Genomic DNA, 144,179 nt, shown 5'->3' on the forward strand with positions numbered 1-144,179 from the left:
GGTGTGCTGGGTGGAAACCAGTTGTATAAATATACAAATCCAAATATATGTGGTTGGGAACATTTGGGGAGACCAAGTCAGTGTAAAGAGATCAGTGCAGGCCGACCAACGTTCCTCTTCCTCCTCTTCATGTTCACCCATTGACAAAGGCCAATGTGAATACACCATGATAACCACTGTTTTTGTTCATTGACTAAGGAGTACAAGTGAAGGGCCATGTTTCATTTCCCTTATTTTTTAATCTGTGGAAATGTATGCTCCATTTCTGAAAGGTTTTCATTAAAATAATAATTAAAAAAACTTGGACCTTTGTGGAGATAATACTGTATAGTGGTTATATGTCTGACAAAACAATTTCAAGTTCTGGCTTTGCCTCTTATTAGCTGTATGACTCCAGACAAGTTTTAGTTACCTTATTTTTTTTTAATTAAGAAATAGACCATCTTAAAATGATAAATCCTATTGGCAGAGGTGTGGTTGAGAATATCTGTGTCTTACCTGAGGGGCATCACTGGAGACCACATCGTTTGCCAATTTCCCTGAATCTGAAGTTCCGCGGTTAGTGTGTGTCAGGTCCCTCTCAGTGCTTATCTAACTTTTTGGGCAGAGTTCGCCAATGAGATGGAGTGACTGGAGGGGGCAACACGGAGAAACTGGAATTTGATCTGAATTCTGAAGTGGGAGACAGGCTTTGGAGAGGCAGAGGGTAAGTCCCCACCTGGCCAGCAGGAATTTATAGAGTCTCACAAAGCAGCTCTTCTTCTGTGGGCAGAGAACTCCTCAAAAGGCATTGTTTCTTTCTGCTGTTTCTCAGAAATCTCATCCTTGGGGCACCTGGGTGGCTCAGTTGTTATGCATCTGCCTTCAGCTCAGGTTATGATCCCAGGGTTCTGGGATCGAGCCCTGCATCAGGCTCTCTGCTCAGCGGGAAGCCTGCCTCTTCCTCTCCCAATCCCCCTGCTTGTATTCCCTCTCTTGCTATTACCCTCTCTCTCTGTCAGATAAATAAATAAAATCTTAAAAAAAAAAAAAAAGAAAGAAAGAAAAGAAATCTCATCCTCTCTGTCTTAGTTTCCCTGAGAAAAAGGCCAAGAAGCACAACAGTTATGTTTAGAGAGACTGACCTTAGGACATGAGAAATAAGGACCATTTCCTGTTGATTTCTTCCTATTGATTCAGCCATACCTGGATTCTCAGATTAGAGCTGTTAGGAGAGTAGGCTTGACTGAGGGTGTTTCTTGAGGTAAGTAGGGCTGAAGTGAACAACCTCCTACTTTGTTTCTCTTCCTCCATGGTGGGGCCTAGAGAGCCTCCACTTTTCCTTCTGCCTCCATGTTCTTTGAGTTCATCTGTCCTTTCCTTACCCATTATCTTGAATGCTGCTACCAGAGTCAACAGAACCAGGAGGCAGCTGGGCCTTTCAGTGGGCCTTTCAGAACTAGTATACATTCTTCAGCTCCTACCAGTGGATGGATGTGTGAGAATCAGGGCTGCCTAGGGCCTCTCCTTGCACTGCATGACAGAACAACTGTTCCTGGGGAACACCTGGTGGTTTGCCATGACTCTGTTCACATCCTGGAACTCACATCTCATGATTTGGTCATCTCTGGTCTGAACCCCATGGCATTGGCCTTGGAAATCCACATAGTCATGTTAGCCAGTGACTCCTTTGTTGCTGACCAAGGTGCTGATCACGTGGAGGGCAGATCTCCAAAGTCTTCCCACAAATGCATCTCCTGCAAGGGAATGGAGCTGGACACTGGTCCTGATCGGATGACCTAGTAACCTCCTACTATTTGGAAAGGGCAATTATCACTATGTTTCTGGGGCCTCCAGTGATGATTCCCCCTTCAGGTGGAGTTGGGGAGAGAGAGTGGGGGTAGGCACTCTAACGGTAGCACATTCAGCAAGAGCACGGAGTTCATTTTGGATAGAGGCACAGATGGGGTAGAGGATGAGGAGCTTGGGGTTAAGACACAGGAGGCAGATGATTGGGAAGGACCACAGAGACTACCAAGGGAGCAAAAGGCTAAAGAATGGAGGTAAGGCAGAGGTGGAAGACAGAGGGCAAGGAATGGGTCCAGCAGCGTTTAATCCTGGACTATGGCAGAAAAACCTATAGTGACTGGAATGAATATCAGGTCTGGGGGTGGGATACTCAGCCAGGAAGAGTCTTCTAGATGTTGCAATATCGTACATGGTAGAGAGTCCCAGGGAGGGACTACTGGGGAAAGACAAGAGCAAAAAGAAAAAACAGCCTTTTGAAGAACTCTCCTTCCAGAGAAGAAGAGCTGCTTTGGTAGCTCTATAAATTCTGGCTGGCCCGGTGGGGCTGCAATCTTATGTGGGGACTCATCCTCTCCTATCTCTCTGTAGGTGCATAACAGCTATCTGAACTGTTACTCTATAAGGCAAAATCCTTTTTTTCAGAGAGTTTACAATTTGGCTGATGCTCTATCATATTCACTCGATGGAGGGTTAAATGAAAATCTAGCAGCATGGGGTAAAGTGACCAATAAGTGGTATTCAGGATGAATGGGTGTTCTAAAAGAAATAAATGAAAATTGGTCATCTCCATCAAAGCCTGTCAAGAGGAGGGGAGTTCTATCCAAATGATTTCTAGTCTTCTGGTGTTCTTGGTAAGAGCATCGTATGGACAGATGTCAGCTTCAGAAGACATGGTAAGCTACTCAGATGAACAAATAAGTGATTGATTTTTTTTAAGATTTTATTTATTTATTTGACAGACAGAGATCACAAGTAGGCAGAGAGGCAGGCAGAGAGAGAGGGGGAAGCAGGTTCCCTGCTGAGCAGAGAGCCCGATGTGGGGTTTGATCCCAGAACCCTGGGATCATGACCTGAGCTGAAGGCAGAGGCTTTAACCCACTGAGCCACCCAGGCGCCCCATGATTGAATGATCTTATCAAATATTCAATTAATCTGATTCTTCCTCACTTTTTTCTTCTCTTTTTATACTCACCAAGCATTTTTTTTAAATTATAACTTGGTATTCCTTTTAGATTTGTCTACAGAGAGACAATGACTGATCATAGATGTCTTAAATATATTAGTCTCTATCCCAAGAATTTCCTACTGTGAAATAATAAACTGGCATCCTGGTTGCCTGCATTATACTTATGAGTTTGGCTAATGGAAAGGATCTGCTTTTGGTTTCTGAGGCTGTCACACACTGGATGGTGGTCAATTTGCTGGCACAAAAACATCTTTGTGTGAGGTTTCTTGAGGATAACTTTGCCATGGGTGGAGTAAGTGCAACATGAAACATGATTATGAAGGGTGTTAGGTGACAGTGTGATGAGGAATGAGTTTATTCCATAGGCATTTGGGTGTGGCTCAGGTTGGTGAATACTAGCTGAGCTCTTGCTGCCGGAGAGGCATGGTTCTGTTGGGGGAGGAAGCATTAATAAGCAGTATCTGTAGAATCTATGATATAGAAGGGAAGGCAGATCCTCACAAAACCATTTATGATGAACACTGAGATAAAGGTAGAAAGTAGAGTTCAGGGAGGAGGTGGCTTCCAAACTGGGCCTTAAAGACAAAGGATAACTTTAACTGGCAGGACTAGGAGAAAGGCCATTTTAAGATATGGGAGCAACCTAAGAGATGACAAAACCCCCTTGTGCCTGAAGATGGGTGGTGAGTATGGAGAGGAGAAAGGCTAGGTGAAACAGTGATGACCTTGACCAATGGGCTATCCTATAATGCTGATTTGTGAACAGGTAAATAATGCAAATAGATTGTATTTCTTTCAGAAAAAAAGTTAAAGGATTATGAATAATGAATTTGAAAAGGACATTTGAGAGGAGAAATATACATTATAAGACTGTGTTATGTATTAGATGAAAGATGAAGAAAAGCCCAAACTGCAGATATAAAGGGAAAGTGGTGGGAGTAGAAAAAAAAAAGGCAGGTTTCAGGGCAGAGTTTTAAATGGTGGCCGAGGGGCTCCTACAAGTCCCATGATGACCTCAGGGGATGCATGAACCTCAAAAACTGTGTGTCAAATTTTGTGGGCATGCAAAAGTGAATTTAACTGGGGAAAGGATTCTCGTTAGCCCACATTCCCCAACAAGTGGGTGACAACATGCTATTAAACATTTAAGAATGTTCATATGGGAAATGCCCGTGGGAGAAATGGGAAGGGAACTGGCAGGGGCTGGGAGAGCCTTCAGAGAAGGAAAGAAGGAAGGAAGCATTGGTGGAATCTTTTCAGAATGCTATGCCACCTAAAGAAGGTTCGGCAAAGCCATGGGTAAATCCTCCAGCCAAATAACTGGTCTAAGGAGTCCCACTCTCCCAAAAATGCCATACCTTAGTATTCCTGCTGTGTTTAGTAATTTTCTGGGAACAGCCTGTCAGAAGCATGGCTCGGGCACAAATGCGGCAGCTCTGTTTCCAAGTCCAGAAGCTGGGGTGGTTAGTCTGTGGCACTTCTGCAGTTGGAGATCTGAGAGGTTCATTCTCAAGAAGACCACAAGGGCACACAAACTCTACTGGAGTCCCAAAGAGGTGTATACCAAAATAGGCTTAAAACATTTCCTTTTTAGAAAATGTTGAGGTAAAGCTAATAATATATGCAAGTAGTTTTCTGCATACTAGAAGAGTTGGGGGTGCCATTGCCTGATGCACGATGTACACGTGAGGCAACAGTGCAAGAAAATGTGTTGTTTCTATCACGTTGTGTTTGAGATGCTGGTGAGAGCCCGTTAAACATCTCCTGAGCAAATACCTGAGCTCAGATGGCACAGTCTCAGCTATGACTCCATGAAAGAGAGTGATCATACAAAAATTGAGGTGACATTGGGAACAAGAGAAATGAATGAGGTTCCCTTAAGAGGAGTATAGATTGAGCAGAGCAGAGGGTTACATGTTTTTGTTTTAGATGGAGGTACTGAGCCTTAACGGTCCTCATACATGGTTGAGAGAAGCCAGGGTGAGAGTGAGAAGGAGTGGTCCCAAAGGGAAGGAGATAATCACTAAAGCACTTGTATCCTAAAGGCAGTGAGGACGGGCTCTAAAAAATAGTGGGGTTGTCAGAAATGCCACATGCTACTGGAATATCAAGTTGGGAGAGGGCCAAGAAAGATAGTCTTACTTTAAGAAGAAAAGAATCATGAAATAGAGAGCTCATGATAGCACTATACTACCTCTGTGTTTGGTATCTCCCTGTACTTTTGTGAAGAACTATTCACTACATTCAATTCCTTCTCAACTCCAAATCAGAAAGAAGTGGGTGGAGTCAGGAAGGTTGCTGGAAGAATCAGGGTCTATCACAAAGAAACGAATGGCGCTGCTTGTGTGTGTCTGAGGCATTTTTTTCTCCTTCTTCTTCCTAAGAAATTGTCACTCGAGCCCCACAAAACAAAAACTAAATAATCAATATCTAATACATCTATTTTATATTAAATATTTTAGGCCTACTACTGCATATTTGTTTTTGAATGCTTATAGTAGCATTAAAAAATAGATTGGCATCATCTTCCATTGAATTCACTTTTGAAAAATACATTTTCTAGGGTGAAGATATTTTTCCCCATGTCATGTTGGGACTAGAAACTTATACTATTGTCTGACAGTTGAGAAATACTTCTTGGTACCAGTTATTTACCCACACTGTTTGATGACCAAGACTTTAATTTCTATAAAGCAGATGTGTGTGGAAGATTGATTTAGGATTGTCCATTTGAACAACATGTCTTGTTTTTCCAAGATGGGTAATTTTAATTTTCTCCACTGAGTAGATATTTGTTACATGATTTTTGTTCTGGAAATATTTTATTTCTAGTGTGAAATTTATAGTTTTAACTGTTCAGAAAATGCAAACTTTGTACTGTAACATATTTCCCCTTTCCTCTTATTGCTTGAGCATTACTCAATACTTAAATGTAATAATGGCTTAATCTTAGTCCTAGTAAGTGCTTGGTAATATTTTTAGTGAATTACTGAATGAATGGATTATTTCCTTCTGATCAACTCAGTTCTATTTCTGTAACAAATGTCCTATTTTACATTATGCTCCAGCTCGTAAATTACTTCAGGTTATCTTGGTAGTAGACTGAGAATTAATCTTGAATTCAATCTTTAAAACAAAGAAGCAAACTGTACCTACAAAAAACAAAAACAAAAAAACAAAACCAAAAGGAGACAAAATGTTTCTTTGATTTTTTTTCCACAACTTAATGTAATATAATGTCATCTATAAGAGTACAACCAATGTTGGTCTCATCTTTAAGGAAGGTCAAGAAGAAAAATCACCATTTCACCATTTTTAGTTAATACTTTGAGTTGGTTCAAAAAAATAAGGTCAAGGGAGGAGCATTGTCTTTGAAGTCAGACATTATATAAAACTTGCTAATGTTGTCACCTTGGAAAGCTAAATGGCTTCTCTGAATTTCAGCCTTGTGGTCTGTAAAATTGAAGTAATAATGGCAGATATCTTACAGGGCAACTTATGAGTTAAATGAGATGAATTATGGGAAGCCCTGGACGTCCGATCAGACATAGTTAAGTGTTCAGAGGACTTCAGATCCCTCCCTCCCTTTCCTGTGAGCATCACCACGAGCAGAAAGTCAATTATGGGAGAAGAAAGGCAATCAAGGAACACTCCACTTTCCTTGACTCTTATAAATCAAGAACATATTTATGAGTTGTATTTTAGTGTGTTTACCAGAGAAAATGAAACCAACAAACAGAAAAAACAGGTACAAAATCTCACTGTTCTCTTGTATTATCACGACCGTAAAATGTCTACAGGTTATTTTTCATCTGGCATTTAAAATCTGGTGTGTCTGAGTCCTCCAAGGAAGTCCACAAACCACTCACCCGGCTTTAGGTATTGACATGCCTGTGAAGAACTGATATTTTTTTTATAGGATTATTACTCATCATGACTGAAGTTCAATAGAGAAATTAAAAACACAGCCACTCCTCAGCCCTGGAAGTGACTCACTTCTCAACTAATGCTCCGTGTTCACTTCAAGATGGGCTTAAAGGTGCCCTGAATCAGAAATGCTCATTGTCAAAGTGGCCTCTGGAACATTCCCAGAAGAATTTGTGGGTTGTTTGATAGAACTGCACAGGCATTTGGCGGAGTGCTTTCTGGAGCTTGTCCTGCAAATTCCTGTAATTTGCACCAGGTCACTTGTTATCCATTTTAGCTGACTGAACAGTTTGAATCACAGGTGTGAAAAGACAGTAGTTAGCAGAGACCTTCCAGGAATGTGCTCTTGCCATCCTGATCATGTGTAAGCAGGGCCATGAACTACAACAAGCTCTTCACTTTGCAAGGCTTGCACACTGATACACACACACACACACACACGCACGCACGTGTGCTCACACACTTTAAGAAAAATTGTCGGTTGCTGTGAAAACTGCCTTACAATGAGAATCTGCAAAAAAAAAAAATCCCACAAAACCAACCAACCAAAACAAAAACAAAAACAAAAAAACAAGAAATCTAAGCCTGACTGGAAAATACTTCAACTAACTGAAAGCAAACACTTTTAAACGCTAATGGGTCTCCAGCCTTGTTTTGGATATTTTCGGTGTTCTTTTTAGGTTGATGAGAGCATAAAGAGTCCGTGTTTGTTCTCTATCTATGTACGTTGCGAATGTGGTGTTCAGGTACTTATTTTCCAGTTTAGCATTTCAGTAATAGTCTGTTATTTTCTGCCTAGGTTGCTTTGTGACACAGTCCCATGCAGAATTTCCTCTCATGTGGTCTATTCTCTTTCAGATATGTCTTATTATCCATTAAAGACTAATGAGATAAACAGGTGCCAGCAAGTTCCTAGAGGGAATAAGTGCCCAGCACAACCCTGCAAATAAGCAGTTGCTCTCTCACCTGGAGAGCTTTAAAATATGTCCACACTGGAGACGTTTCAAAGGGCTGATTAAAAAAAAAAAAAAATCTTTACTTAGTTTTGCATCTACACTGTTCTCACAGGAGCTTTGTTAAAACTCTACTTATGGATACACGTGGGTGTTGATAGAAGAGAGAAAGTGAACATGAAATGGTTTACCTGTTGGGCATGTTTCATGCAGGTTGTAGAACATCGAAGTGACCAGAAATGCTAGATTTCTTATTTGTTTGTTTGTTTGTTTGAAGATTTATTTATTTATTTGAGAGAGAGAGAGCAAGAGCAGGAGGGGCAGAGAAAGAGGGAGAGAGAATCTTAAGCAGACTCCAGGGCTGAGTGTGGAGCCCTGTGTGGGGCTCAGCCTCGTGACTCTGAGGTCACCACATGAGCTGAAATCAAGAGTCAGTCACTTAACTGCACCAGCCAGGCGTCCTGGAAATGCTAGATTTCTGGAGGAGAAGCCAGCCACTCAGCTCAGAGACTTGAGGAATGCTGTGGCCGAAGGCAGAGGTGTTATACTTGTCTGCTGTTTGCTGCTGCCACTTCAAGGGCTTTCATTGCAAGAAGGAGGAAGTGTAAGTGTAAATCCCCCCTGGAGACCTGACCCTCTAGGGTAGAAGGAATCATCTGTGGCTCACTGTTTAGTATAAGGGACGAGGCAGGCTGCCAGCTGGGCCTTCTACATCTTATGTTGTTGGGAGGTGTTTCATAAGAGCAGGAGGTAAAACGATCCACCTACAATTCCGGACACTATCCTTTGCTTCCTGCTGACGTGTCCTATAGAGCTGCCATGTGGTCTGTGGCATTCTCTGACCTCTGTGCTCCACGGTCAGGGTCCAATGCTCAGATTCCTTCCAAGTTTAATTTGTGAAATGGACTTCTGAAGCTGGAATAACTCATAGATTACAGTCCCAGAAACTTAAAAATAATTATTCAGAAAATATCTTACATCTCCTCTATACACCTGAGTCTCATGGGAATTCAAATTTAGAGATTAGTTTCTCCTAAATTCAGGCTTAATGTTCATGTTGCTGTAGTAACATTGCTAATGAAAGAGAGTTTCCAGGGGCGCCTGGGTGGCTCGGTTGGTTGGGCGGCTACCTTCGGCTCGGGTCATGATCACGGGGTCTTGGGATCGAGTCCCACATCGGGCTCCCAGCTCCATGGGGAGTCTGCTTCTCCCTCTGACCTCCCCTCTCATGCTCTCTCTCTGTCTCTCGAATAAATAAATTAAAAAAAAAAAAAAGCCATTGTGTTAAAAAAAAAAAAAAAAAAGAAAGAGAGTTTCCATGAGACCCATTTGTCAAACTCTGTTCCAATGACAAGGGCTGGATTTATAAGCTTCGTAGACAACTTCAACTTTGTTCCTCCTCTGCAGATTCATGTATTATTTTTACTGGCGGGCAGCAAACTATGTAGCTGGATTAAAAATTAATAAAATACTATGATGGATAGGCTATCTACTTGAGACAAATTAGAAGGATCATGGTCATCATTGTACATAATCAGTGTTCTCTTTGTTGAGTTCATACAAGTTTTAGGGGTAAAATTTTTCCAAATCCTGCCCTTAGCTATGATATGAAGACAGAGGCTATCACTTCTCCCCAGTCCAGAAAAAAAAAAAAAAAAAAGAAAAAAGAAAAACAATATATTAAAACCTTTTGGAGTTTTGATAAATTAAATCCCAATCTCAGAGTTGACTTTGATCCCATTCTCAGTTTGATGTGATATGCTGGGTGTTATAGGATATACTCTGTAACACATGTGCTTTAGTTTGAAAATGCAAGATTAAACACATATTTGCCCTTTGACATTTCCCAAATACCATTGGGGAATAAAGGATAGAAGTAGTTAACCCATAGTGAGAAGACCAGGATAAGGAGAAAGAGAGATGGGTCACCAATGGTTAAGAAAGTTCATGAATTTCTAGGAGATAGAGAATGGAACTATATGGACGGAAGGAAGCCCAGAACATGCTATAGAAGATAGTGGTGCAAGTGGGAGCCAAGAATCTCGAAGAGACTCCATGTTCTGCATCCAATTGTACGTTAAAACAGGAGTAAAGGCCACTACTCAAACATAATATTATGGAACAACTGCACAGGTAGGTCCCACAGTTCCGTATGTGGGCTAGGACTTGCCTGTAAGCCAAACCAACCAACCAACCAACCAACCAGCCAACTAACCAACCATCCAGTCTACCAGCCCACCAACCAATCAGTAAAAACAAAGGGCTGTTTTCTAAAACAAATATGAACTGTGAGAGGAAGTCAAGGTCCCAGCTGTGTTAGTGTCTAGAGTAGACCCCTCTTCATTCGACCCCTGGCTGGCCTGCAGCCTGACAGAGGCTAACTTTCACTCATTATAAAGCAAAACAGGCAGCTGACATACCTCATCCATGTGAACAGACTTCCCAATCAGAATTCTCTCAGAAAAGGAGAGGGCCTTTGAGGATATAGATCTACTTATACAATAGCAGATTTCTGCTATCAAATATGAATTTATAGTATCATAGGACAAAATAGGATGAATCATTAGTCCTGGACAAAAACCAGTCACATGGAAAAGAAAGACCTAGTAACCTGTGTCAGCTGGGATGCATTCAACTGTGAGTAATAGAAAACCCAAGTAAAGTGGACTTGAGCAGGGAAGATGTTTATTTTCTCATATATAGGAAAATTTGGTGATGGGAGGATTCTTAAATGGAGTACCTCCACAATGTCATCAAGGACTTGGGATTTTCATCTTTCTACTCCATTCTCCTTAGCATGTTAGTGATCTCTTTCCTCATGGTTATGGCTGACAGAAGGTATTACATGAATAAAATTGCTTTTAATTTTTTTTTTTTTTTACCATGTGATGCTTATTATTAGTGATAGTACCTTTTGCATAAATGTTGAAGGAGATTTTATGCTAGGGTCACATTGGATCTCATGAGTTGGGTCTCACACCTATTCCTATTAAATCCCTAGAAATGCAGGCACCTGGGTGGCTCAGTGGGTTAAAGCCTCTGCCTTCAGCTCAGGTCATGATCCCAGGGTCCTGGGATTGAGCCCCACATCGAGCTCTCTGCTCCTTGAGAGCCTGCTTCCTCCTCTCTCTCTGCCTGCCTCTCTGCCTACTTGTAATCTCTGTCTGTCAAATAAATAAATAAAATCTTAAAAAAAAATCCCTAGAAATGGGAAGGAGACTATTGTGAATAGCCTAGACCAGGGTCTAGGTATCCCAACCTTGGTACTGTTGACAGTTTGGACCAGACAATTCTTTGCCGTGGAGGGTTGTCCTGTACATTGTAGAATATTTAGCAGCATCCCTGGCCTCTACCCACTAGATTCTAGTTGTACCTCTACCCTGTTGTGACAACCAAAAATTGCCAAATGTCCTCTGGGGGGCAAAGCCACTCCATTTGAGAACCACTATCTGACAATAATTCCCATACCTTTGATTTTGTACCAACTGGAAGTGGACTGCAACGTCCTGTATCATTCTAGAGGAATGGACTCTGGATGAGTCTTAAGTAGGCCATGAAAGACAATGGCCAACAATGAGTTTCCTAGAGAGCAGAGCTAGGGGTAGAGCTGCATACGAAACCAGAGCCAAAGATCAACTTTGCTATGGTGGGATTTGATACACACAGCAAAACAGTGACCTCTGCACACCTCCCATTCTGCCGTTTTCCAGTTGGGTGGTGTTCATCCTATGTTGTCTTATTTTTGATTTGCTGGTTTTGTTTTTGTTTTTAAGTTATTCTGTTTCTTCTCCTCCATTGTATATCAGATGTATTGTTTTTTAGCGTAGATTGTCTGACCCCAAGGAGAACCATCTACACCTGGTAGATGATAATCACTTAGGGACCGAGAACTTTAAGGTTGATGCAGCATCTGAATGAGACTGTGTGTGCGTGTCTCCCTGTGTGTGTGAAGGGATGAATGTGTTCTTCTAGTATATGTGGATATTGACGAGCCAAAGGGAGGACTTTGGCAGACACTGTAAATTGGATTACTCAACATCTATTTCCAACCTCCTCCACTTTATAGACTTTAGACAGAGGTTGTAAATGTACATACTTACCCAATCACCCACACAAGTAGTGGTAGCCACATGACACAGTTCTGATCAGTAAGACATAAACAGAAGTTTATGGAGGGGACTGTTCTAGGGAAGCATTTGCTTTGTTGATAAAGGAAACAGATGCAGATGGTCCCATCCCTTCCTTCTCTTTTCCACTTCCTGTTGCCTGGATCCCAAATGTGACTCCTGTTCTGCAATCTTGCTGCAGCCATGGGACAACAAGCCAATGTGCTTAGAATGGCATGATGGGAAAACAGAGTCTGGATTTTCTATGATCTCATTACTACTCTATCAGTTCTGGCTTGTCTTCTGTGGACTTATTGATAATTGAGTGATTTATAAATCAGATATTTGAGGCATTAGAAGTCAGGTATTCTGTCATTTGAAACTGAACAACAACTGATTAATAACATGAAAGAAGGTCAAGTGAAGGAGAAAGGGTGGTATGAGGGTGAGGGATGCTAATAGCGTTAACTTATATATGGTGGAATTGAGATACTGACTTCTGTTTTTGGAGCCTGGTCCATGATAATATTTGGTAATTCCATCTACCCTCACCTTTTTTTTTTTTTTTTTTTTTTTTAAATCTGAGGATCTTTTCCCTATAGTATATTTGGCTGAGTCATTCTGGGCTTATTACCCAAAGGCTGACATAGCCACATGCATCAATCAAGGTCTTGGCTTTTGAGATTTTAAGTATGCTTTTGAAATTCATGTTCTTGAAACTCAAAGATTTTCAATTTGTAAGAGCCAGGTTTCTTGAGAAGAATACATCATTAAATTCCAGAAGGTGGATTTTAAGTAGCCCAAAAAAGAAATCTCTGAAGAAATCAGGACATAAAGGAAGGTGTGCCTGATGTAAGGGAGAAGGCTAGAGGTTTAGGGAGTTAGGAGGAAAGCAAATATTCAGGAAGTCACTTGTGCTCTGCCCAGCACTCTTCACCCCAGTCCTGGGGCAGGAGAGGGTGGACTTGAAAATGTAAGAGTAAAAAGGAGCAAAGCATTTCTCCATTCAAATCCCGGAAGGCAGCAAGCCAAACAGCAAACCTGACAGAAGTCCTCTCACCGCCTAATGGAAAGATGACTTCACTGTACAATGGGAATTGTAGGGGGCAGGCCAGGGCAGAGCACTAGACATCCTTGCTGAGTTTGCCCTGCTGAGTTTGCTCTGTCATAGAGTCAGAAAATTGCTCATGGCCCGAAAGAGGGTCAGAAAAGGGTTAGGATGGCTAGTGGATCTAAAGGGATCCCTTATGAGAACACAGATGTACAATCCATGTAAACTAGTCATCAGGGATCAGGCTGGTGCCTGGATGAGCTCAGTGGATTCCAAAGAGATGCTGATGACCAAAGAACAGGACGTGCCAAGGAGGACAGAGGTCAACCGTAGGTGGAAGCCTACCTACCTATGCTCTGACATCACATAAATACCTTGGAAACAACCTGTACTCCCATGAACGGAGGGAAAGGAGCAATGAGATTGGACAACATAGAGTTTACATATAAAATGATGAAGTGTGCTTGGAATTGGTAACGATTAAGGTTTCTGCCAGCTGGTACAATGGGATCTTTTAGTTATAGAATGAAGTTAATCCTTTTTATGCCCAAGAACATGGCTTGAGAAAATTGCAATTGCTACATAAGAAATGGAGGCATAAGTGTATTATTTAAAGTAGTTAAAATAAACATGAAAATAAATAAAAATTATACATAAAATACTGTAAGGAGGAAGAGGTGGGAGAGAAAAGAGAATGGTTGTAAAAGTTAATGAAATCCTCATCTTTCATTTCTGGAAGATAATAGGCTAAATATAAATTTGATACATTCAGAAATCTCCTATTTGTGTTGTTTAGTATTTTGAAGGTAACAAGTAAAGAATTAAAAAAAAAAAAAAAGAATCATATGGAGGTTTTTCCTGGGAAAGGGACTGGGGGTAGGCAGGAGACTTTCTTTTCATCATTAATTGTGATTTAGTATTTCATTTTTGTTCTTACAACATACTCACGTTACTTTGATATAAATTAAACTAGATAAAAAATCATCATGAACCTGTGTGTGTTTCTGCTATATGCTGTACTATTATATGGTAATCGAATAGATATACAGAAGATAAAAGCAGCGTAGGGAATATAGTCAATTGGTATTATAATAGTGTTGTATGATGACAGATGGTAGCTATACTTACGGTGAGCTTATCATAATGTACAGAAAATTTGAATCACTATGCTACACACCTGAAACTAATGCAGCATTGTTGTGTCAACTCTACTCAAATAAGAAAATAAATAAAAAATAAAGCTAAAAGTACCCTTAAGTTTTCTAAGTATATGGAATATCATGCACTAGAAAATGGCTTTGCAGAGCCCTGTAAGAATTCCTAGACTCTGTGGGTAAATATGGCAACCACCAGGCCACGAGGAAATGGATACTGTGGGTCAAAACAGAGAGAGAGAGAGAGAAAACAAATATATGTGATGCTTAGTTAGGGAGACTTTTCAAAACAGTTATTGTGAGAGAGATTGTATCAAAGGTTGTGTCCTAGCAGCTGGAGATCTGAGGTAACGAATGTGGAATTTGAATGGTCTTGTGTGAAATGTAGTAGGAGCAGTTTTTAAGGCATAAATACATGCATGTGCACATGCACCCCCCCCACACACACTCATACTGGGTTTAGCTTTCGCTCTAGCCCACTAATCATTTTTTTCTCACTTGGCCTTCAGATTGGGTCCTGGGAGGCCAATTAGAGGCCTCAGAAGTAAGTCTGTGACTTTCTCTGATCTCCCTCCTTCCTCCATGGCCCCACACAGACAGAGGGCTGATGGACAGGGGCTATCGGGTCAGCACTGAAATCAGTGGTCATTTGACGCAAGCTGAAATATGCAGTCCCTGGAACAAAGGATGAGTCTTCATGGGGGTCTAGGAAACAGACCAGCAATTCCTTGTAGTGTTAAGAGCATGACCCCTGTACAATCACATCAAAACCACTCTTTTTTTTTTTTTTTCCCCAGTTTGGGTGACTTTTGTACCAATAACTCTGGTGAGTAGTCTTCGTTATTGTTTTTGGGCAGAAGAAGCCATAAAACTAGAGAAACATTCTAAGACAGGTGAATTAGTGATGTGGATGGTGTCTGCTAATTGCTTCTTTGGACAGTATGTGCGAAGTAGCGTATTAAGCAGGCTACCGAGTTCATTCTTGTGGGGTCTGAAGAGGCGAGTAAGGGTTATATGTTTTTGGATCCCAAATCAGTTCAAATTGATTTATGGCTGGTAACAATTAGTGGGACTAATTAAAATTTTCAGCCTGACAAATTTCCTGAAAGTATTTGCAGAAACTCTTGAAAATCAGAGAATGAGCCAAGATTTGTTTTTTAAAATTGATTTCAACTCGTGACACCAAGGGTATAATCATGCTGTTCACAACTGTATTATGGTCCCACCAAAGAAAAATTCTATTCATGTGGCTACAGAGAGGTGAATGGGAACTCCTGACCTCTAGCAGTGCAATTTTGCTTTCCCAATAACAGCATCCTGGAAGCACTGGGGTAGATTGCTTTCCCCAGAATGCAATACCTGAAAACTGGCCTTTGCTTTCTGGCCATTCATTTGACCACCTAGGAGAGGGCTTATTCACAGCTGACAATGCAGAAAGATTTAATCAAAATCAAGCTCCGTACACATATTTTATACCTACAACAGGGTGCTTTGGTTGAAATTCAACCCTAGGATTTTTGAAGTCTCGATGGGTAGGAGTTGGAAAACCTGTCATTTAAAAACCGCCAGCAGCTGTCTAGTTCAGTGGAGGCGTCAGAGCTCCTTTCTGAGCAAGATGGTTCTTTTGTTCTCTGTGAACCACCTGAATGGGCTGCCTAGACTATGAAGCGCAAATACACATAAACCTCTTCTCTTGGTTTGGATTCTCTCCTGAAACCCCTGCCATTACGTGAAAACCTGCCGTACGAGCAGTATTTCCATTAGTTGTAATGAATTCCGTCCCTCACCCGAGGTTCTCAAACGATTTCGTCAGAGAGAAATGTGTCAGTGGGATAACGACAATAAGATTCAGTAGTTAGTGCACAACCATTATAAAATACATGGGCATTTACATGCAAAAGGTAATATAATGGAGGTTTATTGCACTTTTTCTTCCCACACTATTTTCTTCACCAATTTTTCAACCATTTTAGAGCTCATGGTTATCTGGATCTCAAACTACATTTAAAAATTAATTTAGGCACAGATGAATATCTTTAGGGAGAAATAAAGGCTAAATATGAGAGCACTCTGAAAGATGTGGAAGTATGGACGAGTAAAGATCAGCAGATACCACCTTTCCATTTTTCTTGCTCCGTGTAGGCACACAAAGCAGAGCACCCAAATGTGTGTGCAATTCACATTTGTTCCAGATCATATTCTCTAACCAGAAGCTATTGACCTAAGTAAATTAGTGAACGTGTCTTTGCCTGAAAGTGTCATTTCAAAATATCAATTCTTACGGCTTATTTATTTAGTATATTTTGGGATACAAAGTCGTTATGCTGAAAAAAAGAGTGTGGTGGGCAGTATAAATGGACCTCCCCAAAGATATTTAAATCCTACTCCCCCAAATCTGTGGGTATAATACCTTACAAGGCAAGAGATGTGATGACATTATGGATCTTGAGATGGGGGGATTGTTCTGGATTATCTGGGGGGTTGGGTGTGATCATGAGGGTCCCTATAGGAGGGACATCGGAGGGTAAGAGGAAGAAGTGTGATGATGGAAGCAGAGGTCATCTGGAAGGAAGGAACCACCAGAGAAAGTGCAGACCAGTGCCTCTAGAGGTTAGAAAAAGCAGGGGAATGGAATCTCCCCTAGAGCCTCCAGCAGGATCATAGTACTGCTGTTCCATTTTAGATTCCTTTCCTTGAAAGTCATAAGATAATAAGCAACGTAAGTGTCTGTCAGTGGGTGAATGGATGGAGAAGATGTGGTCTGTCTAAACAACGGGATATTATTCAGCCAGGAGAAAGAAGGCAATTCTGACATTTGCAATAACATGGAACTTGAGGGCCTTGCACTGAGTGAAATAAGCCAGAGAAAGACAAATACTGCATGGTATCACTTATATATGGAATAATAATAATAATAATAATAATAATAAACACCAAAAAACCCAACTCAAACTCAGAAAAAGAGAGTAGAAAAATGGTTGCCAGGGCCTGGAGGGTGGGGAAAATAGGGAGACGTGGGTGAAAGGTACAAACTTCCAGCTATTGGTAGTCAGATTTTAAGAATTGGTTACTGTTGTACACTAGGTCTGAGGATTATCTTCCACTTTAAAAATCTCTGGTTGAACAAAAGGAGTCTGCTGATTACTTTCCTAAACAACCAGAAATTTAAAAAATGGTTTTGAAAGCTATTCTCCATAGCTTTTCCTGGGCATGATACAACGTGGGCTTGCGAAGTATCAGCGTATCCAATTTAGTTCAGCAAACCTTTAGTGGATACTTGTGCTATGTTCTCTTTCAAATTTCTGTCTCCGGAAATTCATGGGAACATTTTTTTCCCACTGCACAAATCGATCTCATTAAAAGATGTCTGTTAAAAAGCTGCTATGTGAGGTACTCTGAGATCTACTAGTGCAACTTCAAACCTGGCCCAAGGAGAAGATACCATATGTCTAGTATGAGGGAGAAAAATTTATTGCTGGAGTCAGAAAACCAAACTCAGATAGGCTTAAACAAATTTAGAAATTTATTGACTTAACTGAAAAGTATAAAATTAGGCCTGGCTCCAAGCACTGTCTTCCCAGAGTTTCAAAATATCACATTTTCTTCATGATTCTTTTAGTTGTCCCTCCTCTTTGTGCCAGATTTATCTTCAGGCTGGCTCCCCTCATGTTAGCAAAATGACTTCTACAATTCTAGACCGCACACCCTCAGCACACCATCTGAGAAAGAGAGATTATGTCTTCTTGGAGTTCCTTTAGAAGATAAGGGAGACTTCTGTTCTCAAAGCCCCAGCAAATAGATCTTCTGCCTCATGGCCCTTAACTGGATCATATCTTCTTTTCTAAACAAAATATCAAGACTTGGGGTTGGGAGGCGGGGTGGGACTAGTGGATCATCTATGTTCTGCCTTGACAACAAATAAGGAGTAACTTCTACCCAAGTCACATGGCTGAGAATAGGACAGGAGCTATCATCCAAGGAAGATTGTGGGTGCTGTTGGAGGGAAGAGGTGAATCACTGTATGTCTACAGGGTAGAGTAAACAAGATGCAGTTAGATAAGCACAAAGTGCTGTGATGCTATGGTATCAAAAAGAGAAATGCTCAATCTTTTGTCAGGGCTGGGGAGATAAGAAAAAATTTCATTAAATGGTTGTGGTTTGCTTATTGATTCCTACTTGTCCTTAAAGGTCCATCTTAGAGAGGGGGAAAAAAAGACATCCTTTGAAGTAGGAACACAGCAGCAAAAGGAAGGAGGCAGAAAACTGTAGAGTTGTGTTATGGTGACACTAATTAATGCAGCATGACTACAATACAAAACATGGGAAGACAGCTGAAAAGGGAAGCCAGAGCCTTGTTGTGTAGGACTTCCCTTGAACTCCAGCAGGAGGAGTCATATTTAATTTAGAAACCGAAGGGGAGCCATTGACAGGTTTTAAATATGGGAAAGATAGAACCAAATATGCCTGCTGGAAATATTAATCTGCCAGGAGTGAATTGGACGAATTACAGCAGAGAGAGACACAATTCGTGGTGAGCAGTCAGGAGGCTCTTGTAGTATTCTGATGACAATAATGAAGTAGGATGGCAGCTAGGGAGTGGGAAGACATGGTGGGCATGAGAGAGGCTTAAGATGGTGTGATCTTCATGACTTGCTAATAAATTCGTTGTAAAAGGCTAAAGGAGGAAGACTAGTAGTGACACAGAGCTCTGATGTCACCAGGGTTAGCAAGACAGTGGTATCGTTCATGAAAATGGAGAACGCAGAACCATGAGGTGTTTTGCTGAGCAACAACCAAGGAGGGAGCCACAAGACCACCTGCCCCTGTGCCGGCAGATCCTTAACTGCTTGAAAAGCAAAGGGCCTCACTGCTACAATTCACCTCTTTTTTGAGCAAAAGTAGTTAACTCTGACCTTTTTTTACTGAGTCAGTTCATTAGCTCTTAATATCACAGAGCCATAACCCAGGGGCAGAATTTCACGTCTTCAGAAGTGTTGGGGTTTGAGCCGGTTAGAATGACATCCATTTTTTCCCCAAGCAGGTTCAGATTTGCAAGTCTAGACTCAGTAGATGGAGACCAAATTCTATCTCCAGTGCTGAGAAAACTACGGGACAATGAGGCTCAGTGTGAGGGTCAAATGGACTTCCCTAGAATTAAAACAACTGACTGATTTCCTGTCAGTGCTTGGGATGCCTGTTTTCTCCTACAGGGATGGAGCATCTGAATGAAGACTTACCTCAGGTCCCAGAGAGAAGAGAAAGACTTACTGGCCCGTTTCTTTTATTCAATTAGGTCCTTCCTCTTCCCCTGGGAGGAATGAGAGAGTGGGGTAGAGGCAGGCCTGGGGTTTTGGTCTCACTGACAATGGGACTCTATTGTGACCAATGTGCGGAACTTGTCTTCCCTTTCTTCATTGACAAAGCCTGGTGTCCCCAATTCATGATGGGCTCTGCATTCTGACCGCCCCTGGCTCTGGCTTGACAGAGATGTAGAGGAAGCCAGATCAGGCAGATCTCCTAGTGACTGCACAAGGAGCTTGAAAGATTTGAATTTATGACCTGTTGTGGTGAGATTGAAGTTTTAGAAGGTTCACTCTGGTGACAAAGGAGAATGGCACATGGTAGAGAGGCCAGTTAAGGAGACTGGACTGGGGGGGGGGGTCATACGGGTGGCTCAGTTGGTTAAGCATCTGACTCCTGATTTTGGCTCAGGTCATGATCTTAAGGGTGGTGAGATTGAGTCATGCTTTGGACTCCGTGCTCAGTGGGGAGTCTGCCTTTCTCTTTCTCCACCTTTCCCTCTGCTCTTCCCCCGACTCGTGCACTCACACTCTCTCTAATGAATACATAAATATTTTTAAAAATAAAAAAAAAATATATATATATATAAAGGTGATTGGGCTGGAATCCAGAGGGAAGGTGATGAGAAGATGTACCAAAGCATTGACCATGAGGTCAGAGCAGGGGCAATAGATTCAAGAGGTGTTTAAGAAGAGGAATGCACAAGACTACAGGTAGATAGAAAGAGACCATGGGATAACCCCAGGTGACTGCCTTGGGCCCATGGTTGAACAATGATGTCACTCCCAAGAAAACTATAGGAAGATGAGCATACCAAAGAGGGGCAAAGTGAGATTTTGTTTTGTGGCCTTCTAGTTGCATATGGTATTTCCAAATGAAGATGACCAGAGATTACTTCGTTTCTTTTTGAGGTACAGATGAAATAAAACTTGAGATCAGCTTGAAGTGGGAGTATGGAGACACTTATTTTTCACTTCTCACATTTCCACAGAGAGGAGGGAGTTACACTGTCCCACCCAGAGGAAAAAGGAACACTCCCAACCTATCTCCAACACCTTACTCCTTCACAAGGCATCTTCCTTCTTCCTAACTGGATCTGTGTCCTCTTTGTTTCAGACCTGTCTGCCCCTCCAGACACTGCTTCCTCAGCTCCTCCATCTGATAAGTTTGCAAGCAAGAACTGCTCCTTTGGTTTCAGTGCAGGGTCTCTTGACTACTGATCCAAAGCCACATTCTTCAATCAGTTTTCTCAGGAATATGGCTTTGATCCCATCTCTGTTCCCTGTCTCTTGTTTATCGGTTGGTTCAGAGCTCTGGGGGAGAATGTCTTAGCTTGCTAGGGCTATTCTAACAAAGTATCACACACTGGGTGGCTTCAACAACAGAAATTTACTTTCTCACATTTCTGGAGACTGGAAGTTCAAGATCAAGTTGTTGGCTGGTTGAGGCCTTTCTCCTTAGCTTGTAGATGGCTGTCTTCTCTCTGTCTTCATGTGGTGTTCCCTCTGCGGTTGCTGTGTCCAAATTTCCTCTTCTTCTAAGAAAACAGTCACATTGGATTAGGGCTCACTCTAATGAATTAATTTTAACTTAAATACCCCTTGTAAAGGCCCTACCTCCAAATAAAGTCACATACTGAGGTATTGGGGGTTAGGGCTTCAACATATGAATTTTGGGCATGGTTGGGGGGGTTCACAATTCAGCCCAAAACAGAGAGAGAATGGTATTTATTGACCCTCTAAAGCTCTATCAACTGCCCCTATCCTGTCTGCTTTCTTAAATACAGTCTCATACACAATTTTAAGACACATTCTTTTTTTTCCCCCATCACTCCATTTATTTCAGTGCCAAGAACTAAGAAAATTTTACTCAGGGCACTATTTAGTTTCATTAAAGAAAAAGCAGGGCTGTGATGCTCAAAGGCTGGTTCCCAGTAGGGGGAAGGTTGCTAGGGTGTGTGTCACCCCGAATTGGTTCAAGATAAGACCTAAGGTAAGAACCTGACACCGTAATAATCAAGGTACCTCTAAGTCTTCCCTCAGAGATAGTGTGGAGCAATGAGATCATTGTTCGTATAACCCTATGGAATTTACAATTTGCCAATATACCCAAGGTCAACGTTGTGAGCGTATTTGGGTTCACAAGTAATTATAAGGTGGTAATCCAAGACTGTGTTTCTCCATTAGTTTTGTTCTTTGATATTTCTCTCACCAAGTTTGAGCTTGAATGGTTTTCCCAAGGGAAATTACGCATCTAGAGTGATGGCTGATTTTATGGAATTCTGTTAATATCCTAAGTGACTGAAGATGGTCATTCAGAGCTTTGTTTCAGGGACATAAAACCTTTAGGCATCTTCACACAATGAAAGGAAGAAATGACAGATCTGTGGTGAGGAAGCACTTTTTTTGATCAGTGTGATTATATTAGAATGCTCAACTTGGATATATTGATTTGTCTTTGAGAGCGCTTTGTGCCACATAAATCTCATAGAAATAATCTTTAAGAAGCTGCCCCAGAAGGCCACTACTTCCCTCCTCAGCAAAGAGAAGCAAAGCCAGGGCATCATTTGTCAGAGTTTCAAACAGAATGGTCCATTTATGAACTGACACTGCATGGTTTCCTATTCTGACATTCATGGGATTTTAAAACAAAGATGCATTTTATGATTAACCTCGGCATATAGAGGCAAAGAGCTATATTTGTCTCTTTAGACTTCAGCAACCTGAATTTTTAAAAAATCACCTTCAAGGAGAATCATATTTTTTATACCTCAAAAATTCAGTTTATACGCACCATTGTTCAGAGCAATTTCTTTCTTCCTACACTTAATAGCCAAGTGGTCATTTGTTTTGGAGACGCATTCATGCTCTGGAAGATTTGGCCAGCAATGGAAAAGAACATTCTTGGAGGGTGATTTTTCCTCCTCCACTGCCTTAGTACAGGTAAAATAGCTCTAAAAAATTGTAAATGAATTTTGGGTGCCTGGGTGGCTCAGTTGGTTAAGTGTCTGCCTTTGGCTCAGGTCATGACCTCAGGGTCATAGGATTGAGACCCACATCAGGCTCCCTGCCCTATTGGGAGTCCTCCCTCTGCCACTCTCCCTGCTAGTGCACTCTCTCTCTAATAAATAGATAAATATTTAAAAAGAACAAAAAATAAAAAATTATACATGAATTTAAAAATATCGATTAGAAGTTTCTCACTTGCTCTGTATTCTGGGACATATAACCTCAATTTTCTAATTTTTAAGGACTGTCATGAAAAGATCATGTTTTTTCTCTCTCCCTTTTGAATTGGATGACCTTGAGCAAATTACTAAATTGGAAATTTGCTTTTTTCCCCTCATAAAATGAGTATTGTGGTGTTCATATTAGTAAGCAGACAGTACTGGAGAAAGGGGGGGAAGTATGTTAGCACATTATTATTTAGGAGCATGGATTTTAAGCCAGTGTGGCTTGGTAAATCTGTTACTTGCTGGTTGGATGATCCTGGGCACGCAACTTCACCCCTTAAGCCTCAGTTTCCATATCTGTAGGTAGGCATAACAGTTGCTCCTTCCTCATGTGGTTGTTAGAAAAGAAAAGAAAATAATTTACAAACATAGTGCCTAACACACTATAAATGTGAGATCATCATCATCATCATGAAAATAACAAATAACCATTAACTGGCTTAATTATTTTACTTCCCTTAACATAATGAGTAGGAGACAGACCCCAAAGGAAAACAAAATCCATAAAATTTAATCTCTGTGCTGGGCAAAATGGATTGAAACTAGATTAATATAATTTGGAATCTATCTCTTGAATATCCACATTCATATATACATATACATGTGCTTATATATATACACACACACACACACACACACACACAGACACAGACACATACATAGATACTTATATAGAAATATAAAAAATATATCTATTTATAGTCAGTTGAAATTTCACAGAAGTTTTAAATAACATGAGTTGTATTTGCCGAGATTTTATATTATAAATACATTTCCGTTTCTAATGCAAAACCATTTTCTAAATAAAAAAATATTTAGTCACGAGTACAAAATTGGAATAAGATTTAATAATCTCCTCTAGGAACTGATTTTCAGGTTTTAAACTGTCCTTTTATGAACACTGCATTAACTCTTAAATCCTTCTTATAATGTCTTCATATTTAAGCTTCAGTGGAGAAAGAGAGGGGCGTACCATTCTCTCACTTATTTAAAAATACTCCTGGACTTAAAAATATTAAGGGTTGCTTGGAGATGGCAGCATAAAGATAATTGTATTAAGCTCCACTCTCTAGTATCAACCAAAAGCAACACAAATTCTAACAGAAGAGTCCGACTTTAATGAAACCAGGAGACAGATAAAACCCCAAAGTATGAAGAATTGCTTCTAAATATAGGGCCATTCAGCCCCAATTCCAGGAGGATGCCAAAAGCGAATGCACACTTGACAGTCTATGCACAGTCTGTGGAGCGTTCTGACAGCAGGTGTCATAGCTTGAAAATGTTCAGCAGTTATCCCTTCCTGGAAGCCATCAATTCTTCCACATCCCACACCAAGGCACTGCACACCAAATGGAATTGGCAGAAAAGGAAAAAAAAAAGTCCATTAACTGGGCAGGAATCATCCTGGAGGCACATAATGGGAATAATGCTACAAATAACAATATCAACAGTAACAATGGCCAGTGTTTATTGAGTGCTTACTACGTGCTAAGCACTACTTTAAATGGTTCTCATATACCAACTCAGGTGATCCTCAGTAACCTTCTGAAGGTACTTTCAGTATCTCAATTTTACTCATCAGTTATAGAGCCTGTACTTTTAACCCCTATATTCTGCTGCATTTCTGCAGTGTGCCTGGAGTCGGCTCCCACCAGTCGATCAACATCAGTTGAGGAGAATAAAAATAAATGTCAAGTCCCCAGACAAGAACGGGATTCTGCCAGTAACCTGAATGAACTTCGAAGCACATTTTTCCTGGAGCTTCCATATAAGAGCCCAGCCTGAGCTGAGAACCTAGATGCCATGCCAGACTTCTTTATGTATGTGTGTGTATATGTATGTGTATGTATATATATGTATGTATATATGTACATATATGTATATGTATATATGTGTGTATATATGTATGTGTTTATATATATATATATATATATATATATATATATATATATGTATGTATTTATTTGAGAGAGAGGGAAAGAGAGCACAAGCTGGGGGAAGGGCAGAGGGAGAAGGAGAAGCAAACTCCCTGTGAGCAGGGAGCCCAATGACAGCTGTCGATCCCAGGACCCCAGGATCATGACATGAGCCAAAGGTAGACACCTAACAACTGAGCCACCCAGATCCCCTCACCATGCCAGACTTCTGACCTTATAAAACTCTGAGTTAATAAGTGGGTGTTTCAAGTCACCAAGCCTGTAATAATTTTTAACCCAACAATGGAAAACTAATACATAAACATCATTCAATAACTTAATATTTTCCAGAGAAAAATATGATGATAAATTCTACATGGGAAGAGTTAAAGGAATACTGTGATGCTTTTGTAAAAAGTGACTGAACCAAGATATAAGTCTTTTCCTCCCTGCCTGGCCATTGTCCTCATGGTCATGAGACCAGAAAAAGCTGGTAGTCGTCCCAGCCCCCACTACTTCCTGTTCCTCATTCTTAGGCAACAGGTTCTGTCACATGTACATCCAAAATATTTCCTCTAATTTTCATTCTCACTGAATGGTCTAATTTAGAAAACTTCATTACTTTTTATTTTTTAATTGAGATATAATTGACATGTTATATTAGTTTCAGACGTGGAACATAGTGATTCGGTATTTATGTATATTGGGAAATGATCACCACAATAAGTCTGATTAACATCCCTCCACACACATAGTTACACTTCTTTTTTTCTTGTAGTGAGAACCTTTATGATCTATTCTCTTAGCCTTCATTACTTCTTGATTAAATTAGAATAGTAACCTCCTAACTCAGGGCTATACTCAATTCTCTGCCCTCTTGTTTTGAGGTTTCTGAATGCCTAATTTGACTACACAACTTTTCTACTTCAACTCCTTCAAGGACCTCTTATCGCTTCCAGATGAAAATTCAAACTCCTTGGCATACTACTGCCAGCTTGAATTTCTCCCACATTTATCATTGGCTGTAGTCAGACTAAATTACTCGCCTTTGCTACAGTGAAGCATATTTTTGCACCATTCCATGCTTGGAAGACTACTGCCAATTCTTCTGGAAAATTGCTATTCATCCTTAAAACTCAATTTGAACATCATCCCTTCCAGAAAGTGTTTTATGAGTTAGATATGGACACTTCTTTCTCAGAGACTTCTTCATTAGGTAGTTGGATGACTTCACAGGGGCTTTCCTCCCTTCCTCACTTACAGATTCTGACAGCCACTTTCAGAACAGACAGACAGACCCTGGATTCAGACCAGGGTCACGCAGATGTGCGTGCAGGGTCTAGTCCTGGTCCGAGAGTATAACTCGATCTCTGTTGTCGTCTTAGGAGATGACCAGCTTTGGAGCTGAGATGGAGAAATCTGTGTAGGCAACACAGAGGTGTCGGGAAGGATGGTCTAGTCACTCCTCCACCCCTTCTCACAGTTATTTGATTTTGTCGAGACATTGAGATTTAGAGGAATTACCTGATTAACATCTAATGATACGGAAGAACTAGACTTTTTGCATAATGTTGGTTTGAGTCTAGAGAGAGTTGTGAAAGGTTAACACAAAGAGATGGGGGGGTGGTTCTGGTCTATTAGGTACTGCTGAAATGGCCTTGAAAGTGTTTGTGTGGGTCATGTGGGAATGGAGAGGACTGCTGACTCAAGCCCAGCAAGGCATGGCCCGCTGTGGTAGACAATACGAGTATCTTCATCTTCTCTTGAAGAACGTCCTCGCAAGCATCATGGAGCAGGGTACAGGGTGCTTAAGACACATAAGCCTAAGACAGGATGGTCAGCTGCTGCCGCTGTCCCTTGCATTTTGGTTCTTGAGCCTGAAGGGGCAGCCTTACACCTGTGGAAGAGGCTGAAGAACGGAATGGAAAGGGCTGTGATGTGAAGGTCTTGGCTGGTTTCCTTCATGCTGAGGGAACACTGAGGAGTTGGCAGGCCCCCTTGTGGAGCTGTCATTGCTTTGGTAGTTGGTAGCTTAGGGTCTTTGTTCCACCTGTGGTGCTGTGGACATGATCTGCCCTAGCCAGTTTCTACTCTTCAGCCGTGTTGCAGGTGGGAAGACCGGATGGACTTTCCTCTGTGGTCAGTATATTGGTGTTTGAGCACAGTGCTCAGCCATGTGGTCATTGCCTACTGTTTGCGCTCCAAACCACCACTTTTATCAGTTTTCTTAGTAACATTTTGTTTGGTTAACAGAAACAAAAGTAACCCTTTTACTTTCCTCACTCTATAAGTAACTCTGTAAGTAACAGAAACAAAGTGGGAGCTACCAAAGAGCAAATGTCTAAACATCAATGACTAGGAAACCCCAGTTGTGCTGGGGTGGATTGCCGGGCCCCAGCCAGTCAAGGCTGGGCACACGTCTCAACAGGTGTCTATAAGAACACTGCCCTATCGTCTTTGGTTGGCCTGTTTGTTTACCCAGCCAATTTATTAACATTTTAAAGTCATTCATTTTTTTTTCTATTTCTAGTATCTGATTCACAAAAGACAATTCAAAAAATGTCAAACCAATTTTAAAAATGCAGGGTTTTATATCATGTATTTTTGTTCGTATGTTTTATTATCATACCTGGTTTTACAGATATAACATGCATTCTCAAAGGAAGATGAACTCTGATAATTAAGTATGCTCCTTAATTACAAGTTATTTTGATACTTGAGAAAAATATTTGATGCAGATTTGTTGGTAACATAATTTTGTTTAATCAAATGAACACTACGAAAGTTATTAAAAAAAAAAACCACTGCTCTATTAACATATTGAAGGTGTACTGTTTTCCTTCCAAATTTGAAAATTATCAAAAAAATATACAAAGCTTTCTTCCATAGAAAATACAGAAAAAGTTAGCAATAAAAAATACATATAAAATTATTGTATTCCCAAATGATATTTAGTTACATCAAATGCTATTTTATACCAATGAGAAATGCTTAAATATGTATTTTCTGTCATAATTTTTCCTTTAATTCTATGAAAGAAATTAGTAATTCAAATGATAAAGGAGGGACACTAGTGGTTTTAGTCTCTTAAAAATTTTACTACAGTTGGGAAAAATTCTTTTTGTCAACCTTTTTTGTTTCTTCACTCTAAGCAAAATAATGCAAAGTAAAAGACTTTGAAATACTTGGAAGCATGATTCAATGTATCCAATTCTACAAATAGAAAGATAGCCCATTAATTTGTCCTTGGGAGTTTATTAACTCAAGCCACCTAACAGACCAGTTAGAAAAGCATCCATTATAGACAAAATAGCTAGAGGTCTCAAGTAATTTTTTCTTCTAACTGGTGAGAGTACATACAGCCATTTTTAATGAACAATGCTGAGCCATTCCCAGCATGAAAATATTTAACAACTCTTTCAGGATAAACAAGAATCCTACTCTCTTTGTATTTGTGACATGGCTTTCTAAAGAACTTTGCATGGAGCAGGTGCATGACAAATGCTTTTATAAACAATGGAATAAATGGATGCAGAAACAAAGAGAAGTTAGTACAAGAGTTTGCTGAAAACAAAACCCACATTAAATGTCTTGGGTGTTTGGGATGTTGAGCGTAAACTTAGAACAAAATACTTTTTGCGTGTAAAAAGTTACCCATTTCATTAACACTCCTTTGGAAAACCATTATTTTTATCTAAACCAGGGATTTAAAACATATTTTTTCCTGACCTGAATTTCCTGGCATTGTGCCTCAATTGTTTCTCCTTGTCATTGCTCTCCCAACAATAGGCCAATAGACGTAAGTAGCAAAATTCAGAAAACAATGTTTCCTTTTCACAAAGGGCCTCAAATTCAGAAACAATATTCATCCCAAATCTTTTTTAAAAAATAACCAATTTTTGAAATTTCAAAAAGGTATTTTCAAAGCTGCTAGATGAGACTTTTTCTCTCCATCAGCATTGATTATGCAGCATTTTTCCATGGTCCACACTAATATCCTGAACATTCTGCATATTCAGCACCATTTTCCTCTCCATTATCATGTATTCAGAAGAGATGAGTGTTGCCTTTCAATGTACGTATAACACTTGTCCCCCAGGTATTCTCTTTATTAAGAAGACCAGCTGCAATAATCAACATTTTAAAAAATCTAATGTCTTTTCCTGAGTCACCATCCAACATTGTACCCAGGGATTTCAAAGTCAATGTGTGTGATAGCCCAACACTGAGAATCTTGACTATGTGGGATCATTGCAAACATGAAAAAGATGCTTTATGCACTCGCTATCTGAAAGTGAATGTGAAAGCGTGTAGAATTTAAGGTACAAAAGCTTAGGAAAATATTACAGTTGTCATACGTGATTACTTTTAGACACAGCTTGATATTCCTGAAGAATGGATATTAAAGAGTAGCTCTTCTTCAAAGATATAAAAATTCACTCATTCAAATATTAGTATGCATTGACAGCTTACTGTGTATATAACATGGCAGGTACATTGATGGGTAACAAAGACATATAACATATCGTATTGACCATGCGTATCATTTCCTAGAGGGCTTTACCAATGAGGCAGAAATAAAGAGGACTGATTACGTATTGTAAATGGTGTTGAAAATTATTCCTTATGTACCACAATAACATGACCAGGCATACCTTTAATAACCTTGTTTCTCCAAAAGATTCATTATCTATTACTCACGAATAACAAAGGAGAATCTTTAAAAGACTCTTTTATGATGGAAGTAGACATAAACTAAATTTGATTGAGGATAGATAATCTGAGCACCAATGCTTTAAAAAATTTCCAAGTGAAATGAGATAAGCCTGATTTGATTATAGAGGTCATCTATTTTCTGAGATAATCGTATAGATTTAAAACAAAAGGTGTCAGTGTGGGGCGACATTGAGATCCCAAATTAAGAAGAGGAGATTCTGCCATTTCTAGGAAGCTGCTCATTCTCTAAGGACCTAATGAATAGCCTTTGAAACTGAGGGAGCAAGAATAATCAAATAGGTTGTTTCAGAGAATCATTTAAAGGTCTTTTCTTTAAAAAGACATGATCTTCCAAACTGTGAAGTAGATTGTCAAGAGACTGAAATTTTAACATTGTTGATTATGTCACTGAATTGTTCTATAAAATACAGTATTACTATTTCCCTAAATTTTCTAGGTAGCTTACAAGTTTGATGGAAAGGTGAATGGCTTTATATCGCATTACATCTAGGCTTTTGGAAAAGAGGAGACGATTCAAATTTTAATCACATCAGGCTAGAGACTAGAGCCACTACAAATTCATGGTCTTGAACAACTTGTTCAAGTTGCTACCTGGAAAGCTTTCTCTTTTTAGTCCTCTCTTTCCCCTATTCTCTGCAGAATCTCTAGGAGCTCCTGACCCCAAATCTGTACCCCAGACAGATGGGGTACCCCATCTTATGGGGTACCTCACATCGTCGCCATCATACTCTCTTGCTACTTCTTAATTTCTGGAGTGAGTTGGTGAAATTCAGGACTTCACGTCCTTATCCAACAACCTGGCTAATGTCCCATCTCCACTATAACTGCTGTATCCAAGGTCATTTATTCCCTCTTTTTCTCTACGTCCATTGGACACTTGTTAGCTCTTATTGAGTTAACCCCTGGGTAACATTTTATGCTGTTGACCTATCGTTATTATAACCCCTTCCCTAAATTGGAAACACTGACTCCCCTGATTCCCTCCTACTTCTTGAGAAAATATTTCTCAGCCTACATAAGCAGGTTCTTTTGTTTTTGTTTATCCCCTTAATTGCTGGTGTTCTGATAGGTTTTGTCTTGTCTGTCTTCCCTTCACAGTCTGCAGACTTCCTCTGCACAATCTCATCCATTTCTACCTTGAAATTACTACCTGTATACAGCTGGCTCTCAAAGCGACATCCGTATCCCAAATTGCTTTTCTTAAACTTCAGATCTATATATTCAGCTGCTGCTTGACTTCTCCTGAATGTCACATGAATACCTTAAACTTAGCATGCTTACATTGAACAGATTGTCTTCCTTCAAATCCTTTCCTTTTATGGGACCTTGTCTCTGATGGTATCATAAGCCACATACACGCTCAGTCCGAAACGTGGGGATGGCCCACAATCCAGTCAGGCAGCGAAACCATTCTAAATCTCTCAGAGTCCATGGAGGTAAACATAAAGTCACTCTTACCCCACTATTACCAGCTGTTGTCACCTCCTGTCTGAAGGTCCACACTAGCCTTCTATTGTGTCTGCTTGCTTGTGGTTCCATCTGCCTTTCAAGGCTTTCTCCACACTAGAGGTAGAGGTAGCTTTTGAAAGAAAGCTTATTCCTCCCTTTTCTAAATCTTATCATGGCTTCCATTAGAGAATAAAGTCCAAACTCTTTACAATGTCTTTTTCTGCTCTTTTGACCTTTCCTCCACTCTCCTTGCCTTTCCTGTCTCAGTGGGCTTCTCCCACGAACCATGCTCCAATCATGCCAAATGTTTGAAGTTATCTAAAGGTACCATGGCCTCTGTCCATTTTGAGTCCTCTTATGGGCCGTCCATTTCATGCGGTTGTTCTGTGTCTCATAACTGACTTTTTTTCCTTGTTTAGCATCATCATTATTCCTTTCAGAAGCCATGGTTTAGAGTATCCATACTCCCCATACTTCTGTCGGCATTGTATTACAACTGGTTGTTTATCCCTTTTCTGCTATACTGTAAGCCTCAAATTGTTCATGTTCAGAGTTGTAGTCCCAAATATTTATCACGATAAATATTTATTCATATTCACTGATTGAATGAATATAGGAAAAACACATTAAAAAAAGACTTTAAAAAGATCAAAGGAAGAAAAATGAGTGGCAACTTACCCAGCAGAATAGAGAAACGGAAGCCTAATTTCTAGCACCGGTGAGAATCCAATAAGAAGCAAGCAGTTTCATAATGCCCTCAGGCAAGGTCAGGAATTAGAGGTGCCAGGGACCTCTGAGTGCCAGGGTGCGGGGCGCAGCTGAAAACAGACTGATTGTACATCTGGATCAGGAGCAGGTGGACCCCAGATCCTCTTCCTACTCTGCAAATCTAGGTGACTTTTCTTCACTGTTTTTCCCCATCCCAGAAGAAGGCAGGAGATTTACTCTCTAGAAAAAAAGTGAATCAAAGAGACTCTGCAACTCAGGAACAGCAGGTGCGGTTGAAAGCTGGGGGAAGAGCGTCCCTCAAGATAGATCAAGTGCAAATCTAGATTATAAACATTGGGATCCTCCCAGTTCCTTCCCATGTAATGCTCTCTGAATATTGGCAGCCAGGATTGGACCCCCAGGGAGGAGATTGAGTGTGCTCTCAGTGGAAACTGATCCATGACAAGAGTTCGTGAATGCTGATGTCTGGGTGCTCCAGTGAAACCATCAGTGTCCTTCAATGACCCTATGGTGAGACCCACCACCCGACGTACAGAGCTTCTGATTAGCTTTTCAGGACCTCGCTCTTAAGTATGAGCAGACAGCTAACAATCACTGGACAATTGAGGAAGCTTTTTAATGTAGACAAAAAAGACCAAAGCAAACATTGAAATGAAATTGAGTAGAAAGAGGTAAGCAGCAGAAAGCAGAAGAAAATGTTTTAAGAAATTATTCATGATACCGGAGAGATGGAGAGTTTCTGGACTGCTATCGCAAGCGACAGAAAACTACTGGAGATTACCTTACATGGTTGAGAGGAATTTTCAAATCCTGTCGGGAAGTTTGTGACTGAGTTATGACAGAACACTAAGCAAGTTTTAAAAAAAGAGACAATTGTGAATTTCAGGAAAAAATTAAGTTGAATGAGAAAGGAAGTTAAGTCATAGTACAGGATAGGCTCAACTGTGAGCAATATTTATGTAGGGTAAACATAAACTCCTTTTTAAAAAATCTTTAATTTTTTATTAACATATAATGTATTATTAGCCCCAGGGGTACAGGTCTGTGAATCACCAGGTTTACACACTTCACAGCACTCACCATAGCACATACCTTCCCCAATGTCCATAACCCAACCACCTTCTCCCTACCTTCCTCCCCCCGGGCAAGTCTTAGTTGGTTTTGTGATATCAAGAGTCTCTTATGGTTTGTCTCCCTCTTAATTGCTAATTGTACTATCTATACTGGAAGGATGGGGGAGAATTAACATATGTGTGTGAATGTGTGCACATGTACACATTGAGGGTGTTGTAGTAAATCTAAATTTTTATTCTCCATAGCAGGAAATCAGTAGACAACATTCAAAACTGTAAACCCAAGAAACAGCAGCATTAGTTTGAACCTGAGGTTCAAACAACCTGAGGTTGTTACCAGCCACTTTATACCCACAAAAATGACCATTTCTTCTGATTCAGTCTAATGTGAGCATTATTTAGAAATGAGGGCGTAAATAAAAGAACTATCTGGGAAAGTTGAAGGGGATTACCTCCAGGTAAGGGAATGGGATTTAGTGGTAAATTTTTGCTATAAACTATCTAAAACTCTTTGGCATTTTAGGCAACATACATGTATTAATTTAATAATAATTAAAAGTAATAAAAGAATGACCAGGTGGCTTACTTCCAAATTACCTAGGTGAAAAGACCCAACTCTACTTCCAGGAATGATTAGCAGTGGTAATTGATCTGATTATGCTCACCTTTTCTCCTTTAAGGATTTTTTACCTTTTAAAAAATGACTATTAGGAGAGCTTGCTCTGAAAAGACAAAAATAGCTCTTCTAATAGCTCCTTTAGAACTTTAATTGGAAATTTGGTTGTGTCTTCTTCCAATTAAGCTAATTGAAGTGGAGCTCTGATTGGGCCCTGAGAGAGGAGGCACTCCCCAGCGGAGGCTCATAGAATAACAGCTGACTTTAAGAAGAGAGAAATAGAAGCAAATGGTTGGGAAGACTGGTGAATCAACTCTAGAGGGATCTCAGTTATTTACTTATTGACTGACACATGCAGGGAAAGTAGCCAGAAAAGTTCTGGAAAAAAAGGTGGGGGAGTGGAGAGCTTCACCTGAGGTTTTAAATAGATGTGTATGAACTACTTCTGGTATTTTAACTGGAAACTTGCAGACTTTTCTAGGGAGGGCACCTGTGTTAATCCCTTTATCATTTGTCAGACAAGTATATGCTTTGCCTCCAGTAAGTAAAGGAAAATTGGAAGACATGTGCAAGAATATTAGAACTTACGTCTCTCCTCATCCCTTCCAGAACCTCCTATGCTAGTCAAACTGATTGACCTCCAGTTCTTCGAGCCTATCTTTGCTTTTATTACTTCAGTAGCTTCATGTTTGTTTGTCTCGAATTCTGGGGTGTATAAAAATTGCTGGGAACTTGCTGTAAATGCAGATTCCCAAGTCCCATCTTCACTTTAGGGTATCTTTGAACACATTAGGCACAATACACACAGTACCTATTTGCTCTCAGATGAGCTATAGCCCCCAAAGCAGAAATTTTAAAAAGGGAGACTTCAAAATACCGAAGGAAAATTACAAAACAAAACAAAACAAAACAAAGCCTAATGGTGTATATAATAATACTTTGTAAACTAGTAAACTACAACTGGATTCATTTTATCCCATAAAGTGTGGGTTCATTTTAATGTTTTATATAATGAAGATGGAGCCTCCAAAGTTTGGAATGGTCTGAGGCCAGTGGAGTACCTACAATAGCCCTCACTGTTTCTGGAGTGGGATGGGGAATTTGCATTTTAGAGAAGCAGCCCAGTGACCTTGGTGTAGCTTCCAGTGCTCTGATGGAGGCCCAGCTCAAGTCTTAATACCGGAATCGATCAGCCTCTCAGCCTTTCTCACCTGAGAGTTATCATTTGAATCTTGGTGTCGTTTTGTCAAATCTTTTGAGGTAGATGTATTTCTTTGGATCCAAAGGGAACCAAACAGTCTGGATTTAACATGTTTATTGTTTCCAACATAAAGTATTTGTTAAATATATATCCAATGGTGGCTTAATTTTTGTAACTTTGCGAGATTTTTCATGTAAATGTATTCACAAATCAAAAAACACTTTGTCATGATCTTCTTGATTTATGATAAAGAAAAAACATTTTGTGTATAAAGTAGGTAGGAAAGTTCTCATCACGTAGATGTTGAGAAATCGCTGGAGACTGGCTCAGTCTTAATATATTATTTAATATATTTTAATACTATCAATGAATACTTTTTGTAATGCTTGAGATAGTAAAGCAAAAGAAAACAGTATTATAAATTCGCATTAAATTTAAAATAATGACATTCTGAGGTAACTTTCAGCTCTTTCTGAATTTCTGCTGCAGCCATAAGTCAGGAGAGAATCAGGTGTCTTTCTTAAGCTTTTGATCCTGACCTTCTGAGAATGAGAAATAATGACAATAACAAAGAAATATTTCTGATCAATAAACTTTAGCCTCTCCATTTTGTGATGGGTGGGAGGACCAACAGGGAAGGCTAAGAGAATGTCCCTGGTTTTTTTTTCTGGGTTCCATCCACTCTTCTCAGCTCCCTGAGCAGGTTGGCTTAAGCTCTGACTACCTCCTCTTCCTGTTACCCCAATCCTTTTTGTGCCTCAGCCTCTTAGAATTAGCCATCGTATGAGAAGGGCTTGTGGGGAAAAAAAAAAAAGAAAAACCCAAATGACTAAAGTTGACTTTCTGTTGCTCACAGGAATCAAGGTTCAAAACAGAAAATAAGCTCAGTTATACAAGAATATGGGACATACATTACTTGTAGCTTATAAGCAAAGATTTGTAGTGCCACACAGACACCACCTCTGGGCAGTTGGATTATCTCCCGAGATGGTGTCACAGAAGACACCGTGTTACTAGGGAGGGTACCAGGATTTAATGGGTGCTTGCGGGCAGAGCAAGGCCCCCTCCATCCTCCTCAGCTCCTGCTTCAGCTATGGAATCTGAATTGCTTAAGGAGCGACAGGAAGTCCTCATTCCTGGCCTTCTCCCTGTCCTGTCACAGGGCACTGCTCCCCTATGGAGGGCTTACTACAATTTGATGTCCGAAATACCGATATTGTCAAGATTATTATCACATAAAGAACTATAGCTCTTGCTGCCTTGAGTGGAATTTTCCATTTCTTGGGAATACTTTTCTTTGGGAACACTTCTAATTTTACACTGGAAATCAGTTGGATAAATTGGGGTCAATAGGCACAATTTTTGTTTTTCAGGCTTTTTTTTATTCTTCACAGAGCATTTGGATTGATCTTATAGATAGGAAGGACTTTGAGGCTACAGCCATCACCAGAATCGAACCTCATCTGAATTTGTGTAAAGGAAAAAAGATTCCTTTTTCCTCCCAATAAATATTTCTCTCAAACGGATGGATTGGACTATGTATACAAAGAGGAAAATGTAGAGTTCAGCGGCAGGCTTGCAGCGCCCGTGTTGAAAAAGTGATTTTAATTCTAATTCCTGTGATGGGACCTCAGGACAGATGACCCCACTTTGTTTGTTTGTGTAATGGGAACGATACAGCCTATTGTGCCGGGCTTTTGTGAGAGTTATATTAAGTCATATATATAACAGTTATTTCTGAAGTGCTATATAACAGTAAAGCATTATTATCAGGCAGCTAAGCAAAGTTAAAAGCTTTAATAAAACCTATCCTTTCTTGACTATAAGGAGACATTTTCTTACCAATGTGCAAACAAGATATATTTGCTGTTAAAAGTTTAGTTTTTGAGACCAAATGGCTCAGGAAGCAATAAAGATGATCTAATATGTCAAGAGAGACATTTAAAAAAAGGAATAAGTATATTATGGACAGAAGTAGAAGACAATCTACTTCTTTTAAAGAGCCATATCTATTCATAGCATATTTAGAAAAGTATTGAATTCAGGAATATGAGACCTAGGAAAGTGATCTAAAGAATCAGGGCGTCATTCAGTACAAAATGTTTAGTCAGGCAAACTAAGATTAATAATGGGATATTAAATCAAGGCAGTCCTTGAGAGACGGGTATGTATGGAGCAGGGAGGATAACTGCCTTTTTACCCCTGTATCCCTATCACCTTGATTTGTGCCTGGCCCATCACAGGTTTGCAAATGACTTTTGCAGAATGAATACAGACGTTCCAGAGTATCACTGAAGGGAGATGAATCTTCCAAGCTGAAATTAATATCTGAACTGTTCAAACAAAGAGACACATGCTTGTTGGTTCAGATTTATGAAATAAAGATGTGGACTAATTATAATGGCCCGCTGAGCCTTTCAGCTTCCTTAATTATTCCAAGTTTTTGACAACCTCAGGATTGGAGTGTTCTTCCCAAACGTCAGTGGTGGGTAGTCAACAAAACCTAGAATGAAAGAAGACTAGTCTTTCACCGGAGAACTTAATCTCTTAGGTTTAGGAGAGCAAATGGGTCAATATTATTCTATTGTTGATGGCCGATGGGGCATTCCTAGTACGGGTCCTAAGGCTGTATCTGGGAGATCTGTGAGTCAGTTGATTAGGAATATCTGCCATGGGCATTGAGATCGAGGATGGTAGACAAACCGCTTTGTTTTCCAGTCGAAGGTTGAATTTGTGGATGATTTCTTACTTGCTCTTTTGATAACAACCTCATGATTATTATGAGATGTGGCTTATAATGATGACGGAAACTGGCAGGATTTGGGAATAATATTGCAAGATTGACAGAGACTGAACCTACAAGGGGCAAATATGTATGATGTATATCTTCCATGTAAGTGACACTCACCAGAGTGTATCACCAAAATACACGTGTGTTTGTCTGTCTTCTTTTCCCAGCCTCTGTCCAGTTAGTGTGGGGCCATGTGACCAAGTTCTGGCCAATGAGATGTGAGTAGAAGTGGTATAAGCCATGAGTAGGCCCTGCCCCCTTAGAAACATCTTGTATAATCACCCAACAAACTCTCCTCCCTTGCCACGTTCAACCTTGGAGGCAGTGTTCTCCAAATGGCATAGGTACAAGAAGAAAAGCTCATGACCACCCTGAGCTCCGTAAGAGTGAGACAGATTTTATGGAGATTTTGGGTTTTGTCTGTTGCAGCAGCTAGAGTGAATTACCCTATTACCTACTACTAATAACTGCTACAGGAAGTGATGTGTTTTGGTGATGGGAAACGACTTAGCCTATTTAAACATATGCAGGAACCTGCTTCCTGAACTGGGTCCTCGAGACAGCACGTTGCCCTTCCTGCCTATGCTACCATTAGGTCAGGGAAGTGTCCTAGATCTGCCTAACTCTGCTTGCCTTGGGGTCATGAAGAGCTGGGGGCACAGGAGAGAGGTTTGGCTCTTGCACACCATGGATACTACTGTGCGATGGATAGATCCTTCAAAAAACATGTATTTCAATACCATCATTCCTTCCTATGGGTTTCTGGTTCTCACCAAGTTAACTTTAAACCCCACAAAAAAACAACACAAATTGGCTGCTGTGGTATTAGCGACCCTCTGTGTTCCGGTACGTGTGACTTTTCCAAGTGTAGTCCTCTTTCGGGAACCTCTGCTGGATGAGGGGCATTGCTTAAACATCCCTCTCGCTTCTTTCTTTCGCCTGCTGTTCTTTTTGATTTCTTATTTCCCTTTATCTCAGTCTTACAAATTCCTACACCTCCCACATCCTCCTCCACCCGGCAAAAACAGTTTCTCCTTCCTATGAACTCTGGCGTCTCTATCTTTCTGATGGCATCTCCCTGCCACCTTCTGGGGGACACTACAGCTAGGAATTTATGACAGCCCTCCCTCCTGGACCATGAACTTCTGGAGAGAAGGGAAAATATATCTATTTGGCTTACTGTCGAATATTTCATGGCACACATTGGATTGCCCACTGCTGAACAAATGAGTGAATAAATGAAACATCTTCTTTGCAAAGCTATGAATTCTCTCAGTTAAAAAATTATGAAACAGTCTCTGTAGAAATAGGAGGCAGCTTCAAAGAGAACAAGCATATGAAATATTATAGCTCTGAATATGCTAAAAACATTTTATTTACTCATAGTATCAGGATGCTGGAAGGATTTTATCCTTATTTCCCTCTGGTCTGGCTCTTGCTTTTTCTTTTTCTTTTTTAAATCAGAGATCCACAGACATTTTTTTCTATGGGAGTGAAATAAAGGATGGAGATTTGGGATGGGCAAAAATATAGAGCTGTCTTTTTTTATCTAAAGCAATTACCATGAGGAAAAACAGCTTTCTTCTTAATACAGCAATTCCATAAATAACAGTAAAATTCTTGATGCCCCAGCAGTAAGAAGTCTGCAGGGCAGCACCAATGATGTATACTGCTGGCTGGGAGAAACTATTGTTTACAAGCTAATTATTGTATAACAAGTTGGCTTTAGTTAGCTATTTGAGAGGTTCAAAAAGCAGATTTGGAAAGATAAAGTGTGTATCAGTATGTACATTTTTTTTGAAATCTCTTATTAAAAATAATAGTTCGAGAGAATTGAAAAAAAAACGAGTTAGAAAAAAACAGTTTATTAAGTAATATCATATAAATAACTTGTTACAAAAATTGATTTGCAAAAGGCATATTTACTCTTTGTGAGAAATCACTTTTTAAATTGCATTCTTTTCAAATGTATACGTCTAAGAAAACAAAGGAAAAGAAAAGAAGCCATTTCAAGGAGCAAGTCTTTGCCATTTGACTACCACAAAGGGCCCGGCCACACTGAGCTGTAAGGTAATTGTCTTACCTCTCCTTGGAATACGGGAAACTTTCTCATGTGAACTGCGAAGTTACGAAAATCTCCCCGACTAGAAATGTTGATGAGAGCTGAGCAGTGGTTGTTTCTATCAGGTGTTCTCATCGCCAGAGATACGGGCAAGAGTGAGAAAAACCCTGTGACTGAGCGTCACAGCCAGGAAATCTCCCAGGGTGGCATCAGCTTCAATTTATACTTGCGGGTATTTTTAATTAAAAACAATCAATACCAAAAAGCTTTTATTTTCTGGGTTTAAAATCACAAATCACAGTAGGAGAATGCCAAATTGCCTTAGCTTGGTACTGCTGAAGACGCACGTAGCATTTATTATAAGGCCTATTCTTAACGCAGTTTACTTTCAAAGCCATGAAAAGAATCACAAACAAAACAATACGGTGGTTTCGCAGCGTTCCTCGTTTCTTCCGAGCAGATCGGTTGGTTTGCTACACAGCATTCTCCCTGAACGCCTTAGCAGTTCTATACATTTGATTCCTTAATAAATGCTAAACTAATAGATCATAGAAATCTAAAAGCTTATAGAAGGTGCCTCTAGACGTATTTACATAAATAACATAGTCTCGCAAGAAAAACCAGGATCTCATTATAGCGGAATGCTTTTTCCACAATGCTGGGTCCCTGCCTCATTTGTCAGATTAACCCCATTTGAAGAGAAATTTGAGTTTGTGGTCCATGGGTTTCAAAAAAAAAAAAAAATGGAATTAAGCAACTTGTAAAAGCTCTTTTGAAATTAATCTAATAACCCAGTGGCTCTCAGGCTAAGTGCCTCGGTCCTGTCTGAAATACACTGGCTAATAGGCTTTGTTTCCATTTGACCTCCTTTTGGCACTTTCATCTGCTGGCTTTCTCGGGCTAACGTTCCCCCCAAATTAAAAAATGAAAATGCATCATAAATAAGGTATTACAAAATGGGGAGTAGATTAAAGATTGTCTCAGCAATGCTTAAATTAAATTGATGCAGAGACCATAAACTTCTGGCTTTAAAAATGAGTTTTCTCTTTATTAACTTTTAACAAGTGTGTGAGTCAATCTATTTCCTTCCTCTGCACACTAAATAGGGTCAGGGTCTGATGTTTTTTTGGTCGAGAACTGCCCCTTTAGAAAACTATTCCATAGATGCCAAAGGGAGATTAAAAATGCTGCAAGCGTAATAGTCACTGAACTTTTAAGGAGACCATCCTGTAATTTTGTATGCTCTGGAAAAGAAAGCTACTTGTCAGATCTTGGGAAATAGTTCATCTTCTTGAAGATCCATACACTAAGTCTTAATCTTTCCACTCTTGTAATCTGATAGAGGGGGGTGGGTTTTAGTGTTACATGTAAATGCTTGACTGTTTAATCCCCTGGCACAGTTCAAAATAGATTTCATGTAGATGAAATCATAAATGACACTAAATGATCCATTTTAGAGGACACCTTTCAAAATAGTGGCGGGGGCAAGGGGGGGGTGGTCATGACTTTCTAGAGCATTCTTCCAAAGTAATTATATTGCTTTAAAAGTAGTGGCTAGGGTAAGAGAATTGATTTGGTAGTTTGGTTCCTGGGGAAAATGAATTTAGGTGTGCCTGATTTAAATACTTAGTTTGTGCCCAAGAATCAACTCTGTTCTTCCCCTTCAGCTGCATAATTTTATGGTCCTCAAGTATGTAGAATTGAGGAATTCTTAATTCATAGTTTGTACATACATAGGTATACATTATTATCTCTGACGAAACAAATACCCATTTGAAGGCAAAGCATTTGATGGGAGGTATTGCTCATCAAATCAGGACATCTAATATTCATGTACTTAGAAATGAAAGTAATGGAAACTTTCTAAAGTTAATTTGGATTTGTAAGATTTGGATGTTTCTAAGATAGAGATTCAACTTTTAAGAGATTTTTGTACAATTTTTTTGGAGCTCAAAATGAACAACTAAGCCAGAATTCTTTTTTTTTTTAATGAGTTAAAATTGAATTGCCAGGTTTTGTTTCATTTGAAAAAGGAGTCCATTTGTATCTGAAACTCCCTTTATGCAACTAAACTGTAAAGCTAAGAAAACTCTGTAAAAAATTAAAAAACATTTCTTTATTGTGCCCAGAGCAGGCCCTGCCTTATGGTTCCATGGAACCATATTTTCTTCTCTCCCATTTGATTTTATTTTTTATTTGGAGAAAAACAATATTTATGCCTTTCAGCAGAAAGTAGCTAGGAAGTGAAGGGATTGTAAACTTATATACGATAGTTTAAACATTTTAAAAATCCCATCTTATTTAGGGAACATCTTAGTGGCTTGAAGAAACTCTCCCCTTTGAATGGAGGGGAGAAAAATTTCAGAAGGGCCTCAAAGTCCTTGAAGCAGTCCACAAAAGTGATCTGCTTATAATTAAGGAATTTTAGTTTCATAGTGACTAAACCAAATATTAAATTTTACCTCTTCCCATTTTCCTTCCATCCTTCCTGTCATTAACATCTAATATCAGGACAGAGACTTTGTGAAAACTGAGCCAAAAACTAATTTTCTTCTCCAGTAATCATTCATGTTGGCTAGGGTCCTTGATGCCATATCTTGGTGGGATGGAAGTAAGACCTACATGGCATTATGGAAATACGGCTCTCATTATTTCCATGACATCAGAGAGTATTAATGGTAGTAAATTAATTGTAGTAAAATACTTACAGGACCTTAGTACTAAATATTCAGCTCTAGTCTTAAAGTATCCAATTTCTTAGGGATTCAATTCATCATCAGGTTTTGTGGTAAGAGATTAAGCAGTTATTTCAATATTTAGTAATATTAACTTGTTCTTGGCTCACTGTACCATCTTTGAGGTGGGACAATATACCCTGCCAATTATATCTCAAATATTCCTCTACAGAACTACTTACTTTCACTTATGAGGAGAGAAAAACCTTACCCTTAAACATTGAAAGTTGCTAGTGTCGACCCTCAGACATTCCAATTAACCCAAAAGTTCAAAAGGAAGACTTCTGATGATATCTTTCTTTTTACAGGACTATCTTTCTTGATACAATTTATTACATGACATGAAACATAAGGACAGAGAGCTCTTTAATTTTACAGTAAGTCATGTGATTAAGGTGGTGTTCTATTGCTATAAATAACAAGTTCCTACCAATTAACTTTTTACTAAGCTATCTTTTTTCAACACTTAACTGTGACTATGATATTCATTATAGTGAAACCCTCCTGTAGTATTTTGTTTGCATTCCTGTGTGTGTGTGTGTGTGTGTGTATGTGTGTGTGTATGTGAAGAACTAACAAAAGAAAACCCTGAAAACATGAAATACTTGTTAGTACACAGGGAAGCCCACTACAAAATAGGAAACCATTCAGGAAACACAAGGTAGAATATGGATATAAAACTTTTTCACTCTAATTGGGTAACCCAAAGAGTACATTTCTCTTATTTTAAAGGTGCCGTCTTTACTTCCTGGGTTAATAACACCTATTTAAAACTTAACTGTATGTTTCCAAATAGAAAGTATATACTGATACAACAGTATCCCCAAATAGAAATAACATTAAGATTATCTGTAGAAAATTAACATTAATTGAAAATAAATCCCTAAGACTAATACTTGAAGTCAGCATATTCTTAAGTACATAATATATATTTATATATATATATATATGTATATATATACACACACAGAGCCTGGGTTTGCTTTTTTTTTTTTTAAGTTTTCAAAACAACGATGTTTTCATTACAGTACTTTGGAAATTTCTGATGACTGCACAATGTAAGATTCTAATGATACAAATCATTAGAACCGCCATATGAAATAAATGATTTGAACCTGCCAAAAGGATTAGTTCAGTTCAGTTGGGTCCTCTGGATAATAACTATGATGCTAATTGCATAATTAGAGAAATAATAGATTGGATGGATTGTACATTACTTTTCTGTTGTAGTTTGAGACCATTACTTTATCATTAGTTCAAAGATAAGGATGGCATGGTTGCCATAGCAACAAAGTTAAAAACAATGAAAAAATATTAATGCTCTTGTAAGTCAACTATCATTTTAATACAATCTTAAACACTCTTATTGAAGGGAATCAAAATTTTCCCTTTGTAAGCATCTTCCAAACATGTACTATGTAGTTTTTTACTATGACCTCAACAATATGTCTATATCTATCATGTCATATAAATATATAGATGTTTCCAGATGTGAAGGACAGGGTTTCAAGTTCAAGTGTAGCTGGCTCTCATTTCCCCATTAAACTCTGAGGGCGGGATTTGAGTTTTATTTAACCTATCTTTACTAATGCAACTTAATTGTGTACGAAGTATCTGAAGAATATGAATTATTGTACTTCACGCTGCTACTTTCAAGTATATTAGAATAATACTGACAACAACTACAGACAAGGAGTTAAAATTTGTCTCAGAAAAGTTCCTTCAAGATTTTTAAACAATTAGACTTATTTGTAATTAGCCTACCGATGGTTGAAATAATTTTAAGTGATCTGTGGTACATTTGATGGCCCGAACTTTAAAATATGTTAAGTATTTCCTTTGTTAACATCATTAGCTACTTTCCCTTTCTCTTTATATGGTACAAGGGCAAACTTTTGCAGGTTTAAATTTAACAGATTATGAGTTAGTGGCAAGGAATGAGGTATTACTACATTTTGTTTGTTTGTTGTTTTTGAATGTTACCATTTAATTTGCTTCTAGTCCAAAAGAGGAACACGAATCTTAAAAGGTTGGTGGATTTGATGTTTTGAATCGTTATCTGTGCCAGATAAAGTTCTTAAAGAACAAAGAGGACGGGAAATGCCATTTTGAATTCTTTGCGACACACCCGTATATATAGTTCATTATCTCCTCGGGAGCTGATATACCAGGACCAACCTCACAGTGGTGCCTCCTTCCTTTCCCCTACTAAAACTGTATTTTTTATCATTAAAGCACAGTCCGTCATTCCATTAACATGTGAAATGCACAGCCAGAGCAGCCAGCTGACCTGAGTCAATGGCGGGGAAACTGAGCAGGTTCCCGACTTGCCCTAAGAGAGCAAGGGAAAATACCGCTCCTGACGCTCTCCTCCAGCACGGGGCCCGTTGGGCGGACTGACGGGGTTAACTGGATGCGCTAAAAAATAAACATTTGCCTCTTGGAAGCTCATAAAAGTGTGCTAGAAAAAAGTCTCTAATGTTGGATCCACACGGACTGCAGCCATCGGCGTTTGGAACGGGTAGAACAGAGAACCCTTCACGGAGCGGCGGATACAGTAGAAAGAAAGAGCCACTTCACCTAGTTTCGGTGTCATACTGGAAAATGAAAAAGGCAACGCATTAGGAGTCTTTGTCACTGTCCACGCCTCCATACATGTCCGCGAGCTTTTTGAACCGGGGGCCCCAGTCACTAAGGTAGTCGTAGTCTTGGTCTCCATCCGTGGTCACCGACTCCAGCGAGCTCAGCGAATCGGCCACCGAGCCGGTGCCCTCGTAGGCATAGGTGGCCAAGGAGTCGTAGGGCGGGGCGGTGGGGTCCGTGTCATTCTCCTTCAACCTTTGGTTAATGAAATCCCGGACGTCGGTGTTGTCGCGAGCTGCTGGAGTCCGTCGGGGTAGAAAAAGGGCCTCGGGCACGATGTCCCTGCGTAATTTGCTGTCCTCTATGGCTTCGGGATTCCGCAGGGTGCCGATATCAAAGGCCTGGGTGTCCTCCTCTCCACCACCTTCGTCGTTGTAACTGACAATGTTGTCTCTGATGTCCTCTTTGGATATGATCAAAGGTTCTTTCTTCCGCTGCCGCCTCAAAGCTGCAAACAGCACCACTGTCACTGGAAGCAGAAACAAAGCGGAACGGGGAAGGGAAAGTTAATTCGCCGCCCAATTAATGTCAGCAAGAAACACTGTGCTCCAACGTGAAGTTTGAAAACTTCTCTAGGAAACTGCAGACTCCACTTTTATTGCTTTGAGGCTGGGCTGGCCTCCACGCATGATCAAACCAGACCGCCCCCCCCACCCCCGCCCCAATATTTACTCCCCAAACGGAGTAAATATTTGAAAGAGAGTTATGATTTAAGTAGAGGATAAAACACCTTCATATTTTGCCAGTAGTTCCCTTTTGCTTTGAAACGGCAAGCTAGTTTTCAAGGTAAGGGAAAAATAAAAAAATAATATAAAAAAGCTCGAACAGGGAGATCAGAGTGGCAATCAGAGTGCAAATTATGCTGAACCCCTAAAATGCTCTGAAACTGCTTATAAGCACAAGGCTGGCACCTTCGGGATGTGTTGAAGCTTTGCATAACTCCGCAGCTAAAATAACTTTTGCACTATGCTTTCTTCTTCTTCTTCTTCTTTTTTTCCCTGAGAGAAGTGTAAAATTAGTTTAAAACCCAAAGCAGAGATGTGAATGTCTGCATACCTTTCTACATAGAAGGAATAGGATTACAGATAATACCTGGAGAGACCCAGATACAATTCAGGAAACCACTCTGGACTTCAGCCCCTTTGAGAGGAGTTAGGTTATAAGACACGCACCAGCTTATTTCTGTTTGAGCTAAACAAAATAAACACATTTAAGAGGGAACTTGAAAAAAAAAATCTTTCAAAGGTTCATAGTTCGTACGTTTGTTGCCTGGAATGTTCATTCTTTGGATTTTTCCTCCTAACTCAAATGAGAGGCAAAGCAAGACTTGTGTTTAAATAGCTCCTGTTGTTTCTTCACAGCTGGCTGGGTCGAACACAGCTGGCTACCCGTAGAGAGACATATCTATGAATGGACACACGCGTGGGAAAATAAAAACACAGAGACAGCTTAGAGAAGAAACAGCCGTCCGGAGCAGAAAATGCGTTGTTAAACTGCATTGGTCTAGGGGTGTTTACTACAGGAAGTACTAGTAATGTGTGTATATTTTCTCATCCATAACGTGGTCCAGATTTTAGGAGCCATAAAAAATTGAAATATTGTAGTAAGAATTACAGAATAATAACTTTGGGTGGCTATGTATATCTACCTATATAATGAGGGATATATGCATACCCAGATATCTATATTTTATAATTTCAGGTGTTAATAGTATTGATAATAATAGGTTATCTATTTATTTCGGGTGTTAACAGTATTAATAATAATTGGTTATCTATCAAGAGAGTTCTATATGCCAAGCACTGTGCTAAGTGCTTTACATACTGAATCTCATTTAAGTATCACAGCAGCCTTACAAAGTAGGTACCATCATTTTATAATATAATATGTATTATATGTATTATATAATATAGTAACCATTTTTCACAGAGGAAATTGAGATTTGGAGATGTTACACTATACAAACAACTCAAATTCGGGTCAATCTAAAAAGCAAACACTTTTAATCGCCAAGCACATTTGGGTTATAGACTCCTTTGGAAGGCTATCCAATATTGCCGTTTCAAGTGCGTGGTTGTATAATCGTACACATCCTCTCTTGCTGCCAAAGAGCATCCTCATGCCTCATTTGTCCCGGCCATTCAGTGCGTTTTTATATTTATTCATTCACTAAATGTGTAGCGCCTACTCTCTGCCAGGTACCGTTCCAGGCACTCTCAGTGGAAAACATTCATCAGGAGGTGGGCAGGAGTGGTGGTGGTGGCGGTGGATGGAGACCCAATTATTAGAAATTATTAGAAGGTGATATGTACAGTGTAAACCAAAACAGAGCAGAGGAGGAGGGTGAAGGGCACTTCCGCATGTGAAGGAGAGGCTGCATATGCTTTTTAGGAGATTGCCTCTTTGAGGAAGTGCCATTGCAGCAAAGGGGTGGGGAGTTATCCAAGGAGCTGTCGGGTGAAGAGGACAGAGCTAGAAGAAGGGTGCTGGGATGCTAGGGTGCTTGGAGTGTTTGACAAACAGCCAGGAGACCCTATAGCTGGACCTGAGGGAGCCACCCAACCCCCGACCCCAACAGGAAGGGAGTGGGGAAAGGCCATGTCATGTGGGGCCTGGAGGCTTCTGTATGTCCTCACTTTAGCGTGAGGTGCAGGTGGGTGAAAACTTGCAGGGCTCTGGGCAGAGGGATGCTCATCATCTACCCTTTGTGCCGGATTCCGGTGTGACCAATGACAAGGATTTGCAAAACAGAGGATTGTAACTAAGGATGGCCTCTGGGGATAGCGAATAGAATCAAGACGAATGTCTCCCAAAGCATTCAACCCTTAATGTACAACGGTCCCACCACCATTTAAGGCAAGATAGCAGGTGTTTATCACTACCTAATTCCGCCCCAGTTTAAGTGATCCGTATTTTTTTGTTTTGGTCCTTTGCACACTCGAAAGTGCAGTACCTAGAAGAGCGGGCACACTGGGTAATTTAAAGGCATTTATTCGCTGCCTAATTTCTCCTACAGCTACAACTGCCTGTATCTTTTCTTTTTGGCCCAGTGTACATCTGAACAGAAATTCTAGAAGGTAGATTTTTCTCACAGCTAACTTTTATCAACTAAAGATGTGAGTTCTAAGCACGTGGAACAAAAAACATACATTCTGAGAGAGTAATAGCTTTCTATCTAGTAACTGACCTCTTCCCTTTTCTCTACCCCCTGAGGCCAGAGGACAGCAGTGAGATTTGGGGTGGGGGCAATGCTTGGACCAATTTGTGCTCAAATCCCATCGTAAAGCTAGAAGGTAGCAAAGCATTTGAAATCAGCCTGCCTAGGCTTGCTTAAAGGATTTGACCCTTTTAAGTCTGTTTCTTTCTGTGAAAGAGAGGCAATAATAAAGTGCCCAGTGTTGTCATCAGGAATGAGTTCGTCAATGTGTGAGTTCTGTAGACTTTAAAGCACCATGGAGACACGAGATGTCATAGTTGTTTTCACTGTGGTTTTATTTTTGTAAATAAAACAAGAGATGCCACAGGATCCACTTTATTGATGGCAGATTTCCTCCCACATTGGTGTGGCTTTTCCGTCTCTTACGAAATCTGTTTGCCTCCACCTTCTTTGACTGTCTCATTTCCAGCTCAGGCTCTCTTTCAACCTGGACCTTGCCCTGCCTTCTCTGAGGCTCACAAAGAGAGCAGACTGTGGTGTGGAAGCACCAGGGCTCAGGTGGAGAAGACCCGAGTCTGGAACTCTGTTCTACCACCTATTAGCTGTGTGATGTGCCTATAGGCTGCACTTCTTAGAGCCTTGGTTTTCTTATTTGAGATGCAGATAAATATATACCGGGTAGTTCTGAGGGTTAAAGGAGAACAGTTGTGAAGCATCTTGGCCAGTGTGTAGCCCACACTGGTGTTAGCCTAGTAGAGGGTCATTCCCATTGAGTTCCTTTTTTTATTAGGTATGGAATTCCAAAGACTAGACCAGATGTAGGGAGCACAGAGACAAGTGAGGAGTAATGAGGAAACAGTGAATTTACTGGAGGAAGGAAATGATGGAGAGAGGATAAAGGGAGTTGGTGAGGAGGAGAAAAGCCGGTCGGGTGGGGGGCGGGAGAGAGAAAATGGGTAGATGATGAAGGAGAGGAAGAATCACCTGTTTGAAGTGAGAGTCAGTTCTCCTTCTATGGACCACAGAAGAGTCCATGGAATTCTCCCTGACTACAGCCCTGCCAATTCAGCCCTTCTAAAACAACCTCCCCCCACGAATCAAAAAGAATATTCATATCCTTCTCTTCCAAAACAATTTTTACAGACTCACACCATTAGAAACACTGATTTGTCTTTGCATACTGTCAGCTTTTATTTATCCTCATATCTTAAAATACTTTCCCCAAATCTTCGTTGACAAAGAGAATCACAGTTCTGTAGTTAAGTTTTCAAGACTTCTGTTATAATTAGCAAAACTGATGTGGAATGTGAGCTCTTAAGCAGGGATCCCTAGGCATTCTCCTCTTGGAAAAATGTAGGTCTTTTACTCTTTATTCTTCTCAATGCTATATTGTCATTTTTAAAAAGAGTTGTCCCGCCTGTGCAAGCTAGGTTGACGTTTAACTTCTTACCTTTCTTCCACTTGTGTAGCAAAAGCTTACTTTGATTTTTGGAAGGACTGAATGAACTAACATTTGATTTCTTAGTTCACAACACTCAGCGGTCTGTGGAGCATTTTTGAGCTCAACCTGTGTGCTTCATTCATGGGTCGAGGATAAAAATTTCATTTGAATCATTGCTGGATCTTGATTTTCACCTTGATTGCATTCATTTCTTTTGGGTCCCAGATTTATTTCCTCAGTCACAGAAGTTGTTTATTATTACGAGTCTGAGAAGTACTAGACATTGTGTATGTGGCAGTTGGGGAGCAGGCTAAGAAGGTAGTGATTCAAATGGGTAGACCAAAGCAAGTTAGCTGGGTGGAAGAAAATTTAATCGCTTTTTATTTCCCTGTATGGGAGAGAAAAAGTCATCACATTTCTCTTTCCGCTTTCCCCCTCGATCTTTAAACTTTACCTTCATAGAGAGGGTCATCAGCACACACTCTCCGTGCTGGATGACTTTCTCTCTTTAAAATTTAACAATGCTTGCCAGGTTAAACAGGAAACAACAAATGAAATGAAAAGGGCATATTGAGGGTGCCTTCCAGTCCCCTGGGATTCATTCCCTGTCTGATAGATAGATAGATTCCTGGGTAGGTGAATATTGGGTGGTGTTCCCTGGGTAGGTGAAGGCATCGGCAAGTTTCACATCTGTTCATTCTCCAGAGCTACTTTCAAGCAAAAACTTGTTCATGGTTGAACAACACAGATTCTCAGCATATAACTCTACTCACCTAGATCAGGCTATATGCCTTACTGGGGGAGGTGGATAAGTCTAGGGTGTCACAGTAACAGTGTGGGCCCCTCAGCATGGGGACATAGGATGCAGGGAGAAGCAGTTTACCTAGTAGGGTCACGATGCACAGAAGGATGGCGATCAGGGCCCCCGTGCTCAGGCCCGTGGGGTGCACGAGGGCCTCCGCGTGGCAAGACTGCATGTTCCCGTGGTGGTCACATGCACAGACCCGGACAGTCACGGTCCCAGTGCTGCTTTGGACTGGGTAGTCGTTGTCAGAAATCACCACTGGCAGGAGATAGGTGCTCATCTCGTGTCTGTTATAGCCATTCTTCCGAGTTAAGATTCCTGCCGTGTTATCTGCGATAGGAAAGCAAAGCGGTGAATGTCATGGGCTTGCCACATCGTGGACTGGAACAATTGTGATGCTGATAGACAGAGAGAAAGATACCAACATGTAGAGAAGATAACTTGGGTGCGTTTACCTTTGTTGTCTTGAATGGTAAAGTTTGAGCCACTGGCTGCTTCAGGGGCCAGAGAGAACGAGAACTGGTGCCCGCTGTAAGGGTCATCTTTGTCAATGGCTCGTAGGGTCTGAATCAACTAAAATCAAAACCATAAATAAAGCTGCTTTGAAGTTCAGCTAACTCAAAAGTGTTCCTTACAGTTCTGCAGTAAATTGCTTGACTATGTGACTTCTAATTTGAATTTAAAAACAATAGCCTCTAGAATATTTACAATGAATCCCCTTTATGCAAGGAACTGATGGGTTGGAAATAGAGGCAGGAATACTACTTTGTTGTGGGGCTGTCCCGGGCACTAGAGGATATTTCTCAGCAAGCCTGGCCTCCTCCCACTACACACCAGTAGCACCCTACTCTTGTTGACAATCAAAAATGTCCCCAAACAGTGCCACCTGTTCCCTGGGGGCAAAATCATGTGGGTTGCAAATCATTGCCCTAGAGTGATACAAAGCTATAAAAGACCACAAAGCTCTATGACAACATTTCAACTAAGAAAAAATTCAGGCCCTCTGTGGACAGAGCCTGTTCAGAAATGCAATCGTGATATATACATAGGCCATCGACTTGCCTAAGAGCTAAAAAAAAGTTTGTGCAGAAAACACCGTCAGCTTCCTGCTTTGACATGAATTTCAACAGTGCACTTCTATTTTGACAAACTGTAACATAATTTTTATATCACTGGCAGAAAAGACCTATCTCAGGTGGGGACAAATATGTAAAACAGGAAAACATTCACGAATTTGGATTACTTATAGAGATGGGCAATATAAATTAGTGAAACTATGAGTAATAGACAATTGTAAAATGTGTTCTGGTTATTGCTCTCCAGTATATATGGTAATTAAAAGTATGCTCACCAATTAAGATTTTTCCAATAAAGCTGTGACTAATCTATTTTAATGAAAACTTAAGACTGATTTGAATCAGCATCAGTCTCTAAGAGTGATGAACTTCCAGTTCTTTTTTTTTTTTTAAGATATTTTTTATTTATTTGACAGAGAGAGAGAGAGAGTTCACAAGTAGGCAGAGAGGCAGGCAGAGAGAGAGGGGGAAGCAGGCTCCCTGCTGAGCAGAGAGACTGATGTGGGGCTTGATCCCAGGACCCTGGGATCATGACCTGAGCTGAAGGCAGAGGCTTTAACCCACTGAGCCACCCAGGCGCCCTGAACTTCCAGTTCTTAAAAACTCTTTGTTCTCTTATGCAAGTTAAACATTCATTCTGCTTCTTATTTATAGTATTAATTTTCTTAGCATTTACTTCATAGATAATTCAAAACTGGCCCTCAGCTCTGTGTATTAGAAGATCTAAATTAATCTGACTGAATTAATTTGCTTTTTTATGAAACTCACCTGATCTGCTTTTGCTTTTTCGCAGACAAAGGTTTCATAGAATTCAGCAAATTCTGGGGCATTGTCATTGACATCTAGAACTTTGATATATAGAGGGACTCGGCTGCTTTGCTTTGGGTTATCTGCAACATGCCAAAAAGAAAGAAATAGGCATTTGTGTATTGATCGCCAATCCCCTTTAGACAACGGTCACTCACTCCTTTCTCATTCATACACAGATTGCCCAAGGCTGCTCTGAGTACCACAGGGCATTGTGTGCCAACTTAGTCACCAAAAAGAATGAGACTGGTAGTTGTGGAGTTGAATACACCTGCTAGACATACCTACAAGAAAAAGCTACTTGTATGGTTAGAGTACAACTGGATAGCAAACCCCAGGGTCACACAAAATAAAGAAAAGCTATCCAGGAAGGGCGGGTTAGAGGCAGATTTTAAGAGAAGCCAAAGAAGCAGGGAGATGGGGAAAATTTGTACAAAAGAAAGTGGGGCTTGGTGGGGGTGGAATGAAGGAGACCAATGGTTATTTTGGTCTTAATTCTTTAGTTCTCGTGCTGAGTACAAGCTAGATGTAGTGCTCAGCACTTTGCCCTATTATCTTATTTAATCCTTACAAACTTCTGAGGTAAATACAGTTATCACCCCTTACTATAGAGATGAGGAAACCGAGGCACGGATAGGTTAGGTAATTTGTCCATCTTCACAGAGGTGGTAAGTAAGAAGTAGAGCCTAGACTTCAACTTGGGTCTATTTGACTCCAAAGCCCAGGCTGTTCATCCCGGATAATGAGAAGGCAGCGTCCATGTTGGAGGGAGGACTGGCGGTGAATGAGTATTTTGGGTAGTGGAAGACGGATTCCTGGTCTAAGAATCAGGCGTTGGAATCTCTGAGCTCAGCGCTCCTCATTCACTCCGCTTATATAAATCTGTTTGTTCATGTCTTAAGCATTTAGTGAGCATCTCATTTCTAATATGTGCCAGCCACTCTTCGGGGTGCTGGGACACATGGGGGCATAACAAAGAGCCTGCATCCTGGAGCTTTATTCTGATGGGGGCAGATAAACTGTAAACACAGAAGTAGTGCATCAGATGGTGAGTGCTATGGAGAAAATTGAACAGGGGAGGGGATGGGAGGGCGGTGGAGGTGCTACTTTGAGTGGGATGACCGCTCAGTCTCTTCTGATGAGATGCCATTTGGACAGGGACATGAATAAAGAGAAGAATTAAGCCATGTGAGTATTTCCAGCTCTCCAGATAAAGGGAACAGCAAGTGCCAAGGGCCGGGGATGGGAGTGGGCTGGTTTTATGTAAGCTCTGGGCTTCTGTTGCATCAAAGACAGTTAAGAAGTTTAGACAATAAGATTCTTAAGCTCCTTTGCATCTAAAATGTCGCTCCCATTATTTTTCCAAAGTTGGAGCTGCCGAAGATGAAGTTTTAAAAGGTCTTTATCACTAATACTTTCAAATATATCACAGAAACACTAAATCTTAAAAAAAAATTAGGCACAAAGCTTAAAATACACATGAAATAACTACTTCAGTAAAACATACAATTTCATGAGGCTTTAAAAAATGGTCCTTTTTGGTGTGAAAAATAATTTTGTAATTTTAAAGCTTTGAGTATGCTCTGTCATCAGTATCTGCATTAGTCCCTCCACATAAATTCTGGAGAGCAAATTCCTACCTAACAAATTTGTAATTAGGAGTTCTCAACGCTATCGCAAAGCAATGCTTCATTTTGCCCATATTAGTTATTTATTATTCTACTCAATATTCTTCAGCCATTTCATATCTCATGAGTTAGGTTGACAAAGAATACTGCTGTAATACACCATTAGATGTGGAATATTTCACACTAGATACCCAACTGAGCTAAAAATATTTGAACTTTTAAAGTCAAAAACAAAAACTAAAAAATGAGCTATAATTTGGAAGCCTATTTTTAAACGTTTAAGTGTTATTTTAAAAATACTTTTTCTTTCATGTACTACACATTGTGTTTATATTACACAATTTTTACTGTGTATAATCATTTTATTTGAAGCATTCATTTGGCACTGTTTTTCTTTGCCTTCAGTTTCATGGGGACTTCCATAAAAATCCGCTCTAAACATTTTATTGATTACTTGGTGGTTTGGATTGCTCACTCTGGTGTACAGTGGAAAAGCTAAAATTTATATCTCTTACTCCTATAATGATTTTCAAATAGAAATTATTTAGAAAGCTGGAGGATAGATATCTGAAAGATTTCTAAGTAATGCCTTCATTTTTTAATATACTTGATTTCCTTCCCCTCCCCTCCCAATTCCAACCATGAGCCCATGTTTTTCAGCTGCTTCTGTAATGTTCTGATTGATAAAGCTTTTTGGAATCAAATCCAATATGTACCAATTCAACCTCTCTTGAGAGATGCATTCTCATTTTATTGTTTCTGAACGACGACGGCTCATCTGCAGGTGCCCCTGCATTTGTGAATGAATTAACACCTGCCTAGAAGAAGCATTACTGCAAACCATTACCGGGATCTTTCCCTCAATATGTATCGAGTAGGATACATATTGTACATGGTGATGAATTTCAGCCTTGCTTCACCAGCCCTTGCCGGGACACTCACTCCATCAATTGGGGACAGCTGCGGTGTGAAGTTTGACTTACTGATCTCTGTTGCTATCACTGTGATATTGTGCCACAGCAGCGTTTCTCGGTCAAGAAGTTTCGATGTAAAAATTGAACCATTTCCAGAATCGATGTTGAATATTCTGTCCATATCTGTGTGTCGATCAACAGAATACCTAAAAATGCAGAGTAGAATTTAGAAGGATTTTCTTTTCTTTTTAAAGTGAAATATAGTTGACACACAGTTACCTTAGTTTCAGTGTCCAGCATAATGATTTGACAAGTCTACGTGTATGCTTTGCTTACCACAAGTGTAGCTACCCCCTGTCCCCGTACAATGCAAGAAAGGTTTTCTTTGTATTTGTTATTCTCACATCCTAAAACTATTCCCAGAATGTCTGTTACATGAATTTATCTACTTGTAGCACATATTTGCATATCTATAACTTAATATTAAGCAAAATATTCTGGGAAATTAATCCTTTGCAATTGAGGTCCTAATGGTAAACCCATTAGACAAGTTGAATGAGTTTGAGAATCACCAATAAAGTTTCTTTTACATGTAATTTGTATCAAGTTTGTATAATAATTGTCACATTTTAACTCACATTTTTAGAACCTTAAAACTTTAATGGGTACACAGGTGGTCATGTGCATGAGTAGGATGATTGTCTAGTTTGCTGTTATCCACTTTATTTTAAAAATCATTATGTAGAACGAAGCAGAAATTGGCTAGCGTGGCTGCAGTTTGTGAGGTGGGTAAAGGGAGACAGAAAATGAGGTTGGGGAGAGATTCAGAGTCTGGACTGTAGAAGGATGGGCTGGCCATGGCAAGGAGATGGGATTTGTTCTAAGAGCAGTGTGAATCTACCTGCAGATTTTAAGCAGGGAAATGTTCTGATCTAAATCACTGATTGAATTAAGGAGAATGGTGGGCTGGTGTGGTCACAAAATGACAGAAGAAAAACAGGATTTGGGGAAGATCCCAAGTTCCCATTTTGATACACTGAAGCTGAGGTGCTTAAGGAAATTCTGGGAAGGGAAAGATCTGGATTGACAACTTAGATTTCCGGTTCGCTTGTCTAGGAAGAGAAGGTCCAGTGAAGGAAGAAAAATATTAAAGACAGAATCACTTAAATGGAGAAAATGGAGACCCACGCTGCCCAGAGCAGAGTAGGAGCTAGGGAACTATTTAAGGAGTACAGAGAATTCAAAGACAACCAAGAGGTATCTTAGAAATCAAAGGAGGACAGAGTTTTCAACACTGAAATTGAAGGATGACTGGTAGATTTTGAGAAACATTATCTTTATCAATTTATCACTAGTTTTTGGAATAGCTATATATGGGGAAAGTATGTGTGGACTCTGTTTTATGTAGGGGACATTAAAGAGAAAATTCTGGAGACAGTTGATATGTTAAGGTCATGAGGAAGAAAAATTACCATTTCAGCTACAGTCTCAAAATTTGTGTCATGATGGAATATTTAAAAATGTTGGCTCAGTAGAAATACAATGAAGTAAATGACCAAGTAGTCATACACATGTAGACTTATTATGAATACTCTAAGAAAAATAAGCTCTTGTTACTAACTTGTAATAGTGTACCATGTTCAAGATTCTATTTCAATTGATTATTTTGCTTTAAAATATAACTGGTGAATTATAATACGTATTTATTTTACTAAAACATTTTTGTCATCTATCAAGGGTCTAAGTAAAATAGATATTTGATCATTGTAGTCTATTTAAACCTGATATTAAAGAGAATTAAGAAGCTCAAAACCAATATCTCTGTCTCAAGTCAGGTTAGAATTTTAATTTTAGTTTATATAAACCTAATATTTTATTATTAAGGGTTCATCTCCTACAGATAAAACAGCTAGTATTTTTGCCATTTATTTCATGGATCAATGTTTTTAAGAATTTAGGCAACAGCATTGAACTTGATCACCTGCCTTTATTTTTAATTTGAGAATGATAAATATTTATAGCAGATAACTAATGACCCAAAAAGGAAATCTCAATATTCATAGACTTTGTAAGAAATTTAACGATTACCTACAAATAATTTTTTCCCTCATGAAAAATGTCAAGTTTAGGATATGCTGCTTATTGCCTTTGTAAGCTGTTATAATTTAGACAGCAGTAATCTTGTCTTGTTCTTTGTCTGTTTTCTTCCTGCTATAGTTTTAAGTTTTACAAATAATCATATTTCCCATCAAGCCTTTAAATAAAGAATATGGGGTGAGGCATTTTTAGTTGAAGGTGGCTTTTGATTCTAGAGAGAAACCACTTAGGAAATACCCAAATTGTAGAGTTTTTCCCTTAATTGGGAGATTCAAAAATTAATAGGAAATTTCAAATGTCTACATTGTTTAGGAAAGATGGTTTGCACACGAAGCCTTGTCTATTTGTTGTTTTTCTTTCCAAAGTATTTCAATTCACATCTGCTATATTTACTGCCCAGTCACATTAACTGTAGTCTTAATAGATAAGGAACAAAGTAATCAATCTTAACATGATTATAGCAGATTATTTTGCAGGTAGCTCTTCCCCCCCATCCCAGAAATTTATTATATTCTGTGATTCAATAATTTGTCTTCTAATGTGTCTTCTCAAGTCAGGGAGATTTGTGGGTCAGGAAAGGAAGTGTGTTTGCATGTGAATTTTTCATAACATCTATTCAGAGTGACATTTTATAAGACTCTTCCATGGAAGTCAAAGGGCATCTGTGATAAAGTTACTGGAAGAAAATTATTTTATGAAATTAAATAATTAAAGATTTGTATCTGCATAACAATAAGTCAGTGTTTGGGGGAGAATTCTCTAGTATTAATTATGTACCTAACATATTGTCTAATGCCTAGTTGTTCAATATTTACATCTTGGATAACCAAAAACTATGTGTGGATATACTTTCCCAATATGAGAATCAGTTTTGTCCTATAAAAGTACTCCCTGGAATATACACTTATATATCATATATCTTATTTATATTTTATATTTTTATTTTATTTATATATATATATATATTTTAAGATTTTATTTGTTTATTTGACAGAGAGAGATCATAAGTAGAAGAGAGGCAGGCAGAGAGGAGGAGGAAGCAGGCTCCCTGCCGAGCAGAGAGCCCGACGCGGGGGCTCTATCCCAGGACCCTGAGATCATGACCCGAGCCGGAGGCAGAGGCCTTAACCCACTGAGCCACCCAGGCACCCCCTTATTTATATATTTTTTTAAAGATTTTATTTATTTATTTGAGAGAAAGAGAGAGAATGAGAGAGAGTGAATGAGAGAGAGAGAGAGAGGGAGAGAGCATGAGAAGGGGGAGGGTCAGAGGGAGAAGCATACTCCCTGCTGAGCAGGGACCCTGATGTGGGACACGATCTCAGGACTCCAGGATCATGACCTGAGCCGAAGGCAATTGCTTAGCCAACTGAGCCACCCAGGCACCCTCTTATTTATATTTTTAATCTTAAATCTATTTCTGTATTTGAAATCTATATGTACCAAGAAAAGGCTGGCATAAGAAACTTCAAAACTGGCTGAGAGCCAACCCAGTCTGACAAGTTAACTACTTCCTTTAATAAAACATAAAATAGTGCAGTGGGTTAAAATGGTATTCATTATAAAAAATAAAATAGACAAAAAAATAAAATAAAATAGACATAAAAACGTAGCCTAAATTCCCAGGACACATTATCAGTTAAAAACATGTTGATTGATCAAAGATCAATGTAACAATCAATGTAACAAAGCTCATATTTATATAAACTTCCAGCATTACACCGTTAAATTGGTCCTGACATTGACTTGCTAAGATTTTTCCCTTACACACTTAGGACAAACTCCAACTGAGAGAATCATTGAGAAAATACTTAAGATTATTTGTTGTACAAGCATAGACTGTCATTAATTTTCCTTATTAATAATATTAAATGTATGTGGAAGAACACTTGATCCATGGAGCTTGCATGTGGCTACTTTGGGCTGACCATAGTCCAGTTCAAGTAGTCTACAGGTATTCCAGGAGAATGATAAAACAAGAGTCTATTTTCCCAATGATTTAAAACTATTCCCTGAGAGTAAGCCAGGCATTTTTGTGTTTTAGATGTGGGACTTGCGTCAGGTTTCATTCAAAAGAAGAGCTCATAGCTGAAAAGTTAGAAAATGATTGCCTTAGAAACTCAAACTTTCAACTGCAATAATATTCTTCATGGGGCAGCCAGTGTGATCCTTTTAATAAGTAGTTTCAGATTAGGCCATACTCCTACTCAAAGCTCTGCAGTGGCTTCCTACCTCAATCAGAGTAGAATCCAGTCTTTCCCAAGGCCTACAAATGGCCCTGTAGGGCCTCCCACACTCTCCATTTACCATACCTCCTTGTTGCCTCCTGCCTTACAAACCACTCCCCACGTTGCTCTCTACTTGCTCAGAAGCCTCCTTGCTACTCCTTCTTCATGCCAAGTAAGCTCTGGTATCAGACCTTACCCTCATTTTTCCCCCTTCCTGGAATGTTCTTCCACCACATAACATCATGGTTCATCCCTTCATTTCAATCACATCTCTACTCAAATGATTTCCTACCAAGGGCAAGCCTGACCACACTATATAAACCCTCTATTTCCATTTTATCTTACTGCTTACAGTGTATTTTACCTGATATACTGCATATTTGTTGTTTGCCTATTTCTGTCTGTCCCAATTAGAATGTAAGCTTGATGAGATCAGGACTTGATAGTGTTCTCTGTTGTATCTCTAAAGCCTAGAACATACCTGGCATATGGCAGGTGTCCTGATCAGAATTTATCTGTGGGTTCCCTGGCAAGAGTTTCTCTAACTTGTCAGTTTGCTTACTTTTTTAAAAAAAATTTTATTTATTTATTTTTTTACAGGGATAATTGTTAGAATGATATTCTGATTTAGCAGTTTTCTCATCTGGTCAACTAAGCTATTGACTCAAAGCTGGAAGTTGTTGACTCCATTGCTCTCCTGATAAAATTCTAGAATATGAAAGCATCTGGGTTTCAAAGAGCAATGAGGCTTTCTTGCAGCATGATTTACAGCTAAGGTATAAGGAACGTATAGAGAAAATAGAACTTGCTTACACAGTATAAATTAGGATTCAGCTCTATTAATTTCCCCAGATTTTGCAGACATATATCATGAAATGGTTCCTATTTTTATCCACGTCTGAAAAAGAAAAAAATTATGCATCCAAATGGAGCATAATTCTGCCTCTAAGTGTTACATGATAGGTCCTTGTATGCTTGAGAAACAGACTCATGCTGGTGTCTTGTTTATTAAAAGTCACAGAACTCTCTCCATGCTACTCTTTGATAAATCTAAGGCCTTAAAGAAAAATTCCAGGCCATTCTGTTGTATTTCCTTGTACCATTTCCATGTTAAGTAGTCAACTCCTATAGATCATTTTGGAAACCCTCTCCTCCCCGCCCCCCCCGCCCCCAGGTTTTGTGTTTTTTAAATTTACACTGCTGCTAAAACAATGTTTATTCTGAGCAAGGAGAGTAAAGATGCTGTTTAGAGTCGTTTTTCAGGAAGACACAAGTGTCTCATTGAGAAAAAGGATTAACTTTCTAACTTTCAGGTGATACTTGCATAGCATTCGGCTAAAGCTTCTGAAAGAGATGGGTCTCAGGAGAATGCTTACTTGACCGGATTCCTGGCAGCATCTGGATCTTGGGCTGTGACTGAGCCTATTGTCGTGTTTATCTGAGCATCTTCTCTTATCTGCAGGATGTAGGCCAGTTTGCTGAAGACCGGGGGCTCATCCACATCTTCCACCATAATTCTGACAGTAGCTGCATCTTTGAACGGACCCAGGTAGAGAAAGCGGGGTTCCACGTGAGGATTGGAGGCTTCCACCTTGAGGGTGTACACTTTCTTCTTTTCAAAGTCCAAGAGCTTGGGGAGGGTAGGGGGAGGAGACATATTGGAAGCAACCAAGACACACAGAAAGACATGAGTCATTTTTAGTGCCAATCTTGGGTGAACGAATATGACCACGTTGCTTAGGGACATCGCCATGCAGTGTGAAATTGGGCAAAGGCATGGGAGTTCAGATGCCAAGCCCTCCTGATGAAGAGCGTGGGCTGAAACCATGGCCGCTGTGGCCTTGCAAGTGGGTGCACGGGTGCAAGGTATAATGGACGGGAAGGGAACCTGGAAGCAGGAGTCTTGTAAGACCTCCTTAAAAAAAAAAATTCTTGTATTTGACTAGAGGGACCCATGTCAGGGGCAAGTTGGCAAATACACGGTAGATTATTCTGTTTCAGGTATCGTCACATCTGGCTGTACTTGAACACTTACTGAGTGTTTCAAAATTTGCCAGTATCTGGACCCCCACCCTGGATCATGAAACCAAAATATCTGTGGTGGGGGTGGGAATCTGTACTTTGAAATACCGCCTGCAGTGAGGCTGATGTGCAGGCAGAATTGAGAACCGCATGTTTACATCATGACTCCCTTTACCTCATTCAGAAAAAATAGATTTAATTTTTTTTTTTTTGCATGTGCATGAGTTGATAAAATATTCCAAGTGATATCCTGATAAGGGCATTGGGCTAATTACTTGCGAATGAAAGTAATGATCACTGCTGTCAGAGGTCTTTAGGAAAAGTATCTCTACTTCTGGAGACAAAGTGAACCCAAATGCTTATTGCTGACTTTTAGTTTTAGATGATGATATGACAAGGCTCACTAGAAACACAATTAATCAAGACATTAGTGAATGTGATTTAGTCGGCTAGGCAAAATTTCAGTTTGAATCTGATAAGGCACTAAGAAAATTAAAAAGGTTAATGCACACTAATGGGCCTCCTAATTATATTACAGTATAAAACATTGGTCTGAGTGTCGCTTAAACATGTTTTATTGTGTTTCCAGGTATTCAGACATGTAATCCAAAGCTTAAGAGGAAAGAATTTTCTCATTATTTACATCCACCTACACTTATCTTCACCAGCGGATATAACAGTGTGCTAAAGGAGAGAGAAAATACTACACCATACATGAGGGTAGTGCCATCATTAAAAAAAGTAACCAAAATTAATGTATTTTTAGCTTTGGCACACGGTTTATTGGTTTTAAATTTTTCCACACTTCTGTGTACTGCTCTGTGGGGCTAGACAATATTGGGGGGGGGAATAAATAGTGAGTGAGGACATAGGGCAAAAATTGGAATTCAGAAGTATAAAAAACTTATTATCATGTTCCAAAACGTATCTAGAGCTCATAGGAAATTTGTGTTAATTTATTTTTGTGGTCTTTTTATATCCTCTCTCTGATTCAGGCCATCTTTATCACTGTTTGTGTTACTCTCTTCCTTCAAAGCATGATCAGAATTTATATCTATACACGTGTTTGTTTATTTGCTTCCTTGTCTCTTTTCTGCCTTCGATGGGCCGTTCTGCGAAAGCAGAGACCATTCTGTTGAATGTACCATTGCACCTCCTGCATCTAGAACAGTGTCCGGCACTGTTTGTTTATTATTCATGGACAGTATTTATTTTATGTACTTTAATGTGTATTATTTATTTGTGTCATTTATTTACTTATTAGGTTCTTAATAAAAATTAATTAAAAGTATGAGATTAATGAATGCATCAGATTATCGGGGACCTCTAAAAGCCAACCATTAGACATGGTCTTTTAAAAAAAATAATTAGTAAAATAAGAATCTAGAGGAACATTCATGTGAGATGTAATTATCCCAGTTACTCGGGGACTGGAGAAAAATGAATGTCTCGTTTGCACTGTAGTTAACAAACGGCATTACCTTTTTGACAGTAATAACCCCTTCCTGGGTTTCCTGGTCGGTGACGACATCAAACATGTCCAGCCCCTCTCCCTCTGTAATGCTGTACTCAATTTCAGCATTTTCTCCCATGTCAGCGTCGCTGGCTTTGATCCTGCCAATTGGTGTACCCGGTGGAGAAGATTCAGGGGTTTTAAACTGGTATGTACCTATTAATCACCAGACAAATATAAGTCAAGCACAGATGAAGGATACTCTATCCTAATAAACACAAACCTATTTTCTAACAGTTCTTTCAGACATTACTACAGATGCAGGCTGATCTGTACTTTCCTTGCGATAATTAATGGAGCTCTATCTTCCTTACATCCTTACTTTCATGATTGTTAAGAATATTTCTTCTGTCATGACCTGTCTCTTTGCAAATGGAGAACACTTTTCTTGTCCTGTAAATAGGACTCCAGGTTCACGGGTGTGATGGCAAGGAAGACTAAGAGGCTTGGGGGGTGGGGGGCTGCACAAGGTTTCGAAGCCCCCGTTAACTAATCTTAGCAGAAAGATTGGGAAAGAATTTAACCTGACCTGTGACTTTAAGCCAATTATGCGGTAGTTCTTAAAAGGGTTTTTTGTGTCACTGCTAATAACAACTGGAGGTGGAAACAAATGACAGCGATCTGGAGGATGTATCCAAGCAGACACTCTGTCGCTCACACAGGGAGCTGGTCTGGCTACAGTTGGATCCCTAACACACAGACACATTGAGAGAGAAAGCTCCTAACTGTTTCTCTGACTACTCCTTTCTTTTAAATTCCATGACAGTATTTTTTCTATGCCTAGGTTTCTCCCATTCTTCTATCTGTATTGCTGATTTAAAATCTGTATTTCATAGATGTACACTTTCCTTATGACCTCATGTTGCAAAATTAGTTTAGGGAGACTGTGTGTGAATTTCAGTTTAGATCTGCCAGATCAGCATGTACTTAGGGTCAAAAAAAAAAAAAAGGCACAAAACTTATTTTACTCTCACCTGTTACATTTTGCCAACCATCCGTGCAAATTATTTTGGAGAGGACATAGACTATGACACCACTAGAATAGAGTCATGCAATAATATTCATCCATTCAGTAAGTGTTGGGCTCATCCTTGGCAAAATGATAACACAGCCAATGTTTTCTTCTAGAGTTACTCTCCCCTCCTGAGGTTTGGTACATTATTCAGTAATGATCACAGGCTAGCCAAGGAGAGAGCAAAGTGAGGTAAGGTCCCAGTGGCATTCCAGGTGCCTCCTTTTGTTTTCCTTCCCCGGGGCATTCCTTTACTGAAAAGGAGGTTTTTGGGCATAGTACTGCTGATTCTGATCTTGTCATGTCAGGCCTCTGTGAGGGAAAATTTTAGGGTCCATAAAACCTTTCTTCTACCCATTAAGTCAGAAATTTGTTTGATACTCTGTTTTTTTGCATTTAGCTCTGATTAAATACTTGAAAAAACTAAAGAAAATGTAACGATTTCCTGTTACAAAAGAAGCCCCTATTAGCTGACCTATTAGCTGACCAACTTTAAAGAAATGCCATGATTGGGTAAGTGGGCTTTCTTTTTAATGGTGGGCACCTATTTTCTCGTGGAAGACAGGATTCAAGTAGTTTACTTAGATCATGGTCAGAAATGAATTTTGTTCCTGGAAGAAAAATTATATTAAAGCCAGTAGCCACTTGAGGTGTTTTATATGAAGGGCTCTAGGGTACTGCCTGATACAAAGTGGGCATTTAAGAATGTTGTTTTTCTTTCTTTTTTTTTCTGATCTAGCCACGAGAGTTAATGACTTTAGAGATGACTTTTCGTATCTCAATTAAACATAATATAGAAAACTATTTATGATTACAAAAGGATTAAGTACATAGTTATTTACCCAGTTGTATTTTTAGAAACAGTAAAATGATAAATCCTCCCCTTACAAAGCTTTGTGAGGATTTAAAAGAGATTATATGACTGATTAAATTCACAAAACATAAAGTCAATTTTTTTTAAACAAATAGAAGCATGCTTGTGCACATATGTTCTGCACAAGCAAATTTATGTTTGTGGCGGGCTTTTTATAAGGAAAAATATAACCATGGGGTTAGCTTACAACCAATAATCATATCAGAAATTGCTTAGCTAATAAATGTATGGTTCTTACTGAGATCACTAATATTGATAATTAATAATAATGGAAATAAATATCATTCTTAAAGTTAGAGTTTTACAAAAGTACACTGAAGAAATTCATTCAATGAAATGTTCCTACTCTGGGGAAACCGGGGAGGATTGTCGTTGACATCAGTCAGCGTGATGTTCACTGTGGTGGTCCCAGATAATCCCCCCATCTGGCCACCCATATCCTTGGCTTGAATCACCACTTGGTACTGCTCCCTGTTTTCTCGATCCATGTTGAGCAAAGCTGTCTTGATGATACCTATGGGTGTGAAATTCAGAAGTGGAAAGGGATATATTAAAAATACTTTATCAAGTCACTTACTTATACAAACATGAATTGTTATCTACAATATATAATACACTATACAGATGTCATGGGTGACGTAAAGATGATTGTAGATAGCCCTTACGCTGAAGGCAATTACAACCACATAAGGGAGACAGATCCATTAAAAAAAAAAAACCAAGCACCTATCACACGTGGTGAATAAGTACAAGTCAGTTCTGCAGTAGTAGAGATTGTAGGCAGTATAAATATCATGTGGTATAAGATAACACAGCAAAATGTAACTTGGCATGTGTTACAGTGCTTCCTACTAAGCTGCTTGATAAAAGACATGTAAGTGTACTATGAGGAAATTGTTAAGCCATTTCCTTGAACTGACTCTTGAGTTTCACTTTACTGAATCAGCTAATTGCTCATCAAATATACCTACCATAATGAACGTTCGGAAGATTTTCTAAACCACAAAACTGTGGTCTTAAGAAAACACAGCATCAGTTCTCCTGTAATTACCATCTGTATGATCCTAGAGAATAGAAGTTTTCCTAAAGCTGATGTGAGCATGAGTTCAACTGGTCCCAGCAGAAACCAACATTCTCATGTTAGGTCACATTTATCTCTATTGTCAGGTAGTTATAAAATGGTAGTTGAAAGAACTAAAAGTTTGCCTAATCTCTATGTAGGCTTTATGCTTAAATTAACAACATTCTTTCAAAAATCTTTATAGGCTTTAAAGGCTTTGAAGGCTTTAAAGGCTTTATAACCTTCTCTGGTAGCACATTCCAGTGCTTAACAACTAATGAAGCTGAAAATATCTTTTTTTTTTTTTTTTAATTTTTAACATGAATACCTCAGACAACGGGTCAGTTTTATTCCTATAGTCCTGGCTTCCGTGGAAGTGCAGCTGTAACCTGTTCTCCAATCACAGTACTCCTCCATATACATACAGGAGATACCCTTAGCCTTTTGTCCTTTATGTTGGATATTTCTAATTTTTCATCCTTATTGTTTTTCAACTCAACGTTTTCTTTCTCCTCGCGATTCTTTCCAAGTTCATCACACCTCTTAACACATTGATTTCCAACTGGATGTAGTAATCTAGAAATGTTTTGTTTTCTGCTAACAATAATGAATGTTTGAAAAATGTGTGAAAGGAACTCAACTCCTCATATGATAGCAAAAATATGTGTAGAATTTACTGTACAGCATAGGCTGTATTTCCTAAGAAACAATTCATCATAAGATAATATGCTACTCTATGGAGAAAATGCAGAAAAATGAGATGTTAAAATAAGGATTCCACTAAGGAATCCACTTTGTTTATTAGGATGGTATCAGGATACGCTAGACAATGTTATAACAAACAATGCAAAATCTTACTGGCTTGACATGCTAACGTTAATGTTTCGTTCATTCTCTGAGTAGGCCAGCAAGAAGCTCTGCTGAGGATAACAGACATCCAAGCTGGAGACCAGTGTCAACAATGGTTTCCATCTGTGATCTCTGTGGCAGGAGGAGAGGAATGTAGATTGTGCACGATCTAAAAGTTCTGCTTGGAAGTGACTAGCATCACTGCTAGTGATGGCCCGAACAAATCTCCTGGCTACAACTAGCTTCAGAGCAGGGGAAGGAGATACCAAATAACTAGAAAAAGAATTGGAATTTTTATAAATAGCCCCAATGGCTATCAGAAGGGATTGGTCTTTAACTTCACCCCAAACTGGAAGAAAAAATAACATTGTAGAAGTTTTTCTGAATCTACCATATATAAACATAATGGATGAAACATCCATTGTCAGATTTCTTGATTGAAATGATGTGGATATTGTGTTTACAAGATATTGCTGGTATTTGGCAGGTGAATCTAAGAAAATTCAATTACACTGATTGTTTTTATTAAAAAATACGCCAGCTCAGCTGAACATCTCAGTTAAAATTACAGATTTAAAAAGAAGATCAAAAAGGAATTCTAACCTGTTTCTGATTCAACTGAAAAATAGGGCTGCCCCTGTAGGATACTATACACCACTTTAGCACTGTTCCCATAAGTTGGGTCATCAGCATCAGTTGCAGTGACTTGGACAACAAATGTGCCTGTAACGACAGAAACATGAATTGAAAATAAATTAAGGGTCCATATGGATCCTTGATCCACACATAGAAAGAGAAAGCATGATCCTACTTTTGTACAAAACTATCCTGGCAAAGAGTGGAGAACTTCAGGACAGTGCTAGGTTAAATAGTCTTGGATTTCTCACTCTGAAGGAGTGTGATGATCAACATTTCTGAATGTTGTAAGGGTTAGGTTAGAGGGAAGCAGGGGGATGGTCATGACCTTGGGTGGAACCAATTCCCATCAATCTCCAAAGGACGAGATTGGATTATTGGTAGGGTCATCCTTGGAAGTTATCCAGACCTAAGTCAGTCAGCATCTTACATTACTTTTTCTATAGGGATTAGTTTCGGAGTTCTCCAATCAAGAAGCCTCTTGTGATTTTTTTTGGGGAATTCTGTGCCATGGGTGCTCTTTCTCCTGGATTGAAATGTGCTGATCTAGGGCCTGTCAATGCAGCAGCTATTTTGTGACCTCAGAGATGTCAGCCTGAGGACAAAGCTGAACAGGACAGAAAATTTCAGAGAAATAATTGAACCCAAATCAAACCACGTCCAAAAGTCTACTTTTTTTTTTTAATTTTTATTTATTTATTTGACAGACAGAGATCACAAGTAGGCAGAGAGGCAGGCACAGAGAGAGAGAGAGGGAAGCAGGCTCCCCGCTGAGCGGAGAGCCCGATGTGGGGCTCGATCCCAGGACTCTGGGATCATGACCTGAGCCGAAGGCAGAGGCTTAACCCACTGAGGCACCAGGCCTACTTTACTTTTGACTTAAGTATGACTTAAACTGCTTATCTGTTTAAACTAGTTTGAGTTGGGTTTTCTGTTAATTACAAATTAAAGCACCCTAAATAATAAAACTATCTGATAATTCAAGAGGCTGAAAGACCTTGAACCTTTAAAGAGGTAAGGTTGGATTAGAGAATTAATTAAAACCCCAGAGCATTCACAACTGGAACCTATAGTTCCAAAAAAAAAAAAAAAAAAAAAAAGGATTATAATTAAATGCACAAAGAAGGCTATGATATTTTAGATCAGCATTCTTGTTTTGAGGACCACAGTCACCTAATAACCTTCAAAGTATTCCTAACCCCCATGAAATTCCACACAGATTTTTATGTGTATGATTACATGTCTATTTCATTGAAGAGAAGATCCATAAATTTTTATCTGATTCTCAAAGGGATCTGTGACTTCCAAAAAGGGTAAGGCCCTCTGATGAAGATCATCTCATGGCTGACTTTTGATATTCATATCAGATAAACCGTAAGCATACTGTTAGAGCACTCCAGCCCATGGAAAGGACAGGGAAGTTAAATGCAGGGAGTATTAGAAGCTTTACATTGCTTTTGTAATATCTAACCAATCCCATTTGCTGAATGAATATATTGGACTGTGTTAGGGTTGGATGCCCTGGATGTGGCATGTTAATGAGACACAGCGCCCATCCTTATAACGTGGGAAGGAAGGTGGGGAGAATGAGAACATTATATGAATTTAGAGCAAGAGCTAATAGTAAAAGTCAACAAACACCCACATTCTTATTTGACATCAATATACAATTCAAATGTCTTTAGAATATGATTATCTGGATGTTTTGAGCACCTGTTCATTGCCAGATATTATACCAGGGGCTCTGCCCTTGTTTTCTCATTTCATCCTCATGATAATCCTTAGGACTTGACTTTTATTATTTTTGTAGATATGGAACCAAAGGATCAGACATCAAGTTGCTGCTTATTAGTAGATTTTCAAACTCAGGTCTGCTTGACACCAAAGCCCATTTATACCATCCTGCTGCTGTCCCACAATCATGATATAATTTCTTTAAGATGCCTTTAAAAAAAAATTATTTATTTATTTATTTGACAGAGAGAGAGAGAGAGATCACAAGTGTGCAGAGAGGCAGGAAGAGAGCGAGGGGGAAGCAGACCTCTTGCCGAGCAGAGAGCCCGATGCGAGGCTTGATCCTAGGACCCTGAGATCATGACCTGAGCCAAAGGCAGAGGCTTAACCCTCTGAGCCACCCAGGCACCTCAAGATGCCTTTTTATATCATCACAATGATGTGTTAATTCATGCTAATGGTTAATATGAACATAACTGTGCCTGTGTACAAATGAGAAAGCCTTCCCTTCCTCAAGACATGTTACTTCTAGCTATCCCCAAATATTTGTAATACATATTAATTCTATCATGGCTTTGAAAGTGAATGGCACCTCCTATAGTTGTGCAGTGACACCTTGCATGTCAACTTTTGTTTTCTGGAAACTGTTTTCCTGGCTGGTGCTGACCATGAGAGGTGCTTCATTAATTCTTCCTCCCTTTTACTATGTGGAAGAAAAATATTTTTTTCCTAACAAATCTTCCTTTTAAAATTCTAATCCCTCTCTCTTGCTTTGCTGATGGTTTGTGGTTTTTCTAACAAAACTGAGTGGCTTTAAGTAATGAGATGAGCGACTTCTTGATGAGAAAGATTTAGAGGGTTTACAATCATTTCCATGGATTAGGTTTTTCCAAGTCTTGGAACTGTGACCTAAAACGTTTCTGATATCTGACTCACAGGATTATAGAAAAGTTATTACTATGTAATTTAGCCCTTCTGAAGTTGACACTGAATAAAAATAAAAATAACCCTTTACACAAGTAGCTTAAAATTTGTCACTGGATCCCATGAAGTATTTTAATGTAGTTAAGTGTGATGTCAGTATGATCTTTTAAAATTTAAATTCTATTAACCTTCTCCCAATTTAAGCAAATTAAAGCCATACTTGTTAATTTTAAAATTTGTAGTAGAATTGTGCACAAAATATTAATTCATCATATTAATGTCATGAATACCTTTTAATTTCCATCACTTAGTAAAAGATCTATCCCCTAGACATCATCATCTGCACATTGTTTTAAAGATTTTTTTTTTTAAATTTTCTTTGTGTCTCTTTCCCAAATACATAGTTAATTAAAGCAAATGTCATTACTCTTCAGTCTGGATTGTAAATTCAGGCTTTTGTTTTACAATAGGAAGATCTTCACTTCAGGCCCAGTACCAATATGTGCTAAGAGAGGTGGAGAGGGCTGCTTCGCTCAGCCTGAGGAACCAGAGTGGGCACCTGGGGGGCAGGAAGTTGTTGAGGCGATGTCTCTTTCTTCCTCCTGTTCTTGCCTGCCATTTTTCATCCCTTCATCATTATAGGAAATACTGTTTTCTTAAAGATAATGATAAAATGAGGCTAGAATAATATTAGGAAACGCAGGTGCACTTACAAAAAGGTCATGAAGGAAGTTTTTGAAATAGGATAGCTTAAGAATTTAGCATCTAAATTCACTCAACTTAGTAAATTTCACTCTTAGGATCCTTTACTCGGTTGATGTACTAGAGGAGAAACATTGTATGGTTGAAATCGCATCTCACTCACCAACATCAGACATTTCGGGAACAGTGGCCGTGTAAACATCCTTGGTAAATATTGGTTCATTGTCGTTGATGTCATGGATCTTGATGATGAATTCGGATTCAGGCTCCACTGGCCTCCCTGTCCTTCTGTTTATAGCTTGAGCTCGAAGGATGTAAACAGGTTTTTCTTCCCTGTCCAGCCTCTTGGTGGCCTGTATATCCCCTGTGTTTTCATTGATAATGAAGAGATCTCCTGCTCCATCTCCTGAAAGGATATATTTAAGTGATCCATCTCCTCTATCCTGGTCTGAATGTAACTAGTGTAGAAAAAAAAAATTAAAGAAAATAAAAGTCAAGCATGTGATTCTAAACTGTTTGTCATTATGATGCTTGCGTGCTATGTCAACTTTCATTCAGTCCTTTCTGAGGGATGCCGGTTTGGGTTTTGTTTTGTTTTGTTTTTCTCACTTACTTAAATTCTCAATAGTAATGCCATTCATTAATGAATGTTTCCTTCCAATCACAGGAATTTCCAAAACTGGGACAGATCTTATAGAAAATGTAGTAATCCTTGTTTTAGAGAAGGGAATTCTAAAAGCCAGAGTAATAATAGCAAGATGCCCAAGGACACATTAACTTGGCTGGAATGAAACTAGTTTCACTATTTTCCTGTTTTCCTGGCAGCATTCAGATTTTACAAATCCACTCTCCTCCTCTCTTTCATGTGTCTGGACATACAAGAGAAGTGATATGCTATTGAGAAAGGGGCTTGGTTTTTGAAACAGAGACCTGAGTACATTCTACCTCTGTATGTTCCTATCTTGGTAAATTTAGGGAACCACCCAGTCTTCTTGAATCTTTTTTTTTTAAAGATTTTATTTGTTTATTTGACAGAAAAAGACACAGCTAGAGAGAGAGCACAAGCAGGAGGAGTGGGAGAGGGAGAAACAGGCTGCCCACTGAGCAGAGAGCCCAATGCGGGGGCTCAATCCCAGGACCCTGGGATCATGACCTGAGCCAAAGGCAGACCCTTAATGACTGAACCACCCAGGAGTCCCTCCTTGAGTCTTATATGATGGCGTTCATAATGACTTTTCTGGGAAGATGTGATATTTATTTAATTACTTACGAAATTCAACTCAAAGCACTTGAGATACATTGTGTTGTTAGGAACAGTGCCTTGAAAAAAATCCCTTGACTAGGCAATTTACAAGGTCACTGAGAACAAGAATATTTACTACTCAGTATTTCGTTGAATATAGGTGAGGATCTTCTAAAAACTGGAGCCAGACTAAAGTGGAATGGTCTGCATTATGAAGCAGTGGGTTCCCTGACGATCATCAAGCAGAGGCTCTGGTAAGACTGTCAGTGAAATGCATCTGGGTTAAAGGTGGAATTAAGGAAATGTTAATATACCATTGAAACGGAAGAGAATGATTCTAACTTTGATGATGTGCCCACATTGCCTCTCTCAGAGATGATTTCTAGAGCACTGAGTTCCTGTAGTGTCCTTGGTTCCCTTTTTCCCATCTCAGAAAAAGTTTAGAAGGAATTTTCTTAGGTCTTCAGATAAGTGAACCCTATTCACAAATTTACAGAAGTGAAAATGGAAGAGAACTATTTTAAAATCCTAGTTATAAGCATCAGCTACACAGAGAGGAGGTAGTTTATTGGGAAGGTAGCTAGTCCTTAAACCTTATTTCATCTCTGTCTAGACAGAATATGGGCCATGTTACAACAAGAATGGCAATAGTAGCAATGGGTAAGCCAACTTGGTGTCCCGTTAATTAACACTACATGAAATGCTTGGAGTAGCGTCTTCAAGCACATTTGAAAATAGACTCTCAAGCCAAAGAAGGACTTTGAAAATAAGCGAATCCAGCCTTTCTGAAAGTGTATCTCATGAACTTTTATTTTTATAAAATGCTAAGGAAAAGGGGTTCTGTGCTCCCATAAGTTTTGGAAATACTTCATCTTCTGTCTTTTTCTTGGGTGTCACCCAGTGTACATTAACGTATTAAAGGCTGTGAATGCCTACAGTTCAAAACTACTTGATTTTATTTACTCTAACTTCCCTGAACTTTCTTGTATGAAGAATCCTTTCTGGATGTGGGAATTCCTGAGGACAGTTTTCCAAGAAACACACTTTGGGGACCATGAGCTAACTGAATCCATCATCACTGAGTCAAGAAAACCGAGGCTTCTATTTATGTAGTGTTTTCAAAACCGTACACCTTGTGTGATAGTCAGAAGCTTAGAACTTGAGCACAAGAAAAGGCCCTATAGATTCTTCGGTGCAACCTCCATGTTTATTTAGAGATCGGGAAACGGTGTCCAACGCCACACAGCTAATGCTAGTTAAAAGCAGAATTTGAGGAAGAGAATATTATTCGTACAATTAGTAGCCTTGAAAGCAATTTGGCAGAAATAATGGAAGATAAATGGGAACAGGGAGGGAATTGCTTAGAAGTGAGACGAACTCAGTAAGAAATGTAAAACAAAAGAGGACTCCATGATTTGTGTAATGTGATATGCTAAGGAAATGTTGAAACCATGATTACACAGAAAGAGCCACTGGGGAAAGTTTAACTCTCCATTGTCAAATTCTAATGACTGAAGAGAGCTCTTAAAAAGCGATTTCATTAACTCATGAGTAATGAAACCAACATCACTGCCCATTGGATCTGGCTTCCGGGCAACCATGGTTAGCAAACCTGGCAGAGGGTGGGGGGCACAGCACCAGAGTCCCAAATAGGAGCTGTGTTCATTTGGTCTCCCTCACACGTGTCAGATCATAGCAGAGTCAATTAACCTCCCTGAGCCAAGATCCTTATCAATAAAATGAGGATAATAGAAGCACAGGACAAGGCTATCAGGAAGATCTAATTAGAGACCATGTACAAATACTATATTAACTCCTATGTAAGTATGCAGTAAAAGCACATTTTAAGATACGATTCCTGTTAGCTCCCCATTCATAATAAGCGTGTTCTGACTCTTATTTTGACTTTGAGAACTTTGTTGTAAGGACTTTGAAAACCCAATTTTACAAACACATGGTATCTCTAAGGCAAAATCTGTCATCAAAAGCTAGTATTCTTCTACTGGGTGGCAAGTGCTGTCTTTCCACGTGATGAATGATATTCTGCCTCCCGCTAGATTGTAGACTTCCCTCGGCTGGTTCTCTCATCACTCTCAATATGTAATTGTTGCACACTTAGTAGGTGACTACCACATCTGGCCACAAGATTTATTCAGGTAAAAGTAATCAGAAACTTATTTTTAGCTGTCAGGAGAGACCATTCCGATGACTTATAGAACAAACACCCGAGACGGTATGAAAGGGCAGTGGAGACACCAACTAAGAGTATGAACAGGATTGCTCTCCAGATCCCTATTCTGATTTATCAGTATTTGAAAACTAGTGGGAAAATGCATCTCTTTACCCAGGCGTTGTCTGATAATAAAACAATTTAACCTCATTCCCCTCGAAGTGCAATGCCTTTGTCTGAGAGAGTGCAGAGAGCAGAAACCTCCAGAAGCCTTTGTGTGTTCTTTCTCCTTCTGCCGAACTCCCCTGGGGCCAGTTCTTTTCTCTCTTCTTGAGGAAAAGAGGAAACAGAAGACATGAGTGCTAGAGAAAGTGGCGGTGGCAACCAGATATTAGGGGTTTATTGAGCACTTAGATTTTAATTGGATTTTTTCTTTTGTGATGTCATTCATCATGGCCACTGTAAAAGGCAGAAGTTAAACAACAACAAATAAAAGGTTGCAGGCTGCCCGAGGCATGTTTTTACTAATTTCAGTTTAATGTGGCTGTTCCATTAAGTTTAATCATCTGGCTCACTTTTAACGATTCACCATCAAGTAAAAATTACCCACTTTCCTCAGAAAGTCACATCTCATCCGGGGCTGGCAGGACTTTTTACTACTGTACCTGTAGCGTTTTGTTTCAGAAGGAGATGGTGGTCTTTGCTTTTCTGTTGATTTATTGTTATTTCTAAGTGCAACACATTGAAAAATAAATATGGGGATTTGGGGTTGCAGACACAGCCCTGCGGAGGGTCATGCCAGAGCAGTGCCAGGCTGTTTTTACCGCCTCTGCGTCCCAGCTCTCAACTGGATTTGGACTCCACTTCAAAGGTATAACACTAATCGTGCTGATTGTTAGTGGTTTATGAAATGAGCTGATGCCGCCCATTACCTGTGTGTCACTGAGTCGCTGAGTCAGCGATCAAACTGAGTCTTCTAAGCATATGCATCCCTGAGACAGAAAACAGAGTCTAAACCAAAGTTTACCTCCATGACACACCTGGGAGACGACCCACACTGGCCCGAAAGGGGTTATGGGATTTTTTTGCGGAGGTAAAAAAAAATTAGATTATGGTGAATATGCTTATAGAATGTAGTGCCAAGGCTATGTGGCCATTTGTGAAAGGTAAAGGATGACAGTCAGATATAGCATAGGGCAGTCCAAGAACAGTTGTGAAAAGGTGTCTGAATGGGACTGAACGGGAGAAACTGGAGTGACAGCAGAGAGAGAGAGAGAGAGAGAGAGAGAGAGAACACAATTTTGTTAACTAGATTGAATATTATTTTAAATTAAGAAAATAAGGCTATAATCAAGTTAGGACAAACTGAGGCTTCACTGAAATAGATCTATCTATATATCTATCTATATCTATATCTATATCTATATCTATATCTATATCTACAATGCATGATACGTAATATTGTGAAGGTTGTGAAGAGCTTGTTGGGTAGAGTTTGTACAAGGAAGACACTCAACCTTGCTTGAAGTACATGGCAGGAATTAAAAGTAGATTCTGCTTTGAGATTACAGGGCCAGGTAAATAAAAATATATTTCAATAAAATTTTATGTTGTATATTTTAATATGCAGTATTTGAATGCTAATGATCTAATATAAGTTAACTAACTTATATCTGATGATTGCTTCACAAGTGAAAACGCTGATGGCAGCACATTATTGGGGCAGGTTGCTGGAACTAGTTAGAGATGGGGCAAATTCTCAGGCCCTTCCCACCTTCATAATCAGAACCTCAAGGGGGGGGGCCTTCCAGCAATCCCAATATTTGGGTTTGTTTGTTTGTTTTTAACATATTATTTATTTGTTTGAGATAGAGAGAGAATGAGCAGGAAGAGCAGCAGAGGGAGAGGGAGAAGCGGACTCCCTGCTGAGCAGGGAGCAGGATGTAGGGCTCAATCCCAGGACCTGGGATCATGACTTGAGCCAAGGGCAGGCACTTAACTGACTGAGCCAACCAGGAGTCCCCAGTAATCTGCGTTTTAAGAAGTCCTCTAGGTAATTCTGATGAGTGTTCAAGTGTGAGAACCACTGCCTTAACTAGTACAATCACAATAGTTAAAAACACGGACCAGGGTAAGGAAAGAAATGGGCATGGGGTACCTGGCTCAGTTGATAGAGCATGAGACTCTTGATCTCAGAGTTGTAAGTTTGAGCCCCATGTTGGGTGTAGAGATCACTTAAAAAAAACAAGATCTTAAAAGAGAGAGAGAGAGAGATGGATGGAAATGCTTGCTAGCTACCAGCTGTAACTTTGGGGACCTTAGTTAATTTCTCCATGTCTCAGTTTTCTCATCTCTATGATAGGAATAACAACCATACTGAGTTTATGAGGACATTGCTCTGAAAATTAATAAAATAACGAATGTAAAATGCCTCACAGGAGGCCTAACTCAGAGAAATGCTTCAATAAATCATCCTCACATCATAAATATGAAGTATTCAGAAGGTGGAAAGATTTGGGTCTGAATTCTGACTTTCCTGCTAATTAACTAAATTAATTAGATTAGCTTAGTTTCATTCTGTCGTCTCTAAGATAGAACTCAGAATAATCGACTTTGCCAGTTATTTCTCCTCTACTTGTCCCTTAAAAGTTGGTCACCCTTAGGCCAATGTCTTAGGTCCTTGTCTTTTTCCTCATTTCTCATGTTCTCCCCTGATGAGATCATCCTCTATTTTCCTGTATTCGAATATTATCTCTGTGCCCTTGATGCTCAAATCTATAGATGACCCCAGGGCAGACCATTTTCTCAAGATCCAGAGTCAAAGATGCATTTGATTTCCAGGCAAGTCTCTTGGACAGCTTACACTCAGGACTTCTAAATTGACTCCATCACCTTCTCTCCAAACCTGCTCCTCCTCTGTATGTCCCATCTCCGTGAAGGCCACCAGAGTCATCCTAGATCCTCCCCTCTGCCTCCATCATCCACTTCATTAAGACACCAATCTCCTGTCAGTTCTACCTCTTACATCTATCTCGACTCACCTACTTGTTTTCCTTTCCACCACCCCGGTCCAAGTCCCTGACATTTCTCCCTGGTCTGTTGCAATGAGGCTCTCCTAAAACACACCCTGTCTTGCTTCCTCTCAGTCTATTTTCTTTGTTGTAACTAGCCCGACTTAAACAGTAATAATACCACCTCTGAGTATGCCATTTCTTTTCTAATTAAATCCTGCAGGGTTTTCTCTTTACTCTCAGGATAAAAGTGCCCATCTTCACTCCTTAACGTGACCTCTAAAGTACACCGTGGTCTCTGCCCCCTTGCTAGCCTCCTCAGCCTCCACTCTCTCCCTGATACTCCTTATTTCAGCATACTCTGCTTACTATAGTTTCTAAAGGATGCATTAGTCTCTTTCATATCTCGCCCTCCCTGCATATGGTCCCCTTGGCATAAAGTCCTTCTGAACAACTTTCACCCGGGTGATCCCACTCATATATCAGGTCTGCGTACCCTCTATCTCCTCAGGAAAGCCTTCCCTAAGTAAGCTATTAGTCTAAGTTAGATTCTTCTGCTATACATTCTTGATTTATTCCCCACTTAGCCATTGGCGGAGTCTATCTCTTTGATGACTTATTTCCATGTTTCACTCAGCAAATAGCTACACTGGAAGTTTCATGAAGGAAAGTACCCAAACTGTCTGATTCATTTCTGTATTCTCAGCACCTGACATACTGGTCCATTATAGGTCCTCAATAATGAATGATTTTAAAGAATGAATGAATGAGTGTTGTAAAGATAAAATTGGACAAAATAATCAATAATCAGTGAAGGTTTTTGACACATAGAAAGCAATCAATAAATCTTAGTGTCCTCCATCTCCTGTCTCACTTGATTTTAGTATAACTCTACGTACCAAGATTCTACATTCCTGAAGGTTCCAGATCACTTGGCAGTCACAACCAAACATTAGGCACATGATCTATTCTGAGCAGTCTGAGGGAGGAATCCAAGTTATTGCCTCAGATCTAAAAACACTTCTTTAATAACCAAGAAAAATCCTAATACAATAATAAAGCCAACTTTATTGAGTTTATTGAAGAGAATAGACAAATTAGAAATCCAGCAAGTACATTAACCATTGTATGTCCACTGAGTCTTCGGACAGAAGTCACCTGTTAATGGTGAAGAAGCTTCAAGATTTATTGAGCTATATTTCAAATATCCTTCTGTCGCCAAAACTAATAGATGATGAATGGAAAATACTCCATTTCACAGAAACATTGTTTCATAATAAAACTAATTTAACTTTATGAACTAAGACCATTGAAAAACATGTATGGGCCTGGAGAGCTGCATGAGACAGTGAATTACAAAAACACCACACTTGCCGTCTGCAAACTTGCAGTTTAGGCTTGGAAGAACTGACTCAGAATAAAAGCAGAACTTAGACACTTGAGTACTCTTATTAAGTATTAGGAATAATAAGGTAAATAAAAAGCCAGAGAATGGCATAAAAGGCACTTGTAAATTGCACAAAGGGGGAGTCAGGGAATATATCAGCCCTTTGAGGGTTTATGAAGACTTCTTGGAGAAGGTAACATTACTGATGGGAGAAAAATGACTGAGCATCCAGCATGAGCACGTAGCACGGTTTCCAGACTCAGTGTGGGAGAAAATCAGAGGAGGCTTTGAGAATGTGCCTGGGGTAATAAAAGCAATAAAGTCAGCTAAAATAGAAACACGCCTTCCCTTGAGTTGCTGGCCACATATTTGCGCACACTGCACTCAGATGTGCAAGGGAAGATGCAACTTCCTTATTTTTTTTTTTTTATAGTTTATCCCTTAAGCTCTAATCCCATTGAGTATTAGGAACTCAATATTAGGTTGCACATCGAGTCAATAATTTAATGCAATCCAATAACGGCTACCTGATTCAATAACAGAGTCTCTTTAGATAACTCATTTAGATAAATCTCAGTCTTTCTGGTTTCCGCTTTCTCCCTTTGCCCCTGACCCAGTCTAACATACCATCTGGGTATATAAAGAGAAGAGACTCACATGGCCTGTGTTAGAGGGAAATTTGGGGGCTTTGGAGTTAAGGGCAGTCCTTGTCTTGCCCTCTAGCCCACTGGTTTCTAGACAAGTTCTGTCATCCGCTACTTTCCTCAGTGGCATCTGTGCTTTTTGGCAGGTGGAAATGTGATCTCTGTTCTCCAAGATCAAAGCTGCGTAGCTCCATCCTGCCTGCCTCATTGTCATCAGAAACCCCCGTGACATCTGCCTCTGACTCTTCCATTGCCCTTGGCTCCTGTGGTCCTGGCTACAGGGTAGCTTTGTCTTTGATAGGTACCATCTATGGCATCATCCACCCCTTTCTTGCCCTGGAGAAGCCCGGGAGGTCTCCTGGGAGCAAAAAGGGGCTGCCCCTTCACCACATGGTTGCCTCAAAAGGAAATGGACAAAAAACCAGTCTACTTTCACCTTTAACCCACAAACTTGCCACTCTTCCCCCAGGGTCTTCAGATATGTAAGCTCAAGGTCGTAGAAAGGACTTCAGACACACACAGGACTGTGCGTTTCTGTGTTTAATGGCCGGGACTGTGAAATCCTCCCTTGGTTTTAGGAATTCCCCACCAAACAGATTTCAGTGGGAGGAAGAGCCAGTTCCTACTAAAAGTCAATTAGACGATGGGAGTGGAAACATGACCCGCAGCCCGGAGCCTGGCACCGATAATTTTTGGTGACTATATATATAAATGGAATTTGTGAGTTTTGTTCTAGTTGGGTAGACCATCTCTTAATACATTAAATGGGCTCGAAAAGAATCTAGAAAATCTCTTTTCCTCTAACAAAACTTAGGATCAAGCTGCCTCCATATCCCACGTTCTTTTTCAAGTATACTATGTTGCCTTCCATGATGACCTGAAAAATTATATTCTCCTATTCAGTATAAATAATTTGATTGATTTCTATAACAGTGGAAATACTTTATCTTTAAAGCATTCTCCTATATGATTCATCAATTTGGCAACTGGTCTGACTGGGATTTGGGAAAAAAATAATGGGAGACATCTATTAAGCTTATTCTGTGGAACAGGAAATGTGCTGACCTCATTACATAGATTATATAAATTGTTACTCATCATGAAACTCTTCATATTTCCTCTTAAAAGATGAGGAAACTGAGGCAAGGTAAGAGTTAAGTAATTTCTTAGCATTGTACCACTAGCAAGAGCATCATTTGAGTCAGTATTCTGTTAAGCATAACATAAATATTATCTCTGAGTGTTTACGTTCAGGCCTATGAACATCCATTTAAGGATTACTCTGTTCCAAACCATATTTTAATTAATTAGTTAATTAACTTATTTTGGGGGGGGGGCAGAGAGAGAGGAACAGAGCGAAAGAAGCAGGCTCCCCATTGAGTGTGGACCCCGAGTCAGGGCTTGATCTCACGACCCTGAGCCCTGAGATTATGACCTTGAGCCGAAATCAACAGTTAGAATGATTAACCGACTGAGCCACCTGGGCACCCCCCCCCCAAACAATATTTCAAGTGCTGAATTACAAAGATCTATCTCATTCAGGATTTTCAACCTCTGCACTACTGACATTTTGGGCTGAGTAACTCTTTATAGTGGGACCTATCTTATGCATTATAGAATGTTTAGCAGCATTTCTGTCCCCTACCCACTAGATACCTCTAGGACTTTTCAAGTTATGACAACCAAAAAGTGTCTTCAGATGTTGTCAAATGTCCACTGGGGGACTAAATGCCTCTGTTGAGAACCACTGATTGAATTCTGTCTGTTTGTCTATCTATCTATCCATCTATCTGTAGTCTATCATCTTTCTATGCTTCCATTTTTTTTTCTCATTTGTGTACCTTGTAACTTTTAAAATAAATTCAAATAATACCATACAGATTCTGCATTTGCAGAGATTCCACATAACCCCACTCAATTCAATCTTTTATCTTTTGTTAGATTTAATAACCATCGAAACAGACCTTGTGTTATGTGGAGGAGAACTTCTGACAAAGTGCTAAAAGCAAAAGAATTTTAAATCTAAACTCAGGAGAAATTTATTAATTCCCTTGACATTTATCTTTTACACTCAATACCTTGAATTTAATGTCAGAAGTACCAGAGTAACTATAAAATGAACAAAACTTGTGTGCTATAATAGTTGTGGTAGGCAGAATAATAGCTCTCCCAAAGATGCCTACGTCCTAATTTCTGGAACTAGTGAGGAAGTTACATTTCCTGGCAAAAAGGATTTTACAGATGTGATGAAGATAAAGGTTTTTAGACAGGGAGATGACTCTCGGTTACCCAGGTGAGTCTAATATAATCACCAGGGTCCTTATAAGGGAAAGAGGGGAGAGTAGGAGTCAGATGGAGATGTGATGATGCATAGAGGTCAGTGTGTGTGTGTGTGTGTGTGTGTGTGTGTGTGTGTGAGAGAGAGAGAGAGAGACAGACAGACAGACAGAGAGACAGAGAGACAGAGATTTGAAAAAAATGGGTTGCTGACTTTGAAGAAGGAGAAGAAGACTCTGAACCAAGGAACACAGGCAACCTCTAGAAACCCAAAAGGTCAAGGAAACGGATTTTTTCCTATAGCCTCCAAAAGGACATCTTGTAGGCACCTTGATTTTAGCCCAGTAAAACCCATTTCAGACTTCTGACCTCCAGAATTGTCAGATACTAAGTTTGTACTCTTTTAAGCCACTAAGTGTGTGGTGATTTGTTTCAGCAACTGTAGAAAACAAGGCAGGGTAGTTCTTTATCTTCGGAATTCAAGGTAGACCCAAACTGAATGCGGTCCCTCAAGAATCCCAGGAAAGAGTGTAGAACACACCTTTGACCAGCACTCACTGTGTGTCACGTACCGCAAGAAAGTGTTATGTGTTACGTCAGTTAATTCTCATGACTCCAGGAGCTAACCTTTATTTTCTCCGTTTTTTTGTTTGTTTGTTTGTTTGTTTGTTTGTTTCCGGAGAAACTGAGGTCGGGGAGGTTAGGTAACTTACCCAAAGTTTAGGGCATGGCCAGGAAGGATACCAAGATCTGCTGAACTCCAATGTCTATGCTAATTCACACCAGAGCATACAGCCAAACAGCACTCCCCACAATGATTACGAACGTTTCTGGATTCATTGTATTTATTACATCAGACCCCAGGCTAAGTTATTTGTAAATTCTATTGGCACAAATGATACAAACTGTAATAGATGTTATTATTCATTTGGGATTTATCAATTAAACAACTGCCTTTTGGTTTATTCACTGCATGAAGTTATTTCCCCAAAAAGGCATTGTTTATTGCCTTTAGCTTGACTCTGGAAGTCCAAGGTCTTTGGCAGACTACGACATTAGTCTCAGCTCCTGCTTAGTCTAACATTTTCATTTTCAAAAAGCCAGTGGTAAATCAAGCTGAGAGCCAGATACCCAGTCAAAAGTTGATTTAGTAAGGCGCCGTAACTCACCAGTAACAATCTTACCTCTTTGCCTTAAGGTGTGATCTCTTTAGAAATTGCCAAATCTAAGGACACATGCCCACACATACCTACACACATGCTCCCTGTGCCCCCCTCTCTTATTTCCCTCTCACTCTGACACATACACTTTGGAAGGAAATATTAACAGATGAATGCAGACCTTTGAGACAGGATGACTGAAATGGCAGAAATTTTTAAAAAAATATTTCTCACTAGCTAATGGGCTTTTCCCAAAATGGATTTTTCTTCAGAAGTAAGAAATATATTGGCTATAATATTCTTATATTGACTCTTAGGATCTAAAAAGTTAAAAGTTATATTTTTATAAAACAAGTAGTTTCCTTGAGAGAGGGACTGTTTCTTGTTCAAATTCTTAAATTCTTAAATCTTGAGCATCCTATATGTATTCAATAAAGGCTGGGGAAAATGTTCTCATAGTAAGTTAGTGCATGAATTGGAGGACTCTTCTAGAGCTCTAACTCCTAAGCCTTTATGCTATGGTTTCATTTGCCCACCATGTCTAAAATACTTTCTGCTACTCTAATATCTTAATAATGTGGTGTAAGGCAAGAGTATTAGACTCAGATACATCAAAAAAGCTGGACTTTGGCCCCAGCTTTGTCACTTGCACGTAGTGACAGTGGTCTCTTAACCCCTCTGGGACTGTTTTCTCACACCCGAAAGGATTTAGTCCTGCTCAATGGGGGTGTGCTTGTGCGGTCATTCAAGGAACACTTGTTTGCAAGAGCGCTTCATAAATCATAGCACCTGGTAGAAATGTAAGAAATGTAAGAAAACATTACCATTGTTCTTTATCTCATTACAAATTATCTGGAGTACCTTTGCTTGCCAGGGAGTAATTTCTTTTGTGTTGTATTTCCTATTCTGTCTCTCCCCATCCTGCACCCTCCCTTTCCTTAGAAATTACCTGATGGTTTGCCGTTGTAGTAAAGTTCCAACTGTGGCATTATCATTTTAAAACTCTAGTAAGTGATGCCTAGACTGTTGAAAGGGAGAGAAAATGGAATAAAATAATGCCACTTAAGTTTGACCAAGTCACTTAATTTTCTTGATTTTGTTTTAAAAGCATTTTCCTTTAAGAGGCAGGTGAGTCAGCGATCACCAAGATCAGACAGAGCTTTTGCACAAGGTAAATAGCTCCTCCCTTTTTATTCTTTTTACATGATAACCATAGTTGGGAAGATGGATAGAATACTCAAGATATAAATTGTCTCACGATGCCTGGGTGGCTCAGTCAGCTCAGCATCTGCCTTCTGCTCAGGTCATGATCTCAGGGTCCTGGGATGGAGCCCTGCATCGGGCTCCTTGTTCAGCAGGGAGTCTGCTTCTCCCACTGCGTGCTGTTCCCCTTGCTGTGCTCTCTCTCTTTCACTCTGACAAATAAGTAAATAAAATCTTAAAATAAAATGTTAAAAAAAGATATAAATTATCTCATTACAGAGAATTTTTTCTTCCTTTTTATTGTATCTGTATGAGAAGGTGGATGCTAGCCGAACCTAATGTAGCAATAATCATTTCACAATATATGTAAATTAGACCATCATACTTTACACCTTAAACTTAGGTAGTGATGTATGTCAATTATTTCTCAATAAAAGTGGATGAAAATAGCTACAATAGAATAAGAAGGTAATTTTTTATAGTTCATTCTGCCTTGCTTGATTTCTAAAGGGGAAGTTTGCTTTCCAGGGGGTAGTTACCCTTATTGGGGATGGAGGGGGCAGGAGAAGAAGCTCTAGACTATAGATTAAGTAAGGAAATGGGCCCGAGTCTTATGCTTTACAATTAGTGGAAAGAAAACAATAAAGCATGCTAAAATTTTGCTTAACTGTACGTTAAAGCAGAATTTTTTGGCATCTCCTCTTTTCTGTTTCTCTTCTGAATTGTACTTGTATATAAATGGTAGAAAGAGTTAAGATGAGATTATTTTCCAGAAATGATTATTTTCCCCCTGAGAACTCAAAATATGTTGATTGGGAGACTATATACTTGATAAAGAAAACAATTAGTCATTATATAGAATTTTTCTCTCCCTGTATCATCACATTTTTCTCCATAGTTGATTTTTTGTGTGTGTGAATCATGGCAATCAACATTTTCAGGTCTTAAATGATTTCTTTTTTACCACACACTTGAATTGTCTACACAATGTAGCTTCCTAGGAATTTTAAGAAAAATATTCTTTCTATTGGCCAGCTCTTACTTTTCCCCATTTTGCTTCAGACTTCCTTAAACTGAGACCATAAATGTTGTCTGGTTTTCATTTGTAAAAGTCTTAAAGGAATGAACTTTTACAATATGATATTATTTCCTGTATGTTCTCTTTTTATCTTTCTTGTTTATGCACATACAACTGTATTGTCTTCAGTTTCTCTGGTTTGCACTAAGGTAGCTTGAGCTTTTTCCTATTGTACCATAAAATATTTGTGTCATCTTGATGTGAAATTTCCAGAGGTAGCTTCCATGGAAAGATATAATAAATTTGGTTTATATGTTTACTACCTAATATATCCTTGAACTTTAAAGACTTTAGATATTCACTTGTCAACCCAATGACACAAAGCACTATCAGCAATATCCATATCAAACTATGCACACCAATAAACTGGGAAACACTTCTAGATACATGGCAGGTTTTTATCTCTTTAGTCATTGCAGCTTAATTCAAGTAATATTTGGCTGTTTCCAAGGTGCATATCTGTGCCAAGCACTTTTAAGGATACATAGATGAATAAAACATGTACTCTAGGGTCCTGCAGAGTTTACAAGGATATGAGTATGTGAAAAGATTCAAATTCAATATCTAAAGTACTAATTGAAAAAGGAGCCCTGGGACCCAATATAGAACACTGCTCAATATGAAAGGTCAAAGTTGAACTTTAAACAAAGAATTAATTATTTCACTCTTTAAAAGGTGAAGCATTCAGGGTAAGAAATTAAGTCAAGAATGATTTTTCCCTCAGTAAAACTTTGGTTCAATAATATAAGGAGATTATGATATTAATTCCAACCTAACAACTTAATATGGTTACTTCAACTTAAAACATGAGTATACCCTAAGTGCAATAGTAATTTTTTGCATTGTTGGATGCATTCAAGTTTATATTGAGAAAAATGATGAGACCTAATTAGACCCTTAACATTTCACAGCCATTTAAATAATATTAACTCCAAATAGTGGTGTAAGGTGATGATGTTTTAAAATGAGATAATAAATAGCCTTAATAGAAGGATCTACAAAATCTACCAGGATCATCAAATAACGTGAAGAGTAGTGCACATTTTATTTTTAGTTTGGTTGGGATAATGAGGAAGACCATATTTTTATATATGCGTAGTTCTCTGAATTGCCGTTATGAGTCACATCTGCAGCTGCCTTAGCTGCTTGGCACCGTCTTCTGGCCCATCATACTTGACTTCACGGAAGGAGACTGAACATTCGGGGAATAATCCCGAGGGCACCTTTGGTTCTTCCTTCCCTTCGCTGTTCCCGTTCTTTGAGGGCACACCTGATTGCAAGGTGCCTTCCCTTCCTAGATGGTCTTCCCTTTGTGAGTATGATATGCCAGACCCTGTTTTCAGCCCTTTCTGTGTATTAATTTATTAAATCCTCACCTCAGTAACTTTCTTACTCCCTCATGTAACAGTGGAAGAAATGGGGGGGCAGGGAGGTTAAATAACTTGCCCAATATTATGCAGGTGGTCACAGTGTAGCTGGGGCGCAGACATACGCAGCCTCCTTGGCTATTAACTTAACACTCTCCAGTGCATAATTGTCGGATGAATGAAAAGCATTTTCTCTCCAGATCTATTCAAAAATGTCTTAGCTGAGATAACGTCTTCAATTGCCTTCTTAACTCCAATCTCAGTGTCCTCTAGCCACCATTAAATCCCACATTCAGACTGATATTTCAAGCTTTTTGTTATGCCCCATTACTGCCTTTGGGTCTTCTGAAACATACCAATTCACCTCAAATATTTATTCATATATTTCACACATCTATACATTTTAATCTTTTAAGATGCCTCTCTTCTCTTGTGTGTGTGTGTGTATGTATTCTCTGTGAATGGAAAACTGGAAGAAACCGTAACTATTTTCCTGGTGAAATATTGTGGCATGCTGCTTTTCTCTATGCCAGTTCACGTAATTTCAAATTTGATTCCTCACCTTGACCTTTGAGAATATCTATTCCTTCTACTTATTTATCAAAAGAGCAATAAGAAAAAAAATCTCTTTGTCTTAGGGGAGTTCTGTACTTTCTTTCAATCTCTTCTTTAATTCCAGATGGAAAGATAGGTTTGCGAAGAATACTGATATACTTAGCATGCTCATGAGGATTATATTACATGGTCATTGTAATAATTGACAACATAAAAGCTTATAGGAAGGTGGAATTTGCTACCAGCAGCCTACATCTACACAACAGAAGATGCCTTCTTTCGATTCTGGTGACACATTAACATCTAAACATAATGTCAGATTTGATGAAGGTTACCAAAGGGAGAACTCCTACCAAAAAAACTTGTTTATTTTTGATAAAAGAGGGTAGAGCATAAGGAAGACATCTTTTCATTTTGATGGGAGAGATAAGGCCTTCTTAAAGTTAAACTTATAATTCTGGTGACAATATATTCTTGGCTTCTCATATTTAAATTACTGTCATTCAAATCAATGGAGATTAAAAAAAATCAGTGGTTTAAGTATCTTTTGACTGTTGATTACCAATTAGTCAGGGATATTTATCTGATTTTTGGAATAAAGTTTATTTGATAATTAAGGATTATTCAATTAATTAAGGATGACGATAATTAAGGATTTTGATATGAAAAGAAATGTTAATTGGAATGTTGGCATTTTGCATATTTATATTGCCATCTCCTATGATGTACCCACAATACGACAAAAACCAAAAACATTCTGCAAACCAAGCATCTATATTGTTTAATAATAGTACAAACAAGTTAAGGTAATCAGTAAGTAAAAACTTAGCAATGTCTATAGTAGAGATGGGAGGGGATTTGTTATAATGAACATGCAGAGTGTCTATAACTTTCCAACAACCTCTAGAACTGTTCAGTTTGTGGAGCATGGAGGTAATATAGATCAGTGTGAACAAAAAGGATCTGAATCCTTAACTCTCTTTTATTCACCTTGATCCCTCCATTTTGTTCAACAAATTGCATTACAAGCAGGGGGATATAGGATTCCACAGTCATAATGACATGGAAGTTGGAGGATTTGGGATTGGGACCTTCTTTTTCTTTGCCTTTCTAAATTTTACTCTGCTTTTGTGACTGGGCAATCGAACAGTTGCCTTTGGGTTTATGACCAAGGTCAGACCTTCTAACTGTTCTGCTCTCCACATGAGCAACTGTGCAGAGAGGGAATGTTGAAGACTGAGGGAATTGCTGTCACACGGGACATCTTCTTAGCATCAAATAGCAAACTGAAGCCTTTGCCATTAAGAAAAGGAAATCAGTTGGCGGCAGTGGAAACACAATGAGGATTACTGCCAATATTAGCAGTCGGGAAGTTACTTTTTAAAACTTTTTTTTTTAAGGTACATTCAACCAGCCAGTGCATGGTCTCTTAAATATACTAACCAATTGAAATATAAAAATGTTAAATGGCTGAGCATTAAATTTAAATGATGAAGAAGAAAGATGTGCCCAAGGCGCTTGTCCTGACTCAGGGAGAAAAGATTATTGCAGGGCTTTGAACCAGAATAAAAGTTTAGAGGTTATCAAGGGAAATAAAAAGCAAAGACACATTTTCATCATGATGACCAAAAAGACTGCTAATTGCATATCTAATTTTAAAATGCGCACATGTAACTATTTTCAATATCACTGATGTATTCCAGAAAAAGTAAAAGGAATGTTCATAGTGATAAAAGGCGGAAATATTTGAGTGCTCTGAGCCTTGGTTTACTCATCTATAAAACAGGGCTATAAATCTTACCTCAGCATTAGTGTTGCTGTGAGGACCCAATGAGATAAGACACCTGAAGCACTGAGCAGAGTGTCTGGAACGGAGTAGGGCTCAGGACATGCTAGTTGTGACGATGTTGATGGTTTTGTTGTTGTTTTGTTTTAAGATTTTATTTATTTATTTGACAGAGAGATCACAGGCAGAGACGCAGGCAGAGAGAGGAGGAAGCAGGCTCCCCGCTGAGCAGAGAGCCCGATGCGGGGCTCGATCCCAGGACCCTGAGATCATGACCTGAGCCAAAGGCAGAGGCTTTAACCCGCTGAGCCACCCAAGTGCCCCCAATGTTGATGTTTTAATCTGCTGCTGCTGTTTGAAGTGACAGTGATTAAATGACTCTCTGAATCCCCCTTCAAATTAGCACCTCGAGGTTTCTACTCTTAAACTTATGTTTTCAGGAAAAAAAAAATGGAATACAAGAAAGCAATATTTTAATAATATCATCTTTTAAATGGTCTTTCAGAGTGAATATAATATTGCTTCATGTGTACCAAATTCAGATCATGTGATTATAGGAACAAATAATTGTTCATTCCTAATTTTAAAGGTGTGTGTGGCTGACAACTTTCATTTTTATGGGCCGTTAAAACATTACTGGCTGATTATCCTGAGATGAGTGGCTTTGTTGAACTGGGTAGACATTAATTTTAAAGACTCAAGAGAAAGGCGTGTTAGGAAGACCTGTACGTTTAGAGCCTCAAATAGAACCCCAGTTTTCGAGATGTTTAAAAAAGCACAGCGTATCTGTTTTTTGGGAAAACTCCACAAGAGAAAACCCTCATCAACTTCCAAAAAGGTAACATCAGAAAATATCTATGAAAATACACAGTTTGTCACGTTCCTAAAAACAGATCTCCTGGTATGCTACTAAAAGTAGAAGTACCTCAAAGGCTTCTAATGGAGATTCGTCTTATGTATACATTGTGTGGAAGGAGAGCATAGAGAACATTGTAAAGGATAAAATGCAGGAGACAAGGGAAATCATCATTGCTATGGGCTGTTGTATGATTATGTGCAAACCTTTTGCCTGAAACTGCAAAAAGTTCTGCGGTTTTAAATAGATTCATCTTTGTGTTAATGAGTGCCCATCTTTAAAATCTAATCTCCGTTTACCTGTGTTGTTCTTTTCTTATTGAACTTAATCTTAGATTATATATGAATCATCACCAAGGAATTGCTACATTATGCAAAGCTGGCAAGGGTTTTCTGCAAATGTGAGATGATGACGCTTCCTCCTTACTTTCCTATTAAGTTTACAGAAACCAAAGATAACCGGGGTGGATTTCGTGTAAAATCAAATACTCTTCCTGTCCCCCCTTGACAAGAACACATGTATCTTTCCATTTCCTGTGCCAGCAATAGCGACACTCCACTCTCCTGACTGTACAATCTTGAAATCCCCGACTCTTCAAACTTCTCTGCATCTAATAAATTGGGAAGTCCTGCTAATTCTCCCTCTGCGGTGTGAGCTCACACCTGCTGCTCCTTTAAGAGTGCTTCCAACATTATCACCTCCTTGGGGAAGCTCTGCTCTACCCCAAGCCCAGCTGGCCCCTCTCCTTCCTGTTTCCAGCAGTACTTCCTGGACGCCCATTTCATCACTGAACATGCCACGATTTGTTCTAATCCCTGCCAGTTATATGATGCCAAGGCCGTGGTTCTCAAATTCCAGCGCATATTAGAATCATCAATAATCAAAAACCAACTGAGACAGAATCTCTGGGGAGGTGAGACCAGGGCCAAGGCATTTTTAAAAGCCTCTACTCTTCAGATGTTAATATGCATACAATTCACTGGGGGCTCTCGTTGAAATGCAAAGTATGATTCCTAGATCTCACGGAGGGCCCAAGATTCTGCATTTCCAACAAGCGCCCAGTGACACAGGTGCTGCCTATGCTAAATCAGCTAAAAGTTGCCCCAGATGGTCAGGCATTTTAGAAAAACCACCATCTGTATGTGGATCTGTTTCTTAAGCCCACAAGCTCTTACCGAGGACAGGACAACTCCTTCCTTCCCTGTTACCCAGACCTGCCACCGCCCTTTTTAGGTGAGTAGAGGTGCTGAGACTTTTCTCATAAATCAGAGTCTGGGTTGTCAATATTTCAGTAGAATCGGCCTTCCCCACTCTTACTCACAGGAAGTGTATCCTTCCAGCCTCCGCCCGGCTGAGTTCACGTTTCTGCGTTTATCTTACTGCCGAAGGACACAGCGAAATGCTGGGGAGCATTCAGAAGGCTAGAGGAGGGATGTCTTGTCGCCTTGGCTTGTGTTCCATGTTTTAAGCGTGTTCTTGTCTCTTCACTTTATTGTTAGCCTAGCCTCAGGAGTCTGTCTTCTGCTACTTCTTGGTTGCTCTGTGACCCTCCCTCTTTTCTCCTTTGACACCTGACAGCCCTTTTTCTCCCGCCCTTTCTCACATTTTCCTCACTCCACCTTCATCACTGTCAACCCTAGAGACTTAACCACAAATCATGGAAACCAGTGAACACAAATAAAATAGAAACAGATGCTTATAATGTAAAAAGTTCTTTCTTCCACTTTAAGAGCTACTTGCTCAGAGGCATGACTTCTCTTCTGTTAATGCTTCTGTTCCTTCCAAGTACAGATCAATCTTTTTCCTTTCAGGCCCCAAGGACAGACTCAAAGTAATTGTTATTTAATTAGGCTAATCCCACGTTTTAAAGTTCTGTTGTCCTTTGTACACCTTTAAGTGCCCACACAGCTACAGTCCAGGGCTTTCCAGAGTGCATACCGAGGCATCCTGGGGAGCCCACCCTGGTGCCAGGAAGCATTTTTAAATTTCAAGGGAAATACAGAAATACCTGGGCTCTGTCAGACCCCTTGTGAATTACTAGCTCAGGGTAGTTCACAGTTTCAACAGTAGGTGGTGCTACACTCCTTTCGATGATGTCATAGGTCTGTAAAGCTGGGTCCCCATAGAACTTGTGTTGAGTACAGTGCAAAATCAATATGGAAAGGAAACGAGGGGCAGTGTCCAATCTTAGAAGTTGTACAGTGCCCAGCAGATGCCCACATTCTGTAAGTAAGGAACTGGGGTTATTTCTTCTATATTTTTTCTATTAATTGCTGTTTTTTTTTTTTTCCAAAGAGCTACTTATTTTTTAGAATATAAATACCTATTAAGGTGTTTGGATCTATTTCTTGCGTCCTAAGCACACTGTGAAAACAATTCTTGAGATAAGAAGGGCGCTGTGAACCAAGAATGTTTTGGAACCTCTGCTACAGTCTAATCTTGTTTTTTCTTGTCTTTTTCCAAAAGTTTCTTAACCTTGTGAATCCACTTCTCGGCATCAGGTGTCTGTTTTGTTCCAGAGCTTTTTAAAAGTGGACCCACTTGTTGCCACATGAACAACAAACTTTTTTTTTTTACTTAAACTTTTTTGGGTCTATTTTTAATTTAGTGGTTAAAACACATTACACTCAAATCCTTTCTCATGTTGATAAAACATAACGCCAAAGATAGATTTGGGGACATGCCCTATTAACAGAGCAAAAACACCTCTTTACACATCTGTCATAGCCATGCGGGGACCACGACCACTTCAATGATTGCCCTTGCCTTATTTATTTATTTTTTCCAACAGATACTCTTTTATGTGTCACCCGTTCAAGGAGGTGGGGGTGAGGTAGGGAAAAGCATCCAGCTGCCAATAAAATATCCACCTCCAAATGGTTACATCGAAGCTCTGATTGGGAAGGGATTTTGCCACCATCCTCTACATTTTCCACCCACTGAGAGATCCCATAATCACCTCCTTTTACTTCTGCAATGATACAGAAATCAATACTCTGCTTCAGTGCATTACAGATAGATTATTATTAAGAGCGTATACAGTGGGTGTTCTCACCCATATTAAGAACACCTTTATGCACCTACTATGTGCCAGCCCCTAGTTCTTGTCTCACTTTAACGAGGCTGCCACTCCATGAGGTTGGCATTGCTGCCTGCATTTTCTAGATGAAGAAACAAAAGCCTGGGCAGGTTAACAACCTGCCCCGGGCCACACGAATGGCAGGGCATCGATGAGGCCTCAGATCTGCTTGAGTCCGCAGCTCGAGAAACTTTTCCTCGTGGCAATACTACCTCTCACAATCATCATGGTAAAACTGATTTTGGTGCAGTTTTATCTATTTCCGCTTCTAGTATCCTGAAATATCCTAGCCTTTCTTTAAGAACTCGTGTAGTTTTGATATCAACTGACATCACAACTTTAGAAGAAAAAGCAGAAAGGAAAAAAAGGGGGGGGGCTCAATTATTTAGACAAAGCATTTAAAACAATTTAATCTTCTATGACAATAGTGTTATTTGCATTGTAGAAAGTGTTTTAAAGATTATAAGGTGATTATCATTATTTACAACCATTACTCTATGAATATAGTTCCTGCTTGTCAGACTTCACAAGGAAATGGGGTAAAGTATAAAGAAGGGGACTATCTTCAGCCGTCACACAGCGTGTGGATTTCACATCAAATACAAGGCTAACCCCTTGGGGATCAGTGTTGATGTTCACCCCTTCACTGAATACTTCCTCTCCTACTTTATTCCACATTAATAATTCATTCATTGGAACAATGCCTGGTTACCTCAGCCCAAGCTATGGATGGTTTTCCTTCATTTATAGTGGTTAATACTTAAAGAGAATATTCACACCTTCTTATTTAGGGATATTTGGTAACAGATTGAAATGTGAACATGCAGCCCTTGGAATCTGCAAAATTTATGCTACTTGCGTGGTATCCTGATGTAGCTGTTTCAAAATCATAGCTGTAATCATAAACAAAGACATCTTATCATTTCCATTATGTTCATTCTCTGTATGAAGGGTATGTGACAATTACTCTTCTTACCAATACTATATTTTGAAACACAGAACCTACAAAGTACAAATCCGTGTCCCTATTTTTTTCCCCCATCGTTGCAGTATGCAGATCGTCTGCAGCAAGAATGTAACTGATGATAAAATTTCAGTGAAACGCATGAAGACAGTATAACCGAGCTGTTTCCCTGACTCGGCTCCAGTAATCTCTGAGGGCTATCACAAGTGATGCCTCCTCATTCTACTTTCTAGACTCAATAAAATGGTCAGATGATATTTGGAAATAGCACCCCTGCATAGCCATTTTTCTCTCTTGTGAACCTTGCTGCAATTAAATCACAAGCTTTTGAAATGCCTGGCTCTTGCTCATTATTTGAGACGAGACAAACCCCACAGCAGCAGCAACAGTACAGCAACCAAATCGGAGGCAGGTGGTGGGTTTTCAGGACAAAGGGCTCCATTTGGTCACGGAAAGGATGGCACGGTCGGGGAGCCGTGTTAAGAAGTAGTTAATCTGAACCTGGCCAAAGGACTGACGCTCAAAATGTTTGCTTTCAGAACGAGAAAAAAGGAACCTTCCTTCCCTTACAGCTTAATCGCTCTATTCCTATTTTTAACACATCCTACTTTATAGAATAGCCGGACCACAGTTTTCAAGCTAAAGTAAAAATTAAAGGATTTATGATAATCCTATGTGGATGGTTGTGGGCGTTTCTTTCTCAACAGAAGCGTTTCTTTCTTTGTTGCATTGCTAACATTTCTCAACTTCTTGCTACAGTCTTCATCCCGAAACTACTCAAGTGGAAAAAAAAAAGTCTTACCAGATAAGCAACAATTCTTACTGTACTGGGGGAATAGTTCACATCCTCCCTGTCTATTTATTAGAAGTAATTTCTTCAGCTTTAAAACCAGAACGTCAAAGTGCCCAGTGGAATCCTACCTTGCCCACGTACTGATAATCGGATCCCGTATATTCCTCCAGGAGAAAGAACTGATTCCACATCCAACTCCTTTTCGAACGGTTCAGCTCATTTTTGCTGTTTCCAGAGAGCTCCAGGGCCCTTTTCTTTGCCGGGAAACCACTAGTCCTCTTAGATAACGGGGTTGAGAAAGTTGGGTAGGGCTGACCAACCCAAAAGAGTAGCAAGAAGTACCGGTAAGTTCTCATTCTGATGACTCAGTCCGGTTTCTGGGTGGTGGGTACCCTGCTCCGTGAAGTGTCTTTTCTCAGGGCACTGTTTCCAGCATCATTCTTCCTTTCTTCCTTAATGTTCTTCGCTTGGCTCTCAGAAGGTATCTGGAAAGAATAATAACATATCAAACATTTTTAGAGATGCTTAAAATTCAGCGTTAGAGCAAATAAGCTCTGGAAAAAGAGGAAGAAATTTGAATAGCAAAACAACAAAAATAAGTTGGCTATCAATTTTGAAATGAGGAAAATGTTCTTTCAGACATGCTAAGTGGAAGGCATGTGCCGAGTCGGAAGCTGCTGTTTCCCTTCTCCTTTTCTATCACTTAAAAATCCTATTTTAAGTCATTGCGTTGCTGTAGGTCAACATGCCAGAGTGGATTATTTCACTACTCTTTTTTCCTCTCGAGTATGTGGGCTGAGATCTGGTTAGAAGAAACGAGTCTGTGTTTCGGATTCCATTTGCATATTTATCCTCATGAACAAGTCGGAGGCAAAGAATATCACACACACTTTCAGTTCGATTGAAAGTGGATAATGTTGAAGTTTCGCTAGAAGGTACTGAGTACCTGTGATGCATCAGCCCGTCAAGGCAGAGTCTGTTCAGACTCTTGGCTTCACAGATGTGTTGGGGGAGACAGGTCTGGGTCAAGTTGGGTTGGAAAAGACCACACGCTGTCTTCTCTTCCGAAGGCATGCTAGCATACTGAAGTTTCTGAAGTGAAATTTTGTAACAGTGATGCAAGCCTACATTTAATACAGAGTTTCTCAAACTTGACCCGGAAGCTTTTGCCCCGTCATCTGACCTAATAACACAATAGGATGGGGGAATGAGCAACCTACAGAATTTATATATAACAGAAGACAGGAATGAAATGGGCAATTTTATTTAAATTTCCTTAGGAAATCCTGGGCTTTCATCTCTAAAGTTTACTTGTATCATAAGCAGGCAAGCAGACATATAAAAATTGGTCACACAATTCTTGTGTGATTTTCACAGGTGCATCAAATACATCTCAGTATCACAGCAAATGCAGTTGACTACGGGATCTCCAGAAAAGTCAGCTATTATACTTGTGTGTAATAATTTTCCAGGACAAATATTAATTTTCAAGAACATAACCTCACATTAAAAAAATCCTTGGGCCAGATTGTCTAACGAAGATGTTACCATGTGGTTTACTATTTCATGTAATTAGGGTAACATACCTATATCTCCATCCTAGACTTTCCCACATTTCTTGAAAAAAATCCAACAAATTACTTCTTCTTTGTACGATCCGGTATGGAAAAAAATATTTCCTTAAATAGTGAAGTGCTTTGTAATGTAGAACATAATTGTAATTAACTTTAGTATGTCTACTAAGTAAATGTAGACAAAAGAAACATGTTTTAGGTAATCTGATCAGAGTTTTTTTTTTTTTTTCTCTACGTCAGAATAATGTGTTCACTTGTCTCCTATTATTCTACCAGGTAAATGTAGATATGACCAGAATTTTTATTTTTATTTATTTTTTTAATCCCAGCAATGAGTAATCATAGCCACCAAACACATGGTTTCATGAAAGTTTCTTTTCTTTTTTTTTTTTTTTTTTTTCATGAAAGCTTTCTACTGGACTATCAGGGAAATGTTTCATAGCGTTCAGCATTTTTAAACCTTTATTCCATTACTACGCATCTTCTTGACAGCAGGATGGGGAAGTTGAAAATTCCACAGGTGAGTAAATTAGTACTGTGACAATTAGTCATGCTGGCAAAATGCCAGGCAACCGTAACTTGTCATTAGGTGGCCTTGGTACAGGTGTGGAATAACTGATGATCAATTAGGCGGTGACAAGTCCTCTTTTCTCGCGGATGGTATATAAAGGGGATTGAGGGAGCATATGGAGAAAAACCCTCTAAAGACCTCTATTCATTTTTAGTAGCAGAGATTACACTGAGGTTGATTCAGTGGAAATTACATTTTTCCTAATTTCTCATATTCTCCATTATTTGCACAGACAAGTCCTGCCGTGAAGAATTACATGTCTGCTGCTACACTCAGTGTGTGCCCCATGGTGCTGGCAGGAAAGAGGGATTCAGAGAATGGAGGTGTCTGCTGTTTAAAAGGCAGACTCCTAAAGGCCATTTTAAAGAAAAATCGATCCCTGTGGGCATTGTATGGAAACTCTACAAGCTGTTGCCACTTGAATATTAAATATTAGTACTTTTTAATATCACAGATACCAAAATGTCAAGTATTTCTTTTCTTTCTTTCTTTTTTTTTTTTTTTTTGCTTAGTTGGTAATGAGCTTCTAAAGGAATGCAAATTTAAGCAGTGTTTCCAAGTATGCTAGAACATCTAGATTTGCTATAACCCAGCTCATTTTGTATCAACTTGGCAGGGTGTGTCCTTGTTAAAAACTCAATATGCGAAATTACTAAAATTACTATGATCCACTCATATTTAGTGTTAGCTTTTGAGAGGGACAGACTTCTGTGTGAAATTCATAGTTTAAAAACTCCGACGAACTCTGAACTGTTGAATCTATAACTTAGCAGTTCTCATTTAAGACTTCGGAATGGGCAGGACTGCATAGTGGTGAAGGTTATATCAATGTTGGATCCAGACTGGCTGTGTTTAAATCCAGGTTCTGTCCGTTAGCTGCTTTGAATTTGGGAAAATGCTCAGTCTCACCTGGCCTTAGTTTCTTCCTCTGTAAATGGGGATCATGACAGTAACTACCTCATAGGGTACTGTAAGGATTAAGCCATCACATGCAAAGCACTTATAATAGCGCCGGCCCCTTAGACAGGTATTAATAAGTATCAGCCGCCATTATTTTTATAACTGTTGTTACTCCTGCTGTTACTGTTCTTACGATGTATTGCACATGGAGACTCCACCTACAGCATCCCGCAAAGGTCTGCAAAAGATGGCATCGTTGTCCCTCTGATGCTTGAATACTTTATTTTCCTAGAAGCATTTCTGAGTGAGTCAAATTCTCTTAAAATTAAAAAATAGAAGCACTTTAAAAATCAGAATTATGCCATTTGCTAATCATTTTCCTCTGCATAGACTTCAATTCAGGATTTCACAGTAATAGTGTAAAAACAGAGAAGGTGGGAGCTTTATGCCCACTGACGGCATGAAGAATGTGAGCAAAAAGGAAAGTTCACAGGAGGATGGACTCATTCATAGAATCTGTTATTCTCCCTTCCCCTTTTGTTAAGTTAAGGTTTTAAAAATCATCTTTACTTTATTCTTGTGAAAAAAAATCAGAACTAGCTTTACTGTAGCAATTTTGACCTTGTAAAAATGAATTGGACCAACATGTCTTTATTTACACGCTATTATTATTCTCTTATATGGGGGAAGAGTTTGAAGTTTAAATGAGTGATGTACATGTATTTTAGATTTTACTTAACCTAAACAATATGCAATGAAAAAAAAATATTCTGAGCATAACCTTACATACAAAAAATAGGGTTCTTAGGATGTGGGATGGCCACAGGCCAAGGAGGAAAAGGGCCCATTGTAGCACCACTTTGACCAATATAGGAAAGCCGCTGACTTGTGAGCAGTCAAAATATGGAGGAACCACATGGCAAGTAGTAATCAGCTGCGGGCTCATTTTGTAGATGTCAAGAAGTAAACCAGAAGGACAAGGAAGTAGGCATGCATAGATACTGAATTTTAAAACAGCAGGTATTCAATGATATTCAATCGGGAAAGAATCAGAAAATTAGGGAGTGGGAGGGGAAAGAAGGCTAAACAAAGTAGATACAGTACCTTTCGCCCCCACCCCCTCATGGCACTAAAAGCAAATCAGTTAGAAATATCAAAAACTGTAAACGTAAACCCTGAGCTGCCTAACTGCAGCCTAATGACAGTTTAACAACGGACTTAAAAGATTACTTAATACATCACGGCTCTACTTTTTTTTTTTTTTTCTTTTTTCCGGGCATCTAGCTTTTTGGAGGGAATTTCTGTTTCTTAGAGGCAATCATTTGTATGCTCTGAAATTTGATATGCAAAAGTGGCTGGTCCAGAAAAATAGTTTGAATCTCTACAGAAGCCCCTTTTTAGTGATGTGTAGAAGGTAATTAAGATGTTTATGGATAGTGGGGCAAGACCCATAAAGCGTTGATAATTGCATACTTTGCAACTTTATTTCCCTGGCAGCCAATACACATATATACTTCACCTTCACAAGAATACATAGTCAAGTCCAGCTCTTATTTAATGCATATTTAGGAGGAACCTAGGCCTTGTTAATTCATGATCTACCAGTTTAGAATATGTAATAATGCAGAAGCTGGGCTAAAGTTTTCCTTTGATTAGCAAAACCTTTTCCCTTAGATTACTGGCAATTAACAGTGTAAAAATCTTTCTTAGGGATATACAGAATGAGAAAACAAACTACAATGTCTTCGAGTTCCCTGGAGTATTTTGGAATCACCTCTTATTTGCAAATAATTAATATGCTAATTAGGAAACTTCTCTATTGATTGAATTGCTTCTCTGGTGACTTATGTTTGATAACAGTCTGAATGACTCAACTGTGTTATCTGGTTTTGAGATACTGATTTTATTATACTATTTACAGGCAAACAAATAAGTAAATATTAGGCAGACTTAAAAGCCATATAATTACTTTAAAGTTTTAGAATTCAGACTTAGCATACATTTGTTTTGGTATTCTTGATTAATTCTAATCAGAGCAATGATACTATAATGCCATCTAGGCTTACAAATTAAACCAAGTGTATTCGTTTTTTGGTATGCAGAGCCTTAACTTGGGCATTCAAAGCACAGTAAGCATTCAATAAAGCAACATTATTAATATACTTTAAACATTTATCATAGTAAGAGAATGTTTTAAAATCTGGTAGGAAATTGTTTTCTCAAATAAATGGTGTTGCATGTAAATGCCGCAGCAAGGTATTTTGCCTGATGCTGCTCACAAAAAACATTTCTGAAAATACCGTCTACACATAAGTCATCCTAACCCATTGGCATACCCCATTAACAATGCTTTAGAATATGTGTTATAAATCCCTTGTTAAGTTTTGATACATTTTCTCACATGATATCATTAATGGAGTAGAAAACAAGTGGTTATTTACAACTATTTAACATTTCTTTTGACTCTGTTGTATTCCAACTCTAAGCCTGAAATTGCTCTAGTCCCATAGTCTTTGGGTGTGATGTTGATGAAGTTGGTATTTACTCCACTAAAACCTAACAAATTCAAGAAGCAGAACTGTGAAGTCAGGATGAACTAAACAACGAAGCCAAAGGTACACATGCCTTTCTATAAGTAAATATTTAAAAATATAGATGTTCTTTATTCCGAGAGAAGAGTTTTACAACCAATTAAATTTGTTCAAGATCAATTATCCGATGTCCTGAGAAACTTTATTTTGAATAAGTTGCCACCTGCTATGAATAAAAAGTCCATAGAACGTGGCTGATCTTCTGGAAATGGTGGCATAAAGACAGAACCAATTTACAATTTTTGGTAGAGAGTTCACATGAAGTCTTCATTTCTAAACTTCCATTTCATTTTTCTGTAAATGTCAAAGTCACTGTTGAGTAAAATTGGTTCTGTTTCGTGTGTGTAATGAACTCCATTGAAATGTGTCAAACAGCTTTGGCATCTCTCATCACGTAGCATTTCTCTTGTGCCAATGAATCATTATGGCAACAGCTATCAAATGATGCCTGATTTTTTTTTTGTAAATGTTTATATTTGTGGATAATATGCCAATCTGTTTGCAAACTGATATATTTCCAGATGAAGCTATTTTAACAGTATTACCCTCGTTCTAAAATCATATTCCCCACGTTGCATTAATGAAGATAAAGTCAAATGTGTTACAACACATAAAGTGGTATTTTATGTGTAGTTGAGGCTCAAGGAAAATTTGTTGACTTGAGATACCCATTTGGAACAAAAAAATTTTTAAAATATGAAACTTGAATCAGAGGATAAAGACAAAGGTCTTTTTTCCATGTGGGGAAAAAATTTCAAGCTGTTTTATTGTGTAAGAAAGTATCAGAGTATGGTGCGCCACGCATCTGGATTAGAAGTTCAACCCTACTCAGTACTGGCTGGGGATCAGTGCATGTCTCAATTTGTTTGTCTATAAAATGGAACAATATTATATTAACGGTACCTACTCCATAGAACAGCTGTGAGCATAAGATGAATGAATTCATGTGAGGTCTTAACATTAAGATGGCCACAACGACCTACACTGTTTAAAAAAAAAAAGTCTTAGTAGAGGACACACATTGGGCATCCTAGGGACAGAGTTTGCGTCTTATGCATTTCTTGTCTTGCCTTTTACAATTAAACTGAAACCAGCTGCCCTTCTTTAAAAATCTGGGCTTACTCATTTCTGGACTGACTTGAAACATCAGATGTTCTGGTGACTTTTTCTTTAAATTTCTGGAGTGGAGGGAGCTCCTCCCAGAGCACTGCAGGCTCTTCCCCACCAATCCTTAATGATGCTATTCAATTGCTTGCTTCCCTCCTTTAGGCATATTGCCTGGTTCCTGAGGGTGTCTGGGCTTGGGGATGCTGTCTTTCCCCGAAAGATTTACTCAGGGAAAGGAAGGAGAAGAAAATGCACTTTACACCTTTAATTAGATATTCATAGCATGAATTTTAAACAGTTTCTGTAGCAAACTATATGTCTATACGTTGCAGAAATGTATGAAAGACTTGGTTTCATATTACACCCTCTTGTAAGTTAGGCTGGCTCTTTGGCTGCTCCATTAATTCTTTGGGATGCATAGCCATTTAGGAAATGAAGCTTCAGTAAGACGGCAAGATGTCAAAACCCGCTTGCCTGTCAGTGTGAGCCGTTTCAGTGAGTTTGCTGTTCTTTCAACAGCTCAGTGAAAGGGCAGCCCGAGAGTATCGGCTAGGAACTGTAGGCCGGCAGGAGGCAAGGGTTCCTTAGTGCATGTGAGGAGTTCAAAACAGCTTTAAATTTATTAAATTGTAAAAGGAGTCACGTGGTTGGGTTTATCAATAAACCAGTGTGAAACTTGGTAGATCGCAGATGATTTTTAAAGACTCATACTGGTGCAAAATGTTATGAGGAGTGGAGGTGCATTAATTTTCCTGCTATAATGTCTAAATTTTTTTGTCGATGACATGAAATCTAACTCATAAATAATAACACTAGTGAATTTGCCGTGTTCCATCCCTGACCTTACTATGGGCGAGCGCTGGGCTAAGGACACCACAAACATGTCGTCATCTAATTCTCATGCCCATTCTGCGAGGTGGCTAATCTTCTCATAATTTCGGCAGAGGAGAAACCGAAGCTCAGAGAGGTGGAGAAACTCCTTCCAGGTCACACCCCGAGTGTGTAATAAAACTAGATCATAGCCTCGGTACAGACTCCGCAGTCCTTGCTCTGACCCTACCCTGAGGAGTCACAGCACTGATCAGTGCTCAGTACACTTGTGACCTTAGAATGGAGTCTTGACGACTTCCTTAAAATTGTAAGAGCAACACAGGTTTCTAGAGGTAAAAATAGTTGTGACAGAGTGTATGAGCTAAGTAAGAACAGCAAACAAAGGTTTGCTCTGTGCCAGGTGGTGGGATAAATGCTCTACAAACTTGGAAGTCTTAAACAACAGTCCTCCGAGATGGAGACTGTCGCCCTTATCCGCTGGCATTGAGATGAGCAACGCAGGTGTAGAGGGCCTGGGTCCTGTGCCCGAGGGTGCCCAGCCAGTGGCTGTCAGAAGCTGGACCCAGCCCTGCTAATCTAGCGGCGACTTCTTAGTTATAACCTTCACTATCACATTTGTATTTTGCTCGTGGATATAGCATCTAGGTTTTATTTACTCTCATTTCAGACAAAAGTTGAACAAATTTATCACCAGGTTTCTAAATCCCCAGCAAATTAAAGGGATAGTGTGAGGAGTGCTGGAGGCTGGGGTACCCGTGTTAGCAGGAGGGGGCGGCGGAAAGGGGCAGAGAGGGTGGCTACCAACAGCCAGCAGAGGAGCTGAAGAAGGAGAGGATGGAGTCAGGGGCCGGCCTGGGGGAGAGGGAGGCTCTGTGTTCCTGTGCCCAGAGCAGCGGTGGCGCACAGGGACCGCAGACAAGCATGTGTGGCGGAAGCGCGCGCACGGGGAGTGCAGACGACTGAGCATAAGAATGACTAGGTGCCCGAATTAATGATGGGAGGACTCAGGACAGTCAGGACGAACAAAGGAATTCTCTGCAGCCCTTGAGGGTATTACGGTGTGGTGAATCCAGCAGCGAATATTCCTAATGCTGACCCAGCATCACGAAGAAAAGGCCCACATTCTCCTGAGTGTTTGAGAAAGCACAGGTTTGTAGAATAAATCTGAGCACCGTGACTGTGAAACGTTGTTATGGGGGCCTTGAGAAGGGCTGGGTTTGGGGTCCCATTGTGTTTTTCTTCCCATTTTATCTCCGGCAAGCTTCTCCGTCTCTCTGAGCTCATGTGTACGTAACTGGGGCCAGTGTGCCAGTGCCGGGGACGGGCCGGCATCGGGGCTGCAGGTGCACACTCCAGCCCGTTCACCCGTTTGGAGCCCAGCGTCAGTACTCGTTGGTCTTGGGGGGTCGACAAGTGACTTGACATGATGTGCTTCAATTTCCTCATCCTCAAATGGGGAACACTGAATTTCGGGGTTTCAATGGAGTCAACAGTAAATAACACCCGGTTTCTCTTTCACATTCCCCAGAAATGAAGAAATAAAACAAAGCAGTGTTACATGGAGACTCAACTATCCCATTTATGACTATAATAATAAAAGGCAGATTGGAAAGGTAGCTTAGTGGGAGAGCCCCACAGACTTGCTAAGTAAACCCCTGCATTAGTCAGAGGTCCCCTGGAGTCAGGGTTACATTTTATTTTGCTTTTTAAAATTTCTATTCATTTTTTTTAAATAGAAGCCACAGAGCGGCTCAGTTCTAAGGTGCAGAGTCAGAGGGGATGACTGTCTGCTAACATCTCTGTTCAGCTGAGGTATAGAACCCAGAGGTCTGAAGAAATGATCCCAAGGAATCTGTTTTAATCCTTGCTAATTAAAAAAGATCATTAGAGACATCCGTGATCTTCAGAGGCAGTAAGTCACTTATTAATTACCAACAATTCTTATATTTATAGCTTTGCTTTTTGGAGTTGTTTACAGCATCACTAAAAGGAAAATGTATGAATAATTTACGGATGGGGAGTTTGAAGCTTCCCTTAAAATATCTTTCACTTCAGGTCAATCAGTGCCTTCTAGGCAAAATGAATTCTTTTTCCATCTCCCTTTACCTTTCCCACTACAGATACACATACATAGACACACAGATACACAGACACACACACACACACACACACACACACACACACACACTAGGGAGGGGAGAGCAGGAGAGAAAGAAAGAAAGTGCGTGAGCAAGCAAAAAGGGCTAATGATCTAGATGTTTTTATGTGCTTTGGACATTTGCCTGTTAGCACTGAAAACGACATGCTATTCTCACCCCAAAGGGTAGCACTGTTTACAGAGGTGTAACCCTTTACATCAAGTTATAATGGGAGAAAATAATCGAACCCTGACTTGATGTCTGGGTAGCTTCATTCCTTCAATGTGTTTTATGTAACACTTTATTTGCAGAGGATTCATAACTTAAATTAGATGCTTCTCATAATATCCTGGTGTAATAACTTAGAAGACATTTAATTGAATAAATACTGTATAACAACTTAAAGGGGCACTGCAATGTTTAAAGATTTATTCCCTGAGACTGACTGAAGTCGAAGGAGGTCTGTGCAGGTAGTGGCATCTTAACTAATCCAGGCTAATTTTAACTGACCATCAAATTAAACTTGCACAGACAGGAAGACAATGTGCTTGAATGGGTTGCTAGATGTTTTATCAATTTTGATTGCCTTCATTTAAAAACTTTAATTAGAACCTCTGTTTACTTGAGTCAAATTGCGCATAAAATATCATGCAAAACATTTTAAAAGGGAATTTTAATTATACCACTAAAGAAATGCCCTTGTTCAATGTTTACTAAACACTTGCCAGAACAAGTTAATTAATACATGTTTAAATAAGTGAAAGAAGAAGGGAAACAACAAAAAAAAATCACATTCATCTTTTGTCAAGTTTTACTGCAGTTGTCAAAGAAGTTCAATTTCTAATTTAACGACTGTGCTGTTACAGTGTGCATGTGTAATTATAAACAATGGGGCACCGGAACACAATGAAGGCCAGTGGAAAGCTAATTCCCACTGGAAGTTGTTGTTCAGAATAATTGTGCATTGTTACTTGATGTTCTGCAGTCATCAAATCAAGCACTTTTCAATTTCGTGCAACTGTTTATTTTGTGGTAGATGATCAGAATGTTCAGATGGTACTAACATGGCCTTTTAATTGTTTGAAGCTACAGAAAAATACTTTTTAATAGAAAAAGCATAATGTATAGACAAAGACAAAATTTCATGATACTGAGTTTTTAGTTCCAATTTTAATATACCACCAACTTTTTGACTTTATTTTTTTTAGAATCCCAATTTTTCCTGTCTAATAATGTAAACCATGACTGCTTGTGTTCATAAAGATTGATATTGGAAAGCATTTGATAATTTGCTAGAAAAACAAAACGAAATCAATCTTCCTGGGATATGCCCTATCCCAGTAGATTTATGAAAAATCAGAAGGAGAGGTACCCAAAATAACTTTGAAATCTTTTGGAGAAAGAAAATGCACATATCCCATTAATGATCACTACCATAACTAGGGAAGTTTTTCTCTTAAATAGCATAATCCACACTATTATCATTTACTCTCATATTGCTGAAACTGATCACCAGATTCCTCTAGTCCTGTAAGAAGCCACCACCTGTGCTGGTGTGGGAGGACCAGGTCTCCCCTCGGTCTCTCACTTGAAGTTTCAGGCCCATCAAGACAGTCGAATTAATAAGCCTCAATGGGTTTGTTAAAAAATTAAATTAAATATGAGACAGTATGTAAAACACTGACCATGTTGCCATGTAAACAGGCATTGAATATGAGCTAGTATCCCTTTTGTAAGGTCCTTCATTGCTTACAGAGAGCTGATCTTAGGGAGGGTAAGAATAGCATGTATCATAATCTGCAGTCTTTGGGCCATTTAATGTCAGTAAAAAGCATGAAGTCAAAAGATCATAAAAGGCAGCCTACATAAAGAGCAAAACAAAAAACCTTTTTTTCTTCTATATATCATTTTCATTTTAAAGAAAACTTTATGTCTAGAGAAAAGCATGGTAGATACTTAAGCCTACCACCAACTTGCTCTGCAATTTCAGCTGGCAGGGGAAATAGAATTTTCTAATGAATTTTTTCCTAATAAAATAAGAACGTGAAGTGCCAGCATGTTTGCACACCTACCAATTATGAAATGAGTTTCCCTGGATATTAAAACGAAGCCAAAATATAATTTAGTCCTATAAACTACTGTCAAACTCAGCTATAGTTTCATTTGAAGGATTAGGAATTATTTGATTAGCAACTGATGAATGGACTTTAATGTGACTGATTATTTTTTTTTCCAAAACATGCTAGAAATTTCTTGTAAAATGGGCATTTTTTTTCCTTTGGAAGAAAAAAATATGTACATAATATATATATATATATGTAAATATATATTTAAACACTTTAAAGGCATCTTTGAGAGTCAAGTGCTTATGATACCCCGACCTTAGAGGATGTTGCAGCTCTGTCACGGATGTGTAAGTTATTTCAGATGACTGTAAATAAAAATCAGGTATCCATGGTTATAAATACTCTGTTTCACATTTTCTTTAGCAACAGCAAAAAATTTCAATTAATTGAATCTCAGCCAACTACAAATAATGCCAGAAGTGCAATATTTGGTGCACAAGGTCATGGGCAACCATTAATTAAGATGCAAAGGAACTGCATTAAAGGTCCCCAATACGGGATTTTTGTCCCAGAATTTCTGATGGATATGGACTGAAATATCTATAAAAATGCAGCTTCAGCTCTATGGGAAAAGAGGGATTTGGGTACAATCTCTATTTTGCTTGCTCTGGAAGTTTTGATAAAGTTCTGAAGTGTCATTTTTGAAAATGAAGATGAAAATAATCTTATTTAAGGATTTTTATTTATAGAAAAGAAAAGCCCTTGGCCTCCCATATTATCTTTATTTTAAAGGAACACCAATTCAATGGTTTCCCCTTGGGGGATTGGAGGGGAAGATGAAGATCTTTTCATAATGGTTAAAGCCACCAAATGTGCAATTTGTCTTATTTAGAAATTTTCCCCAAAATCACCTGCCAAGAGCCAGTAGAAATTAATTATTTTCAAGAGACAATCCACAATCTTTTATAATATCTAGACTTGGTTGGGGGGGGGCAGTATAATTGTGTGTGTGTGTGTGTGTGTGTGTGTGTGTGTGTGTGTTGCTTTCCAGAATGTAGATGTTTCTTCGTGTTGCTTTATGGTGGTTGAGTTCAAACAAGAAGAAATCTCAGAAAAAAATCAGTACAACTTGTTAGCCTCCAATTTATCATCCCCCATCCAAGATTTAATGGTTGTGTTAACCTGGAGTCTCAAGAATAATTATAGTCTAAAACAAGTCCTCAAAGTAAGGAGATGAAAAGAACTGTATAAATTGAAGGCTGTCATGAAGTAGAAATTGCACAAGCAAGAGAACTTTCATCGTGTTGAGTAAGTACTTTACTATTGGATTCTTTTTTAAATTAAGGTGCCTGGTAAGTTGGATGAAAATAAAATATGTATGATTAGCAGGGAATACCTTGGCCCAGAGTAGTTGGATAGGAGTGGAAAAAGGACAGAGAAGTGGTTTTTTCCCCCCCAAGTCATTACCAGCTTAGTTCACAGAAAAGTTATTTCAAATACTTGCTTTGAAAGACTGCTTTGAGGTCTGCTTTTAATTTGAACAGTTAAATATCATATTCATGCCAATGAATCTTTTTCCTCGTTTTAATATCATTAAGAAGAAAGCCTCCCAGGCCAGAGTGAATAGTGTAATTGCTTAAAAGAAGAAATATATAGCATACATATTTAATTCAAGCCTTTAAAACAATTTCCTTATGTTGGCTAGGCACCTTTGTTTATGTAAGACAGCCTTTTAGTTTTTAAAAGAACTCAGCTACATCGAACCATATGGAAAAATCTCTAAAATAAGATTTTAGCAAAATAAATGATCTCTCACGACTCTTTCTGTAGTTGTAGTTGCCTTCCCTGCTTGTGTCTGTTTGACTGCAGGTCAGTTTTAGAAGAGCTTTGATTTTTCTCATACAATTAGAGTAAGCCATACTCTATAAATTCGAAAAACTCCTCTAAGAACAAGATAGGAGACATCATGAAGCTCAGGTCATAAATTCCATAAGCAAGCGCTTGGAAATTTTCCATGTCTTGAAATGCTCCCACCAACTGAAGAGTATTTGTTTTTGTGAAAACTTTCTAAAAAATAGAATGAACCGCCACTTTTCGTAGCTCAACAGATTGCTGTCTGCACGCACGACATTTCCCACTGCTTATAACTAAAGAGAAATGACTTTGGCACTTTATGTGTTTGATGAAAGACTGTTATTGCAATTGCCCTGTGAGACACCAAGCCACCTGCCACAGCATCCCTGGCCGTCTGAGGCAGTCCTCTCCAGTTGGTGTGGGAACAGCAAACCAATATGCTGCCAGAGAGAAGTATCCAGAGCATTCCGACTAAGAGAATGGACTTTGCAATCAGCCAGGTATAGGGTGAACTTTTTTTTTTACTCATATGACCTTAGTTACCCTTTTAAAGTTTTAGCCTTTTCACTTTTAAACTGAGGATGATCATGTTCAGGCCCTAGGGTACGGATGTGGGACGAAATGACTGGGTGTATGGAGGGAGTGGATGCATGGTAGCTGTTATGAGGTTATAGTCTGGCGAAGGTCTAAGGGACTGATAGCTTTGGAGATGCTTTTTGGTTGCATCATAACTTTTCAGCTATGGGAGCAACTTGCCTCTCGAACTTTTCTGCAGAAAGGTACTGCATCAAGATCCCTCAGAGGGATGCTGGTAGGACCCAATGTGTGAAATGTATTCAGGTCTTCAGTTTGATTTTAAATATCTAAGCACATTTTGCATTCTGCTGAATAATAGATCTAAAGTGTTTTATTACCGAAATCATTTTTGCCCCTCAAATCTCATAAACCTGACTCTCACATGTTACCTTCACACGGTGGCTTTGCCTGACCTCTGGGACCTGGTGGGGCATGAGAATGGCTGGCCTGGGGCACACCGAACAGAAACCAGACAACTTGGACATCCGTAAACTCTGCTCCCTAATGCCCTTGTACGGATGGTAGGCAGAGCTCCCTCTCTCTGACCACACCATCTCATTCTAAAGTGAAATACAGGCAGGGAAGGTTCTCTCTTAAGGTATCTCCTTGCTATTTTAATTTAAAATTTTGGTTGATTTGACTGAGAAACAGTGTGCAGTGGGGGTGGGGGAAGGGAATGGAGAGAACAACATTTCATTCCTTCATGAAAAAAAAAAAGTCAAAGATATTTAATGGCAAAACATATGCCAATCTATGTTGGCCCCTACCCATCCCTATTTTGATGTCCTTAAAGAAGACATTAAGATAGTCTTAGAGTCAGAAGGGTTGCTGTAGAAATTATGGCATATGCTGAATCTCACCCCAAGAGTCTTGTGGGTAATTTTGCAGATTAAGTGGGAAGGAAGATAAAAACATGATTTGAGTGGCTGGGTAGACAACTGGGTCTTCACTGAGGCTAAATAACATTTCTCATAAGTTAAAAAAAAATTCCAAGATGATAATAAATTATTGTTTCATAAATAAGTAAATAATTCCATGATATAAATAATAAAATCATTGTGTAGTTCTCAACCTTTTGTCACCCTGACAGGTTAAACAGCTATCCAAATTTTTTTTTTCTTTTTCAAGTTTTTATTTAAATTCCAGTTAGTTAACGTATAATCTAAAATTAGTTTCAGGTGTGGAATTTAGTGATTCATCCCTTACATACAATACCCAGTGCTCATCACAACCAGTGCCCTCCTTAATATCCATCACTCATTTAACCTATCGCCCCGCCCATTTCCCCTTCGATAACCCTCAGTTTGGTATCTTTAGTTAGGAGTCAGTTTCCTGGTTTGTCTCTCTGTACCCCCACCCCCCCAGTTTTGTTTCTTGAATTCCACATGTGAGTGAAATCATATGGTATTTGTCTTTCTCTGACTGGCTGATTTCGCCTGGCATAAGAGTCTTTAGCTCCATCCATGTTGTTGCAAATGGCAAGATTTCATTCCTTTTTTTATGGCCGAGTAATAATCCATTATATATAGATGCCACAGTTTTTATCCATTCATCAGCTGATGGACATTTGGGTTCTTTCCATGAACTGCCTGTTGCCAACAAAACTAAAAAGCAACCTTTGGAATGGGAGAAGATACTTGCAAATGACATATCTGATAAAGGGTTAATATCCAAGATATGTAAAGAATTTATAAAACTGAATACCCCCAAAACTAATAATCCAGTTAAAAAATAGGCAGAAGACATGAGTGGACATTTCTCCAAAGACGACATACAGGTGGTCAACACATACATGGAAAGATGCTCCAACATCCCTCATCATCAGGGAAATGCAAATCAAAACTTCAATGAGATATCACCTCACACCTGTCAGATTGGCTAATATCAACAACACAGCAAACAATAGATACTGGTAAGGGTTTGGAAAAAGGGGAACCCTCTTGCACTGCTGGTGCAAGACAGTAGTGGGCAAGACAGTATGGGAGTTCCTTAAAATGTTAAAAATAGAACTTTCCTTTTATCCAGCAATTGCACTACTGGGTATTTACCCAAAGGATACAAGAATATGGATTTGAAGGGGTACATGTACCTTGATGTTTTAAACAACTATCCAACGTAAAAATAAAACCCAAAAGTGTCCTCTGTTCACCATCAACCTTTTTAACCCTGTGCACTGGGCCACACAGGTTGAAGAATTATAGAGATAACGATGGTACTTGTTAACATTTCATTCTAGATAAAGACCCATAAGGTAGATAGAGGGAAGAAGAGAGAGATGGGGAAAGAGAGGAAGAATAAGGGCAACCTCTGTGAGGGCTGAGCTTAACTCCTGCTGTTTGTTTACATTTTATGCAGTGAAAGTGATACTGACTTGTTCTTGGGACCCGTGACGTATTTGGCCTTTCTTACTTCATAGATGGACTCAATTCAGTGATGAGACTGTCATACACATGTGATGATCAAACCAAACTTGTCTTTGTGTAAATCTTCCCTTCTCAGCTCGGCTTGTTTCCTGCTGGAAGTATGTGGTAGAGGAAGGGACATGGCTCTTCTGCTCCCAGCCTCCCAGCCCTGAGCGCCTAATTCATTAACTTCAGGGCCAGCCTCCTGTCAATGCTGAAGTTGTTAGTAGGGAGGAAAAATGGACAGTACTAGATGCTTTCTGTGCCTGTCAGATTGTTCAAACTGATGTTTCTGGGTAGCACAGGTATATGATTAAAACGGACTTTCCTCTCTTGGGGAACCTTGATGGGCTCCTGTGAGCTCCCTTACTTCTGGCCCCTTTTCTATAGCCCCCTTGCTACAGGCATGTATGATCTATTCAGGATGGACTAAGATGACCATTCACAGCCTCTGAACACTTTTACACTCTTCCTGCTGAGGTCACCTCGCTCCTCCGGGCAGCTCTACTGTATGAAGCCCAATGACAACGCCCCCCCCCCCACCTCCAACCCACCAGTTCTTTCCCCTTTGGCCCACTTGTATCCCCAGGAAGCATTCACATCCATATCCTGACAAACTCCTTGGAATGCCCCAGCTCTGTCACCTAAATAGTGAGGCAGCCCCTGTCTCAGGCCTCCGTTGATGGCCTGCTTTCTCTCCTCCAGGGAGTCAGGAACAAACTCCCCTTGTGTCTCTCGGCTACAGGGGTCCTCTCACAACAATCTTGGTGGTCCCGTGGTTGTCTCTTTTAATACTCAAGTCTCCCCTGATTAGGTTTAGGATTGGAAGGTGGCAGCCTCTCTTACAAAGGTGGGTAGGGACTTGGCAACAGCAGAGCCTGCCGATAGGTAATCTCTCCAAATCCTCACTCTGATCCCCTTTTATCTTTTCCACTGGGGGAGGCGGGCCTTTGAGCCATTTATGTGTTCAGCGCTTGATGGGAGTTGAACCCACATCCTTGTTGCCGGTGTTTCTTGGTAACTGAGTTTGAACTGGGTTAGGAAAGGTCTTCTTCCTTACTAGACACAAATCTGGCTTAATTCAGTTAGGAAAAATAAGCAAACTCTCCATGATAACTAAAATTTAAAAATATATAAATATGTCATCAAAATTAAGTCATTGCAACACGTTTATCTTCTCTGGCAGGTAATCCAGCACTTAGAGTCTGATTTGACCATAAAAACAAGTCTGCACAAAATCAGTCTGAAACTGTCATAAAAAGAAATGAACTTTAAAACTGTATCAAATTCACGTCATGAACTTCTTTAAAAGTGGTGTTTATAGGCTTGGTGCCAACCCTGTAAATGCAGTCTGGAGCAAACATTTCCTTTGCACATTTTCACGAGATGCCTTTGATTAGATTATGTTGACCAGAGAGTGGATACGATACTGAGTTTGTTTTAAAGTTTTGTAGCAGAGGTCCAGGTTTGAGCAAGAGCTGTGGTTACCTCTGGGATTCCGACTGGTCTAGATGTGCCTGGCAGACTCTTGGGGTCAGCCTGCCCGGAGTCTGCGGGCATGAGACACCATGATGCCTCCCAGGAGAGAAATTGTCTTCAGGGAGGGAAGTGTAAGCAGACAAGCTTGAACCTGTAATGAAGCCTCAGCCATCACATGAGAAGGACGATTCTGAGCACGGCATGATGCTGCCGTTTGGTTTTGTCCCCTTAGGGACTCAGGTCTGAATCCTCAGGAGGAGGGGGCTACAAAGAAACTGAAAGAGCTATTTTTCGCTAAAATCTTCGGAGACACTGAAGATTCAGATGACCGAAATATCCCCAAACCTCAGTTGCTTCCTGTGTCTCCCTGGCTGGAAAAAGCAGCGCTTGCTCGTTCTGTTGAAACTGAAACAGTCTTGCTCGAAGACAGCCTAGTGACCCCAAGTTGGGATAGTTGCCCTGCAAGGGATGACAATTCTCCCGGGTCCCCACCTTACCAAGCATCATTGCCTCTAGGCCTGTGTCCAGTGCTGGACCTCAGCGGCCTCCATGGGGCCAATTACAAAATCAGGTTCAACAGAAGAAGTCTCTCACAGAAAAGAATTACATGCTTTTAAGGAATATGTGCTTGAATGGGTCCTGAGGGTGTTATAGCAAGCAGGTAAGGGGGGACACAAGTGTAGACTGGGTCTGGGTGCATTTACCCGATATTCTTGGTTCTGACTCAAAACTGGCTGCAATGTCCCCAGTTGAAGGAAGTTGAGAGGCCAGAGAGGCATTGATATAACACAGTAGAAGGATTTAGGGAGATAGGAAGTCAAAGTGGATTTACATTTTGTTACTGTTCATCTACCTTAACTAGACAGCTTCCCAGCCACCTCTTAGGTGTCCCAGAGAATATTCCTTTCCTTAATATATTCAGAAAATATACCAGCATTCTCGCTAAATGCCAAGGAGTTGTTCTCTGTAGGCTGGTGATGATGATGGTGATGCTACTCTTGAAATGGACTTCTTGGGGACCCGGGTGGCTCAGTGGGTTAAGCGTCTGCCTTCAGCTTGGGCCATGATTCCAGGGTCCTGGGATCGAGCCCCACATCAGGCTCTCTGCTTGGTGGGGAGCCTGCTTCCCCCTCTCTCTCTGACTGCCTCTCTCCCTGCTTTTGATCTCTCTCTCTGTCAAATAAATAAATAAAATCTTAAAAAAAAAAAAAAAGAAATGGACTTCTTAGTTGCCACAGTGATTATATGCTGCCAGGATGGTGGAGCCAATATGTAATATATGATTTCAAGAGACAAGGTGGGCATGACATCTAACAGACACCTTGGCCAGAGTGGTGATCAAAGACAGGTGACCTGCAGAAAACTTTGGTGGTGGCTAATGGATCACGGAGATCTCAGGACTGAAATAAATAGTTTACTAATTCTTTCTTGATCTGTAGAGCTGAAAAACTCCACAGATTCGGTAAGAGAGTTGCCCCATACAGAGGCCAAGCCACTAACAGAATTCTAAGACTTGAGGCAATTCCTAGACCTAGTAACTATAGATAAGAAGAGATTTGAAATCTTTGAGATCAGACTTTCTGTAGATCCTAGCCTTCCGCAAGAGTCTTGTAGCCATTTACTAGAGTTACTTTGTACAAAGAGAGATCCCAAATTCTTCACACTTTTGATGGTTGCCTATCTCTGAAACTCCACTGGTATGGTATTTCTTTTGGTTTACTTTGTTAGAGAGAGGGGTTTCCATTGACTTCCACTTGACTCCTCCTATTACAATGCTCCCATTTCAGGAATCAGGAAGTTAATATAGAATTCAGGAAGCTAATGTAGAGATTCAGTTCTTGAGTTTATCTCTTCCAACAGTATACTCAGTAACTGAGTTGTGGTGGGCATGTGGATACTGGCTCTGAACTGAAGTTAATCCTGTGGCTCAGACAACACTGAGCTGCACTGGTCACAATAGAGGTTTAATGGAAGTCAATGGGAAAGTGGAATTTGGGGTCGAGCCCACCTTCAGTAGGCCCAGTGAGTCCACAGGTCTGGTAACCACACACTGGTTATTTTCTCAGGAGGGGTGGTAAAATTGAATCATCCTGCAAACTGATAAGAGTAAAGAGATTTAGGGGTGCCTGGATGGCTCAGTGGGTTAAGCCTCTGCCTTCGGCTCAGGTCACGATCTCAGGGTCCTGGGATTGAGCCCCGCATCGGGCTCTCTGCTCGGCGGGGAGCTTGCTCCCCACCCCCCTTTCTCTGCCTGCCTCTATGCCTGCTTGTGATCTCTCTCTCTCTGTCAAATAAATGAATAAAATCTTAAAAAAAAAATAAAAAGAGTAGAGAGATTTACTTGCCTGGGACTTCTCCAAAGCTTTACAGCTTCAGCAGAGAATGGATTGGAGCATAATGTTGAAATATGGTATATACTGTCAACAAAATCCAAAAAAAATTCTTCCTATTCTGTAAGAAGGACCAGGAAACAACTTGGTTGCAGTTCAATTCTATCAGATCTCTTCCCTCCTGGAATAGATAGTTATCCTGGGTATAGATTTGCTTTCCCTGTACACCATGACCCTGCCACTACCATCCATGGACTTACATCACCATATTTGCTGCCATCATAGTAAGCCACCCAATATTGCTCTGAATAAGAAATTTCTTTTACAGGAAAGAAAAAAAAAAAAAAAAGCCAACTACTGGGTGAATGCCCATGGGATTCTCTGATGTTACCATCTACCTCGTTCTCCTGAAGCAGCTGGCCTTCTAGAAGGTGGATCAGCCAATTGACAACCTTGTTATAGATGCGATGGATCTATAACACAATGGGAGACATCATTGTGAGATTGGGTTACTGTCCTGCAGGATGCTCTGATCTAGTGAATAACATGTGGTGGTTTCTCCATAAAAAGAATTCCTGGAATAGAATGGCAGCTCTCATTATTACGTCTAAATCTCACTTACAAATATCTTGTTTCCCAGTCTCACAGATTTGAGCTTTGCTCGTTCAAAGATCTCAGAATGAAAATAATGCCTCCAATCAGGGACATAACAGTAGGTCCATTTAATTGAATATTGAGACTGCTACATGGTTTTTTGGTCTCCAAATGCCACTGGGCCAACAGGAAAAAAGATGTCCCTGTGTGGTGGAATGCTGTCTGATTTCTAGGGGGAAAGAGGTTGGTGGTCTATAACAGAGGCTAAGAGGATCCCAGGGATTCTTTTAAATGGAAAGTGGTAAAAGAAGAGGAAAACAAGCCTATAGCAGAGACTGTGGCATCACCAAAGCATTCCTTTTTCCTCCGGGGCACGTGGCTAGATTACTGTGTCCAGCCTGCCTTACAGCTAGAGGTGAGCATGTGACTGGGATCTTTCAGTGGATTGTGAGGAAATGTTAGTGCTGAGAATTCCAGAGCTGCAGAGGAGGGCAGAGCTGTAAGACAAAAGGAGCCGGGATGTCAGAAGATATCATCATCAATCCAAGTACATTCTCTTTGGGCTTTATTTTATAAAGGCTTAAATGTTTTCTGAGTTAAACCACTGAAAGTTTCAGATTTATCTCTTACAACAACTGGCATTACCCCCAATAATTAGAAACCCCTTAAAAGCACGATTATACTATGAGTTAATGGCACACTTCAGAAGAAAGCCTGACCATAGGCTTTTATGCCTGTATTCTATCCAAGAGGAATGCTTTCTGGATGAGGGGATCCAAACAGCAAGAGACCACAAGAAGATCTAAACACAAGGTTGGAAGAGGTTGAGCCGGAGTAGATCTCTTACCCTAGGAAACTGCAACTGGGGGACCCTTGTTGGATGCCTGAAACACTCCCACCACTTGGGTCTCATGGGAGAGCTTTATTTGAATGTCTGCCCCACAGACAGTGTTGATAGTCAAAGACACCATGGCCAGTAAGACAAGAGACCCATGCTTTGTCGATCTCTCTCTTCTCTGCACTTGGCGATGAGGGTCGAGAACCAGAAGACTGGTGGGAATGGAGGGAGATAATCTGGGTCCAACCCATGTTCCTGGCACTGCAGCCTGACCGAGGCCAAAGTTTGTCAGATCTGACATTGGAACTTCTTCTTCTTCTTCTTCTTCTTCTTCTTCTTCCTCTTCTTCTTCTTCTTTTTTAAGATTTTATTTATTTATTTGTTAGAGAGAGAGATCACAAGTGGGGGGAGCGGCAGGCAGAGCAGGCAGATGGAGAAGCACTGAGCAAGGAGCCCATGTGGGACTCGATCCCAGGACCCTGGGACCATGACCTGAGCTGAAGGCAGTGGCCCAACTAGACTGAGCCACCCAGGCGTCCCATGACATTGGAACTTATTGAACGGGACTAGCCTTGACTACAAGATAACAAGGCAACCAGAAAGTTACAGAAGTTGCTCAAGATAAATAGGGTGAGGAAGAAATGCTCAAGAGAGCATGAAAGAATGTAGCAATTGAAGAAAAAGAGAGTCATTTCATACTGTTCAACTCTATTAAACACAAGTTAGAGTGACACTATACTCACACACTCTTTTCACTGTGTTGCCAGACGAGCATGGAGAATAATCAGAACAAATCCTACCTCGCAATATGCTTTCTTTCTTAAATTTTTATTTTATTTTATTTTTTATTATGTTCAGTTAGCCAACATCTAGTACATCATTAGTTTTTGATGTAGTGTTCCATGATTCTTTAGTTGCGTATAACACCCAGGAGCATTATGCTTTCTAATTGTGGGAAAAACTAGCTCATATTAGTAAACAAAAATTGCTGTGTATTTTTCCTGGCAGTAGGGCTGAGAAGATTGAGGTTTTCATAAGGGAAAGAGGGAGGGCGGAATTCTTGATGGAGTTTCATGGGATATAAGGTGAAGGTGTCATTTACTCAGCATCATATTTTCTGCTCTCAGAATGCCCTGAATGATCCCGCTGTGTCCAACCACACTTTGTCTCTAAGTGAAGGTCAAGATGCTTCAGGCGCTGATGTTGATGAAAATATTCCCTCACTGCCCTCCATGAACTAATGCTTCTGGTCTGGCACGCTATGTTTGCTTCTCCCTTTTCTCCCAGATTGAAGAAAAAATACACAAAGCTGGCATTTCCTAGAAGTGTGTTCCATGGGAATGTAGTTCCATGGGAATGTAGTTCCATGGGATCTATACTTTGTAGATGCTACAGAGGAAAAAAATTCTCATCAAATCACTTGGGTAAATCTGGATTAAAACAAAGGGGACGAGTTTTTTCCTTGCTTTTTAACCACAGAACTTCTCTTAGCCTTGATGATACTAAAGTGTGTGGTACAGCATAGGACAGAGATCCCAAGAGCGCCATTTCACAGATGGCTACATCCGCGGCCCCCTTTTTCACCCCAGAGGACTGAGTGTTCATCAGCCCATACTTTGAGACCTGCTGCTCCAATTCATTTCCCCCTTTGCAGAAAAATTCGCAAGTAACGAATTGATGTGAATAAAAAGAGAAAGTCAGTGAAGTTCTATTCATTTATCTAAAAGACCGTTTGAAGAATTGTCTGTGTTAAAATCATGTGCCTTTTTTTCCCCCTGTACTAGAGAGAGGGCAGTCCGTCCCTTGATAAAGTGAATTTCCAGTGAAACAGGAATGCGTGTTTCATCCCAACGCCAAAGAGCTATGGATTCCTCTGTGACTCTACCCATATATATCTTTTGTGTAAGTGAGTTTTAAAATGAATAGTATGCATTTGCCTTGTCAGATTTTTCACTTTTCATCACATGCACCATCTTTAAACTGCCCATGTGGATAAGAGAAACAGCAACCTGCAAGTCATGCATTTTGTTATAATCAGAGCAGACCCTAAATTCACCTAATTTTTATTTTATTATTTTTAGTTTTTAGTTTTTTTAAAGATTTATTTATTTATTTGAGAGAGAGAGAGAGGAGGAGAGGGGCAGAGGGAGGGAGAGTCTCTAGCAGACTCTGGATTGAGCACAGGGTCAGTCCAACACGGGACTCGATTTCAGGACCCTGAGATCACGACCTCAGCTGCAACCAGGAGTCGGACACTTAACCGAGTGCACCACCCAGGTGCCCCTCACCTTGCTTTTAAAGTTGGGTTTATTAACCATTCATTTATCAATATTTGTTTTCATATACCTCAGGGGGTGCTCTTCTATACCATTTCACGTCTTTATATCAATGGTTTCTGAGGAGCTAAATTTTATTTAAAAATTCTGAGTATAAATGGAGAAATAGTCCTCTTCCAAAACAGTATGGGGGTGAGAAATACAGCTTTGGTAATCACCTGAGTATGGGAGCAATAACTGAATCAGTTCTCATTATTGAAAAAATAAAATAACTCTAAAGTTGGAGTCAGGAAATCTAGTGTCTATTTCTTCTGTGTTTATAATAAGTCCTGTGGCCGTTGGCATGTTTCTTTACTTTTCTAGGCCTCAGTTTCTTCAACTGTAAAATATGAGGGCTGGAAAAGATATCCTCTAGGGAATCTTTCAAGCTATAAGATTCTATGATTCTGATACTATTTTTTCCCCAGATTTCCACATTTAGCAGATTTCAATATATGTCTGTCATTGGGATGCCCTGCAGAGGAACAGTTATGATTTCTAGAACCACACATCCATGGTATGTTGAAATAGACGACCTAACTGGAAATACCAAACCCCCTTATTTTATAAAGGATGGAACCAGTATGGCCCTTCTAACCATCAGTCAAAAGTGTGTTTGTGTGTTTCGCTACCGCAGTGTGTCAATCCCCCCCCGCCCAAATGTAGATAGAGAAATAAATGATGACTCAAAATTCAGACGAACTTTTAACTTTTGAAAATGCTAAATGCAATTAAGAACAAAATTGGGGAAAAACTGATATATTCATAGCACAGAGAAGAAGCAAACATTTCTAGAGCTGTGCTGTCCCATGTAATAGCCACAGTTACGTGTGTCTACTGAGCACTTGAGATGTCCCTAGTCTGAACTGAGATATGGATAAAATACATACCAGATTTTGAAGACTTGGATAAAAAAAAAAGTAAAATACATCACAAGTAATTTTGAAAGTATTGATTTCATGTTGAAATGATAATACTTTGGATTAAATAAGGAATCCAATGAAATAAAATATATTATTAAAATTCATCTTGTTTCCTTTTACTTTGTAAAATATGGCTATTAGGAAATGTAAAATTACACATGTGGCTCTTATTATATTTCTACTGGACAGCACTGTTCTAAGGGATTCTATCATGCTAATGAAGGGAAAGATGCTTTAGATACCAACAATGAATTCTACTTTATCCCCATAGAAACATGATGCAATATAAGTAGCTCCAAACTTTTAAGTAAGCTCTGTTTCAAATTTTTATGTCACTCTTCTCTCAATTAGAAGGAGTTCTTTAAACATTGAAACAGCATTATGAAAGACTGGTTAGTTTCCCAGCTCAGTTCTATAGTTTATTTTACTTTTAATGCAACTAAAATGTTACATATAAGTGATGAAAAGTATTAGGATAGTAATAAATAAATGAATAAAACAAGAAATCTTTTTTGTTTGTTTCGATTATTAATGCTGGAGTCAGTTCTGTTCAGCCGAGAGAGAAATATAAGGAGATGGAAAACTTTATTGTGGTTCTTCAGAGGACTGTGGGGGCATTTTCAAAGATTAAAATCTTTTGTGTCTCTTTTTATTTCAAAAGTCACTGTTTTATGCTCTTTAAGACCTATGTAATTCTTTCAGTTCCTTCTTAGTTCTTGCCAATAAACAATTACAGTAATTGTTTGGATATGCAGCTATAAGAATAAAAGAGAAATAGAGGCAGAATTTAGAAAGACTTCTTTCCACTTTCCAAAGGACATGGGAGTTTGCTCTGAGGTTGGATGTTAAGTAGAGCAGCTTTGGGGTGGGAGGGTTGGGGACGGATTGGGATTGAAGGCCACTCCTCGATATGGCCTTTCTCTCTCTCTCTCTTTCTATCTCTCTCTCTCTCTCTCTCTTTCTTTCTTTCAAGTTTTTATTAAAGTCCAGTTAGTCAACACACAGTGTAATATTGGTTTCAGGAGTGGAATTTAGTGATTCATCACTTACATACAAGACCCAGTGCTCATCACAACCAAGTGTGTGTGGCTTTTCTTTAAAATGTACTTTGCAATGAATTCATTTCAGTTCTCAGCCTGAAAGCACAGTGTTCTATGGTAGCCAGATAATTTCCCCTTTTTAAAAAAAGATTTATTTATTTGAAAGAGAAAGTGTGCACCAGCAGGGGGAGGGGCAGAGGCAGGAGAGGGGGAATCCACAAGCAGATTCCCTGCTGAGCGTGGAGCCCAGAGCCTGACATGACAGGGGGTTCCATCCCAGGACCCTGAGATCATGACCTGAGCCGAAGCCAAGAGTCAGACACAAACCAACTGGTGGAGCCACTTGGCGCCCCCAAAATTTTCCCTCTTGATTTTTTTTTTTTTTTGAATTCTTAAAATGCACAACAGAGCTTGACTACCTTAAAGCCAGCTACCACGACATGGTGGTTATATCCCAGGCGGAGACATCTCCAGATTTAAAGTTTAAGATAATTAAAAAAATCTCCAATGGCCAGTGACTTAATAAATTATGCCTATGTAATGAAGCCTCTATTACAAAAATCGATGTGTTACTTATTTAAAAAAATCAAACAGAGGAATATTTGAATAAAGATTTAGGTGGCCTTAAGTTCAGAGTAAATCTTTCTCTCCCCCTTCAAGTTTTCAGGGAGGGGAAGAGCCTAGAGAAAAGGAGAGAATTAGCACCTTTTTTTTTTTTTTTTTAAGATTTTTATTTATTTATTTGACCCAGAGAGAGAGAATGAAAGAGGGAAGAGAAGCATGGGTAGTGGGAGAGGGACAAGCAGGCTGGATCCCAGGACCTTGGGATCATGACCTGAGCAGAAGGCAGACGCTTTACAATTGAGCCACCCAGATGCCCCTGTTGAGCATCTTTTCTGTACCAGGCATTGTGAGAGGGGACTGAAAAATCTTCAGAACTTTTAGCTATTCCAACAGTCCTGTGGGGCAGACGTTCTTATCTCCCCAGACCGCTGAGGAAACTAAGATTCTGGGGGTTTCCCAGAAGTCACACAAGCTGCTTGTTTGCACAGTGAGCAATCTGAGGGTCAGAAATGGCTTTTGGTATCTTGTGACTTAAGGGCCCATTTAACTTTGTTGCTTCTTCTGCAGAAAAGAAAATGTGAGAGGAAGAACACTTTATGGAGGAGAAGAATTGCAGGTGTGGAACATATTTCACATGCAAAGAAATATCGGGAAAAAAAGGTCGAATTCATTCTTTTACCTCTGTCTCGGGAATGAAAAGTCAATTTTTAATTATATGGGTAAGGTTGACCAGGGGCCAACTTATCCAAAATGCTGAGTTCAGGGTTGGAGATTAAATATAAAAAGAGGTTCAATGTATTACTATTTGGAAGAAATAAACACCCGTATGTAAGAAAGAGACTGGAACCTGTCTGCCTCCAGCCTGCCCTTGACCCTGAGGGGAACAGTGTGACGTATGATCTCTTGGGACAATAAATGAATACTGAGTGAAGAGCATGATCCAAGGTTTATGCCATATACTCTGAGGGGATGATCGAGTGTGAGAAATCATGGGGCTCTCACCATCTGCTGACATCATCCTTTTGGGAGCACAGATTTGCTCAGGTCATATAACATCGTTGGGAGTTGGGACCCTGAAGGGTCCTTTTTGCCTTGTGATAACAGACCCGAAACCCCGTGCCTGATTCATTCCTTTCCACCGTGTTTCTGGTTGCTAACTATTTATTAAATGTTACTCGGTATGCTTACCCACTTTGTTCAGCTGCCTTAAATCCTCTCTGGAACAAGACAAGATTTAAATAAACAAACTGGGTTCATTTATTCTTAAACATGCTACCTTGCCAAACAGCTATTTTTCTGCGTGTTTAAGAATATAAGATGGCTAAACAGCAGTGTGTTCTTAAACATACAAATCTAAGTGGATTTCCTTTGAAAAATGAGATAAATTTTGCTTTTTATCATCTTATCAGCATGATTCTGCAGTACTCCCCAGGCATCTGGAATCACATTGAATAAGGTACTCACTATGATGAAAGACAGGGGAGAGGACGGTGCACTGGGACCCTCTTCTCCATTCAGATGTTGGCCACAAATATTGATGTGAAATCTCAGCCCAAGAGGCCAGATTTGCAAATTCTGCTTATCAAAACAGGTTTATTGCCAGCACATTCAAGTGTAGATAGAGGACAAAACGACACTAAGAGATAAGGTGGGGGAGGGGATGCCTTCCAAGCAGAGCCTTCCTCTTTATCTGCAAGGCGTCCCACGTCCCAGTAGATTGAAAACAACAAGGCTGGCCCAAGAAGTAGGGAGGGGATCTAGTGGCGTTTGCAATCGGACAGAGCTTGTGGCAATGAGTTCAGCACATGGCTGAGCCCGGGAAGGGTTGTGTGCCCCTGAATACTAAGTAGATCAGACGGAAATTCCTCGTTCCCCCCTGCTTCACATCAGCCTCATTCACACTGTGTTCACATCGCTTCCTAATTAGGGGAGTATATTATCCTTCAATGGGTCATTACAAACTATAACTGAAATAAAGTTGAGTTATTTGTTTCAGTGAAAGACACCTTGATTGAGGTGGTTATTAGTAAACTATAAAGTACAGTGAGGATAATTGGTGTGAGCACGATCATTATTTAGCGGTGTCTCAAATTTTCCCATTAATTTTCCTGCGATTAAAGAAATTACTTACATTTAGCCAATTGAATATAGAAAAGAAAAATCATTTGCCAAAATATAAACTTGCTATTTATACTTAAGCCATTAATAAAATTTATACTTCATGATAAATTGTTATGTATTTTTAGACACATGCTTCTTATGCAAAAACCTGGCAAATGTTTTCTGTTGTTCAAAACACGGATGGCAAAAAAAAAATTTCTTAACAATTAGAAGCAAATAAAACTGCAAATATCAATCCTGTTAGTACAAACAGTAGGCATAAATTAATACTAATAAGGCAGACTAGTGTCCCAAAATGTCCACGGATCCCTTCTTCTGATCAAAGGAATACGAAAACTGTAAAATAGGTGTTTATAATAAATTTAACATGTAATTTTCTTAATTTTTTAGAATCTTAGTAAAGTATAACTTCTTGCGTGTGTTACAGCATCTTCTTGGCCTTTCAGTTTGGATTTAAAAAAAGAAAAATGTCTTTGGATATGAGATTGTCTTTCATTTGTTCCTTGAAAACAAGAAATTATTTATTTGGTTTTCATTTCTATAAATAAATTACTCATTTGAGGCTTGTTTCTCTAAAATGAAGGGTTTATGCAATCAGTCATGCATAAAATGTGTTATTTTCCCCCACTCAGTCTAGTAGCTGCTTGCAGAGAAATTGGATGAGTAGTTAGTTCTCACTGTCATTACGGCAAACCAGAGACAGAAGAAGAAGGGAGAATAGTAGAAATCAAATACAGGAAAACTCTAAGTGTACCATGATGGCAGATAGCAATAAAACTGTCGACTTTGAAATGAAATCATAGGACAATATTTCCTTATAAATATATGGGCAGAGAAGCCACAGAAATCACCAAATTATTCTTTTGTTGTTGTTGTCTCTGATACAACGTAGTGGCTGAAAACGTGGAATTTTTCTAACTTTCCAATAGAACAGAATATAATTATCATGTAACTTCAAAACTATAGAGTATATATAACTGTCACTATATATGCAGTTATACATAAAGAGAATGTATGTGTGTATATGCAAGTCTATATACGTGTGTGTTTTCTATATGCATTATGTATGTGTACGTATATACGTATGCATTACAGATTTTGTATGAGTGTGTGTGGGGGTGTGTGTGTGTGTGTGTGTATAAAATGTAGGTTAATCATCATTATAACATTGGAGGCCTAAGAAAGACGGCCTGGAGCCTAGAAAAGAGGACGTGTTTATATTTATAAACTCTGACTAAATACATGGGTGGTGTTGGGGGAGGGTTGTCACAGAGAAGTGAAGCAAAGAAGTAGAAAGGAAGGAATGCCAGTGTTCAGTGATTTGCAGTGAGATCCCCCAGTAGACCGGGAACGCAGTGCTAGATTAAAATGTGATTCCCCATCCACTTTCCCTTTCTTTTCAGGTAAGATTCCAAATGGGAACATTAGGAAAAGAGCATCTTAGTTCTCCAATCACCAAAATTATTTGGTGCCAGGACTCCGTCAATAGATACTTTCCCATTCTAAACCTATAAAAATTTTCTAAGTTTTAAAGATATGACTTAATTAGCAGACACATATATATACGTTCAATATATGTGATAAGACTCTGAAGTCATTACACAACCCATTAAAAAATACAGACGTAGCCCTTGAATTTTATCCCAATGTATAGAAACATACAAATTCACGTATTTCCTTTTCTGGTATTATTTTAGTATAATCTTTGTGTGTATTTAGGAACCTAATGTGTCATAAGTTTTTGTTACAACATCAGACAAGGTAACATATTAACAAAGAATAAAAATATACTCTTAAATAAAATTATTATTAAGTTGGAAGTTTGTATATTTCTAGATTGTAAAATACAGTATTCTGTCAAATATTTATTAAGAACACACTGTAAAAAGAATAGCATTATGAAACAGAAATTTTGAGATATTGACTATCACCATAATTTTATATTTACTTAAAAGTCATCAGACTTGAAAATTTAATAATCCAGTCATTTGTTGAGAATTATTTTTGAGTTCCTATAATCTGCCCTAGATACCAAGTCCTGCCTTGTGGGGTTTACTTTCTGGGGGAGGAGACAGACTATGAACAAGTGGATGGGTAGGTAAGTAATACATTTAGGATCATGGATAAGACCCGTAAAGACAAAATGGACAGGACAAAGGGATACTGAGTTACAGACGCTGAGGGGGTGACTCCTTCAGATAACGTCAAGGAGGGCCTCTCTGTGAAGAAATGGGAATCATGATGAGCCACTCACGGGAAAAACTGGTGGAAATTTCTTGTAGAGGAAGCAACAAGTACCATGGCCGGAAGAGGAAGCAAACTTCCAACATCTTAATAAAGCAAGGCCACCAGACGGTGAGGTGACCAGAAACTGTAATGAGTAACAGCAAGTAACAAGGAAAGAAGGTAAGCAAAGTCTGATAATTTTACAACACGTTTCTCCTCTCTTAGCTTTTATACTTCTAAAGATTATTTTTTTGGTACAAATTTTACTCCTTAAAATATACAGTCTGTCTGTATGTGTATATGTATCTGATATGTGTGTGCAGCATGTATATGTGTGTGCGTGTGTATGTATATAAACAGAGCTATGTATGCATGTTACACGTATGTGTATATTCATCTCTTGGTTTCAGGGTAAGAGTATGGCCTAGTGGACTTCGGATTGCCTGGGTTTGCGTCCTGTCTCTTCTGTGTTCTGGCTCTTTGAAAGAGAGTTCTGTGTCCTTTGAAAGGTTATTTAGCCTCTGGGTGCCTCTGTTTCCACATCTGTACCATGGAGATTATTCAAGCACCTACTTCAGGGGGATGCTGTGAGAATGAAACGAGCGAATACGTGTGAAGCTCTTAGAACAGTGCCCGGCACAGAGGCTACGTGGCATAGAGCTATCTGTAGAATTGTTACTTAGAGGGGCGCCTGGGTGGCTCAGTGGGTTAAGCCGCTGCCTTCGGCTCAGGTCATGATCTCAGGGTCCTGGGATCGAGCCCCGCATCGAGCCCCGCATCGGGCTCTCTGCTCAGCAGGGAGCCTGCTTCCTCCTCTCTCTCTACCTGCCTCTCTGCCTGCTTGTGATCTCTCTCTGTCAAATAAATAAATAAAATCTTTAAAAAAAAAAAAAAAGAATTGTTACTTAGATAATTTCCTCTACAGCTGATGTTTTATGCAAATGAGTAGAATATATTGTAATTACTAATTATAGTTTACACTCCCGTAGGCAAAATCAACAGTCAAAAATCTTGACTTGACATTTCTTCATTGGCCTCTCATGTCCATATAGTTGGCAAACTAGTTCAAAGTTTCAGTTATTTTTGGAATAGTTCAAGCTGAAAGAGGAAAGCTCTTCTGCTTCTAAACTGGGGCTGTTAAAAGTCTCTGTCCTGGATAGAAGGTGCCGCCAAAAAAGTTTCCTAGAGGATAAGGGCGCATTAAACATGTGTCCACTTGAGGGAGCTCCAAGATCTCTCCGAAGCCTTCATCTTAGTTTCTTCAGCCCTGGGACCTGGTGCCCATGACACCGGGCTTGGGTTACATTCAAGGTGGAAGGAATAATTTCTACGTCCAGAGCTAAAGTTTGGGGGAAGAAAAAGTGCCAGGTAATAAAACCGATAATTATTTTACTGTTTTCCAGTTATGTATTTAATTGAGGGGAACAGAAACACTTTTTTTGAGAACTTCAAACAACTCAGCTGGAAGCACAGGAATTAGCATAAAGTGAAATATTTATGGGAGCTTAATACTGTTTAAGACTCATTTTCTCCTTGCCTTAAGACACGAAGTCAAATTAACCATTTCTAATTAAAGAGTTGGAAACAAAGTAGTGGGAGACCAGAAGTAGAAGCTAAATGGTAATGTCTAAGTTGTGAAGTGTGAAAAAGTCATTTGACATAGAGGTCAAAAATGGGAAGATGCAAGAGAATTCCTGTAGAACAAGAGAAACAAATCACAGCGATTTAAGAAAATATATAATCATGGCAGGCTTACTACAACTCCTGCCTGCATGAATATCTTTTCCTTTAAGGGCAGAGTTCTAAAACTAGACATGATAATGCCCCTTTGTCTTTTTATGTAGTTCAGCTACAAAGGAAGCACACATGCAATATTCAAAATGAACTGGGGCTGGCTTTAAATATGATTCATGGGAATTCTGGCCCAAAGGAAGAGCCAACTACTGAGGATATTGGAAAGAAAAAAAATTCCCCAAACTCAATGAAGACAAAGTCTGGCTCCAGGCTACTCTCTCTCTCCTTATTTCTAAACTGCTGCACCAATACACAATGATTTACTTAAAAATATCAATTTTATGTATGCATTTTAATTTCCATTGCATCATGAATAAACTATTAAAAATTTTTGAACATTTGGCCCTTAAATCACTGTAGGCTGAGTCATCTAAAGATGAAAATAAGGCAATAGAGACTATTACCCAGAAGAAAAGGAAAATATTCATTAGAATATACTTTCAACAAATGAAAACTATAATTAAAATATAATCACGTGATTAGATGTAAATTATAAAGAGCATATCATGCTTCTAGCATATTCTCTACATGCTTAAATCTTAAATTTTGAGGTTTGTTTGTCTCAAGGTGGTTTTAAGCATTTTGTACAAAGATTCACATCAATCTTTTCATTCACAGTTCCTGGAATCTCCTACGGTTGTTTCTTTATTAATTAACATCTAACATTTTTACCTGAATGGTATGCTAACTGTATTGTTAAGCTACTTTTATATGCATCTCAAATATCCTTGATTTTGACTAAACCAAATGGATTTGTTGTACTACTTGGGAACAGAACCAGGATTATCCTGCAGATGGTTTTTTAAATCTTTTTTTTTTTTTTAAATAATTTCCCTTTCTTATGGAGCATTTGTTTCTTTTTGTTTTGCCTATATGTTTCTCTTCTTGTTTCCATAAGTATGTTACCTAATGGTCTTAACCACCTTGTATTGCCTACTTGAAACAAGACAACATGCCTGTTAAGGAGGGCTAACGCTTCTGGAGCCTTTCTTAAAAAATAAATTGGAAGTGTATTTTAACGGCGTGGAACGTAAGGAGTTTAATACGTACTCACAGAGAATGTTTCTTTGGCAAGTGAGTGGAAATGAGCCAGGTTTTTTGGAAATTTTCTCTGTGATGGCTACACGGACAAGCCTGTGCCCAGTCTGTTTACACAACATCTGTCATCCCTCAGCGCAATCTCTAAGTCTTCTTGGAGAAGTTATCAAGTAGTCAGACAGGACTTTCTCCCTATGTATGTCGAGTTGATCTTTTATTTTGCAATGTACACTCTACGTGTTAGCCTGAATGAGGACTTGGAGGAATCCAGAGGCCCTGGGCATCTTAACAACTGCTTCTAAATTGGGACTTCAACGCTTTCTGCGTGACAGAGAAAGCAAATTCTTTTCAACTGGGGTATTCTGCACCAAGTGGGAATATTGTTATCATGACTTTGTTGTGGAGACAAGCCACAGTGGCCGCAGAGATAGGAGCAGTCAATTAAGCTCCAACTCAGTGTTCAAAGGATGTGGAAGATAGAATTTATTTATTTATTTATTTTTAAAGATTTTATTTATTTGACAGAGAGAGATCACAAGTGGTCAGAGAGGCAAGCAGAGAGAGAGAGAGGAGGAAGCAGGCTCCCTGCAGAGCAGAGAACCCGATGCGGGACTCGATCCCAGGACCCTAAGATCATGACCTGAGCCGAAGGCAGAGGCTTAACCACTGAGCCACCCAGGTGCCCCGGAAGATAGAATTTAATTACGAAACAGATGACACCACTCAATCCTAATTGTCATACCAGGATCCAAATCAAGGGCCTGATAATCACCAGTCAGGAGAATGGAGAGCAAAGCATCTGACATCACCAGGGGCAAAAAACATCAGGCCGTAGTTACATTGTACCTTAATAATCCCAAGTGGGAACAAAAACAACAAAAGCAAATAAAAATTTCTCTTTATTTTCTGTAACATTAAGTCCTGGGAAATAATTATTCAGTTACTAAGATGGGAGGCAATTAAGTTTCTTTCTCATAGTTAATTCTTTCACTAAGAAATCCTTAGGTGAAACTCTGGAGTTTCTTTAATTCTCACAAGTATTTTCAGAGTTATGATTCTTTTTACATCAAAAATTAACCACACTTATTGGTTTAGCCAATAATATCAGGGGAACTAGAGACCTATAAAAGCTTCCAAATTGGCACCAGCCATACACGCGTTAAGAGCCAAGCTGCCTTAACAACTTGTTACAAATGCCTAACAGCTCCAGAGAGAAAATATTTTCCTGAGCCTACAGTTTCTCATCTGTTTTGCTTTTCCACAAACTTCATCAAGATAGTGGGCAATATGCCTCACTTCCCATACACCAATCTATTTTGGCCAAATATCTGATTTCTAACCAGTATGGTGACCAGAAGTAGAGGTATCCTAAATAGAGGAGAAAAACACAGGACTTGGAGTCACATAGTTGGTTTGCAGTCCCTGCTTTGCCAGTTTTTCCTTTTTCAGTGAGTAAGTCCCTGAACCTTCCTTAGATTCCAGTTCTGGGGGTGGGGTAGAGCTCATGGGTTGTTGTGTAGGTCAAGGTGGATGATTTGAAAATGCCATCCAATTGCTAGTTAGTATTACCTGAGATTGGAGCTGTAGCACCAGAATGGGTAAACTAACCTTAACTAAACACCCACTAAAGGTCTGTCATTAGGTACTTTGGCATTTTTATGCCCTATTTGAGGTATGATTTTCTTCAGATAACAGGCAAAGAAGCAATTAGGAGGAGATGAATTAACATGCCAAAGATCATGCAGCTTTGTTATTGACAAAACTAGGATGGGAATCGAGGTGTCTCTAACTCTGGGATTATACTTTCTTCCATTCCTCCCAGTTTGGAATCAAGGTGAATGCGGCTTCCTTCTTCAGCTGATTTAACATAGGAGTCCTGGCAGAGAGAGTTTCTGTGTTGGCAGAGTAATGGCCCCCAAAGATTTCACTTTCCAGTCCTGAGCACCTGTGACTATGTTACTTACATGGCAAAGAGACTTTGCATATGTGATTGAGTTAAGGATCCTGGGATTGGGAGATTATATCTGGGTGGGTCCAATGTAATCACAAGGGTCCTTATTAAGACAGAAGCAAGGAGGCAGGGGAGATGTGGCAGGGAGACAAAAGTCAGAGAGAAAGAGTTTTGAGGGTGTTACACTCAAGGCTTTCAAGGTGGAGGAAGGCGCTATAAGACAAGGATTGCAGGTGACCTCTAGAAGCTGGACGAGGCAAGGAAATGAATCCTCTCCTAGAGTCTCCAAAAGAAACCCAGCCTTATTGATACGATTTCAGTCCAGTGAAACTTCTGACCTGTGAAACTGTAATAGAATAACCTTGTATTGTTTTAAGCCACTGAGTTGTGATAATAATTAGCAGCAACAGGCAACTAATCCAGGCTTCTTATCTTTTCTGGGGCTCTCAAGCTTTGTTTATCCAGATGGAGGGTGGCTCAGCTTGAGTCCCTTAACTCAGGAGGTGGATGGACCATGGAGGCAGGGCAGTTGACAGGCAGGGAGTGTCTGAGAAGTTCAACCACATCTGGTGGCTAGAATGGACTCTATACTTGCTTCTTTAGAAACATAAAGTTGGGGTTGGAGGCCACAGAGAAGTAAATTCTGGAGGAAGCCTTGGCCTTTGATATTTAGCAGGAGGTGAAGGACCTAAGGTGGTAGCTACTCATGTTCTGCTCAGGAAGAGAGGAGGTCTACATTCTAGAACCCTGGGAAAGAGTTCTACAACATATAGAACAACAGCTTCCAAAAATTGTAAAGCATATAACCTCCAAACACACACACACACACACACACACACACTCTATGTACTTCTGTACTAACATACAGTATATGGTATTGAGCCAACAAAAAATGTAAATTGAAAGTATATGTGACAAAAACAATTTATATAGAAGTTCAACTATCTTCTTCCCAAACCCCAATAGATTATCTTCCACAGTCAGCATGGAGTGATGTAGACCATGAGGGAGGTTTGGGAAATGTGGTTTGATGGATGGTGGGTGCCCCCCTTCATAGTTCTCCTTCCTTGTCTCAATGTAGTTCAAGAAAGGGGCTGAGGACAGAAAGGGCTAGAAGAAACCACCACTCTTCTGAGTTAGCACACCACCTGCATAGAGAGATTGTGAACTCTGAGGTCTGGGGAGTCCTGCTTTAAGGGAAATGTGTCTGCAGGTCACCTGCTCTGTGGGGAGAAGGGGCACCGTTTCCAGGCAGGAGGACTTCTCAGGCTTTGAGATTATGTAGTTTGAACAGACTCACCATTTTCTTATGAAAGTCATGAGATCATATTTCTTCACATTTGATTCTGAGGAGCATAAAACACTGCAAAATCCTTAATTAGTTTTACGGAGTGACTTGACTGCATAATAATGAGGACTGTGGGATTTTACCGTTCTCGTCTTTCTTCTTCAAAGGACTAATTTTCCACAACATATTTGCGGTCCTAAACAATTTATGAAAATAATGAAGATAATGAGTTTGTGTCCCTAGTCTGAAAAAACATTTCACCAGTTCAAGAGGAGGACTAACAGCTTTCCTACCGTCAGCCTCGCTGCAGGGGGAAGCAGGTCAAGGAGGTGGGCATACTGCAGGAAAAAGCAAAAAGGGACTGGAAGTAGATGAACCGGGCTCTGGTCACAGGCTTCCCCTAACTTGCTGTGTGAGCACAATCAAGTCGCACAACCTCTTTGTTGCCTTCGTTTCTTTTTCCAGGAAGGGAAGCATCTGATTAGAAGAGATGGTCACTCATACTCCATTCTAAATAAATCCTCTATTTTTAGATGCTGTTTTTGAGATAGTAGAGTGTATTTTTTTTTTTTTTTTTTTTGGTGAAATGAGAATATTTCTTCTCAAACTCTCGTATCCAGTGGGCTACTCAAATATCTCTGAGCTGAAAAGTGTTAGACTTTATCTGAGGAAAAACCCCACCTTAGTATGGTAAAGGGTTAGGGCAGAACTCAGAGCTTGGCATTTCTCTTGCTAATATATCGGGGGTATAGGAAACAGAGTCTGTCTCTGAGATGTGAATCCTGGTCCATCTACTTACGAGCTATGCAATGGTAGGAAAGTTACTTAACCTCTGTACAGGTTCCTTCACAATATGGAGGAAATCATACCTACCTTGTATTATAGTCATGAGCATCTGAATACCTAACACAGTTGGGACAGTATATTTCTGGAATGGGCTCTCATGTGTGTCTATTTCAAGAACACGGTCATTGAGCCCAAAGGATACATTACTTCCACGCTCCATGACTCTAAGGGGTGATGTGAGCATTCTACGTTTGTGTTATCAGTCTCTCCTATAAATACAAGATCCAGAGTCATTGTTGCATTCAGACAGAGCAGTTAGAAGAGAAATCAAGCCATATAAAGACATGATTACCAGAAAACCCTTCCCTGGGAAGTTCCTTAAAACAGGGTTTCACAACCTTAGCACCCCTGACTTCTGGGGCAGACAGTTCTTTGTTGTGAGGGACGTTCCCAGGAAAGGCAGGATGTTTGAACAGCATCCCTGGCTTCTCCTCACTAGGTCCAGAGGTACCTCCCAGGTGTCGCAGCCCACATGCCTCCAATATTGCCAAATGTTCCCTGGAGGGCAAAACCCATCCCCTCCTTCCCCTCCCCCCACAGAACCACTGCCTTAAAATTACGAGCTAAACAATACAGAGAACTACACCGAAATAGAAATATCATGAGATTACTTTTTATATGCATAAAGATTGAAAATACTAGTGAAATTTGTTAAGTTTGTCTTTGGAAACTTTCACTCTGCCTCTAGCTATCTGCATGACTTCAGAGAATTTACCAAGCCTCTCAAAGTAGAAGTTCTCTCATTTGTGAAATGGAAACAATGATCGGGCATGCCTAACAGGTCATGGTGAGGATTAAATGAGATAATGTGGTGCTGTCCGGCCCTCAGAAGCGATTAGTAAGTGTTGGCCTGTGTTCTTTCATTAGTATCCGTCACCACTGCGGGCGCCGCCATTACATTAGTGGGTAGAACCCTCTCCGCCCTGCATTCTAAGTATTTCTCAACAATAGACTATATGTAGCTTTAAAAAAGAATTCTTTCAGCAAATACATTTTTAACTCCTTTACGGGATTTCAGATGTTAGTCTCCTAAATGAAATACCCATCAAAGTATCTACCCTTTTTCCTTTTGACTCATTCATTCATTAGTAATCATTCTATTGGACACAGTTAAATATGCATTTCATCCAGTGATACCCACAGGGAACCCAATGCAACATATACACCACCAAAACCAAAATGTAATGTTAATGGAAATTAACAAAAGACAAATCATTCTATAGCACACTAATTAGTTTTTTAAGAATTAAATCACCGAGAGCTGTACATCCTACAAATAATTACAAAAATGAATAAAATAAGAATCTCATTAAACTATTTAAACAAAGTACTGGATTTATAAAACTCCTAAGCTCTACATTAGAGAGCACAAGTATGTTTCCCAGAAGGAGGGATAATGTTACAAAGCTTCCGTTTTTATGAAATCCTAATTTTATTAGCAGCAAAGTAATTAATTTTTGTGACAACAAATTCTTCAAGGAGAAATAAATACTAAGTTAGAGCAATGTGAGCAAAGCAGTTAAAGAAAGGGAGATGGAAATACGTCACATAAGACTTAAGAGCAACTTTTATCCCCTACTATGAAACTATGTCCTTAAAATCTGGTTCACTTTCAAAAGGGCTTCTAAACAAATCTCCACGACTCAAAAGATAAAGATGGTATCAATGAGCTTGCAGCAAAATCAACTGGAAAATAAAATGGGGGATGTTTTTTCTTAGGTACTGAAAGGCACTGTGTAGATTAAAGGAGTAAAGAGACTAGTAAAATGAAAGCTGTGTGTATGTGTGTGTGTGAGAGAGGGAGTAGGAGGTGTTGCAGGACAAAGGATTTTGTCTCAGAAAATAAGGACTTTGTAGGGAGCCTGGGTGGCTTAGTCAGTTAAGCGTCTGACTCTTGATTTCAGCTCAGGCCACAATCTCAGGGTTGTGGTTTTGAGCCCCGCATCAGGCTCTGTGCTGGTCATGGAGCCTACCTGGGATTCTCTGCCCCTCCCCGTGCTTGCTCTCTCTCTCTCTCAAGAAAAAATAAGCACGTTGCAAGACAACATAGTCTCTCAAATATGTAATGATCGTGGCATTAATCAGGATAATGCATCAAACACTAAACACAGAAGATGATGTCAATTTATATTAGATTGGCTTAATTTTATTTTTGCCTTGTGCAATTAATGATTAAAGGTCTGTGGAATTAAGTAGATTTTGATTTAAGTTATAATACCGTCATTAACTAATTGTTCCACCTTAAGTAAGTTTCTTCTTTGCATCTCAATTTTCTCATCTGTACAATGAACCTAAATATTTATATATTTATACCTTACGAATATTGGGAGGATTAAGTGATACTAATCTAATATCTAGTGATACTAAAAAGGATAAAGTGTAGTGAAGTCTTAGCATTGAACTTGGCACCTAGGAGGTGATTCTTATTGTATTGATGTCTGCATCAGAAGAAAACACTTTTATGTTAAGCACAACGTAATGTACTCTTTCGGAAATTTTTTTTAATTAAAAGACTTTCTGTGATTTTATCCCAGGCAAAATAAAAATGCATGAAGTTTGATGTGTATGACAAATAGAAAAATAAGGGACTTAACGTACTTACATCTAATTTGCTCTGTCTGATTTATAAGCAGGACTAACTTTTATATCTGTATCAATCACTTTTACAAGATGGTGGGATTACATTCTCAGAGTAAGGAAAATTGGTTTTTAAGAATGTTCACATGACATCAGAGTTTGGTCATTGTGTATCACATATCAGAAGCTATGTATTTCAAATATTAAAACAACCCTAAGAGCAGTGGATATTTCTACTAAAAAAAGTTATATGGGTCATTTTAAGATTTATTTCTCTTGTAAGGAGGTTTTTTTTTTTTTTAAGATTTTTATCTACTTATTTGACAGAGAGAGAGATCACAAGTAGGCAGAGAGGCAGGCAGAGAGGAGAAGTAGGCTCCCCGCTGAGCAGAGAGCCCAATGCAGGGCTCGATCCCAGGACCCTGAGATCATGACCCGAGCCGAAGGCAGAGGCTTAACCCACTGAGCCACCCAGGCACCCCTCTTGTAAGGAGTTTTATAGAAAATCTGGTTTGGAAAGTTTTTCATATTCCTAAAAACACGAGAAAGGTATTTCATAGTTTAATTGAAAATGTTCATAGGTAAAAGAAAGACCGAGTAACGTATACTGACAGCTTACTTGTTGAGAACAAGCATCCCTGATGGTCTTACATAAGGTTTCTCATGTAATCCATACAACAAATAAAGCAGTTTTGGTCCATATTTTTATACACGGAAAAGAAAAAAAAAGTTTAAAGAACTTGAGAAGCCATTTGTCTCAAAGACTCTAAGTAGTGTTGGCCAAATTGGGGTTTTAACTGTTTATTGTATAATCCTCTACAACCCAGGCTTTTCCTACTACATCATTCTGCCTCTTCTTAAGAACCCTCCCTCCAAACACCTCAAACAACATTCATGTTGATTAACATGTCTGAATCTGTTAACTCATACTTTTCAAAAGAGATATGGCAGTTATTCTATTTTACAGATGAACAAATGAGGAATCAAAGAAACTGAGTGCAAGTTGGCACATCGTCATCAAGTTGTTACTACACTATATTGGGTCTTCTGTTTTCTTCCCGTTCCTTTCATGAGTCATCAGTGTTTGATGACAGCCTTCTCTCAAATGTGTTGAATAAAATGTTTAATAAAGGTCAATATAAATATATTAAAAAAGGTAAAGTATTTATCAGTGAAATGAACTTTCTAAAAATCTGGAGGGCTGTTCTCATTGAATTCTAAGATTCCACGACTGGGAGATGTGATACATTAATTCTTTCAGAATAGAATTAATGTTGATTTCAGACAATCTGAAATGTAAGTGGGCTGAGTGTAAGACCAATAATAGGTTTCTGTCTTTGGCTTCCACAATCAACACTATTGGTATGTAAGGAAGAGAACGATTGATTCAAGCCATCTAGTTGGAAGTGTTTACTTTCTAGTGGGTTCTGGCAGTGAGCTGGAGGGCCTGACTCCTGAGTGAACAGTGGCTGGGGACAAACTGAATTGTTGCCATAGACAAAGGGCTTCGTCAAAGCGCAGTTGGGCTGTGCTTGCGGAATAAACAACCAAGATATCTAGTAAATCGAATTTTGTTGAAGAGACTCAATTTGCATGACAAACTCAATGGTTTTCATTTCAGTGTCCCCCACACCAACCCTGCCCTGGACATACCTGGTGTCCAGGGTAGGGTGAGATAGGCAAAGATCTTAGCTGAACACTAAAGGAAAAAAAATCTTGAAGATTGTAAGGATGACGTCCCATGGAAAAAGATTCCTTTGGTTCTTAAACTGGATCAAACATGTTCCTCCCCTTAGTCCTTACCCACACTGCTCCCTCTTCCTGGTACCCTCTCTCCATCTCCATCTGCCACCCTGTTTTCTCTTGGCTTCCTTCTCTTCATTCTCCAGGTTGGGGAATAAAATATCAAAGGGACTTTCAAAGATTATCATGACTTTCCTGTCATGTGTGTTCCCCCAGTTTTTCTCTATCCTTCCACTCTAATCTGTCTCCTGCATAGCACATATTACAGTTCTTAAATAACATGTCCATTTATTGAATTATTTATTCATTTATACTTTCTTCTTTTCTCTGTCACAGTGTAAGTTTCTCAAGGTTAGGGACTACGTCTATTTTATTCACCAAGGTGTACTTACCCCTAGCTCCGTATCTAGTACTTAGCAGTGCTTTAGGATGAAATGAATGAACAGACGAATGAATAAATGAATGAGTAGAAAATTTGGCCACCCCCACATTAGTCAACCACATTAACTCTATAAGATGCGAGATCCAAGAAGTGTGGTGGAACATATTTATAAAGTAAAAATACTCTAAACACTTGTAAAATGATTTAGCATATCTACTGGAGTTGGTCCAGCTTCCTGAGTTCTCACATTAAAAAAAAAAAAATCAGTTATTTTCTTTCATTTTGGCAATATAGGAAATATTATCTCATTAATTCAAAAAAGAAAAAAAGAAACTAGTTAGTAGTTTCACCCTTTGGTACTAGGTCCACACGCTGATAAGACCCTTTGGTGTTCTCCAATAGGGATGATTTGCCATAGGAAATATAAAGAACTGCTTTTAGTTGTGGAAGTTTACAAAGGAAGAATAATGTTATTGCCTTGATTTAATCAGATTTATTAGACTAAACTATGCCAAAAAAGAAAGGTAGATTGAGGACAATTTTGGCATATGTTTGAGTTTTCCCATTTGAGACTTAAGTACTCCAGTCATGTGTGGAAATTAACAGAGGACCGACAACTTTTTCACGAGATATTTAACTAGCTTTCTATCTCATTATATGGACTCTAGATGCAGAATGACCTCCTAGGCTAAACAGAACCTGATGCTTGATAAACAGTGCCAAGAAAGCAATTTGATCTTTAACACAAATGCTTTCTTTATTAATTTGCTCGCACATTTACTCAATAAATACTGTATGCTTACTATGTCCCAGGCATTGTTCTAGGTACCAGGGACCCAACGGGGAACAAGATATAATAGGTATTTTCCTTGACGGAATTTAGACTCAGTCAGCGGGAAATAGATGAGGAACAATCAAACAAATGAGCACGGATCATTTCGGGCTGAGTACCATAAGGGAAATGAAATGAGGTGATACAATGGAGTATCTCTGAGAGCTACTTCAAGCTGAGACATGAATGATAGGAAGGAGGCAGTTTTGTGTTGAGCCTGGGGAGGGAATTCCAGAGACAGAGAGGAGTAAGAGCAAAGGTGTTCTAGTGAGAAAAGGTGTTCTTTTAGTTATTATAATATTATTATATAATATAATATAATATTATAATATAATATAATATATATATATAATATTATAATAATTATATTATTATTTAGTTTAGTTATTATAGGTGTTGAAGGTATTCTAGTGAAGGTGTTGAAGGTATTCTAGTGAGAAAAGGTTTGGTATTTGATGTATTAGGGATCTCCAGAAGAAAAGAGCCAGCAGGGTGTCTGTTTATCCGTCTATCAATCTGTCATCATCATCTCTAGATTTATTTTAAGGAATTGGTTCGTGCAATTGTGGTGACCTAGTGAATCCAAAATCTGATGGCGTAGGCTGGCAGGCTGGAGACTCAGGGAAGAGCTGCCATGCTTGTCTAAAAGCCTTCTGCTGCCTGGTTACCTCTGGCTGGGAGCAGGTGTGTGTTAGTTTTTGTCCTCTTAAGGCCTTCAACTGATTGGACGAGGCCTACCCGCCTGGTGGAAGATTATCCGCTTTACTCAAAGTCCACCAACTTAAAAGATAATCTCATCTGGAAATCACTTTCACAGAACATCCAGAGTAATATTTGGCCAGCTATCTGGGCACTGTGGCTCAGCCAAGTTGACGCATAAAATTAACCATTGCATTTGGGAAGGAAGAAGAAGTTAAATGTGACTGAAATGCGATGTATAAGGAAAGGGGTGGTAGAAAATGAGAGCCGGTGAATACAGTGGGAACCGCCGGAGCTTTTGAAGCAGCATGTTTAACGTGTTCTGATTTAAATTTTATAGATGACTCTTTCTGTGTGGAGAGCCTGATTTCACAGAAGCAGGAGAGAGAAATCAGGGGGACAAGTTTGGTGGTTTCTGTGGTAGTTTGGGCAAGAGGAAAGGGTGGTTTGGATTTGGGTTCTGGTAGTGGAGAGAGGAAAGGAGAAGGATTTTGGGCCATCTGGGAAGCAGATACGACTGGGTTCTGACAGACTGGATGTGCAGCTAGGACCTGAGTAAGATGGGGAAGAGGGGGAAGCACCTATTTAGGAATTTTCTGTCAAATAAATGGAAGGGGGGGGTAATGTCTTCAAAACAGAACAAAAAACCGCTGTGTTTTCTCATATCTACAATTTTTATCAGTAAAATAGGTTCTTTGTTAAATGGACGAAGCTGCAGTGCATTTGGAATTACCTACCCGTGTTTTTCTTTAATTAACTATAAATCTTTAAGACATGTGAGATAAACCTCTTTCAGGTATAGTTTTCTTTCAGCTAGAGTTTCAAATGCAACAATTGGGTATTGTGTAGTTTGTGTGTGTGTGTGTGTGTGTGTGTGTGTGAATTTTTCTGCTTATAAAATGTCTAATTGCGTCATTGGATAATATATTATAATTAAACTTAAAATAGGAATGGTTACAAAAAGATATTGCAGGTATATTTCAAGTTAGTATTTCCACAATTACAAATGCTCTGCAATTTCAAATGTATTATAATAATATTATTATTTTTCACAATTTGGCTATAAAAATGAACTCAAAAGACTTTAATGACTATGGGAAAAACAAATGCCTTTTCCACTGATGCAAACAAACTTCCAAATGCCTATTCCAGTATCATCTATACTTATACTCAAATTATGTCTATATTTAAACTAAGTATATCTTAAAGATTTTTCTGATCTCAAAAGCTGGTTTAAATTTTGGGGGAGTGATTAGATCTATCTAAATAGCAGAACAGGAAGCCATGTACTAAATCCAGTTAATTAAAATATTAGTGAAATAGAAGCAAAGCTGGGCCTTGGAGTTGGATTTCTTTCCTCGATGCTGGGAACCTGATGCTATAATCTGGATATATCCTGGGTGAGCTGAGCAGTGTTTAACCTCCCAATCATTTACTCTTTACTGGTTACTTTCCTAACCAAACATTCAGCCCTTTGAGGTGAGGAAGGAGGTCTTGTTGATCATAACAAAGTCTGGCATGTGTCTGGGCCAGGCACTTATTATGGTGCTCAATTAACAGTCCTGAAAGAACTGATTCATTCACTTGTGAGTTCTCAGCTATTTATTTTGAAATACTGTAGAGTCAGCTTTTCAAACTGTGGATTCTGACCCACTAGTTAGTCATGAAACCGATATAGTAAGTCTGATGAGAATTTAAAAATAATTAAACGGAGTAGACTATAACAGACAACTTTGCATGCAGAAAGTTTTCTTTAAGTTATGTATATGAATATGTGCATTAGGTTGATATATAAAATGTATTTCTTACTGTGGTTTGAAATAAAAAACATCAAAAAGTTGCTCTAAAGTTAAATGACCATGCTTTCAAAAAAAATCCGAATTTATGAAAATTGTGCCTAATAATAAGAGCCAAAGAGGAGACTCTATGGGAAAATTGAGGTCATATTGACTATTTAGTATATATTAACAGAATTAATGGATCTCATCTCATTTAACAAGTATATAGTATGCACTTATAAATGTTCTTGGCTAAATACTGTGAGGAATATAAAAATATGTATCAGGTCCCTCTGCTTAAAGAGTATGAGAGCACCCAGTGAGAAGAGCTACATGTGTCTACCTATAGCCCTTCAATCAGGAAAAGATCCTCTTCTTCTCTGCAACTTATGGCCACCTATTTCCAAACTTAATAACTCAAGATCTTAAATAAAGTTAAAATAAATTTTAAGTTAATTAGCATTTGTGGGCTAGCCCAGGAATCCAATTGCCATTTATTGTTTAATTCTCATGGACAGCTGACTTCCAAATGAATTTATGGTCTAAAACCTGTTCCTGAGGCGCCTGGGTGGCTCAGTTGGTTGAGTGTCAGATTCTTGGTTTCAGCTCTGGTCAAGGTCTCAGTGTCATGGGATGGAACCTTGCATTGGGCTCTTTACTAGATGGAGAGTCTGCTTCTCCCGCTCCCTTACCCCTACCCCCTGTTCATGCACTCTCTCTGTCAAGTAAATGCATCTTAAAAAAATAATAAAACCTGTTCCTAAGTTGGATGATGCTTGAGCAACTTTTTTTTTTCTTTTTCTTTTTTTAAGCGGGGCTTGCTATATTAGGGTAGGAATTGGCAGACTTTTTCTCTAAAGGGCCAGACATTAAAGATTTTAAGCCTTGTTGGCCATACATGGTCTCTGCTATTGTAGAGTGAAAGCAGCCACAGATAATACACAAATGATTTGTTCCAATAAAATTTTATTTATGGGCACTGAACTTTGAATCTTATTTGTGATGAAATACTATTCCATAGATTTTTTTTTTCAACCATTCAAAAATGTGAAAAACATTCTTAGCTTGCAAGCCATACACAAACTGGCAGTGGCTGGCTTCGAACCGAGCTACGGATTACAAACTCTGTATTAGAGCAACAACGTATTTTTTTCCTCAAGAGATTTACTGTAATGTTTGTGTAACAGAATCAACAAAATAAAGCATTAGAAACTGTCTTAAGCCCAGAAACTGCCTCATTTATTTTTTTAAAAAAGCTTAAGTTTAAAAAAAATGTCAGATGATATATTTTAAGTTCTAAAATTGTACTGCATGTTTGCATAAATAAGTGATTTAAATAATACAGTAGACTATCTGGTAGAATTTGCAACCATGTAAAAAGGCGGAGATTTTGAAAAAGCAAAAGCCTACCTCCTCTTTTACAACAGTAACTGTGTTTTATAGTATAATCATTGCTGGGAAAAACAGGTTTTAGGTCATCTGTCTCCTGCTTCTCATGTGGAGTTTCTTCCTCCGCTATCAGACTGGATCACCCAGGTCTGATTGTATGAAGGGAGCTGACTGGTTTCTTTCTGCGTGTGTGTGTGAGTGTGTGTGTGTGTGTGTGTGTGTGTGAGAGAGAGACTTGGAGGATTCAGAAATCATAATTTTACTCACATAGAATAACGTTCAATAATAATAAAAGTGACTGTGGGCCAAGAATTGCTTGATGGCTTTATAATACAGATCATTTAATCCTGACAATAATATAAAAAGGATATAGACAGAAAATGATCTTGATTGATTTAGTCGAGGTCACACGGCTGGTGAGAATCCAGGTAAGATTCTGACTTGGTCACCACCCTGTATCTGCTTATATATGGCCATGCTCTTCAGTTTTGACATGAAATGTTAAAATCTCTGTTTTGGAATGAGTAACGTGTCTTTACACACCATACACAGAATTCTCAATTTACCTAACTTTATTAGAGTTATATTGTATTAGACTAAGTCTTCAAAACATTGATTTGCTCCAATCAGCATTGTTTTACATGGTAGAACTTAATTGGCCCCAAGCTATTTGGTATTACATTTTCTATTACCTAAATATTGATGGTTTCCCCCCAAATCTATCCCTTTCACAACCTTCTTAAAAGCATGTTTTTACTAACAGAAAATGTTTTACATTATTTCCGGACTCCAGTGTAGGAAGTATATTGAGGCATGGGTTGAATAATATTCACATCCACAGCAGTTTATTATAATTCAGTAACTGTAGTCTCTAATTCTGTGTGATATTTTATTTAAAGGGGTTAAAAATTCAGGGGCACCTGGGTGGCACAGTCGGTTAAGCATCTGACTCTTGGTTTTGGCTCAGGTTGTCTTAGGGTCATGAGATTGAGGCCTGAGTTGGGCTCCGTGCTCAGCGCAGTCTGCTTAAGATTCTCTCTCCCTGTACCCCTCCCCCCAACTCTCTCTCTCTCCCTATCTCATTCTCTCTCTCAAATAAATAAATCTTAAAAAAATAAAAAAATCATTAAGTATTTTTATTAAAAAAGCAAAGTATTATATAAAGAATGCATTACTAAGTAGTTGATTTGTGCTTCCTGAAGAACTTTTCTTGTAATTATATATTACAGTTAAAATATATTAAAATATATTAAAGTTAATAATAGACGTCATTCAAAAAGAGAATTCTGAGAGAACTGTAGTAGAAAGGAGTTTACAGCTTTCCTTTTTGCCGATTAATCCCAAACTGGGTAAGATATCACTTCAGCAGTGGGACTATAATTTCAATTGTAGCAACTAGATTAAAAACAATTAAATCTAATAATACATATGTGTGACTTGATTCATTTCTATTAGATTTCATGAATGAGTTAATATGAATTATGCTTTTTACATTAAAATTTCAAACTTTTAATTTTTTTAAAGCAGGCTCCACGCCCAGTGTGGAGCCCAGTACAGGGCACGAACTCACAACCCTGAGATTGTGAACTGAGTTGAGATCAAGCGTCAGACTCTTAACCAACTGAGCCACCCGAGTGCCCCTGAATTTCAAACTTTTTGAAGCTAGACATTCTGAAACTAGCAAGAGGAAAGTCATAGTACAAAATCCTCTAAAGTTGGTAGTTCATAGGAGTTCCCAAAACTTTCCTAGGCCACGCTCACATTTTTCATTAATTTCAGGTCAAGATTTAGCTGCAATCAGTAAATAAAGGCTTACAGAAATGCAGTTCCGGGGCACCTGGGTGGCTCAGTGGGTTAAGCCGCTGCCTTCGGCTCAGGTCATGATCTCAGGGTCCTGGGATTGAGTCCTGCTTCGGGCTCTCTGCTCAGCAGGGAGCCTGCTTCCCTCTCTCTCTCTCTCTCTCTCTCTGCCTGCCTCTCTGCCTACTTGTGATCTGTCCCTGTCAAATAAATAAATAAAATCTTAAAAAAAAAAAAAAAAAGAAATGCAGTTCCATTGCCAGACGCTTTAGCTTCAAATGTGATTTTCTTCCACCATGATTTCTTTCAGATACAACACAGTTTCTTTCTGATCCTGAGCATATGGGCCTATGCTAATATGAAATGGTGTCTTAGAAAGGTTATTTTTGTTTTCCGCAGGGAGCATTCCTCCTTTGACCTATATTTGATACGTGACACAGATCTGATTGTGCCACAACCATTAGCCTCATCCGAAATCCCTAGCTGGAGGTCAGGGCTCAGGTCAGGGACCATTACTCTTGGGTGTCAGAGCTAAACTTAATTAATGCCTTTTAAAAATATATGGATGATATTTTGTTCCCCTTAGGATGTATGAAAATGGCCTGCAGAATTTAATCCTGAAAAATGTGGAAAACAGAATGGTTTAGTTGTTTGACAGGCCCCCATGACCTCTTTCTCAAATCATCAACATCGTCCAGTGTACCAGTGCATATGGTTTTTTACCTGCCTCCTGTCTGTTATTTATTTTTTTTTTTTTAAGGCACAGATGCCTTCTGTGCATCTTTCTGGTCCTCAACAACCCTCTGGTAAGCCATGGTCCATTAAAGATGGGCCCTCCCGCCCTTGTGCTGTTCCAGAACCCAGAAACGTTTAGCAATCATTTTCCAATGAGAGCTGGCAGTTGCCGGCCAGGGTGGGATGTTATGTCAGCACAAGTGTCAGAGAACGAGGAAGGTTTCGGACGGAGTGACAGGCACATACATCAGCGAGGGCTGGGGAAAATGAAAGGTACTGGGGCAGGCAAGAGGAAGAGGGCAAGGTGCTCCCCAGCAGATAGCTTTAAAAGTAATTTTTAACCAACATTCTTTAAGAGCCTTTTGGAAAGCAGATCCCCCTTTTCCAGAGGCATCTGCCAACCGATAGTACAACAGGAAAAGAGGAAACTGCTTCCGAAAATGCTTTAAAAAGAGACTTTTAGAGGCTGTTAAAAAGGCATACAATCACGTTCAGCGTCAGCCTGTTGAAGCAGCAGCTTACTGTGCAGGCTGGGCTTTCACTTCACAGCCTGCTGTTTTCCCTTAACCCCCCAACCCACCACCC

At 39.4% G+C, this 144,179-nt stretch overlaps 1 protein-coding gene across 1 annotated transcript; it reads right to left on the reverse strand.

The window, feature by feature from the left end:
* Nucleotides 1–44,232: 44,232 nt before the first annotated feature.
* Nucleotides 44,233–94,181, reverse strand: LOC111140953 (cadherin 6). The gene is made up of 11 exons (XM_022493225.1): nucleotides 93,831–94,181; nucleotides 70,293–70,587; nucleotides 66,737–66,856; nucleotides 64,571–64,738; nucleotides 62,307–62,494; nucleotides 60,180–60,433; nucleotides 54,548–54,684; nucleotides 51,898–52,019; nucleotides 50,509–50,626; nucleotides 50,132–50,383; nucleotides 44,233–45,119 (listed from the first exon to the last, which is right to left on the reverse strand). The coding sequence occupies exons 1-11, from the start codon at nucleotides 94,056–94,058 to the stop codon at nucleotides 44,629–44,631; spliced, it is 2,373 nt and encodes a 790-aa protein (XP_022348933.1). The 5' UTR covers nucleotides 94,059–94,181; the 3' UTR covers nucleotides 44,233–44,628.
* Nucleotides 94,182–144,179: the final 49,998 nt, after the last annotated feature.

The sequence above is a fragment of the Enhydra lutris genome, unplaced genomic scaffold, assembly GCF_002288905.1.
Source record: "Enhydra lutris kenyoni isolate GAN:26980312 unplaced genomic scaffold, ASM228890v2 scaffoldscaffold5, whole genome shotgun sequence".
NCBI lineage: Eukaryota > Metazoa > Chordata > Mammalia > Carnivora > Mustelidae > Enhydra > Enhydra lutris.

Coding starts and splice junctions, on each gene's coding strand:
- LOC111140953 (XM_022493225.1), bottom strand. CDS start 94,058: ATGAGAACTTACCGGTACTTCTTGCTACTCTTTTGGGTTGGTCAGCCC. Junction 52,020..54,547: donor AGTGATAGCAACAGAGATCA/GTAAGTCAAACT, acceptor GGCATGTTGCAG/ATAACCCAAAGCAAAGCAGC. Junction 45,120..50,131: donor GTGCATCGTGACCCTACTAG/GTAAACTGCTTC, acceptor TTCTGCTTCCAG/TGACAGTGGTGCTGTTTGCA.